Genomic DNA, 136,323 nt, shown 5'->3' with positions numbered 1-136,323 from the left:
AAATGCATCATTAGGCAATTTGATTTACAACTACAACCAAAGCAAAGAACAAGTGTTCCGATGCCTCCATGTGAATATGCATATAGTAGATATTTTAAATATAGATATGGGATAGCCCATGCAATTGCATTTGATAACATGCACGCTTATTTATGAGTAGATATTATTTTGTTGTATTGCAAGCTGGCCAAACGATTTAATTAAATATTTTCGCAAAATGTTATCAAAATGTGTGGCCAATCTGCGGCGGCTGTTGTAGCAACTGCAACCAATTGGCTTTGGCCTGCGGCACATTTTATTTTTTTGGTCAAAACGAGATCGCAGCAAGTGGCACGCAATGCAGAGCTGCAGCTGCTGACTGCGATGCTGGCTACCTGATGCGTATCGAGCGGCATTTTAAATGAAGCGATTAAAATCGAACGCCTGCACAGTTACACATTTTGCCAGGCTCGCAGCTTGTTTGCTTTCCTGAGCCCCAGTACAGCCCCCAACCCTCTCCTGGCCTTAGGCGGCCATATGTATCTTTTAATTCAATCATTTTTCTCACAGCTACTGCTGGCAAGCGCATGAATCATGTGAATTGAGTTACATGAGATCATATTCCGCATTGCGCATGCCAAAGTAAACAGAGGGACGCACAGAGAGAGAGAGAGGGAGAGAGAGGTCACGTCGCAATGTTGCGCATACGCCGTGTGGGCCGCTTCATTAGAATAAGCAAACATACCGAAAATCGTATGGCAATAGCGGTCAACAAGCAAGTGTGTTCGGAACACCCACAGCTTGGTAAACACTGACGCGTATCAATTAGAGCCCAAGAAGACGACAAGTGAGCAGGCCCAGCTCCAGCTGCGGCCGTAATGCCATCGGCAGACATTCAGATGCCAATGTAGCCATTGGCTGTGTAAGTTATTTATGCGCTTGTTTGCCTTTTAAGGCACTCATCGATGGTCTAATGCCGATTGTCATTGACTTATGCCACTAATTGTTATTCATCACGCAGTAGGTGGCCCAGCACTCGCACCCGTTGCATCCCGCTCTGCGCCTGCGCCTGAGCCTATTTCACTTACTACAGTAACTTGTTCTAAATCGCGTGCACCCGTCGCATAAATCAGCTATTGTCGTTGACAGAAAATATAATCAAATATCGAAAACAAGAGCAAGCTGCCCAAAAATGCCTCTAATGATTTGTTTGTTTATGCCTTGGTAATGAGCTACCAGCTCGGATCGGGTCTGAGAAGCATCTCGTATGTAGTTCGTTTCATTTTCACTTCATTGGACTTCATTCGATTTATGGCCGCCTACGTACAATGTTGCCTTAAGTTTGTCTCATGTCAGCATAAATTTGGCTTAATTGATTTTAAATTTGAGCATTTTTAATAGTTTGCAGCCCAATTTCCGACATGTTCAACATATAAAGCATATAAACTAAATCGAGAGAAATACATATACATATATATTTTATATTTTCGCCTAATGGAGCTGCATACCAAATAAGCTAGACTTGGAGCTAGGGTCCACATCAATTTGATTGAGCATGAATATGTATGCTGAAAATGTTAATGTAAATTAAATTAACGAGCCTTAAGCATTTTATATAATTTTTATTTTCAATATATGCGCATTTATGTTAATTGGATCATTTAAATGTTGCTTCATTCTCAATCATGTAAAATTTGACAAATGTTTTGCACTCAGCCAGAGTCCAAATAAGGAGACTAATTGGTTGTAACTTCTAGTGAACAGATCGCGGAATGTGTACACTTCAAATGTTTAACCTTCTATGCTTTTGAAATGGTCTTCCATCAATTTCGGAAACAAAATGATAAGATAATCGACAGTAAAAAAGATAATCCAATCCAAGAGAATTAATTAAAATTAGCTGACACAGTTGATTCATTTGATATTTTGGACCCAATTTAAATTAAATAGGAGAACTAGTTAAATATTTTGCCCAAAATGTAAAAATGCTAATTTATTTCTAGTTATTTTATTTATTGATATTTAATTATATTCAACTTATATTTACGTGCTCAAAAGTCGTCGGCACTGTGCATATTTTCAACAGCAAATTATCGCCATAAATAAGCGAGCCAAAATTAAAAAAAAAATAAAATTATTAACAACAGCGCGGGCAACAACTCTATATAAATAATCAAACAACTTGGGATCGCTTTTTGGGACAATTTATAAGGCGGCAAATGGAGCTGCCAAGCAGCAAACAGATCGTCGCACGCTTAATGGCGCGAATTATTTACAGATTTTAATGTCAAGCCAAAATTCGAAATATCGTATCGACAGACATTGCTGCGCCTTTGTGATTATGTGCTGCAATACTGTTAATACTTTTGCGGCATGTGATTGCTTTTATTTAAAACAAATCGTAAATGTTTAAATGCCGCATAGTTGCGGGCTCCAAAAGAAGCCGACGCGTCGGTGTCGGTGTCGGTGCCGGTGTCGGGGATTCAGATTTGAGAGTTGGTGGCTATACGGTGGCTATCGGAGGCACCCGTTTGTCTTGTTGTGTTACTCTGTTTGAGGTGTGTCCCAGGCCTGATTCGGCCAGATATTATGAAAATAAACAAAGCAAAAAAAGAAAAAAAATAATAATAATAAATAAACCCATGTGTAGCATTGAATGCGTTCAATATTGAATGTGGAGCAGTTTGATTTGAAAAGCCCAGTAAAGAAAACAACAATGAAACAACAAGCGCGGCCCAAAAAACCAACAATAAATTTTTTGAGGTGGCTGCTGGCACTGGCTACTTAAACAAACAGAGAGCTCAGATAATGAAAAATATAGCGGCATCGAGTAATATAAAAAAAAAAAAAATAAACTTCTTTTTGGAGATATTTTAATCATAATAATAGACAACAGGCAGCAAAGCTGACAAAAGCCTTTGTTCAAATGTCAGAGTTAATAAAAGCGCAAAAATTTATTTTAAACGTTTTTTAATGACGTCGGTTTTATATTTATGTATGCCTGAGAGAGTTTGTTTGTGTGTTTGTCTCTGTGTGTGTGTGTGTGTAAGAGTGTGATAATGCTTGACTTGAGCAATTTGAATAAGCCACGCATTTCATGTACCCTCAATGACGACCAACTTTGGCATAGTTACTTGCCCCCATGCCAGCCTCTGCCATTGTTTCGACTGTTCTTTTTGTAGGTTTGGTAGGTTTGTTTTTAAATTGGACGCTGTAATGCCGAAGCCGACGCCGAAACTGAAACCCAAAACCCAAAAACCAAACCGACACCTACAACATGGCATCACGTACAAATTTCGTATGCACGATTTTGCACTATTTTGATATTTATCCAACACCTGCGCATAAAATGAAGATGGAGATGCACAGCGAACAGATCTGCGTCTGGGTGAGATGAGACTCTGCTACCATTGAATGATCACGCTGAACATGAAAAGCATGAAAGCCGTCGACAACGACGTTTATTTGTAACTCTTCTAGACTCTTCAACTATATTCAAATTTCCTGCCAGAATTGACATTGCCAGGCCAGCCAGCTGTGGGCCTGTGGGCCTGAGAAACTGCAGAAAGACGGGCAGGCACAGTCTCTGGCAGCAGCTGGGAGTCTGTTTTGAAGGCTTCTTTAATGCATCCAGCACATTACAACAGTTGTATGGATATTAACGACGGCTGCAGCCAACTGGCAGTCAACATAAAACAGTTTAGAGCATTGCCAAAATAAATATGATGTAATAAATGAGCCACGGCTCACGTTAAGACATTGAGTTAAGAAGGTGCCTATCGGTTGCCGTTGCCGTTGCCGTTGCCATTGCCCAATGACATTTTTGGGGCCTTAGTAAAATGGGATTAGCGTTTTTGTATGCATTAAAATAGTTTTGGCACTTGAAACCACACAAACGAACTGCCAAAAATACATGTCGTTAAGCATTATTAGGCCAAATGCACAACATTTCCGTTTTAATCAACCACCCGCTACCTACAAAAATAGCCCCATCTACAAAGCGGGAAAATGGAAATAAACAACAAGAAGATTGCGAGTTTCAAATAAGAAAAAAATTATGATCGACGACAGTTGAATACTCTTCTTTAAACTATAAATTGGAAATCGCTTGCAAGGGAAATCGACAATCTTTAGAATAATCGAAAACATACGAAAGACCTGTTGCCATTGCATTATAAATATGGATTTCACTGCATTAAATTAGCACCTACGAATGTGTATAATTCTCAGGGGAAACGTGCAAAAAAATAAACTATAGAAAACTGTATTTCATGGCTCAATGGCATAACCAGCTGAAGAACTAATAAACTTGGACGGACGCGACGGACAGCTTAGAAACCGCGCCACAATCAAACAGCCACCAAGCAACCACAACAGCAAAGAAATAAAGGCAGGCTATGGTATATATAAGCATTATGATTGCCTTCAATAAATTGTAAATAATTTCGACCTCATTTCGCTGGCGTCGTCGTCATTGTTGGTCCGCCACACGGTCACGGACGGTGTTCATATGCCACTAGCAATGCGTTCCCGCCTACACTCACCCTCCCCCTCGACCCACTGGCGAATAATAGCGCTGCGTGAAATAAGTTTGAGTTATAGGCAAGTCAAAGCGGGCCAATTTTTTAGCATTGGACCACGCACTGACAATTTTAGCGCACCGCAATAAATTTTCACTGCTTTTATTTGAATGCTCGAACACTTTTTAATTAAAATACAATCAAATGTCAAGTTTACAGCTGCTGGAGCGCCAGCTGCATGTTGCAAGCCACAAGCTACAAGCTGCAAGCTGCAGCCTGCATCCAAAGCAAACACTTGTCATCTTGACAGGCCAAACAAAGCGTGACTGACGTGCAGCGAGCACACGGTGGGGCAGACAGATAAACGGGCGAACTCACGCAGTAGGCCTAACGAGGGTCATTCAATGAGTTGAGCTACATTTGCATAGACCCCCACACGCACACTCAGCCGCAGACCCAATCTTAGACTGAGACCCGCTCGCAGACAGGCACTAGCCTAGCCACTCCAGTTATAATGTGGGCACATGTTTGGACTTGGACTCAAGCGAATGACTCCAAATGAAACTCGAGCTCGGATATGTTTAAGTAAATGCGCGCGTGCGTGGTGGCTAACAATTGAGAAACACTGTGCACGGTGTAAGCCTCTGTCTGAGCCAACAATTTCTGAGTTTGGCTTTGTTTTGCTGTTGTGTGTGTTTGTCTCTTATGTGTTTGTTGATAATTTTGCGGCGATAAGCGCGACATGTCAGCGTCAGCGTGGCAGTGGCAACGCCAGCTTTAGATTTGAGCACAATATATTTTGTCAGCTCAAATGGTGTACATAATAGCCCAAAGATAAGATAGTAATGGCCCGGTTAAGCGGCTCATAAATCATTGGCATGGAAATTGCTTTTCTATGATAGACAACTTGTTAGCGTTGTTAGTGGCCACTTCCGCAAGGCGAAACCTGCAAACTAAGCCATTTTAAGCAGTACTTTTCACTTTCCGCTAAACACTCGACATCCGCCCAAAGACCAACAGGCAATAGTAACGGCTACAGCAATACCAACAACAACAACATCAACGACAACAAAGACCCCAACGGGAGCAAGATCTTAGCCAGGGGAAAAGTTCATTTTTAAAGTAAACAAACGAAAATAAACTCATTTTCATACTCACCGCCGCTTAGTGTAATGAATGTGCAAGTTTTTGTGGTATGCGCTTCCTGCGCTAATTTTTATGGCCAAGTGCTAAGAAATATGCTGTAAAAAAGAAAATAAATCAGTTTAATGCTTTAAGAAAAAATAATTTCTATATGCGCCACGAAAAGCATAACTTGGAATGCTTACAAACTTTAGTTCAGGATAATACCCTGTTCTGTTACAGGATATAAAATATGTGCTATTAAATCAGAAATCTATAAGAAGTATCTCATTTTAAACTGGAGAATAAGTGTCCCATTCATCTATTCGAAATATCAACTTAATTATTATGTGGATATATAAAAAAAAAAATTAACCAAATGACACCAATAAAAATGTTTGCAAACAGATAATAAAATCAAAACAAAAGCATCTGTTCGCGCATCAAGTTTGTTGTTTAAATATTTTTAAAACAACATTTGATAAATTCATTTTTATTGCCTATTAATGCTAATTCTGGCAATTTTAACTTTTTTATTTTTCATATACAGAAAAGTGCTTTAACCAATTTAAAATGATATGTCTGGGTGATCTTGAGTAAAAGCTGCAAATGGACTCCTAAGCAGTAGAAATATTTGAAGTCACATTCCTTAATTTGAAAGGGCATGTAGACTTCGACAAGGAAAATTGAACTCACATCTCTTGATTTTTTTTTCTATTTGATACATTTCTGTACGGCATTTTATGTGCGTCGTGCGGCAGTCGTATACAAATTTCTTACACTGTAATATGATTGATTGCCCCGTTGACCTGGAAACGGAGCACAGAGCGGCCGAACTAATAGTTACACTTAACAATGAGCCACAGAAGATTGAGGAGAGCAGGAAAGCAGCAGAGCAGCCAAGCAGCTAAGAAAAATGGGTCAAGCGGGGCGGCAGACCAGCCCAAAAAAGTTGTTCGAGATAGGCGGCTGAGTGGGCGCTGCATGCCACAAATAGACTTGCAAGGGGCAAGTGTTTTCCAGGTAGCAGCAGCAGCAGCAGCAGCAGCAGTTGGGTGAAGTTGCAGGGCAGTGGCCATGACGTGGCTCTATTTGGCATTTCGGCAGTCGCACAGTTGACGAAAGCGGCAAGTTAATGAGCTGCCTCCTTTATTATTCTTGTTATTATTACTAGAGTTTTTTTCAATTTCACTTTTCTACATACGAACAAGACAGCTTGTCATGCTTGCTGGCTGCAAAGCAAAAGACCTGGCCAACAAAGTCGAGAAGCCGAACCAATGGGGCGCATAGGTAATTAAAAAACCGTTAATATTGGAAACGCTCGTCGCTAGGTGTCAAATCAAACATAAAAGATATTATTAAGAATTCATAAAAAGTGCTCAAAATTGAAAAAAGCCTCGCAGAGAAATGTGAGAAAAACGCAGCATGCCACAACGTCAATGTAAATGCGCTGTAAAATGCAAATGAGCGGGTAGAGAGTAGACATAGTCGATGACCACAGATGGCCAGAGATATGACAACTAATAAGCAAGGTAATGGCAATGCCAAGCTGCAACACAATGAGCCCCCTTAAATGTAGCGTTAAGTGTGTTCAAAGCCCGGCAAACGGCATTAAGCCATAAAACAGATATGGCCAAAACGAAAGAAACCTCAGCTCATCAACATCAAAACGGAAGATTGAGCTCAAATGCATATTGATTGACGTTGAAATTTTTTAAATGGAGCAAAACTCTAAGAGCCAGGTGCAAGTGGATTTCATCGTTGTTGTTGTTGCTGCTGCTGTTGTTGTTGTTGTTGCTGTTGCTCTTGTAGCTAATAAGTGGAAGTGAAATGAATTAGTAAACGCTTATGGGGGTCGCGACGTTGCGGCACTCAAAGAACTGTTCAAAGTCAACTGGAGCCAAAGTCAAAGATTTTTAAGAGACCCGCGGTGCCAGTTCCAGTTCCAGATCAATGGGCCATTAAAGCAGTTCGTCGCAACGAGCCAGCTGAAAACGTAAATTTGAAATCATTGACTAAAAGCTTTTGATAAATTATTCGAGAGAAATAGACAGTTAGTGAAAGAGTGCAAGAGTGAATGAGAGGCAAAATACTACTACGTCAATAAGCGCTAAATTAAAAAAAAAATGGATCAATGGGGCAGCATAATTGTGTGAGAAAATATTATGCATATTGGAAAGTTTGAGAGCAGGGCGTGTCCGTTACACAGGCCTTTCCAAATTCTAGAGGTCAAAAAGTATTTTTGGCGAGCACAAAATTTGCAGAGCTCTCTTTATTGGTTCATTCACAGAAACCAATCATAAATTGTTCAGTTTATTGGGCGCAGCGTAACAAATGTTGACAGTTTCACATATGTACACACACATGTCTGTGCTCCTATCCTATGCAAATCCCCCGAACACCAAAAAAGTTACAATGGTGTCTCTAAAAATAAACCACACTCTTGATATAACAATAACAACAATAACTCTTGAAATTTAAAGAAAAGTTCATAATGAAAAATGCTACAGCCCAAAATGATTTTGGCCCGAACAAAAGAGTTTAGCAACGCACAAACGTAAAAATAATTGACAAATATATTAAGAGCATAAATCAGAATGGCTAATAGAGCGCGAAGAGCGCACAGCCAACTCTTAGCGCAAAAGCGCCCCAAACAACAACAAGATCAACAATAAAGATCGAAATGTTTTCATTGATTTTTCGCTGTCGACGTCGTCGTCAGCGTCTACCAGAAAAAAAACCTAGACAACTTTTATTATCATTTACCGCTTGTCCACAGTACAAAACCAAAAACAACAAAAATCCCAAAAAAAAATTTAACAAAAAACCCAAAAAAAAAACTTTTACGAGTAGGTCTCGCTCTTCCAGTATTGCCGTCATGCTCTCAGCAGCGGCACCAGCACCAGCAACCACTTAGACTGCGAAGCGAGCAGCGAACGCTGCTGCGGGCCAGCAACTTCTTGGACTTGCTGGCCCGGGTCCGAGCCAGATTTAGTTCAGTTTCAAGTGTTTGTGCGTTGCGTGCGCCACGAAGCGGAGAGCGGAGATTTTGTAGTGTTTCGTTGTCGTTGTTTTCGGCATCGTCGGAATCGACTTCCGTAAAGTTCATTTGCCGTCGGCCGCCGACCAGCGCCAAAATTTCGATCACGATCGTTGTCGTGGGCGTCGCGATTCCTGTCGCCGAGTTACCGGGCAAACGCGAACGCAAACGCAGACGCAACGGAAACCGAAACCGCCAACGGAAGTTGGGCGTGCGATAACGACCGACGATTATTGCAGTATTTTTAATTAACGAGGCTCGACGAGCAAAATTAGTTTTTCCAGAATTTTTAATGAGCTGGCACGTCGAATGGGAATGAAAAGTGCAAATTTATGAATAGCTGCAAGAATTATGTATTGTATGATAAGTTGATAATACGAGTATGATGATATGTGTGTGAGTGTGCCCAACAATTGAAAGCCATAAATAATGAGCATAATGGGTTGAGTTGAAGCCATGTGAGAAACTAATGCAAAGTGTGAAGCTAAACACAACAGAATTGTCTACCTTATCAATTTCTACATCTATATTTATATATACTCAAAAAATATAGCTGCTATCACCTCTATATGGATTTATTAACCTATTCAAATTGGATACAAAATTTCCTACAACTTTAAACTGGTAAGTGCAAGTTTTTTGTTGCCAAGTTCGTTGCCCAAGTCTTTTGTTTAGAGCAAACAACAGCAACAAAATATATATATATGACGTTTTATGTTGAAACACGATTCTTCAATAGAAAAAACAAACTTGCTATGAATTTTCTAAAGATCTTAATAATATAACAACAAAAATAAATAAATAAAATGTTTTGTTTAAATATAAAAAGATTTAACGTCATAAACTTATTGTGAGAATAAATTTAGATTTTATCATGATCGTTTTGTATGGGGGAATAACAACAATTTATTAAGCAGATCGAAGCTGTAGATCTGTGTTTACCTAGTTTCATTAGTTATAAATGCTCTTCTTCCTTTGTTTCAGTTATTCGTTTTACTCACTGAATGCTTATGTTCCTATTGTCGACCAAAGTTGGAAAACAAATAAATTAAAACAGATGCTAAGAGTATAAAAATGCAAAAAATTAAACTAGGTTAGGAAAGCAAAGAAGACGGTTGACGAACTATTTAAATAATTGTTGCTTCATAAATGATCAAATATTTAATACTACTATTTATCTATGAATGGGAAATGTATTTTGTTCTTTTTTGTTACCCTACCGAGCTCGTCAATAATTCCTACAGCAGCCTCTGACCATAGGAATTTGTATCTACTCGCCATGATCACGCGACTAGCTCAAAATAATTATACAATAATTTAGCGTATAATTAGCTAATTAGAACTGCGCAGCAAAGCTGCCAAGCCAAAACTGAAAAGCTAAGGCTTTAATATCTTCCGGCTACACCTTTTGTGCAAAAATGTTTGCGAAAATAGAAAACAGCAGGCATGACTAAACCCTTGACAAGCCGAAAAAAGCAATTAATCAAATTTGCTCGCTTATGTTTGGGTTATAGTAAATAAGTATTAATGGCTTCATAATTGAAAATTGCAAATTGCCAAAATATATCAAATTAGAGTATCCAGATTTCCCTCTAAACAGTAACTTGACCACACATGCGTCATTTGCGGCTTTTATACTTCTGTCAGCATTTTGCCTATATTTACAGTCGATTAAGTTGATTTTAGCATTCCCCATAAAAATCAAATGACAATAAGCAACTTCATATATTTTAAATTTTATGCACTCAGAGCAATGCATATTTAAATAAATTTCACGAATTTTTAATAGCAAATCATTATTTTCGTCATGTTATCGATTACTATCTGTAGTCTTAAAGTTATTTTGGATAAAAGTTTTATTAGCAGTGAATTTGCAACTTATACACTAAATTTAAATTTGTACATGACAAATAGCTAATAAACTTGTAAAGAGAAAATAAATCGATACAAGCTACATTGAATATTTCTTATAAATTATATTCTAATAAATTTTAAACATATAACTATAAGTGTACATAAATACGACCAAATGAAATTATAAAATCTTAATCATAATGTAAAAACGTGCAAATGACACTCGACGTTGTAAAAAAAAAAAATTAACATTTAGAGAGCTTTTCCAGCTACAAAGAATTATTCAAATGCAATATTTTACAAATATATTTTAACGTACAATTTTAAAATATTTTAAAATATTATATATATTACAAATTGTTCATTTATAAGAAACCATTTCTTTTTAAATAGAATTTAATGTTAAATTTGTTGCTGTGTCATTTACCAACTTCAAAGTATAATATATATATTATATATTTCATATTAATTCTACGTTTTTACAGATTTGTCAGTTATTGGCAATTTTCTATTTTTAATAGCATTTAATTAAATTTTCAAATGATAATAAGCATTTTAGAAACGAAATAGGACTATTCTCAAATTAAAACAAATATCAAACACACTTAAAACTTTAATTGACAGCAGTTAATTTGCTGTATGCGATAAGGTTTATGAAATCAACTTGCCTAATTTGGCTTTCATGGATTTTTCTTATATTTAATATTAATAATTAATAACTGACGGCTGCCCCGTGCTTTTCTGTTCAGCAAAAATTAAAACGTGCTAAAGCGCCAAAGGCGGCATATGCAAATTTCTATGTTTGTTCGGTTTCGTTCGTAATTTTCTATGAAAAATGTTGCCGCTTTTAGTATCAGTGTTGGTATGTTGTTGTTTTCTCACATAAATTTGCCGCAGGCGCAAAATTTCACTCAAATGAAACCGGAAGCGCGGTCGTCAAGTGGAATGGACTCAAATTGTTGCTTGGTCGTTCGGTCGGACCGTCGGTGGGTCCGACGGTCGCCTGAATGTTTAGTTTATCAGGAGAAGCAGCAACAATAGCAAAAGAAATTTTAATATTTATATACAATACACGCAGTGCAATTTGCACTAAGTTTTTCTCACTTTCGCATGTTTATATCGTCCGTGTGCATGTATATACATATGTGTATGCCCGTGTTTGTGACCTGTGTGTGTCTGCTGTCTTATTTTCCACGCTCCTCATGTCAAACACTTAGTCAAAACAGCATTTGTTACGCTGCCAGTGCCAGCCACCAACGCACTGGGCAGCAACAACAACAACAACTACACCATAGTAACAATAACAACAACAACAACAAGCTCCAAGCAAAATAATAACGAGCGTTATCCAAGCATCATCATTATCAACTTTTAACCATCGGTTAATGTTGTGTGCCACCGAAATGATTTAATTTTGACAGACCTTTTTTCAAGTTTCTTTCTCGACTTTTATGTGTGGGAGTTTTTTGGCTTTTAATTTAAATTTTTTCGTTTTTTTTTTGCTGTTGTTTTTTATTTGTCTATTTTGGTCATAATTTTTGTCGTCTTGTTGGCACGCATTGTTGCTGCTCCATTGCTGTTGTTGGTGTTGCTCTTGTCGCTGTTGTTGCTACTATTTTATTTGATATGCATTACCAGCTTTCGTCATTTTTTATTTCTTCTACAACTTCTCCTTTTTGGCATTAAGTGCTTGTAAATTGGGTCAGTGGGAAGTTACACTTCAGTCGTTGACGACGGCGACGATGTTGCTCTTGTTGTTGTTGGCGGCTGCGGTGGTGGTAGTAGAGTGTTGTTGGTGTTGTTGCTGCTTGTACTTTACAGCGTCATGTGTCATAAATTATTTGTTGCTCTTGCTCTTGCCAGTCTGAGAACCTTTGCCACAGCTGCTTTGCCTGTTTGATTTTCATTGTTATATTTATTTATTTACTCCAAACCACATACTCGTTGATGGACTACAATACATTTTCTTTTGCGCTACCATGTTGCTGCTGTTGCTGCTGCTGATAGTTTAGATGTTTCTGCTGCGGTATGATAAATATCATACAATGTCGCCATTTATGTGGCGCTATCAAGCATACAATATATTTTTTGCTTGTAGCTTTTAGATGATGCGCCTCTTAATTAGCATTCAGAGATTTTATTGTCAAGTTCGTTGCCTAAGTCTTTTGTTATTTGATGTGGGGGGAATTCAGCTTTGTTTTTAAGAAGTTAAATGATAAATTATAAATTGCAGAAATATATTTTATGTACTTATCTTACATTTGGCAGCTCTTCTGAGCCAGAGCCAAAGCTGTTTAAGCACCTTTATAGGCGAGCCTGTTTGTAGGCTTCACCTAGTACTTTTTTAAATCCGGCAAGTCCTAACATCCACATTCACCGTTCGTCCGTTACAGCCAGTCAGGAAGCAATGTGCAATGTGAAGTGACTTTGGCTGTCTGCTGTCTAGACATTCTTCGATTTTCCTGCCAGCTGCAGCAAGATCAACACCAACAACAACAACAACAAAAAACAACCTGCAACAGCAACAACAATATGGGCAGCAGCTAGAGCGATGAGTAGAACAAGTGCAACGGAGGCAGCTCTAGACTGAAGAATATGTACATACTTACGAGTACATCCATGAAAGCAATGCATTTCAGTGCTTTGCTTGATTTTTATTGACACAAGTCGTTAGCGAACTGCTGACTGCACGGCCTGGTACACATTTTGCATATTTTACGAGTTCGTGTCGTTGTCTTTGTTGTTGTGGTTGCGGTTGGTTGGTAGTGTATTTGGATGTGCCTAAACTGTAGCCATTGCCGAAGACAACCCGAAGCCTAAGCTGTGTCTGGGCTTGTGCAATGGGGGTTTTTGAAAATCTTTGCATAATTACTGTGGAACATTTTGATTTGAATTCTATGTACTGTTGGCAGCTACTGAAGCTCGAAGATTGCTTTATGTGCGCGTTAAGTCACCAGTGGTCGCCAATACTTGACCCAGGAGACAGCTGACCCACATGCTGGCGCTGTGCACAACGCCTTATGTAACAGACCCATGCACACATAAATCAAGAACAGGCATTAGTGTGCATCATATGTATATATAGATTTACGTATGTGTCTGTATACATATGTATGTATATAGATAAATCATGAAGACCCCCTGTTTTCACATAAGTATACAGAGATTTCGCTTGTTAACATTAATAATAACTTGTAATTTGCAGTTGTTTGAAAGCCCCCGTTGTTGAAAATCACTCTGAGGGCGCCGAAGCAGAAGTACCTAGCAGGAGGAGAAAAGAAAAAACTAATTACAACATTTTTCACATATGTAAACATTCATTCATAATATTAAACCACACAAGCCAGCATAATGTAAACGACGAGAAACTAAGAAACAAAAATTCGAAAAAACTCACTTTGAAGATCTTCCGCGTAGCTGCCATAGCCGTTGGTTTCTCAGTGTGTTGTTAATTTTTGTTCATTAAGTCCGAAAATGGCCAAGTTTAATGTTTGACCGAGGCACAAAATTAATTAAACATTTATCAAAATCAAAGCCGCATCGCCAGGCAAAGGCAGACGCTTGGCGCAGCACCCAAACTAAACCCAAAGATGCTTGCGACCTGTTGACATTTCAACATTTAAATATACTAAGTATATTATGATTGTCATTGTTTTGAGTTTCGCTTTGGACTAACTGCGGCACATTTTTTCGACATTGTCTTTGCTTTTATTGCCTTATTAACTTGGCTTGTCAAAGTGCACCGCGCATATTGAAATTGAAACTGAAATTGAGACGAATCCCGCATTTAGGTCCAAACAAAACAAAACCGAAACAAAAACTATTCACATACCACATATCTCGGTCATCCATGACTCCAACTCGGCTGGCAATGGAAGTGGACATCGACATCAGTTTGGCTGTCGCTTTTAAATGAAAAATGCTCAAAACAAAAAAAAAAAAAACAAAAAAAGAAACACTCTGTGTCGTTCTTCTTTATGTATAGTGGTTTTTTGGGGCCCTCGTTTTTGCCTGCCCGAATGCCTGACGGCCTGCCTTACGGCCTGCGAGATGAAGTTGGACTTGGACATTGGCGGGCATATCGCTGACTTGGCCCAGCACTTGAACTGTACTTGAGTGTTGTAAATATTTTTTAAAGCTGCCTTATTGTGTCAGGCGCTAAAGTTAAAACGAATATCGAATGCCCTGATGCGCTGTACGTTAAGTCAGGTGAATGATAAGCAAGGCTTATTAATAGATGACGGCTGCTTTGAAGATTTCACACGATCTTCAAGAGATGTCTGGGTGTCCGGGTGGTCCAAAAGGCCGTTTAACAATATTTGTGTGTTTTTAAAACTAATAAGAAAATTGACTCGCATAGCAATAAATAGTACATAGGGAAACTTTGAACGCAATTCAAATACCTTGAGCTTAATTTCTTTTATTTTTTAAATTGGTTTTAGATTTGTGTTTTAGTTTATTTCAAATATTGCGTTACATGCAGTGCCAAGAAATGAAAATTTCTTTCACTTGAAGAGCACATCCCGCAAAAATGTTGCTTTTTCGTTTTTACTTTTTTCCAAGAGCTCTTCGTATTGCAGTTTGTGCCTGCTCTTGTGCTGTAACTCTTATTTTTGGGGGCTTTTTTTTGGTTTTTTGGCAATTTGGGTTACATTGGCTGCTGTCTGAAAAATTATCTGGCACTTATATTCACGCTTAATTGGCATTTTTTATGAAATCCGAGCGTGCCGAAAACAAAAACAAAAACATAAAAAAAAGCATTGAGAGACATTCGTGCTTCTGGGTTCCTTGTTTGTCAGTTTCTCTGCAGCTCTGCGGCTCTGCAGTCCCCGGCAATGACACTCGCACTCAAAATCAGAAGAAAAATCAATTTAATGAGCAAAACATGCAATAAATTACAGTGGCGCAAGGCGAAAACAATTCTGCAGCAAATTTCTTTTATTTCCTTTTTATTTTTTTTTAATTTTTCACATCAATTTGTAATAAAAACTAGGTCAAATCTGAGTAGGATTTTAGTTCGAAATGGTAGGAAACGCTTGCTGTCAAATGAATTGAATTTTATTACTTAAAATATTTATTCATCGACAATGACGTCAAGAAAGATTTCATTTTGAAGTTTGCCAAATTGTGAAACCGGTTTTTTATTTGTGTTTTGACCTTTTGTATATTTTTTGTACCCTTTGGTTAGCTGCTCTTAATGTTTTTAATTATTAATTTATTTTTGCTAATGTTCAGTTTGTTTGTTTTTCTTAATGTCTGTTTTGTTTCTGTATTTTGTTTCAGTTAGAATCCTAAGCAATATGTCAGATTCAGCACCTTAAGCTGGAACAGCGAGAACACAGCAATAATATGTAAGTCAATGATTATGCTCAAAACAAGCATTTAAGTCTTAGTCAATACCAATACATTTCACATCACTTAAAGCCAGAGCAACTACAAGCCAGAATTGGATCCCGGCCACGGTTTACGCTATCAAAATGATGGATGAGACTGGTCTCCAAACTGGTTGACCTGCGTGGGGGTGTCTTTTATTTAGCCGTTAGCCGCATACAAATATTTGAATAGATTTTAAATGCAAATCGAATTTAAACGCGCTACAAACTCGTATATTTTAATTAGTCTAATGCGTGCGGCTGACTTTTTTTTATAGCTGCTTTTTGTTTTTGTTTTAATTTTTATTGATTTCTATTTTGATGATGCGGTGCACCGCTGTGCCAAAAACAAGTTTCTATGCGCATCTCTCACAGACTTCGACTTATATTAATGGATGGGCTCAGATGCTAAATTATCTAAAATTATATACGTAGTAAGCTTACGCGCTCTAGAGTGCACCATTGACAAATTGTTAGACCAAAGACCTTTGGAATGATTGGGTTTAAGCCCCATGCATGATAAATGGCTTTTGAATGTGACTTGGATTATGCTATGCGTACATCTATAAAGACTCAACACTTTGATGTGTGTGCGTTTCTTCCGTCATGGAATACTCAATGAATGAGTTAAACAAAAAAATAAAAAGAAAACAACAACAACAAAATCAATGAATGAACAGCACACATGAATCCGGGCACTAAGCTTATCTTATAGGTTGTTATATTAGATTCGCTTGACTGCGAGCCGTACTGAAGCTTAGCTCAACATTTGATATACCATGAAAACAAGAAGCTTAAAACACCTGTTACGCTGACCACATGCCACACTGGAGTTCGTCTTGGTGCGTTGCCAAGGCTCAATAAATTTCCGAGAATGGTACATAAAAATTTGTCACATAAATTACAATTTGCATGCCCGTTGCCTGTCCAACAACAAGCACACTTGTCGCACACACACACACACACTTATATGTAGCATATGTGTTAAGCATTTCGCAATGGATTTGCTAGAACCAGCGACCGACACGACCCTAATTGCCTTTGAGTGTTGTCCCGGACTAACTGCTGTCAAGCATTACTTGTGCGTACAACTCTGCAACTGCAACAGCTCACTTTGCATCGCAACAGAGAAGATGGGGCACTGCAGCTGAACATTGCCACAGAGCACCGTTAGAGAGCGTCGCGCATTCTGGGCAATTAGCCTGGCAGCCAATTCAATTGGCAGCCTTACAAATTTACGAAATGGAGCGCGCGCATAAATGTCAGCTCCGATTTGGTGTGGGCAATTAAAAGAGCATGGAAGCGACGGCGAGGACATTGCCTGACAGATTGACAGAGCAGCAGCTTTATTTACAGCTTAATCTGCTTTATAGCCTCGACTGCAAGATGAATGACGCTGCAATTGCCTGCAGCGATAGTTGAGCTGAGATAAAGCCATGGTAGAAAGTATTGTGAGCGACTTTCTTTTTGCCGCCTGTCAACAGTTTCCAAAAAAAAAATGAAAAAAACATTGAGATGAATAAAATTCCTTAATAGGCTTTAAAATCAATTTAAAAATCTCTTCACGCAAGGTGTGAATTTTTTTAAGCCTTTTCGAGAAGGTAAAAAGACAGCAAAATCCTTGACATTAAGAGTCCTTTAGAGGAATACATTTCTTTTTGATTTCTCAAAATTTTCCTGAATGCATAACTTTCTTTATTAAGTCAACAGTTGTTGGGGTATAGAATTTTAATTTCATTTTATAGCTCTCTCATATTATCGATTGAACATTGTTCACCTCTCTACATGATTTTCGAAGGCAAATACAGATTTCACTCATTGTCTTGAAGACAGCACAATATGCATAATATAACTAAGACATTAGGTTTTTTATTTGCTGAACATTTGTTCAAAATTTATGTAAATTAACATATCGATTTCCATTTGGCACGAGCTCCAAGTTTCATAATTAAAGTGCACGCGGAGCGGGAAAAGTTGCGGTCCGTTCAAGCTACCGCAAAGATTATGCAAGACGAAACATGGCTAAAGATGCAAAAGCAAAAACAATAAACAAAAACTCATATTTCTGGCTAACGCGGGCATTGTTGCTATCAATATGCTGGTGGTGTTGTTGTTGTTTTTGGTTGCTGTTGGTTGTTGCTTTTAATATTAGTCAAGCTGCTCAGCCATTGGTCTGCTGAATGTTGGCTCATTAGCATGTTTAGTTCACGCCCCTGCGCAGCACACGCCCCTATAGGCTTGAGCTTGGTTTTCGGCTAACTTCGGCTGATAATAGCCAACAGAGTTGGTTCCCCAAAAAGCAACAGCACTCGATTGAGTTATCTAGCTGAGATTGTAACTAAGCATTGAGCTTGTACCTGGAGTCGGGTTGCTTTGGCAATAAATCAAAATTATTATCCACACATTTGACTTTTTAAGGCTACGTATGCTTTGCATTCATTTATGGCATAAGCACACACACATGCCTGTGCCGGCCCGGGTTCCTGGTTGAGTCCGTTAGCGTTAGCGTTGGCTCTGGGCAGCCAGAGAAACGGCCTTTGAAAGAATGCCATAGTCACTATCTTAGCCACTGCCAAAGAAACGGTGGCGCTGTATTATCTTGCGAACGCAATCTACAGACTCTTTGCCGGACTCCCGACATCAACTCCACATTTGAATATGACGCACGAGTGCGCCGCATGGCCAACTAGGGTGTGTGCCCGTGTCCAAGACTGCGACTGCAACTGCGAGACTGCCGGCGGCCGCATTCGGTTTTGACTTGTAGGGGCAAGCTTGATTTTCGATGTGCGATAAGAAATTTATAGTTTCAGTTTAAAAGACATTAGAGTGTAATATATTTAGAGTTTGGCCGAGCTCAACCTATCGTTGCTAAAAGAAGCTCGTTTGCCGCATTGCCTTTGTTACCAAGGCAGCCTGTGGGTGTGTAAGTCTGCCACTCAAGTAATAAATATATGCAAATATTTGCATGCACAGTACATGCAAAATAAAAGACTTAGGCAACGAACTTGCTCAGCTGAATTCATTCGCCAAGTCATCGGCTTGTCATAAAGTTATGTCGCAGAGCACAAAGCTTAAGTATTATATGATATATATAGAAATATAATAGGGCCAATCAAGGTACAGATTAGTGTATAGCTTGTACACACCAGCCGCGAGCAATTACAATACTGAAAGTATAGAATGTAATTACAACCACATATTTGTACTAAATATTAATTATTAATAGCTATTTCTAAAAGATTTCGATATATTTTTTTGTTGTAAAAAGTCAATATTTTGTCTAGAAAAATGTTTGCTTGTTTTTATTATAGTTATTCTTTTTTTCGCTGTTTATCATATGAGCTTGAAAGATTACAATCTTCATATATTTATAACAATTTACGGATTCTACAATTTTAAAAACATGGCCAATAAGCACTCAGATTATAAATAAGTTACAAATTTATTTGTTTTTTTTGCAAATAGCATTTGACTTGAGTTGATTCATAAATAGCTTGGCGCAACAACTCTTGCAAATTCATTTCTATGCAAATTTCTAGTTTCCATTTCGGTTCTCTCGAGTTTCACTTTCAATTTGCGCTTTTGGGCTTTTGTCACATTTTTAGTGGCGGTGCTTTGTCTGCCACCGTCCCATATGCATCTGTAGGTTTTACTTGTGCCTTTTTTTCTGTATTGTTTTTTCTTTGTCTTCAGCAGAAATTGTGTTTTATATGGTAAAATGCAATTTGTGCAACTTGCAAACGCGACAAACAGCAACAAGAAATAGCATCCTTTGCTATATATTGAAAGTGAAGTCTCTTAGCATATTTGTAGTTGTTGCTATTGTTGTTGTTGCTGCTGCTACTGTTGTTGTTGTTGTTATACTCTGTAAAAATTTGCATTTTTGTGCACAGCTGCTTTTTGTGCATTTCTTCACTTGCTGCTGCAATTGTTGTTAGTGATTTTGTTGTTTTTGTTGTCTTCTATTGCATTAATTTTGGCTTCTTGTCGTCGTCGTCGTCGTCGTCGTCGTCATTGTGGCTTATATGGCTGCTCGGATGCCGTTGCCTGCTGTATCTTTGTTGTTGGGTTTTGGGCTTATATTGTGGGCTCATGTACAGCATTTGTCGTTACCAGGCACTGTTGCCACATTCTGCCATTCAGGCGCTTTGTAATTAATGGTTAATTAATTGAAACGAAGTAGCTGACAATCTTAATGATCCGTAATTTGTTATTATGGTAATTTATACAAGCAGCAGCTAAGGCAGCCAATGCCCACAACAGCAACAACACTAACACCAACACAATGAAGACTTTGTTGCTGCTGCTGCTGTTGCTAATGCTGCTCTGCTGTTGTCTTGTAATACATATACAAATAAAAATTCATTAGCTTCTGAGCCATGGCTGAGTTTGACGACAGCGACAATTGTCTAATTGCAGTCACGAGCAATTTATGTAGTGTGTTTAAGCATGAGTTATATATGTACATATAGTCAATATAACTAAATGGGCAAGCAACTAAATGAATATGGTATGGGACGCCCACAGCTAGCCCTAAGAGCCAGGCCATGGCAATAAATTGCACTTGGTAAGCCTTAAGTAAAATAATGTCAGCCAGTATAAGAAATGCTTCAACTGACTGCCGGCTGGTATCAATCTGTGCACCTTCCTGGAAGATGCGCACGACTACCAAACAACAGCAGCAGCAAATCGCAACAACAATAACAACAACAACAACAACATCAACAAAGTAAACAGCCTGTCGCAAAAAACGGCAAAAAATTTGCATCTTGACGAATTTAATGATGATGATGAAAAAGACGCCACAAACATTTTGATCGACCCACAAGACGAGGCAGCCTCAAGGAGCCCACAGACTGCACACGATATTGCCATAGAGTCTCTGGGCATGTGGGAGTGTTGCTGCCGCTGCTGTTGCTGTTGCTGATGCTGTGGCTACAACGGCAACAGCATCAAATTTATGAAGATGCTTTTTGGGTGGCATTGCGGAATGTTTGACGTTGCTGTCTCATGTCAAGTGTTGTGTGTGCACCGTTTGATGGGCAAGTGAAAATATTTTCATTGCACTTTGACATGACAGCAAACAAATTGCTTAACACACACATACACAAAAAGAATCACAATATGCACACACCTACAATCTGAACGGATAAATGGCTTTAATGAATGGCAGCCTTCAAACGGAATACATGGGATCGTCGTCAAGCGCCCACCTTTTTGTCTATGTTGGAGTTGGAGTTGGAGTCGGAGTTAGAGCTTGTGCTGATTAGCCAGAATTCCTGGCGTGCTGTGCTCTGACCTGCTCTTTTGTTTGGCTGCCAAGTGGCGCCTGCAGCGATCACGTCACAGACACACCAACAATAATAACAACAACAACAACAACGGCATACAAAGAGAGAAAAAATATAAAGACTTGGCTTATTGTTACTATTTGCTTTGATTGTTGGCCAGACTCACGATTCGGTTTCAATGTCTTTCAGCTCGTTTGCCAAAATCAATAAAGTTATCATGCTTCTTTCTGGCAGAGGCGTCTAAATCGTTTAACTTATTATATATTTCATGTGTATGAGTGTTTTGTGCTCTCATACTATTGGCATTTGAAAGCAGCAAATTAAGTTACTGCCTAGACAGCTGTCAAAACTGTGCCTCGGTGGGTTAACGCCCACCCAAAAAAACTCAATTAACATGTCACGTTTGGGCAATGAATGCAGTTTTGGTTTCTCATTATTATGTCGCCAGTCAAAAGCAATTGAAAGTAAAACAGCTACAGCAACAACAACAAACAAAACGTCAACAGTAACAACGATAACAACTAAAACAACAACAGATCTTGCCAAATTCGTGCGCTACCGTTTTTCAATTTTTTTTTAGAATAGCAACAGCAACAACAATAACAAAAACAACAACACCAATAAGAAGGACAACAGCAAGAACAACAGCAACAACAACAACAAATTAACTTGTTAAAATGCAAATTTTTGACTTAAGGGGTTTCGCCCGCTTTATGGAGTTATTGCCGGTTGGCATTGAGACAACTGCCTTATTGATTTTGATTAATGTCTGCCGATTTCTAAAGCCACGAATCATGGGCTGGGTCTTAAAAAGTTCAGCCTAACTGGCTTTAATTAATACATTAATCACAGTGCTGCGAGCAGCATGGAGAATACGCTTGCTGCTGTCCCTGTTGTGCTGCTGTGAAAGCAGCCAGCCTCAATTTTCACCTGGCCACGAATGAGTTCAGGCACACTCCTGTGAGTGTGGGCAACCAAGATGGACATGTTCTGATACTAGTTTCGTAGCAAATTCGAAATTTATCATGGCATGTTGCTGCAGCGCCTGGCACACCAGCAACATCACTCACAGCAGCACCCACAAACAAGGCCAATCGCAGCGGCAGCATTGCATTCGTTTGGCCTTATTTGGCGGGCAGTCTTTATGCAGATTTTAGCGGTATATATTGTGTGTGGGTGGCCAAAGCGACACTTTCTACTTGCCAATTGAACATTTGCATTTAATCAACTCACAGGAAAATGTTATATAGTGTTTTATGATTGGCGGCCATTGATTGCTTTATGATCGTCGTGAACAAATGATTTTTATTATCTGTCATAAAAAAAAAAATAGCTGCGAATAACTAAGATGTTGCATCTGCAAGCGCAGTAGCGGCAACAGCAACAGCAGCAGCAGCAGCAGCAACTGCAATTGGCAGTTGACAACAGCAATGGACAACGGGCCAATCAGCAACATCTTCGTTTGCCGCTGCGGTCGCAGTTGCTTTTAAGGCTTTGTCATTAATCAAATGGAATTGAAATGCGCCGCGTGTACATCACACGGCGTTGCTGTTATTGTTGTTGTTGCTCTTGTTGTTGCCTGTGTTTGGCGCTTCCAACATGCAGCGCCCATTTGGAGTTTGCCATTTTTGCGCATTTTAATCATGCTTGTCTCGCCTGAAGTTATTTGGCTTTTTACGTTTTTACGTTTGGTTATGCCAAAGATCTGCGCGCTCTGATAAAGCGCTGTAGACGCGTCTACAACGGCTACGCTGCCCCACAACCACTGCCACTGCCACTGCCGCGGTCAGCGTCGCAGCGCGTCGCCCGCCAACGCTGGCCAACAAGCAACAACAGTGGTCGAAATGATTAATACATCTTGATGCTATTTGGTTTGTAACGCAGGCCAATAAAAACGTTTCTTTTGATTGACAATGCCAGCCAAAGTTTGAGATGCTGTCCGTTGATTACTTCATTAGGCGGGCCTCGGTTCGAAAGTTGCTGCTGCTGCTGCTGCTGTTGCAGTTGCATTTGCCGGCGAAAACATAGCTGGAAGACCATTTGATTCAATTATGCATTTGCATGCAATTGAAACATAAGCCCGCTGCAACAGCTGCCAGCCGCGTCCCATCCGCTTATCAACCTGTCCGGCTATTGGTCAATTGGTCAGCACCAGCAGCCACAACTGCGGCCGTTACGCGCATTTGGCCGGTTGGGGCAGTAGCCTTTCAGTCGGTTGGTGGGCGATAATTATCTGGTTGAAAAATGATCGACTGGCTTATGGCATGGTGCAGAGCGGTCTCACTTCGCTAACGATGAACATTAGCATTGCAGAAATAAATGTGAGCGAAAAAAGAAATCAATAAAATATGGCTAAATTTGCAGCTGCATAAGTTCGTTTTTATGAGCTTCCATTCGCCTATGATGCGTCTTTCAGGCCGTTATAGAATTGGCCTTTTTTTTTAATTACGCAGCATACAAAATTTAACAGCATAAATATCTTCCTGCTTATAACGATGTGGCAAATTATATGCCTTATACCTTATTAAGTACTTACTTATGTACTTACTAAGTACTTCTACATTTTATACGCCTTTCCAAATGTTAACAGAATTGCTGAAGAGCACTTTCAACCAGTTACACCAAATAAATTTCGCCTCTGTTTAAATACTTCTCAGAAAAACTTCAAAACATATATGGAGTACTAAGTTATCTGGCGTAAGATCCTAGAAAGATGAAGAAACCAAATGCGGTGCTTACTTAGCAACCACTTTTAAAAGCAACCACCTTCATCTCAATCTAGCTTAGGTCAATAAATATTCTATTATCGACAAGTGCACATACAAATCCAGAGATATTTTCACTGATGGCTCCATTTTAGCCAATCGAAGTGCAATTTGATTGCGCTACGTGAGTCAACTTGTTGCCTGTTACGAATTCTCGTGGCTCGTCTGGATCTACAGGTTTATTTTTTTTTTTGCTGCCGCATTGTCTTCTTTATCTTTCTTTCTTTGGCAATTTCACTACAATTGTTGAATTATTTTAATTGATTGAGCTGGGTTGGGGTTGGGGACTGGTTTTCATTTGAGCATGTCTGCAAACGGCATCTGTACGCATTTTGCCATGGCTGTTGCCTATTGGTAATTGAAACTTGTTAGTGAAGACATTAAAAAATCGTTTAGCACGGTATTTAGGTTAAAAATGCGTGGAAAATCGTGAAAAAATCGACAACAGGAGCACAACAAAAAAAAAAAAACTAAATCATTTGACAAGAAATTGCGATCAAACCAACCGAAGCAGAAGAGCTCAGGCGTGTGATTTTTAAGGCAAACTTGTTGAGCAGATGAAAAGGGTAAGGAGGCGGACAATGTTGAGGAAAATTGTGTAACCACAATATAAAAATTCCTGCACATAAACTAATCTCAGCAACGGCGGTGGCTTTTGACTACCGCATTTTATTTTGTCTTTTTTTTTTCCTTTGTATTTGACGCCCGCTATGGCGGGTCGCAAGATGGAGGGATGCTAATCATGCCCGACCATGCACACCAAAGAAATTGTGCCGAAAACTTCATAATTTTTGTTGTTGCTGTGTGCTCTTTGCATACTTCAATAAATTTCCCTGGCAATTTTCCTTAGCAATTTGCATGCCAAACAAAGCCAGACCACAGCACAATATATTTTCCGAGACCTCCGAGCCAAGACTTAACTGCATGTCAAATAGCACACGATGCAGACTTGTATGTGTAAATAAATATGCCAAAATTTCGTTTAATTAAAAAAATTATTGGCGCATTTTTATTTATGGCCCATAATCGAAAAAACCCCCTCTTTCGGCAATCCAACAAAATTGAAAGCAACATAAACAAGTTACTTCAAAAACGAATTTCAACTCACCGAACATGAAGTACGCTCTTTGAAATAATAGGAAAATTAATATTAAAAAAAAAGGAAAATAATTGTTTGAATTTGTAATCTTAATAGTTTTTTGTTAAGATATTAGTTGGTGTAAAAAGTAAAAATATAGCTATGTTAACTAATATCTGAGGAACAGACAAGAGACTGAGAAATTGTGAATTTAGTTAAATACCTTATTAACATACTTTATTTGTTTACTTAGCATTAAAGTTAATGTACCCTTGAAGGAGTTAAGGTAACCTATCATGATATCATGTTTTTTAAATGAAGCCGCTGCGGGCTGTTTGCATTGGCCAAAATGCGCTAACAATTTCTACGATTACGATTGCAATTGCTATGCAGCATAGTGAAATAAACTGCAATCGCAGCCGCTGCCGCAGCCTCACTCAGAGTCGCGGCCACATGCATCTTCATCTTGGCTCATGATGCATGTGCTGGGCACATGCACGTACATGATTGGCCGCCAGGCAGCCGATCAGCCAGTTATCTCTGGATGTACTATATGCACGTTCCAGGCGCGCGGCTGCGCAGCCTGTAAACTTTCTTTTTGTTTGGGCCACAGTCAAATAACAATAATCGTGGCCAAATTAGTCAATATTTGCGCCCCCAAAACGCTCTAACAAAAGCTTATTATTTTATTTAATATTTTTATGCATTTTTTAGTGATGTATACTGGCGATCGCCTCCCTCTTTTTCTCTCATTCTTTCTCTCTCGCACGCTGTCTTTGGACCATAAAATATGTATAAAGTAATTTTTGAATTTAAACATCATGATTAACTAAACTACCGAGTGGCAGCCGGGCAGCCGGGTAGCCAGGCAGCCATGCAGTTAGCCAGGCGACCAGCCAGGCAAATGACTACAAATGATTACGCATTTGAGCCAAGCCGCAAAGTTTTTGGTGAAATTTCAGGAGGCAGCCTTTGCCTTCTATGGCCGGTCAGATGGACGGGCGATAAGCCGTGGAAAACACTGAAAACGAGCTCACTTTGAGAGCCTAAAATGCAGACTGGCCGATCGCTTGGTCTCTGACTTGGCCAATGGCCTGCACTTGTTGTACTTTAAGCTTTTTTTTCTGCTGTTGCTGTTGCTGTTGTTGTTGTTGCTTTCATTCAGGCTCTAATGGGTCGTGTCTTTGGCTGCCGCTGCCGCACTTTAATGTCTTTGGAGATCAGGTGTTGATGCTGCGGCTGCTGTTGCTGCTGCGGCAGCGGTCTTAAATAAGCATTTCAAAGACCTGGCTTCACATTTCAGTTGATTTCTGCGTAGATTGCACTTAAATGTTCCTAGCAACAGCATCTGAAATATTTATACCATGGCATTTTCTCTTCGCTTTGCCCTTATCTAAAGTATGCGCTAGAGAATACGCCAAGCTCTTTGCTCTCTGTGTTGTATGCAAATTTGTTAAGTCATTTCTGTTTGTGGTTCTCACGCTGCCACACCAGACCTCGAAATGCCGTCCATTTTTCCTATATGCAGAGTCCAAGCCCAAAAACAAAATAGTCATAAAACAAAATATCAAAATAAAAGCAAATCAATTGACAATTTGAACATTTAGTACTTGCTGCACGACTTTGACGGAGCAGGCAGGCCACAGAAAAAACACATGAACAACAGATCAAAATCGCATTCCCTATCGCAATCGCTGCTACAGCAACTGCACGCAAGCTGTCAATTTGATTTCGATTGCTGCCTGGCATCGATTACTCGATCTCGGACTGACCAAATAGGTTTATAATCAAGACAGCAAAGGCAGCAGCACCCTCCAGCTCCATGGGTAGCCAAAAGTTCAGACTCGTAGCGATATTTTTGGCAGCGGCTCGTTGCCTGTTCTAAATGGACGGCTTGTTATGCGGCTCGCAGAATCTATGCAAATGAAACAAAAACAGCGTGTCGCAGCGTCAGGTTTGGTTTTAGCCAAAGTCCAAGTGCGGCTTCAAGAGATTTACGAGCCGAGCGCGCCAAATGTGTTTACACTTTGTCACCCTTCTGTCAGTTTGATTTATTTGTTTGCAGATAGCCAGCAAAAAGCTGAGAAGGCTAAAGTAGCTGGCCAAATTAAAATGCAAGTATTGCTGGAATGCACGTCCAAGCGAACTGAGCCACAAGGTGAGGCGAGGTGGAACAAGGCGAATTGAGCTGAGCTGAGTGCAAGAAATGGGCGAATGAATGAGTGATTGACTTATGCAGCCAACTGACAAGTGGCTTAAATAAATTAATGTACATGTCCCCAAAGAGTCCGAGGGAAACTGTTTACTAATCAGAGGCGTGGATGGTGCTGCAAAAAAGAAACACCACTCAGATCGGGTTTTATTCAACTACTTTTGGCCATATTAATCTTGCGAATACATTAAAATTCAATTATATAAAATGAAGCATAGATATAAACACAATTTTTGTATAATATTTTGTTGTTGTAAAATTTAGAAGTTTTTCTTCAAATCAAATGATTAAATGAATACGCACTTAAAAAGTATTTTATATCTTCTTTAAAAAATTACAGCTCATTAACACTTAAAAATCCACATATTGGCCAACACTGAATACAAGATTTTGCGAACTGGAAATACACGCACAACAAATGATTGGCACTGAGGATATGTCCACATCGACTGGCATGGATATTAGTGAATCCTTTCGTACCGAGGATCTCTCAAAAACGGATTTCTTCGACTTCGTCACAGCTCCGGACATGGGCATTGGCATCGGTGTTGGGGTGGACGTGGGGGTGGGCGTTAGCCTGCAGCAGCAGCATCATCAGCAGCAGCACACACAACAGCACAACAGTCACAACCATAGCCAAGGTCATCAGCCAACGACATCACAAACGCCCCAGCAGGCCATCTGCGGCGGCGGGGCAAGAACCACCAGCAGCATGACACACGACGGCGGCGAGGGCGGTGGCGGCGGCATTCCAGTGAGCAGTCGTAATGGCAGCACCAGCAATGGCGGCGGCGGCGATCCCACGTTACAGGGCTACGAGGTGAGTTTTAAAGGCAAACAAGTTGAATCAGGATTTTCCGCCTATGTGCTAAAGCAATTATAATCATTTAATAACATCTTGTTCTCTGTTTTTTTTTTTTTGCTTTTGCAGTTTTGGCATCAGGACAAGGATACCAGCCGCCTTGACTCCAGCTCTATCTTCGAGGACCTCGATCGATACTGCTGGCAGCAGCAGCCGATCACAGCCAGCGCTACGACCACCGTTAACGCCAGCAGTGTGCGATGTCCTAACCAGCCAAGTCCCACCTCTCCGCAGTCGCATCCACACCCACATTCACATCCACATCAGCAGCAACAGCAACAGCAACAACAACAACAACAGCCCAATGCCAGCAGCTCCTCGAGTGCTGCGGGCAGCAGCAGCGATACCATAAGCAGCCTGGACACAACTGACGGCCAGATTTACACATTGACAGTATTAAATGGAGGCGAGCCTTGGCTAAAGCGTGCCGAGACGGAGCAACTGCCCAGCGCACTGGATTTGGATAGTTTGCTGGGCAGCTTTCCGGGCTATATCAAATCAGAATATCCTTACGATGACAGCGGCTTCAGTACGGATGGCAAGGATGTGATTGTCAGTGGTGCAGATGTCAATGGCCTCAGCAGTATTTCCCAGTCCCAGCCACACGGACAGACGCTACCCTCACTGGTAACGGCCATTTCCATAGCAGGTGGCGGGGTCAACGAGCTGGGCCAACAGCTGGCACAGTTTCAGAATAACAATAACGACTGGCACATGGCCGATCACAACGCGGAGGCGGAACAGAACTCTGCGGAATCGCTGCTGCGCAGCGCTCTTCAAGGCAAGGGCTACGCCAAGGGCCTGCACATGCAGAATGGTCTAGCATTGCCTGTGGTCAAGGATGATGAAATGCGGAGGCTACTCTTTACACCAGATGATGCGGCGGATGCTTTGGGCTTTGCGGACTCAACGCTAAATACCGCGCAAATGTTTGAGGATGCACAGGCCATGAGCCATGAAGCCGGCGGTACGCACATGTCCTCGTCGAATCACGGCCAGCATGGTGGCAATGCCAGCATCATTGTGGATGATATGTTCCTGTCGCTGGAGAATGCTTTTAGCGATGACTTTGAGAAAATCAAGCGCATTGCCAATGAGGTGCAGCAATTCTGCAGTGCCAACACGGGCACACCAACGCCTGGAGACTATAGCAGCAGCGATGTGCTCATGCAGATGTCACCGAGCGCGACAACAGCAGCCACAACACAGCTACAGCCCCTGGCCAATGCCCAACAGCAACAGCAGCAGCCACCGCCCCCACAGCCCCTCAAGCCAGAGGTGTCCACATCGACAACAGCCACCGCTGTGGGCACATCTGTGGCAGGTAGTCGCCTTGGTGGCGTTAGCAAGCCCAAGAAGCAATACAAGCGTAGCAACAGCAGCGCCAACAGCTCAAACAACAACAATAACAATAACAACAATAATCCTAATGTGGCCAACAACAACAATAACAGCAATAACAACAGCAGCAACGTTCTGGGTGTGGTCATTGGCAATGGTGGCAGCTCCTCCTCAAGCGGCAGCGCCAGCAGCAGCAGCAATAGTCCGCCTGCCAACTGCAACGCCAGCGGTAGCTCGGCCAGCAGTGGCGGTGGCCAGCGCAAGGAGCGTTCACTCCACTATTGCTCCATATGCTCCAAAGGCTTCAAGGACAAATACTCAGTGAATGTGCACATACGCACGCACACGGGCGAGAAGCCCTTTGCGTGCTCGCTGTGTGGCAAAAGCTTCAGGCAAAAGGCACACCTGGCCAAACACTATCAGACACACATGACCCAGAAGAACAATGGCAACCTGATCAAAGGCAGTTCCGCCAAGCATCAGCGTGGTGGCTCCAATGCAGCTAACTCCGGTGCAAGCCTTGGCCAACAGCGACAGCTCAGCGCGGTGGCCACCGCGGTGGCCAGCCCCAGTTTAATGAGCGCCGGCGTCGTGCTGAGTGGGCCAAATACGCCGCCTGGCGTATTGCCGCCTGCCAATGGTCTGCTGGCGAACCGGTAGTGTGCCGACCTTGGCTTTTATATATGTATAGGCTATGTTCCACAAAACAGCAAACTATTTCTTGTTCCTTACTAACAGCAAACAAAACAAAATGAAAAACTAAGATAACTACTTGAATACTCTTGGGAAATTATTTCCTAGAAAATGATCTTTCCTGATCGAAATAATGTCATTGATGAATTCCTATCTCAGCTTTCTGTGCAATTCCTATATCACAAACACATCAAGACAAAATCACAAACTCACTAAATGCACTTCCAAATAAAATACTCAATTTTATTTTATACCTAAAACACACACACACATAAACACACACAAATTAATTTTAAATGTGCCAAATTTAAAGCAAGATAAAATAACAAGCAATTTTAAATAATAATTAATTAATTATAGAAATAAAAAAGTTAAAATGAAGCTAATAAGCAAATTTACGAGTGGTGATATAAAATGAGGCCAAACGCTTCCTTGCAACAAATAAAATCTATGAACTCACCCACATTGTTTCTGTAACTAATTACGTTAAATAAATTAAATAATTATATTATAACAATAATTCAAATGTATTTTGAGAAGCGTTTCCTGTAAATTAAAAGTATTTCATTAGAGTTGCTTTGCCCAAATTAGCATAAGTTTCCTCAATGTAAATACGAACTAATTTAAGAGAAAGCCAGCAACGAGAACAATTTTGAACACTTCATTAAAATTAGTACAAGTTCTTTATAATAAATCAGAAAGTCCATTGGCATATAAATACGCCTGAGAAATACGAATTTATATATCAAACAATGTCTTCTCTTCAAGGATCTCTCATTCCAGGCACAAGTAACATATTTAACTCGTGCTTTTTTTCCTCCCAAATAATACTCACATTTTCGCAAATCTGAGAAGTGTTCAAGTTATCCACGTGTGTCAACCACTTACAGTTCATAAAATGCTTGAACGCATTGCACTTGCCATTATTTTTTTGTATTTGATATAGAATTCGTTTATATATTACTTGATAACTATTTCAATTTTCATAGTACTCATCTTCTTACACTCGCCGCTGTGTGAATCGCAAATTGTATGTACTATAAATAAAATCAGCTAATTTTATATCTAATTCTAAGCTAAGTAAAACAAATTGAATAACTATGGATAGTTAATGTTAATTAAACTGCCAATTATTATGTGATAGTTTTAATAAAAAAAAAATTTATTTTCTGGTGTTTGGGTTACGTTACATTTATTGTTATATACACTTACTGTGAACTTTGCAATATTTTCTAATTTATTGAATTTAGTTTATGTACATAATAATTTTTTGAATTTAAGCCCTTGTTTATACACACATACATATTGCGCATAGTTTTAGGCGCAATCAAATTACAATTTTAGTTAAATGTTTGTTAGTTATTATTTATGCAAACAAAAAGACGAAAAAATCAAAAAATACCAGCTACCCATTAGCAGTTAAGTCTTACATTAAATATTTAAGTATTGCAAGCATTAAACATCAAAATAAAGAAGAATAAAAAGTTTTATTGACAATTAAACCAAACATATCTAATTCATGGTCAAACCGAAAAGCGAACACATCAAAGTCTTGGACTCATTGTTAGTAACGGAGCGTTGGCATTGTGTTAATTAGTTTTACAGACCTGTACCTGGACAAAGATCATCAGGGGCATATAAATAATTTTCTCCCATAAAGGAAGCGCATGAAAGCGCATGCAGCTGTGCATGTCAACAGCAACAACAACAGCAGCTACAACGGCTGCAACATTACACAGGCGGCACTTGTCAGTCAAAATCAAAGTGCGCAGCTACTGCTGCATTAACAGCATCATCAGCGGGTTGTGCCGCAGCCGCAGCCTTGCGGTATTGTGGGGCAGGGGGCTGCAAATGCGTGCCGCATGCGCCAACAGCCAGCAAACATCAGTGCAGATTAGAGAAAATGTTTTACTCGCAGCGTCTTGGCCAGATCGGGCAACTGCAACGGCAACGTCTGCCTCACCGTGTGGCGTAGTGAGCGGCAAGTCATTTGAGATCGAAACATGTCGATTAGGGAATTTCAAGAGGCGCCAGTTACTGGCGCAGGTGGCTCATATCATCCAAGACGTCGTCTTCGTGGCACCTTGGGGGACCTGCAGCGGCAGCCACAATGAACAAGCATCTTAATTGCATTTGATGAACTTTGAGCCAAAGCACATTTGCACAACGAAACCCAGGAGCAGGTGAGCAGGGTACACAAATATGCGGACCCTGCACAAGCTTTTGACAAATTAATAGTCTGTGATGCTGCGCATTGAAAATAAAAGTGAAAAATAATTAAAATGCACGGAAATGCCCAACTAATCGAAAACAAATATATGAAATAGGTATTGGTATAGTAAGGCCTTACAAATGCTAGATTAGATTAGAAAGATTATAGCTAATAATAAGGTGGTTTATGCCTGCGTTGGCATCGGCGTCTTAACCGATTTAAGAACAGTTCAAGCAGCCAAACTGTTGTAGAAAATAATACCATGAAAGCAAAGCCATACCAAACATATTCCAGATCCTGTAGTTGCATGGCACGAAACTCTCTGCGCATACTGTGATCCAAGTATTGCAGTTCGCCTGCTTCTACAAGCTCCGAAAATCCCTTTGAAGTCCAGTAAGATGTTAAGCCAGAATCGGATAGTTCCATAATTAGCCTTTGTATGGGCTGCTTATAAATCGAATTTTCGTGCACCGGAAAACCGAGGGGAATATTATTGAAGAAGCAAAAATCATTGCGCATGCGAAACAGTGGCTGACTGAAGATGTTCTGTTGCTCGTTAATAACCACCCACTTGCTGCTTGTCATCATATAGCCATGTTTAGTGTCAAAGGTGTCACGCATGCGAATAAATTTACTAAAACTAGGCTCTACCAGAAACATCGGTGCGTATTTCCGGAACTCCGTTAAGCGTCCAATTAGCTCGTTATACTCCGACTCCCAGGCGGCCACTTTCAGATTGGAGGCCAGTATATCATCGTAGGTTCGATAAGGCGGCTCCTTGGGCGTACTGGTCACATAAGCCGAGAAGTAAGAGTTATACCAGGCCGTAAGCAGAAAGCCCAATAAACAGATCTGCACGTAGATGGCGCGCAGGTGTAGCGAAGCGCGGCGTACCTCATAAAAGGACTGACCCAGAGCTCCTCTCAAGCAATTATCATGCAGTATAAACTCGTACAGCTGCACCGAATACCCGTGGTGCTTCAGAACCGACGAAAGTGTCATGGAAATTACCACCAAGGCGGACAGAGTTAGCAAAAATGCCTGCAGCTCAAAGACATTGACATAATAATCGGCGTGTGGTATATCCGCTTCCACTGGTAGCATGAGGCACCAATTCAATTGCTCGTAAGGATAAGTAAAGGGCCGCATGTTGAGCTGGTCTGGAAATGTAATGGCCAGTGATAGGTCCACGGTGCCATTGCGCACAGCTGCCACTAGTTCCGTTGAAGGAACTAACACATTCGGCTTGACTGGAAACGGCTGCGTTAAAGTGCAATTCAATTTTTGCTGAAAGACATCCATAAAGTGGCCCAATGTGCCCCGATAGATTATATCGCCCTGTTTATTATAGTAGAGTATAATGCGCGGAGTCGCGCCGCCAATTATAATGCGCACTCCATAGCCGTATAGATTTTTCAGACGCTCTGGAAAGATGGTCGAGCTGGGATCATATACACGTTGCTCCAGTTGATAGCTGGGAAATGGCGTATAGCTATAGAAGGTGTTCGTAGCCTGGAATGTAGAATACGCAAATAAATATGTCAAATTTATTTCTGTATAATTTTTCATTTACTTCATAGTTCTCAAATACTGCCAACACATTCAGAAGATTCATTTTCCAGCAATAGGTAAACAATTTGTACAGAAACGTCTCATTGGCTTCTCCGATCTGCACCATAAACACCACCCGCGATATGGTCATGAGTCGCAAGTTGGTAACCAGTGCATTTAACAAACTCTCGTTCTCGTCTAAGTCCATGCCGATCAAATATACCACAGACAGCACTAGGCTGCTATGTTTGTCATACAGAAAATAATTAGCGTGTTCATCGAGTTGCACAACAGGCGTTTGCAGGCTTTCCATTAAGCTTTTCACAAAACAATTACCGTCAGTTGGATCCGTCATAAACTTGTCGGACACACGGGAATTGTGATATTTCATAAACAATAAATAATTGAAATTATCTTGTTTTTTAATGCTGCTCAGCAGTTGAAAAACTGCCGAGCTATCCGCTTCAACTGTTAGCCTGACAATCCAAAGCAAATGGCACAAAATAAACCAAGGACGATCCATGGCGGACATTGACGAATTACTGCAGGACACTGATTAATGCCGCTACTTTTTAAAAGGGTTGCTAATGAATGCGTTGCGGAGGCATGTAAAAAACTCAAATTAGCGGCTAACAAGCGCCGCACAAAAACTACACCCAAGAGGTTACAGGGGAAACACTGCTCTTACTTCATATATCAATTTACTGCGAAGTGCTTGATGACAGTGCCCTAGTTAATAGGTGACATGATGGCATAACTAATTAGAATGCTTAATCGTTTTTAGCTTAGCAATAAGTGACCCAACAATAAGTGGTATTATGAGTCAACTGTCTAATCTAACAATGTTTTTGGCAAATGTATAACCTGTGGTATTGCGAACTTAAAACAAAGCTGAAAAAATAAATATTCAAAAACAACACAAAAATAATAAAAAAATGGAAATACAGAGAAAAGTTTTTTTTTCAAAATAAAAATATGAGGAATAAAATCAAGGGGTTCAAGACGGGAGTGCACGACCAGGAGATACACCGAGCCTTCTTTTACCAAAAGCAGGAACACACAAATGTTTTAAACAACTGTTAAGAAAAAGTAATCGATTCCATCAACTAATGTTTCACAAAAATAAATATGCTCAATCATATATACATATACGTATACATGCATATATAAATACACATGAACACGATCCAGAGTGTGCTCGGCCTTAGACATAAACGAATTATTTGAATTTATTGTCTTTTTAATTGGTAAAAATATTTAAAGAAAAAAAATTGTATCTGCTGGGTTTGAACTCGCCCCGTCAACCACACAAGTGTCAGTTGGGTCTGTTATAAGCATATCGGTCACATTATTTAAATTATCTTGTTTTTTGATGCTGCTCAAAAGAACAGAACAACCTCTGCATATGATATGTTGATATGATAATCCAAGACAATTGGCACAAAATATTCCGAGGACGAGTCATGGCAGATATTGGCAAATTACTGCTTAAAGGGATTAGTTATGAATTCGAAACCCCTAAAAGTTCGATGTGTTGCATAGCACTACACGAATAAGAACGTCATAGGATATACAAGAAATCTATGTATAAACATATATTTATCAATTAGGAAAATTAGCAAATGCTTTGCTGACAGCAATCAAAATGGATATCATCTTTTCAGAATTGCTTAATAGCTCCTTTGGGTAATTCCTTAACAGAGCTATTACAACTAATCCCCAATTCTACTTAAATATTCATCCCATCTACTTTTATTAATTAAGGTGAAATTACCTTAATTTAAATATTTGAAAAAATTATTATTCCAATGTTTTTGCTGGCCAGTTATATAATTTTTATTCATATTTTTAATTTGAAAGCATAAAATGCTCTGTACTAATTTGAGCAACTTTTTATTTTAAATGAAATAATTGTTGTGCGATTCTTAAGCCCTCACGCAAATATCGTCTTAATCGCATTTTGTGAAACCATAGTTGCTCCAGCCCAAATATGGCCAGTGCCAGGGTCATCATCAATCCACCAGCCATTAGAATGTAGCTCAAGTCCATCAACTGCATGGCACGGAACTCCTTTGGCTTGCCCAGATCGACCAAACGCAATTTGCCAGCTTTAATCATTTCACTAAATGCCATGTCACGCCAATGAACCATGAGGCCAGTGGCGGTCACCTCGCCTATCAACCGCTCTAGTGGCTCCCTGAAAACAGAGTTTTCAGCAATGGGAAACATAATTGGAATGCCTTGATAAAAGCAGAGATCCTCGCGCATAGTAAACAATATTGAGCTAAAAACCATTTGCTGTTGCTTTATAATGTTCCACTTCTCCAGCGGCATCGCATAGCCATAGTGGGTATTGAACGAGTCGCGCATCTTTAGATATTTCTCAAAGTCCGGCTCGATCTTAAATATGGCCTCATACTTTCGTATTTGCCTATCGTAACTGAGCAGCGTTTGATACTCAGAATTCCAGACAACCACCTTCAGATCCGAGTTCAATAAGCTATCGTAGCTCGTGAATGGCTTCTGTTGTGGGGCGCTGGTGACATACGCAGAGAAATACGAGTTGTACCAGGCGGTAAACAAGATTCCCAATACACAGATCTCCAAATAAATGCCACGCACCAGCAAAGGCGCCCGTTGAACCTCATTGAAAGACTGGCCCAAAGCTCCCCTCAGACAATTATCGTGCAGCAGAAACTCATACTGTTGCACACGATAGCCATAAAGCCTCAAGCTGAATGATAATATTGCTGAGATCAGTCCCAATGATCCGAGTACAATCAGAAAGGTGGGTAGATCCAATACACGACTGTAGAGCTCGCTGGACGGAACTGGCTTTGGAACGGGCAGCATTATACACCAGTTAAGGATCTCAAAGGGGTACGTATAGCCCTGGAGAGGTAAACCCGGATAAGTTGCCGCCAAGGCGAACTGGACGCTGCCGTTTCGCACTGCTCCAATCAGCTGTCGTGCTGACACCAATGTGTTCTCGGTTAGCGGAACCGGCTGAATCAAGCTGCAGTTGTATTTCTGTTCGAAGCAGTGCATCAAATGGCCCACATAGCCGTTGTAGACTAGCTCCCCAGTTGGACGACGATAAACTATAAGACGTGGAGTTGATCCGCCGACAATAACTGGAAGTTTATAGCCGCGGAGATTTCGCAGGCGTGGTATTATAATTGGATTCGTTTTGTTTCTGATCAGCCGCTTTTTAAATTGAAATTTTGGAAAAGGTGAATAGCTGTACATGAGTCCGGTATCCTAAAAATATATGGCAAAATATTTCAAGGGGTGTTTCATAAAATTGTCAATATGATTTTATGCCAACAATATAATCAAAATAATAATGCTCCTGTTAACGAACAACCAAGCTAAGAAAATTCAAATCAAGTTATTTTACTTTTTTTACTCATCTAGGTAAATCTTTCAGCCAGATTTCATTTTGATTTATAAATTGTAAATATGGCTATGAAACTTTTGTTTTTTTTCTTCTTGATATGTCTCATTTTAGTTATCCAAGCTGCAGCGAATTCTATAGGCAAGTATCATGAGTGAAATCTAGAATAAATTCTTATAAAGGTATTTTCAGTTCACTGCAAACTTGCGGCCAACCATGGTCCATGCAAAGGCAAGTTCAAAATGTTTGCCTTTGACCCGTTCGATCATCAATGTAAACAATTCATCTATGGCGGATGTGGCGGCAATCCAAATCGTTACAGTACCTACCAAGAGTGTGTTGACGCTTGCAGCGGAATACATGCAACAAAAAATCCAAAGCCATGAATTGCAAGCACAGGCATAGGACATGACTTGAAAAAGCTACTGAAACATTACCTAATGCTACCTCTAGAAAATCATGAACCAAATTTAACCAATGTGATCTAGGCGAGCCGTAAAGCTTGATATTTAATAATATATATGTTATAAATACCTCAAAGTCTTCGAGAATCGCAAAAACATGCAGCAACTGTAGCTGTTGCCAGCACAATTTCAAGAGCCCTTGCACTTGCTCGGTTTTTTTGAAGACCAGTAGTAAGGGTTGCGTATTCCATAGTCTCAAATTCAAAGTCAGGAACTCAAGAAGTGCATGTGCATCATGCTCATCAACGAATGCAATGCTAAGCAAGTGACTGGAGTGATATCTATCTAGATGATAGCTGATATTCCAATTATCTTTAATCTGAACAGTGGACAAGGGCAGCTTCCACACCAATTGTGGCCATTCGGAGTTAGAGCTTCCAACGAGCAGCACATAGTCAAAATGTTCCTGTAGTTGCAGCTCCTGCACCAGCTCCGGAACAGTGCAAATTATGTTAGCGCCCAGCGACGACCACAAGCTGAACCAAAGAAGACACTGCCTCATATTATAGCTAGCTACCATTGACGAGTGCTGGGCACGAACCGCGACACAGCTCCTTTTATACCGACCCCAAAAAGCTGCACGAACCTTTCACATTAGAAAAACCCAGTGGGAGACGTAATAATTCTAAGTGCATTTTATTTAATTGGACTTGCTCGCTACATCTCAATCTCAGAAAAGATCTCCGAGGAAGATGGGAGCAGCTCGCCAGGCTTGTATTCGCGGTCGTTATTGTAAACTTCACCAAGTGCACACAGATTGTTATAAGTACTGTCGCGCTGCTTGCACAGACTGCCGGCCGTAGCCCTTACTTTGTATATGGGCTTATTTAATAGGTTGTCGGTGGCAAAGGTACAGGTTATAAAAAACTGGTTGACCATGCCATTTGACAATCTCATTGCGCTGCAGCCTACATGTGTGTTGCGGTCCGCCATTAGTAACACGGCTTGACGTACAGTTCTATGAAAGGGTTGGAAATATTAATGTAAGTCTATGGCATAATCGGTCCATTACTAACGGTCGAGAAAAATCGTGTTTCAAACGCAGCGACAATTCCCTTGTCACAAAACGTGCATCTTCGAACCATCCGTTTAGCAACTCCTCCGTTATTTCAGGAACTTTATGCGATTTTTGGCTGCCCGAGTAGGAGAGCCCATCGTATATGCTGCCAATGGCTGCAAACTGTACCGAGGCCATGCAGGGACGCGGAGAATATACGCATTTCTTAATATACATTTTCGCAAAGTCTTCCAGCTCGTTAGACCAGGCCATACGGGCCATTCGTCCGGCTGGAAACAAAGTGCGCGTATAGCCAGCGGCCACTTTATTGCGAAAACTGTTGAACTGGTGCAGCAGCAGCTCTCTGTAGGGTGACAAGCTAACCACCTTAGAGCCAGGCGTGCAAGCTACGCTCATGTTCTATATGAAAACCAAAATTACCAATATGATTCAGATTATTACTAAACTTACTCTTGAATTCCTGCATGCCACATTCTTAATGCCGCAGCGTGCAGTTTTACAATAGGCGCCCAGTTCGGCATGTTTTGATGCCAAGCTGCCGAAAGGAAAAAAAATCGATATCAGCAGTAAAGCGAAGAACTGATTATTTATCAAGGACATTTCGATTTCAAGCTCTGAATAGAAAATAAAATAAAACCACAGCGCATTTCCATTTTTATAGATTTTGTATGCAACTTGGCGGTTGCAAAACACAGCTGTGAAACCTAATAAAATTAAAACCAATTGTTATACTCTTGCAGAGGATATAATAATTTTGTTGGAAAATGTGTAACGCAAAGACGGAAACATCTTCGACTTCATAAAATATATAAATATATATAATTCAAATAAAATCAATTCCCAAATTTCTGGTAAGATATAGGTGCGGACAATAACAAACAAGAAATAAAAAAGAAGATTCAATGCGATTTTACTGAAGACATAATAAGTGAAGGTGCCAACAATCCGAAGAGTATTTAGCGGTCGGCGTGCCAAAGATGTCCGTTCTTAATTGTTATATGACAGCCGGTTGGTAATCTAAATTAAAGGAAATGAACATAGAGACTTTTAACCAACACAAAGACGTTAACTGGAAAAAACATGCAATCAGGAACTACTTCTTTAAAGTAAGAGTAACTGCGTACTATTGCGAATGTTCTGGATTTCAATATAAAACGCTTGACAGCAGCTCAGCTGAAGAACCCGATAAAGAATAAATATTTCTAAATTAATTATTTTTTCGATGCATATGGATATATTTTTATCAAACGATCAATAAGGTCTGCTGTACAATATTTGGTACTGACAGCTAGAGTCCACTTATTTAATTGAAAATTTCACAAGCTCAAGTTTTTGAAATGGAAATATGGATATAATCGTAATGAGCTGTCGCAAAGCAACGCAACAGACGAAACCAAATCCAAAAGAAAAACTTAAATGAGGCAAAGATCTCGTTCATGTTTCATGTTTCAAGCTGCCTGACAGATGATCACTCTTAATGATGCTGCCAGCTACAGCAAGAGCAACACAACAACAACAACAGCCACAACTCTCATTATTTTTCAAGCATTTTTTATTTTGGTTACTACAAGTTTTGGTGCACTTCACTCGATTTGGCAGATGCGTCAGCACTTGACCCGCGCTGGCTCCAGCTCAGACTCAGACTCAGACTCGGACTCCATCTTCGACTGTGTCCCATGCTTGTTAACCGCCAAATTGAGTTGACGTTGACGTAATGCCGCGCCACTCGAGTAGGTCTCACTTTTTTTTATGATGAAGTGCAGCATCTGAGGCCGCTGTTGTCGGTCAATTAGCTGCACATATCACAAAGCCAGGCACAACACACAACAAAAAAACAGTGGCAGAATGGAAAGCCTACCACCGCATGACAGCCCAACTTGGGCTGGGGGTCACATGGAGTCTTTAATTGGCATCAGTTGCGGCTACGACGACAATTTGTTGGCTTCCTCAAAGTTCATAAGTGCATTCACAGAATATTTTTTTAAATGATTATGCTCTGAAGTATTTTTGACTACAAAACACTTAATCAAAAACAATTCCAATTATTATTATTATTGCTATTTTTATTACTATTATTATTAATAATATTAATGATTATGATAATGATCATAACAAACTGTTAAAAAATTTAATTCTGTTAGGTTTCGACAGAGTTTAAAATCACGAATGAAAATTCATTGGGAGTTTGGGAACCTTACGAGAAAATATTTTTTCTATCGCTTTTTGCAACAACAAAATAGACCCCTTTAGCATCTTCTTTAATATTGCATCCCGAGCTAACTTCAATATCAGGAATCCATCAAAATCATATTGTGGAAAAACAAAGACAGATTAAATTAAAGATGCCAAATGAAAGTAGAGAATATACCAAACTATCGGCAAGTATAAAAATCTCTAGTTTCGAAAAAGTTTTTCTAATGGAATGTTAATTTGCCAGAGGAAAATAAATAGGTGCAAATTGTCGTTTCCTCTCAGCACACATACTTGATACTTATATTTATAAAACCACTTTTAACTAGATAATTTCTACAGGTTTCTTTAAAAGGAACTGTTTTTGGATGTTCACGCGGTAAGCAATAGCAACAGTAGCTGCTCCTGAAACTGAAAACCATTCTCCCAGCTCTGCACTGTTTCTTTCGAGTGTCATATTTGAGTTTGTTAGTAGCTCTAATCTGGTAAGTCGGCTGTCCAGTCATTGTCGCTGTTATTGTTAAAGGCCACAAGACAGGCTCGGGCCAAATGCAGCACCACCAGCCGCCCCACTCGATGCTGCCACACGGCCCGGTCGCTGAATAAGTGGCGCAGAAACAACGCGCTCCACAAAACGGTAGCCTTTTTGGAGTAGCCGTACACCTAACAACAATGGAATTGTTGTCGGTCAGCAGTTGGGGCTGGCATATTGAAAAGCGAAAGAAATGGTGAAAATAGCAAAAGGCCAAATGCGGACTGACAAAATGTGTATACACATATCGGTCGCTATATGTATGATAAATGGCACAGTTTAAAGCAAGTCAAGCACTGGCGATTGTCCAGCGCTCGCGCTCGCGCCGCGGCACAATGTAAATTTCCATAGACTATTTTGGAGTGTTTGGCCTTTAAGTAGTCCTTCTGTTAGCCACATCTTAAACAAAGTCAAAACTGTGGACGCAGCCTATTTCGCTAGGTCGTCGAGGCTGTTGCAGCTGCCCCCCAGTGCTGATTTATGAAAGGGTCTCATAATTTACCACAAATATGGTCATAATTTTTGGCTTTTACTTTTTCGGCAATTCGGCTGGATCGCTAATGAAGCAGCTGCCGCCGACATGAAACTGAAAACTGAAGCGCGGTGCTAATTTAAGTGGCCGCCCGATGGCCACTTGTTGCTCGTTCGGATCATTGCTATAGCCATTGTTGGCATCGTTTCCTAGCAATCAGCGACAAAACGTGTCATTCCTAGACGGCAGTCTCAGACTGGCCAGGCTGTGGCACACTATAATCAACATTAACGTTGCCAACCAGCCAGCCAGCCAGTCGCCTACAATGTGGAGCAATGTGAGCAATCACGTCCGGCTGCATCCTGGCCTGAACGCTGATCGCTGGCCGCTGGGCCGCCGGCCGCAACGTTCAGCCACGCTTCAATAAATGTCACTCCTCGAGCTTTGCATCTAAAAATTGATGACAATAATTTGTTGCATTTGCCCGAGGGGGTGTGGCAGGCCAGCCAGGCAGCTAACCAAGCGGCCGACAATGCGACGGACCAACAAATTGTCTTGGCAGACAGTTGGCTCTAGCTGTCCCTGCCAGCGTTGGTGTTCGAGCTGGTTCAACTTGGACGCGACGCGACGGGACGCGATGCCCGCTGCCGTTTTTCGACACAATTTATACAAAGTGTCGCAGTTTTTGGCGCTTTGCATTTGTTGCTGACAGCAGCATGCCCCCGTGCCGCACCGTATGGCAGTGTGCCACGCCCCAGTGCACAGCCCCTATTGGCTGTTAGAGCAATGCGACTGCACTTTGCAGCAACAAAAATGATACATAAATTTCGTCATTTTGTCGCAAGTCGTTTGTATACCCTAACCGCAACAGGGTTAGGCGGGGCCAGTCGTTGATTGCAAAGCGCTTTACGAATTGTTTTCCCAATTCCATGAAAATCAACACTTAGTTTTATGCATGCTTATTTATTTATTTATTTAGCTGCAGTTGTCGCTGGTCGGCTGACTGGACTGGCTTTGATTTGATTTCGATTGAACATTTTTCAATTTGATAAATTTATTGAGTTTCACGCCGCACTTTCCGACCAAATACAAATCACCTGCGATGCCAACGTTCGCGATAACACACAAGCGAAATTCAATACAAATTATAATGGCTCCTATACTGCCACTGCCACTGCCACTGTGATTCCGTGCAAGTGGTACCCTTATGGCCATCGCCTTGTAAATGGCATCAATTGCGACCTTTTGCCATTCTTACGGAAACATTTCGCTAATGAAACCGATACCTCAAGTGTCAGTGCCAGACTAGAATCTGCTCGAAACGCAGCTTCTGGCTGCCGGCAGCCAACTGGTCACTGGCTGTTAGCACACGCACACATTTACCACATTCTAAGACGACTTATGGTAGTCATAAAAATGTTAAGCGCACAACATTTGCCACATTGGCACCTTTTGGCCAAGCAGAAATGGAGCACGCACGTGGCAATGTGCCCGAGGTCTACACCAAGAGATGTCCAGCGAAATTGGATGCCCGCTATAAACACGTAGCACAAGACATTGATCGCCAGAAAATGCAGCTGCAGTTCATTAGCGGCAACTGAGCAATCATAACTTGAAGTCTCTTCAGTTTTCAGAACCATAAAGTATGCAAAGGGATCTAAACTAAATATAGTATATCATATCTTTAAGCAGAAGCTGGTCTATTCGGGATTGAAACAGCCTTGACTATGATATTTAGCAGATTGCTTGTCCATTTAATTATTTCATTACAAAGCCAAAAACACATCAAGAAATAATAAAAATATAATAATAATTTGTGAACACACACAGACACTTGACGGGCGCAATGGATGAGCTGTTGGATGCCAAAAAGACACGTCAAGCCATCATTCAAAGCTATTCCAATGGGCAATCACAAAACTTCTCTTTATGCTCCATACAATAGTCGAGTGTTTACGTGGGCGTGCAGCGCCTGAGCCACAACAACAACAACAACTACAACAACAACGACAACAACAACATGGTGAACATATAAACAACAGGCGACGTGCGCTGGCTTGATGCCAATTTCGTGTATGCCAAGCTGAGAGCCCAAAGCAACCCATACACACAGACACACATACAGACGCTTGCCGGTGCATGTGAACGTGTTTAAACAAATACAATTTGCAATTATATGGCAAGCAAATCAAGTAGAAATCAGCATGCGATTTCCACCTGTGACCGGCGTCATAATTCGTGGCTGTGTTTTTCGCCATAAATCTAACGATTTACAATTATTTTTGTATATACATATATATGTATTTTTTGGAGCTGGAAAGAGATACATATATATATATAGGAGTTGAATGCATTTCGTGGCACAGCGGGCAGCTGCAATAACATGCACATGCAACGTATGCAACAAAAACAATAACAACAACAAAAACAAATGCACCTAATGGCCATTATGGTCATTTCGTTATCACTGCACTGCCACACGGCCAAACAACAAGGAAACGCCGTGTCCGTCCAGATCCCAGCACCCGATGTGAGTTGTCATAAATTTGCATAGATTTCGAAATGCTAAAACTGCTAAAATTATTTATGATGACGCTAACGAGCGACGACAGGTGATGCTGTCTGGCGACTCAGCGCTACGCACCATCCTTCCCGGTAACCAGCTCGCGCACTCTCCCTCACTCGATCTCTTTCTAACCATTTAGCTATGTGCGTACCGCTCGCACACGCACTGATAACGCGCTGCGTGGCAGCAAATTGATTTTGTGGCGCCGCCCGTGCCAAAGCCTCAGGCATCACGGATCCCAGCTTGTCCACATTATGCAAAAGACAAGTGAAAATTTACGTTAAGCGGCGACAACTGCGATATGCATTAAATACAGGTGCTGCCTGCTGCTGAGGCTGCTGCTGCTGCTGCAGGGATTAGCGTGCTCTCTACAGTTACACACACACAAACACACACACAGGCGCACACATTTGTATCTGTGTAATTAAAAGTGAAATTATTTGGCCAAGGGGTCGTTAGGAGTTAGCAACGTCCAACTGCAATTCGCTCTTTGATTGATGGATGAGTTTGAGTTTGTCATGCAAATTTCAACAGGCAACCGCTTGTTGCACGCTGCGCTCGTTGCACGTTGCACGTTGATGATGTTGTCTTGGGTCTCGAGCCGGCTAACGAGCGGCGCGTGGTCGTCGCTGTCGTTGTTGTTGTCAATGTCTATTTTTTTTTTCTTTTGCCATATTCTGATATCATAAATATAAAGCTGTTTTTATTAAAAATTGCACGAGGCCAAGACGGCATCGGGGCGCATTGGCATGTGTGTGGCATATAAATTGCAGCCCGTTGGAATTTTAATGACAGCCTTTGGAAATTAATCTAACGCGGCTGGCACTTGGCACTGGCGCACTGGGACTGCAACTAGCACTTGGCACGGGCACTAGGTCTCCAGCTCTGGCTCTGGCTCTGGCTCTGGCTCTGGGCCTGACTCGTATCGATCTCCGCATAATATCGTTGTCAAACGAGTTTCAAAAGTGTCGCAGCTGTAGTTACGGGCGTTGTTGTTGTTATTGTTATTGTCGCTTTTGTTGTTGTTGTTGTTGTTATTACTGTTGATTGTTAAGTGATTTGGCGTTTGCTGGGCTATCAGCAGCCCAGCAGATTGATCGCCCATCGATCGTGCAATGCAAAAAAGTCTCTCAACTGTGCCACTGATGCTTATCAATGCAGCGCCATAAAAATAAAGATGCCACCGCTGCCGCTACAAATGCAGCTTTCACTTGCCGCATAAAAATGCCGCGCCAATTTTGCGCAATTAATCGCATAGCAAGTCCAATCCGAACCGCCCCCACCCGGCCCAGACGAGTTGCGGCTCATTTGCATTTCGACTTAATTAAAACAGTGGGTGGCTATATCAAACGTGTTGGTGGTGCGGTGCACAGTGCTGGGCGGTGCAGGCGTAGGCTGCTGCTGCTAGCTGCTTGCGGCTGTCGGCCATCAGCAGCAGCAGCAGCAGCAGCGTCAGCAGATGCCTCGCTTTCTTTGCCAATTTCACTGCGTGTCGAGCTTCGGGAGGCAGGTAAATTGAAATTTATGTGGAAATTTCATGGCACATCTGCCGCTGTCTTCCATTTAGATACTGCAATGTTAGTTGCTCATAATTTAGTTAAGGAAATCTATCGAGGCCAAAACAGTGGCAAGTGGGCGAGGCAACTGATTTGTGGCCATGGGAAGAGTGCAGCAAACCCAAGATAAAAAAATCAACAAAAATGAAAATTTCAAGGGGCGAAAATAGAGCCTGTAAGCAATTAAGATTCAAAGCGCAAATGCACTGAGAAAAAGTGGGCTTACGAATCATTAGAATATAAAATTAAATAAAATTTAATATATTCCTTTTTGTGTTAATAAATTATAATAACTATTACTAAATTATAATAAGATAACTAAATAAAAAATATCAATTTCTATCAGTAAAATTATTTATACAGTGCCATAAATTGTAATATCTACACACGATAAAATATTGAAAATGTCATCTAAAAATACAATAATTGAATCTATGAGAATTAATTAGCTGTAATCCAATCTGACAGTGAGTTATGAGGCTGAATAATGAAGTACGTAATAAATTAACCATCAATAATGTGACAATTGGCAATTCCTTTCAATATTGAACTCGGCCTGAACGAATTCAGTGGGTAAATTAGCTGGAACCGGACGAAACTTCAACGGTTTCTTTTATGCGACAAACCACAAAAAGTTGTCAAATTGATTTTATGCACTATTTCAATTGACCTCAAGTTGCTGTGGTTGTTGCTGTTGGAGTGCTCGAAGCAACGGTAGCTACAAGAGTTGATATCAGAGTCGCAGCCAGTGCAAAATGAAACGAATTAACAATTTGATGTAACTGTGATTTTTGGTGCTGCTTTTTGGCTGCAAACGTCGCACACGCCCTCAACAAAACGAATTCAAAAGAAATGCTTATCGTGCTTCACAGAAACCCAGCAACAGCAACAGCAACAACAACAACACAACAGCAACAGCAACAGCAAAACATGAAATTGAAAATGCCAAACGCTAAAAGACAACTAGGCGACCAGTCGTCCAGTACGGGCCGTTCAACAATGTTGCCCATAGTAAAACTGTAACGAAACCCGATTGAACCCGCCATGGGTGGCTCGACTTGCCAGGGCCCAGAGCGGCGAGCGAGATGGCGACATTGCTGAACAGCAACAGAGCAACAAAACAGTGGACCAGGGACATGGACAATAACATGTACGAAAAATTTCATTGCTGGTGTGCTTTTTGCTCTATGCCTGGCCACGATTCGCCAAGCCAAAAACCAAAACCACAAGCAACAACGGCAGAAATCTCTGCCGAAAAATCGCTGGCGGGCGTTTTGACCATGGCGCATGGAGCAGCTGCGGGCTTAGGCCAGGCCCAACTCCGGACATATCCTCAAGAGCAACAATAACAACAACGCCAACAACAACAACAACAACAGCAACAACTACAACGACAGCAACGACAAAAGCCCGAAAAAATAATTAATATGCCTCAAAAAAAGAAACCGGGCAGCCTTTATGACAGGCGACAAGGGCAGGGTTCGAGGCAACATCGATCGGGATGCAGCTGCACTTAGACGCTGGCCGCCGGCCGCCGGCAGTGGCAGCAGTTTAACTAACGGCTTCTGTGCTTGTTGTGCTGCCGTTTCCGCATCTCGGTGTCGCCTCAGAATGTGCACGATTTTCCTTCAGATTCAATTTCAAGTGCAGCAGCAACAGCAGCAGCAGCAGCAGTGGTAACAACAGCGCCAAGCGCCGCTATTAAGTCGACAACAACAACAAGCAATAACCCTAACCAAGAGAGCCGACTCAGCTGCCCAAGCCGGCAGCGCCGTGTGCCTGTTTGCCACTGTCTGCCGCTTCTTGCCGAGATTTCTATCTTTGATCTCTTACTCCACATGCAGCAGCAGCAGCAGCCTCTTGGAGCTCAGGCTGTCTGCTTGTTAAATTGCTCATTTAAACCATAACGAAATGGCTGGCTGCTCGGTTGGGCATGGCCCAGCCAGGCGCAGCATGTGCCGCCGGCTGCACTTCCTAGAACTTCGATCAGGCACTTGTTTTGCTCCCCTATTTGCCAGGGACAGCAACTGCCTGCAATTTGCCCATTGGCAGTCATGCCGTTGGCACTTTTAATTAGCATACAGCGGAAATTAGTTTGCCCACTTTATGTGACATCAGACAGTGGCAATGGCCACACCAGATGTCTCCCAACAGATTCGCCCGACATTATGGGCGGCTATTGCTGCCTGGTCTCGGCCCCATCAAATGCCTGTGAACTGCCTCAGACCTGTAAGCGACCATACACATAAATTATGATCTATGGAATTTATCGTTGACATTGCGATAACGAGCATTATCTGGACGAGGACAGAGAATAGGCACGGCTTCTCAAGCAACAAACACATGACATGGACAATTATATTTGATAGTTTTATGGCATTATTTTTTTTGTGCGTAAAATTTTGTGTTGCAGTTAAAGTTGACAGGGACTGGAATAGTAGAAAGGGAATGCCAAATGTTTTTCTTTCTTGTTAATAAAAGAAATGGATAATAATAAAGAAAATTGAGTTCAGAGAGTTAAAGCAAAACACAGTTAAGAATTTCATAAATTGCCAACTCGTTGATTACGACTCGAAAACTTTTCGAAACGTATCGGAACGAAATTAAACATTCAGATAAAAACATATATTGAAGGAAACAAGCTGTTTTAAGAACTATCGTTTATACTTTTTCTGATTTATATTTAGTAATACAGAAGGTTTTATCAAGCTAAAGCAAACTTAACATTGTCGCAGCTACAAATTCAAAAACAAAGCTGTAAACTTGGTCGTTGGCCTGGCCGTCTGACCGCACGCCAAATTGATGTCACAAAACCAAATCATAAATCAGGCAAATTATAGTTATTATTGCATGCCATATGGATGAACAGGCATACAAACATATAAATGAAGTATGGTATACACATATATAAAGATATCTATGGGCAACAGCTCGTAGAACAAGCGCCGCTGCCAAATCTTGCTTGGAAAAAGGCCATAAATCTTAGCGATACTGTGGCCAGCAGCAATCGACATCGACATACAGCATCGGTACAGACATCGGCATAAGCATCGGTATCGGCATTGGCCTAGGCATAGGCATCGTCCATGCTTGACTGGACAATCATAATAATCACAGTCACAACGGGCTGGCCAGTCGCTGCAACAGCAGCAGCAACAGCAGCAGCAGCAGCGGCGGCAGCAACAGCAACTGACAACAGGCAACAAAAGCTACTTACTATGTCTATGTCATGCCGATATGCGACTGATAAAAACCTGTGCAGAAAACAATCAGATATAGAAATACCCTAATAAAGAAAGGTAGCAAGCTTGAACTGATCTACTGGAGCTGTCTGCACGACAGGCTATACTAAATATACCAAAAATAAGTAAAATATTAATTCGAATTTATATTCGGCTTTTTCTTTCAAAAGTTAAGTATCCAAAATTCTATTAAAAATCACAGGTGAAGCATTTTAAAGTGTATAAAAACTTCGTTGGCTCATAGCAAACTTTTCGGCTTGTTGTTCATTGTTTTTGTTGTGTCTCTCTATATTTCTCTAGTAGCCAGCAAGAAAATTGACAATTGCGCACCTGCTTCATTTTCTTCTTCTCTTAGAAAGCGGGACCACTGCAATAGCAATAGCGACTGCAACTGCAACAACAACAATGCCACTGCCACTGCCACAGCCTGAGCCGCAGCAGCAGTCGCCTGTTTAATGGCACTTAACGGTCAGCATGCTCACTGTGTAGCAGTAAACTTTGTGCTTATAGCAAAACTTTCCAAAAAAAAAATATATATATATATATATACAAAAATCTGGCGACCACGTCTTTAGTTGTATATGCTTACTTAAACGTATGCCTATATTTAGTTATGCAGCTCATACTGGGCTCGTACCTTCGATTTAAAGCACCTTGCATTTGCATAATGCAACAAATATTTACATATCAAATACGTATACATATACATGTGTATTTCTCGGAATAACTATTTCATAAAATGCAGCAATGCTCTAATTGTATGGTAATCGAGTTAGCCCAAAATAAATCTGTGCAGCAGACAACGATCCAAATGAATTATGAGTAGAGGATCTAAGGCACGCCAGCTTGCAGCAGCTGTGTGCGGCGTCTTTTGTGTGGTTTTTCATTAAAAACTGATTTTGGGCCCAAACCAAATGGCCATCAGTGGCCAATTAAGCGAGCCAAAAATCAGGCTGACAAACCTAGCCAGAAGATCAATAAGCTACTGCTGCTGCTGCTGCTGCTGCTGATGATGATGATGATGAAGTTGTTTTGATAAAGGCCCTGCCTTAGAAACGTGCTCAATTTATCGAAATCGGTGCAGAGTGCACCATGGTGCATATACTGAGGAGCACTTTGCATGGCCCGCTTGCCCAAGATAAACATCATAAATGCATTGAAATGTCATTGCCAACTGTTGCTATCGGCCGTCTGGGCAATGAGCTGGCCAAAACGAGCCAGCGATGGCGATAATAACGAGAAGCTTAACCTGGCCAAGAGCAGCCGTCAATAGACCCAGGAGCAGAAAGTGCCGTTACTCCTTATGCAATTACGAGTACCTGCAATTGCCGAAGCTTAATTAGAAACACATAGAGGGCAACCGAGCTCTGGACCTGCTCCACTCTAACTTTGGCTCCACTTGGACTCGTACACAGTCAGAGCTCTTTGGACTGATGATTATTTATCACCGTCGTGAGTCGTGCGACAATGACGAGACGGCCAAAGCAACAAATCCTGTGCACCGTGAATCACAACAAACCAAAAAACAATTCAAACAAATATTTACAAAAATACTTTAACAACCTGTTATATTATATTCGTGCAAATATCTGAATTTTTGAAGAAGAATTCTAATTTTCCGAGTTGACAAGTTAATTTTAATTGATGCTAGAACCACTGTGCAGCGTTAGCAACATTTGACTGGCAACATGTTGGCAAGTGGTTGCTCCCTTCCTGTCAGATTGGCCACTCAATCTTCAAAGCCAGCGAACTTAAGAGTGCCTCGCTTAGGGAGCGACATTCTGTGAGAATCAAACTAATTTTGAATCACCTGGTTAAAATAAACAAAATGCCACATGCCATAGCGAAAGCTGATTGTTAAGCAATATTTGAACACTTTTACACTTTAGTTAATAACTAACATGTGAACATGTTCATCTAGCGGGCTGCAGCATCCCAGTTCAGTTGCCAATTACAGCTAAAGCTATGCAGTTTGCTCTATACTTCATTTCGTTTGGTTTGATTGTAGAAGTTTCAAGCTTTGGATACACAAGGGAACCGTTTGTAAAGAATTGTGAGTCAAGTCTATAATTTTGCGAAGAATGTTATTACATGTTATGTCACCCCATGTGTAATGCAGTGAAGTGTTTGTTCCGCGTTAATCCTGGTCCATGCAAAGGCAAATATGTAATGTTTGGCTACGATCCCTTTGCCAGACAATGCTCTAAATTCTTTTACAGTGGCTGCGGTGGAAATCCAAACCGTTTCGGCTCAGAGTTAGAATGTCGGCATGCTTGCAAGAAAGTTGTAGCCGTGGATGAATATGAAGAATATGAATACACTGATGATCATCATACAGATATAACATTTCCAGACGTTGAATATACAGATAATAATGATAATAAAAATACTGACGTAGCTTACGTTACGGATGACGATGATAAAAATTACGAATATCAATAATTAAAAACAAAAGGAAAGATCCAAAAAATTGAAGCAATGAAAACCAAAACGAACAAAAATAAAAAAATTATAATTTAAATATAAAAAAGTTATCAACGCTTACAAGATGAGAAAATAAAGGACGCTATTAATCATGTCTTAGAAAAGTTAAACAGTTGTAAATTAAAAAACGACACACATATCTTACAAAATTGTTATATTTTTATGAAATAGTCATTGTAAAAAAGCAGCTGATGCTAAATTTTAAGTTAATGGCAATGTAGTGTAATAAACAATTCGTGCGGCTCAAGGCAGTTATATTTAAATATTAATAAGTATATTATTCTATGACAGCAAATGCGGAATTTGCTTATGTTTCCGGATGTTGTTTTATGTGTAGACACAGCCCCAAGCCACAAAAACAATATCAGACAACAACAAGTTGCGTAGCCAATGCAGCGGAACTAAACCATTAACGCCCCAAACTGTGCGATCGAATGCCGACTTATGAGCCAGAATCGTATCGCACATTCTAATGACTTTATTACAAGCAATGCAGGGCATAAGCAATGGGTTATTGTTGTTGTTAGCGCTGCTGCTGCTGTTGTGGCTGCTGCACCCACTAACAAACATGACGTCAGGGGTGTGCCACAGTCGTCGTCGTCGTCGACGTCGTCGTCGTCGTCGGCTTGATGCCTTTTAAGTGTGCCGTATGCTGAAATAAATACGAGTACCAGGCCAGGGCAGGCCATGCTGGGCCAAGCAGCGACTGTATATCAGTTGACTTTTCTGGCTTTGACAATTATTTATGGTAATAAATAGAACCGCCAGCTTGAAGCTGGGCACAGCTTAGCTGGATGTACAGCTATATACACCTATCACAGATACTAAATCTAAGTCCCAAGTCGAGCCCACATAATGCGCCTCTAATTACCGCACTCGGCAAAATGTGTTACAATTTCTATAAAATTTTACGAGCTGAGCGATTTGTGCATGCAAATTTCGATTGGCAATTACCACTCGGGCGCAGAGCATATTAAAATGTTGAAACGTCATTGAATGCAACTGGCAATTTTTATAAAGCAGGCGTCCAGTTCATTGTCAGGCAAACAAATGGCCAATGTCTCATTAATGCCACACAATGGAGGCAGCCAGCGGCGGCGGCAGCGACGTCCCGCTGCGTCCAAAATATGCAACATTCATCAATCACACAGCGCACACTGCTGGCCAGGAATGAGAATGAGTTCACGCGCTGCACTTGGGGTCGAATTGCGGGCTCTAGCTGTGCCAGTGCCAGTGCCTGGGCCTGGGCCTGTTCTGGGGCCTGTGCCTGTGGTCGGGCCAAAAGTTTGGTCTTGGATTGATTTGCTCGGCGCATTTTCAAGTCAATTACACATATTTGTGGCATTTGTGGCACTCAAATATGAATACCCGTGCGGTGGGTCGCAGTCGTAGGTGTTAGCCGTTTGTCTGTTTTGCTATGTTTTACCCTATGCCACCTCTGTCTGTCGATTTTGTTTGTTTGCTTATTTGTTGTTGCTTGTGTGTGTGTGTGTGTGTGTGTGTGTGTGTGTGCGCGCGCGCGGGGCATGCCACAACAAAGCCATATGTGTCCGCCCACAGCGGCGCTGGTCAAACAGCGCCACAAGTGAGTCACGTTGCCAGTCAAGCGAGCCATAAATTATGCCCAATACAGTTGCACAATAGCGACAACAATGGCATTTAGAGGGCCATCTAAGGGTTAAATAGCGTCTCTTATCGAACAGCTGTTTCAAAAGCTTCACACGCCCCCCACATAAATAACACAATGCCCCAAGCACCAGGTTGATAAGAAAGCTTTACTTACTTGACTGTTTGGCTCAACACGGCGCATGTCTGATGAGCGAGCCAGAGCGCGAGTTAGAGAGAGAAAGAGAAGAGAGAGCGAGTGCGACTGCAAAGAGTGCGGATGCGAGCGCGCGCGCATTGATAACAAACGTAAGCTGAGCAATGCTGTACTTAAAGCACGGATTGAATACAAAATTTAAATTGTTATAATACAAAAATATTAAACTGTCTAGCTCTGAAATACCGCATATTTAAAAAAAAAAAAAAATAGCTTGTAGTTTCCTTGTCTTTTTTAGTTAAAGAAATTTAATAATTAAAATTTACATTATTTGAGTTGAGAAAATTTAAATTAATAAAATAAATTTAATAACTGAAAATTGTATTATTTTAGCTAGAAATTTTATAATTCCAAAGAGGCAATCAAGCAAAAAATAAAGCAAAGTCATAATTCAATTAATTTAATTTTTTGAGCGGGCTGTTATTTTATTAAAAGTCTGTCATTAGGGCTAGCAGAAAGACATTATAAAATATTATGGACTTCTATTTGCTGACTCTTCAAACTGATCGGTTCGGTTATTTTTGGATATCAAAACAATTAAAACTTCACATACAATTTATGTCATCAGAATATACATAAATATTTTATTTATAAAAATGTGTAGCATTTAGTGACCTAATTTTATTTTTATATACGAGTTTTGACTGGTTGGCTTGTGGATTTTTTGTGCTTTTCTTAAATCACAATCTATATCTATTTTCTCCAATACATATCGAGAGGACTATCAGCTGTCCGCTTCAAGAGCTGTAATCTTTTTAAACCTCACTGTGTAATAACAAAATCATAAAACATCCAAGACTTGAGCCAGCCAAATCATAAATCTTATATAAAAATATTTTACGAATATTCTTATTAAATTGTAAATTTATTAGTGTGATTTGTTAGCCGAAATTATAAGTTATATTTTTAATATTTAAAAATTAATTAAACATGATAAGCTTGTAATATAATATAATTATACCATAGCGATAACCTTGAACTAAATATTTTGAAAGTTTACATACACAAAGCCAACTAAGGATTAGTAGATTTTCTATTTATTTATAAGATTAACATATGATATATGATCGTATGTACATAATATCTGTAGAATGCATTTATGTGGCAACTAAGGCGTTCCCTTTGTCACATTCTTTCTTCATGATGACAACTAAATAAAAAGTTTGTACTATTTTTACTACCGTCGCTGCTCCGCACTCGCTCCCATTCCCCACTCTTACCCGCTGGTGACACACTCTGTCGCTGATATGGATACTCTCTCTCTCGCTCTCTCTGTCGCCCTCTCTGTTTCTAATTTGCTCTCTGATGCCTGTCAGTTTTGCACATCAGAATACGTAAACAAAAGCATACTATCGTGTAAATAAACAGAAATGAAATATTTATTCTCATCGCTCGGCGCTCAGCTCCGACTCTCTGTCGCTCTTTGGCCCGCATGGAGCAGCGACTGCGGCGACAGCAAAAGCAAAACAATCAAGTGAAAGCGCTGAGCAAAGCATAGCATATCTAAACTTATTGTGCTGTATTGTATCCACAACTTTCATTGGCACTGCTGCGCTGCCGTCTCGCAGCAGATACAGATACTACGCGTACATTGCACAAGAGCAAAGTGCACGGCGCATGGAGTCACAGAGCGCGGTACACGGAGCACGGAGCACGGAGCACGGAGAGCGCATTGTGTGTGAAAAATGTAGCAGAAATTCTCACGGAACCCAGACCCAGACACTGGCAGAGTCAGAGTCACCATCAGCACGCCAGGCTGAGTCGTCAGTGTCGTCAGTGCGCGGTCGGAGCCAAACGCGGGCGTAGCAAACTCATTTCGTAAATGGAAATGTGCTGGAGACGCAGACGGCGCGGCAAGCCAATGAAATGAAATTTATTAAATTAAAGAAGACCTGAATACATGAACGAACGGAAGTGAAAAGTTACAAAGTTACTACATACATATGTATATGCATAGTGTACACAACTAAATAAACTAATAGCAAAAGGTAGCTAAACGAATAGCTCACTTGAGCATAGTGCAGCCAGAAAATGTATCTGTGAAGTAGCCATAAATGTGTGTATGTGTTCGTGATATGTGTGTGTGTGTGTGTGTATGTACACACAGCAGTCAAGTGCCTGATTGGGGGTGCGTGTGTGTGTGTACATGGAAGTACACGCCTTTTGAGTGCAGCAGCAAATATGCCAATAACAAACATAGTTGGAATTTGTTTTCCACACTAATTCTCATTATTGGCCGCAGATCAAATTTAACCAAATTGGTTGTGAGGGGCATCCGACAAATGGGAAATGCACCCCAGACAAACTGTCGTCTGGGAAATTAAGCGGACTTTCCCATATGTACACAATATTGTCTGGCTATTTGCCAACTGCCTTATATCCAGTGGGTTGCGTACGGGTCAATATCCTTTGACCCAATTATGGGAGCCACTATAAATTCATAAGCTAGCAGCCAATTGACATGGATGTTGTTGTTGTTGTTATTGCTGCTACTCTGACAGTGTCAACTCGTTTATAATGGGCTTCAATTTCCGTTGCTTTTGTATTTGGGTTTATTTGCATGGACTCACAGCCCAGCGCTGGCCCCCTCCCCCCCAACTCATCGCCCACAACCACGACACATGGCACGCCTCTGAGCTTGCTTGCAAAAAAAGGAAGAAAAAAAAGAAACACAGTTGCGTATGGAGTTGTAAGTGGAGGGCGGAGTCAGCCCCTTGGATGGTGGGTGCGGCAGGACCCCAGTCAGAGTCTGCAGGAATACTCTCAGGAGCAACACACACTCTGAAAAGCTCTCTCGCACCTCTCTCTCTCTCGTTTTGTCCATGGGACGTGCCTAACCTACCTTGCGTTGAATTTTATAGTAGCATAATAAAAGTACATGTGAGTGTGCGTGGGTGGGTGAGTGTGAGTGTGAGTGTTCGGGGTGCGCGTCTGTATGTGTGTGTATGGCAGAGCGTGTGTAAGCAGGTGATTATCTGTTGCAGAGTTGTATTTATCTCATTGAAGCCGATGTGACAGACTGGCAGCATGCTTTCAATTTCTGGCTCCCCATTGGGCGATATCAAAAGACAGCCAGACGAATCGACAGAGTACAATGGTTAAAATTTCACACAAGTTCAACAAATTTCGAAGGGCATATAAGTATATTGAAATTGAATACGTATTTATTCAGCAACATTTTCGACTCTTACTTTTCAAAGATTTCTCCATTGTCATAGACAATGTTGAAAATTTAAGAATGTTTATAGGGTTTTAATATTGAGTCAATATATTTTTCATTGTGCCTAAATAATTAGAAAGTTTATGTGCGTGCATTTTGCATAATTTGTACATTAGATTTGAATTTTATTCAGTGGGAAAACAAAACTAAATATAATATATTTTACATACTGAAAGGCAGTTTTTCGGTGCGAGATTTCGAATTTTTGCCACTGTGTGTGCCCCTAACGGGACGTATCAAATATACTCAAAGATATTTCAACGCATGAAAAGCACTTCATCAGCCGAGCAGCTGGCAAGCTCCGAGGGCAGCCCGCGCCACATGAATGCTCCGGGGGCCCTGTACGGTATGTCTTATTGTGCTATATTATTTTTTTCGTAATGGCAGTCCTTAGACAGGCATTACCGGGCTGGGGCCGCACAAGGAAAGTCATTAGAGCTAAAAGCTAAAAAGCCACAAAGCCCGCAGCGTTTTAATGAAGTGCACTTCACAGTCATAATTCATTTTCAGTAAATCAACTCAGCGCTGTGACCGGGCGCTGATTTCTGAAAGCGATTAAAACGATGTGCGACCACTTGAGAAAGTCCATTAATGGCCATTAATTTGCAGGCAGGCACATTATTTGCACGCACAGGAAATGGGCAAGGATCAGGAGTTTCTGGAGGCGGCGCGCAATGGCAATATCAGCCATATCGAGAAGGTGCTCTCCCAGAAGGGTAAACGTGCCGGGCCACTGGCAAGCCTGCGACGCACTGGCGTCAATGTGCAGGACAGCGGCGGCTACTCGGCGCTGCATCATGCCTGTCTCAATGGGCATGAGGATATTGTGAGACTGCTGCTGGCACATGAGGCGTCAACCAATTTGCCCGACTCCAGAGGCTCTTCGCCGCTTCACTTGGCCGCTTGGGCTGGCGAGACGGACATTGTGCGGCTGCTGCTAACGCAACCCTACCGGCCGGCCAACGCTAATCTGCAGACCATTGAGCAGGAGACGCCACTGCACTGTGCCGCCCAGCATGGACATACTGGTGCATTGGCTCTGCTGCTTTCCCACGATGCAGATCCCAATATGCGCAACTCACGAGGCGAGACGCCACTGGATCTGGCTGCTCAGTACGGACGCCTGCAGGCAGTACAAATGCTCATTCGTGCGCATCCCGAACTGATTTCACATCTGAGCACGGCGGCGATGGAGGGTGGAGCACCGTCGCCCTCATCACCGTCGTCGCCCACGCGTCATATATTTCCGCACACCTGCCTCCATCTGGCCAGTCGCAATGGCCACAAGAGCGTGGTCGATGTGCTGCTCGCTGCCGGCGTCTGTGTGAATCTATTGACGCCCTCGGGCACAGCCCTTCACGAGGCGGCGCTGTGCGGCAAGGAGAATGTGGTGCGAACTTTGCTACGCGCTGGCATTGATTTGTCGGCCACGGATAATGAGGGACGCACAGCACTGGATATACTGCGTGAATTTCCGCCGCATGTGACCAAACACATTATTGCAGTGATTAACAGTACGTATACGTAATATAGTTTAGCACCCTTACGCTCGTTCTGAAGTCATATTGCGGCACAGACTATCTTTATATATATACATAATATGTTACTGATTTCATCAGACTAAGTATATCAAATGTATATTTGTCAGACTTTCGCCACCAAATGGACACAGATGAGGTTGACGAGGTTATCTATCGCCAGCATGTGGGTCCACCAGCAACTGGGCGTGGCCAGAGCTCTAAACAGCCGCAGCCGCATAACAGCCACAATCACTATCATTTCAATTCCAACAACCACTTGCTTAACCACTCGCACTCCATGCAACAGTCCGGTTACAGTAAACAGCGGCTAAGTGCCGGCAATGGAGGCCCCTACAATGGCGGCAAATCTCTGGATAGTGCACTGCAGCCAGAGGACAGATTCTACCAGGATCTCAACGCACACTCGCCACTGCACATACAAAGGTGAGCCGCACATTTAATTAGACTCATTTTACTTGACTCACATTTCTGCTCACAGCGACATGGGCGGTGGCTTCAGTGTCAGTCCTTCATCCTCGCTGAGCAGCTTTGAGCCGGCTTCGGTTTCGCCGCGTTCCCGCTGCTCCACTGGCGGTGGTGCACAGCCCTTGCAAATGAGCACATTTGCACCGAGCGGACCGCCCAAGAAGCCGCCGCGACGCAATCTCTCAGTTTCACCCACGCACGCTGGCCCAGGTCAGCAGTTTAGCTATAGTTCACCCTCCAGCCAGGGTCAAGGCCAACAGGCAAGGCGACGCCCACCAGCCAACGATAGTCCCTACTCGCATCAGAGCCACGGCAGCGTCGGCGGCATGAGCTTCGATGAGACACAGCTGCGCGAGCGTCAGCGCAGCGATCGACTCTATGCCAGCGCCAGACAGAGCACGCGCTCTGCCGTGGCCGGCAGCTTGAGCCTGAGCTCCAGCAGTGAGTACACTAGCAAATATACCTTGTGCACAGACTATATACCAAAATGTTGCGCACTTAGATGACATGCTGGATCGCCAGTGCAGCAGTTCAGAGCTGAATAGTGAGACTAGTGTGCCAAATTCAAGCGGAGAATCACCAGCTCCAGCTGGCCATGCCACCAACTCGATGAAGCGGCCCATTCCGGCACCACGCAGCGCCACAACCAAACTGTCAAAGGAGCTGCTCAAGTCATGTGAGAGTGCCACCCTCAAGTCGTACAATCCCAATCGCAAACTCAAACGTAATCGAAATAGCTGGTGAGTACGCAATTCCACGAACAAATCCAAAGTTTATTATTTGATTATAATTATAATTATAGTTTTGACTAATCATTAATAATATTAAATTAACCATTTGTTGTTTCTTTTGTGTTTTATGTGTTCACGTATTTTTGTATACCTTTTAACCATTATTAATGCAATCAAATAAATATCATTTAATATGCCAGATAACTGGCTTTAATCAATTAGGTTTTTGAGAAACTGGTTGGTGTTCTTGTTATATGTTTTATGGTTTTTAAATGGACCCCAGACAGTGAATATATTCCTGATCAATAACAACAGCCGAGTTAATAAAGCCGTGTCCATCTGTCTGTCTGTCCATATTAAACGTATTATGCATGAGCACTAAATCGATTTGAAACAGATTTTATATTTATATATAACATAATCCCTGGAACAGCTCCATTAATGTAGCTGAAAAATCGGATAGTGTGGAGCAAAACTGTGATCCCAAGCAGCAAATTCCGAGCAGTCCCACACACTACAAGCAACCACCAACGCCGGATCATCCGCCACCCAGCTCAAGCCAGGCAGAGCGCACCATACACGAGCGCATCCGTCCGCTGAGCCAGGAGTACAAACGGCGTTCGGCGCTGCTGCAGTTGCAGGCAGCGCAGCAGCTGATGATCGAGACGGGCTCATCGCCATCGAAGCTGCTGCCAACACTAGGTACGCCGGGTTACGACTGCGATGATACGGTAACAGTGGTGCCACGCTGTCCGGCTGCATCGTCTGGCTCACTCAGCTCCAGTATTTCTTGCTCGGATCACAGTCTCTCGCACTCCACGGACTATGTGGAGGAGTTTGTCAGCGATGTGCCCTTTGCTGGGCTACTCAAGGGCGCCACACAACACAAGGAGGTCAAGGGACAAGCAGAGCAGACTCAACCACCGCGTGTGCGTCCACCAATTCCCACGAAGCCCTTGGTGCCCGAGAGAAAGTTTGTTAAGCCGCCGACGACGCCTACCAATGTTGAAGTCAAGCTGGAAACAAATGGCAATGCCGCGGCCGAGAAATCAACTCTCAATGCAGACAAGTCGCCCGCCAAATCACCTGCCAAATCACCTGTCAAGTCACCTGCTAAGTCGCCAGCAAAATCCCCAGGCAGCGGAAAGTCGATCGCGCGCAACTCTCTCAATCTGTTGAGTCCCTTTAATGCTGAGGAGGCGCGCAAGAAAATCTCGGAAATCATCGAAAACTTTGGCAGCGGCATACTCAACACGAACATAACGCCCACCCATGATATTGAGCTGGATTTCGAAGATCTTGAAGTGCTGCCGGAGCGTCGAGAATTGGCCGTAAGACTGCGCAACGCGGGCTTGTTACATCTGGAGCGCATACTCTTTGAGAACGGCTACGACAACTATAAATTTGTGGTAAGCATGAAAAATTAATTACTTTTCCACTGATATGCCATGAGTTACCCTTCCCAAGCGTAATGTGTTTGAGGAGCCAGACATTCCGCTGCTGCACATACCGGAACGGGATGCAACAAAGCTGCTTAGTTTCGTAGGGACATTGCCGCAAGCGGAGTTTCTGCCGCAGGTGCCATTCAAAGCACAGCAGGAGAACAAACAGCTGGGCGTGGCCACGCTGCAGCAATGGCTGAACAGCATCGCATTGCCCGAGTATCTGGAATTCTTCAAGTGAGTTTTCGTATTGCGTTCACATTTCCAGTTAAACAAAATCTCGGCTTAAAACTTGCAGCAAGCATCTGTACAACACCATTGACAGTGTCTGTGGTGTCTGGGATGTGGAGCTGCAAACTGTGCTGGAGATTAATAAATTGGGCCACCGCAGACGAATTCTGCAATCCCTGGCCTATATACGGAAAATGCGCGAATCCAAGTCGCTTAAAACCCCGCTGGCCGAAAACAACGAAACAAACAAAATGACAACGAATGGCAACAAGGAGGCCACGGTATCTGCCACCGCAGCGGACAGCACACAGCCACCCGCAAATGTTTTGCCGCACCGAAATTCCATGACGGGCTATCGCAAGAATCGGTAGGTTTCATTGAACAGAACTCGAACATGAGCATTATCAAATAAATGTTACATTGCGCAGTCCTGCACCACCGCCGCCGGCGCCACCGGCACAGAAAGCCGCAGCAGCTTTCAGCTCAGCTGCTCCGCTCCAAATACGCGCACCCTCCGAGCTCCTGCTGGGCCTGCCGGCCAATATGCGCACCACTCAATGGCGTCATTCGGCGCAAACTCTGCTTGATGAGCACATCAAGTACGAGGTCCAGGTGGGTGAATGACTTTGTTTACGTCGACCACATCTAAATATTTGGTTATTGCCTTTGTCAGTACCTCGGCTCAACGGTTGTGAAAGAACTACGTGGCACTGAATCCACAAAGAAATCTATACTAAAACTGAAATCGCCCAGCGCGCAGACAAATGAGGAGGTTCATAAGCAGGGCGCACAGCTGTCGCTGGCAATTTGTCACCGCGGCGTCGACTTCATTGATGTTGCCACCAAGGTAAGTGGAGCAGCAAGATATTTTATGCCTTCGATTTATTCCTTCGTCCTCGCCAGCGTGTTATCTGTGAGCATGAGATACAGAACATCAATTGCGCCTGTCAGGACTCGGAGGATATGCGCCATTTTGCCTACATAACGAAGGAGCAGGATGTGCACTATTGTCATGTGTTCCTGGTGCAAAGCACGGTTTGTTACAGCCTAAATAAGCCATGTGGTCTATGCTAAAAACGTAATTTTACAGGATCTGGCCAATGAGATAATACTGACGCTGGGCCAAGCCTTCGAAGTCGCGTATCAGCTGGCGCTGCGCGATGGGATTGCCACAACGCCAGCTCTGCTACTCGATAATGGCATGCTTCAGGGTGAATATTGCGGCGGTGGCAGCAAATAGAGCCAGGAGCTGGCCACCGCCCGGGCCCATAATCAATCTTTGGCAGCCAGTTCAAATCGCACGCACAGCCGCAGTCGCAGCCTCTGCGCCAAACTATTTTGCCTGACCAACTACGGTGCGCTGTTTAAGTTATAGATGGGAATCGTGTGGCAACTATTCAAATTGAAACTAGTCCTTGACCATTTTATATATTTAATTGGTATTGATTTTTAAATGGCCAACAAGAACAACAACACATTGAACAAAAAGACTTTTTACAAATGGCACAAATTTTTTTAAATGAACTGCACTCAAGAAAACTTCAGCTTTTTTGTCAAGCTACAAACTTTTGAGTACCAGATCAATAGAACGCACAATTTTTCATGATATCATCGTTAATTCGTTTAATTTGAAACGAAAATAATGCATTTACAAACTTTTAAAATCTTCATAAAAAGCAATTGCATTTAATTAATGAAAAAATGCCCACTTGTGTGCAATAATGTTTTAGCAAATTTTAGCTATATATCTAATCCTTAAATCGAGTAAATCATAAATTAATTAACGTACTATTGGCACATAAACAATTTTATTGATGTTAAAAGCTGTATAAAAAAAAATTACAATTGACGCAGCGAACTGCTTATAAAAGCAATGAAAATTCATATCCCGCAAACAAAAATACAAATTGGCTATAAACAAGCGATAAATATATATACATATATAACTAATCCCAATGCGCGTTGTTATATAATTTTAAATAAATTCTTATTAAACAAAACTAAAACAATGCTAAACGACAATTCTAATCAAAATAAATACAACGCAAACAAGTTATAAGCAAATGTGCTTACAAAATACAAAAAAAAAAAAGTAAGAGATATACGCAAAACATTTAAAAACTAATTATAATATGGGTGAAGCATTTGTATATGATTTATAAAATTCGAAAAAATCTGTAAAGCTAGTCTTTTAGTTATTATTGGAGCGTAGGTAAAGCATTTTAATTTGTTTAATTTGAAACTGATTTGAGGCAAAGCCCTGTTGTTATCATTTGTTTAACATGAAGTTTTAGTTAATTATTATTATTTAAATGAAACCTATTAATGATTAAAATACAAAAGTCTTTTTCTTGATATGTGCAATGCTTTAAATGTTAGCCTGCTTTATGGTACAACAGTGTTCATAAGAAGTACCTATCCATAAAAATCATGTGAAAAATCTACTAATAAAACAAAATATTTGTGCATTTTCTGTACGTAGTTTAACAGTTTGTTATGCCACTTGGAATACATATATATATATATATATACATATAAATGCATACATTCAAAGAACTATACACATACATACATTCATACATACACACACAGGCTAGCGCATAACTAATGAAATTTAATAGCGATCTATGCATAAATAAATATAGCAAAAAAAATAACATGTTTACCGAAAAAAAGCTAAATGGAAACCTGTAAACCTGATTTGTCTTCGTCAAATTGCATAAACAAGTTTACCAAACATACTAAAACACAACACAACAAAAAAAAAAGAAAAAGATAAAAACATTATTGAAAATACGCACACGCATACCTATGTGTGTGTACATATATATGTACAACTAACAACAAACCTTATACAAATCAATACTAAATAAATGCATAAATATGTATGTAATTAAATGAAGCCGCAATTGTTTATCTATTATTTATAGTATTTATCCACTGACCAGGTCAGTGCAGCATTTAAAACGCCTCATGTCAATTAAGGCGCACTTTCCCACAGGCCTCTGCCAGACGAGCCAACTGCAGCACCGTCTCCAGCTCCCAGCTCCCAGCTCTTAGCATCAGAGCAGAACGCGGATCATTTACACAAGTTGGACGCGAGCCGGTTTGGCGAAACGTCTTGTTGGTTTTTATAAGGCTAAATGCGTTAAGCATTTGATCATACGAATATTAATTGGCAAACACCAAAGCGCAAGCTCTGTCGGGACACCGGCTACAGCTTCAACTGCAGCGCCAACCCCAGCTCCAGACTCTGCCCCTGCCCCTGACTGCTCGGCACACGCACACACGTCGCTAATGTTGCCGGCAATAAGTTGCCGGCGTGCGTCAAATGTTGCCAAGCAACACGATAGCATTGGCCAGGAGTGCTGCTGGTGGCGGGAGCAGGGCATCAGCTGCTGTTACCAGCCAGAATGACGACGCTGCAACATCTGCTTGATGCTGCCGCATCTTGCGCTTAACGGTTTAAATTATTTCTCGTCTCGGGCGTCTCTGGCTAGCGTGCAATTTGTGGCGCACAGCTTATCACAATTTCATTATTACAAGTATTATTATTGGCCATAGTAAATTTGCAGCATGTAGAGAGCAGCTGCCATTTGGCATTGCCAGTGCTGTGCGTTTATTTGTAATTGAAATTGCGTGACTTTATTCTTCGATTTCGCCATTTTCCCGTAATTTCTGCGCTTTGCCATTGCCATTGTTGCCATTCAAAGGAAAGAGAGATAAGCTTGCACATTTTGCCGTTGTACTCACACACACGAACACAAACACACGCACGCAAGCACTTACGTATGAACGTGTGCAACTAAAACTTTTGGCGAGCTTTCATTTAAACAGCAAGAACAACAACAGCAGCAAACGAAATAAAAAGCACAAACAAAAGCTGGCAGCTCGCAGCTGACAAGGCTGTTCGCCTGTTCCAAATGCGAGCAAGCAGCGCAATGTTTGCCCAGCCCTTGTGAACTTGAGTGTGTATGTATGTGTGTGAGTGCGCGTGTGTTGTCACACTGTGTGTATTTAAGTTAAAGCACTGTGCAGCAGTTTGTAATTTTGCCTGTTGCATTGCTGCACGCCTGCTGAAAATTGTACCAAAAAATCGCCGTTCGTCAGTGAAACGCGCATCTAGCGAGTGACTGAAACTCTGGCGATTCGTGATTTCGTTGCGACAATACACTCGCTCTGTTAAATTAAGCAACGTTGCTTTCGCTGTCATTTTAATGTGTTTAACAGAATTTAATATTATGTTCAAAATATTTTATTGCTGATATTCTGTTTATATTCTGTTTAGATCGGCTATTCCCTTGAAGCAATATCTTAATGCCTTTCTGTTCTGGTAAGAAACTGTAATTTAGTGATAAAATATTTAATATTTTGCTGTAAGAGTTTCTAATATATACTAGTACAAACGAATAATATAGAATTCATTTTGATTTGAAATAGTGGTATTTGTATTTTCCTATCAGCATACTTCTTATATTGATCTTGATATTCATTTTTTGCTTTTTATTTACAATGCCTGTGCTACTTTTGTATATATAAAGATTATTCTGATATATAAGCAAAACTAGCTGAGCATTTTTTTCTTGCAAAAATTTATACAATGTTCTTCGGCGAAGAACTTATTGCGATTGCCACCACAGTTGGAGTAATCAAACAATTCGCATCGGAATCGACCGGGATTATAGAACCATAACGTACGGTGTCCTTCACAATAACCATATTCGGGGCGCGCTGAGCAAATGCCTGCGGAGATACCATATCAATTATCAGCAGTCCCTTCCCGTTTGTAACTTACGCGTCCTTAGAGCATTGTTTCTTGCCTTTGCCGTATCATCATCTGCGCCAGTTGAGATTAGCAACATGAAGACACAATATATGGCTATTGGAACTTTCATTTTTCAACCGATATAGCGACAAGCAAAGGTCTAGTATGCCACTGCACTGATTTGGCTTGCACCGACCTCTTTATATGTCGGAACTTCTTAATGGAAATGTGTTTTGTGCACTTGCTGCTAATTGGCATAACACATATACAATGTATATATATTTACAGCTCCTATGCATTTTTTTGCACATACATATATGAAGATAAAATATTGAATAATTTTAAATCTGAACTAAGGGTCGAAAAGTATAGACAAATAATTATCGATAACCTTACATTTTTAAAATTCTTTTGAATATTATTAGAATGTATCATTGTTTACTTTATTTATCCACTTGCTCATTTTATTTTTTGTATACAAATAAAATAGATTAATTTTAACTATTTGACTGAAAATCCGTGGTGCATTGGCATTTCCTTTGCCGTCCATTCTTTAGCTTTGTCAGTACAGAACTCATCACATTCGGCTTTGGAAAAGTAACGATTACGATTTCCTCCACAGTTTGAATAGACGAATTTCTCGCATTTAAGTTTATACTTATTGAAATACCACATCTGACGTCGACCCTTGCATTGACCATACTCAGGCTTCGTATAACAAATGGCTGTAAGACACAGAATAATGCATATTACCTAAATGTCCATAGGATAGTCCATCAATTTATCATAAAAACCTTTGGAGAGCTTATCAAAGTGCATTTTACGTGCAACTGAATCAAATGTCATACTATCAGGCCTTTGAGCCATTACAATAACAGCCATTAGTAAAACTAAAAACAGAGCTATAAAGCTTGCCATCCTGTACTTCTGCTGATGTTGTTCTTGAGTCCAATGGAAAATGTGACTGAATAAACTGATGCACCTCCATCAACAATTTATACCATTCACGAGTCGGACTTGCTGACAACTGTTTTGTCGAAAGCAGACTACCTTTTAATAGAACCAATTGTTTAAAATTGTTATGGACAGTTTTTTAAACAAAAAGCGAAAAAAACACATTGAATGGCTAAGGCGCAATGCAATTGCTCAATCTGTAATCAGTGGTCAAAATTATTCGACCGGTTGGCCAGTTAGTTAGCAAGCGAATTCAATTAAATTTCTCAATAAATTATAAGTGCAAAAACGCACGCGTTTCTACACACACGGCTCAGCTGTGGTGCTGCATACTTAGATGCATAAGAGTGTAAACAGTGAACTGGTCCGGTGTTTAAACCGGTACTTAGTACACGAATCGAGATTACGCAAGCCCCGCACATCACATACCATCACACATACGCCATGTTGTACGTATCGCATAGACACACAAATGTAGACATGTCTCTCTGGCATTTGTCTTCTCGCAAAACGAAATCGAAAACATCGGAAAAATCGAAATTCTAGATCAAGGCCAATAATATACATGCATACATAAATACATATATATGTACCAATACGCACACACGCGCACACACTCACACATAGTCGCTGACACACGCAATGCATGCGTAAAATAACTCAAAACTAGTTTTCCATTGGAGGAGGATGCTTGCGCTAGGCCTGTTAGCCAAACGCACGCAAACTGGGTCAAAAGGAAGCACTGCCAATGCGGGCAATAAATTGCAATTGAAATGAATATTGTCATTTGACAATTTGCATTTGTAAATTACAAGACAAAACACTTAGCGGCACTTACGCGACTGACAGGGCCACAGGCTCCGAGGTCCGGGGCGGCAACCCCAATTACATATCCAAATACATTATCACAGTTTACGATTGCCAATATGTCATTGATCAGCCGTTTATTTATAACAAACGCCAGTTGAAGGCTGCACTCAAGTGAAAAATATAATTTCAAATTGTATGACTAAGAATAATGCACCTTTAAAATAAAAAAAACACATATCTATAACACTAGACGTCATAGAATTTTATTTACAAAAATGTTCTACAAATTTTGAATAATAATAAAATATTCATTGTATTTTTAAATATACAAATATTATTACTTATAAGCTATGATTCTAAAAATTAAAAAAGAGGTCGGTAACTTGAAAAAAAAAGGACAGTAAGTGAGCTGTCTGTTTAAAATATTTTCAAAAATAATAGGGTAAAAAGGATATAATGTATTTTTGCATGTGTATGAAACCGATCAGCATCAGTAGCCGAGTCGATCTAGCTATTTCCGACCGTTTGTGCATCTGTCTGTCCGTTTGAATGAACGCGTCGATCTCAGAACCTATAAGAGCCAGGGACCTTTTAGGTAGGTCTTTCTAGTGTCGGCGCAGTACGAGCTTATTTCCGATAATCGATAACTTGCCCTGTTTCCAAGCAATCGACAATTATCGATAAGGAAATCCTGTTTTTTCAACAAATCTCTTGGTTTTAAGAACTAGACATGTATCTTCCAGAATAGTATATACACATCAAGTATCTTTCATTTTTAAACTAGCGACGCACCCCCCTTCCTCCTAGCGCGAGCTGCATTTGGTGTTGGTGAAAGAAGGTTCAGGGTGCCCTTAGTCAAGCACTCCCGACTTAAGCCCTCTTACTTGTTTATTTTAAATTATTCCTAAATAAAAGGATACATTTGAGATTTATTTGTTGGGATATTTGGACATTAAAAAAATATTTGTTGATTATATAAGTAAAATTCATATCTAGAGAAGTAGACTTTAACTTATTTGAACTATAGCCTTCAGTTAATAAAACAAAAATAACTACATTATTTTATAGTTTAATAACCAGCTTTGGGCCATTTCAATTCAATTTCGACATTTGTGTGCCAGATAGTATTTACATATATGTATATATGTATTTCGATCGGAGGTGATTGCGAGGCCGCGGGACTTGCCAGCTAGTTGGGCTATTAACAAAATTAGCGAGCATAATTCTATTAATTTAAATGTTGCATTTAATGTGCTGGCAAAACAGTTTTCAGGCTTCTTGCGATTATTATGGTTATTAGCTAGAAAAGAAACACTTAGGGCCGCCTTGGGCTCGCCTGCACTGGTCGATTATCGATTGTCTCTGGCCTCGTGGAGCGTGTCAAGGCCTAGAAAGCAGGCGGAGATTGAACAATTGATAACTTATGGCATTATCAAATGCTAAATCTTTCGATATCAAAAGATTGATGACAAACGAAATGCAAAATTTGGCAGGCACTAAATAAATATTCATATCTACAGGTTTGACGCTTTTGACCGCTGCACGCAAATAAACCACATGGCAGATTGTGCAATTATTGCTAATAAAAATGTTTATGGCCGCTGCTGATGCCCATTGGCCGATGACTTCTGCTGGAGCGATATGAATCACCATAAATCTAAGTGCAGTATAAATATTTATCGTGATTTTATAATCATGGCAGTGCAACATGATGACCCACACTCTAAGAGGAAGACAACCAACTTGCCTTGCATGCTCTGCACCAACAGCAACAACAACAACAACAACCACTGCATTTGGCATGCGTGTGAATCGCACGCAGGCCAACTGGCCAATGGCCAATGTCCAATAGCCACAGACCACATTTTCTTCTTTTATGTTATGGCAGGCAAATTTCGCACATGGCAGCGTCGAGATTTGAATGGCGCAGATAAAAAAAAGGTCGCGCGGTCTTAGAAAGTGGGTTAATTAGCAGGCAAAGCAGATTCGAGTACATGGATCCGCCTGTGGACCCCACAGTGCCCCCCACAATGCACATTGCTCCAATAAAACATAACGCATTGGAATGCCCAAAAGTTGACCTCAAATGGCGTTGCCGGCAGCGACTCGACTGTCCAGCTAAGGAGGATGCGGCTGCGGATGAGGATGAGGACGAGGACGAGGACGAGGACGTGCTGCTCGCGCACACGTCACGGTTAATTGGGCATTCAAATGTCAAGTTCAATTTTGGGCTACATTAGCGTTACCTATAAAAGGGCCGTTCTCTCTGCGCTGCATAAAATGAGATTTATTGTTGCATTTTGCTGCCTGCTGCCTGCTTCCAGTGGCTGCTGCTGCATACATTTTTTTGGCCTATTGGGGCTGTGACTGCGTCCAACTCTGGTGGCAATGGTCCAGTGATCATCTGGCCAAACAATTGCCCAAAGAGCCACCCGATAGCCGTTGCGCTCGCCCAGTCGTTCGCTTTTAACTTTTGAATAATTTGGCCAAGCCCAAAATCGTATAAATTGGAATATCATTATTAGCCCAACTTGAAGGTAAATTGCTATGAAGAACCAACCCCAAATTGCAACTATTTAAACGCCTAATGCAATTTTAATAGAGTTTTTTACGACATTGACGCGCTGCTTCCGATTTAAGTCTTATGCCAAAAATCGAGTTCAAGCTAAACTGCTTTTTTTTTAAAAGCCAATTGGCAATGGTCTTCGGTTATGAGTGCTATGAAGAAAAACCTACAATTAGCTCAATTCTATCACACTGTTGTACCCTGTAAAAAACAAACAGGAGATACCTCCGACTTCAAAGTGAATAAATAAGTGCAAATCTCCATTTTATGCGATTGTTATCGAATATGAGATGATAGTTATGAGGGAGAGAGTTAAGGAGAGATGGAGAGAGAGGGAGCGTACGCACTTAGTGTCTATATCTTAAATTTCGCCTTTCTATGAGATTTTCATAAAATACTAATACCGATTACAAAAATAATGATTCTATAGTAACGCATTTATTAATGTGAAAGGAAAAACTGTGAGTAAAGTAAACGAAAGACAATAACAAAGCGAGCGAGTGGAAGAAAAGAGAGTATTTATATTTTCTAAAGAAGTTAAGACGGGAGTACAGGGCATCTCCTGAACGAGTACTTTTGCCTGATACACTCTAACTAGTTAATATACTTAAGTATCACTTAAACTACATAGCTTAGCAAATTTAAGTGCAGCCGATGCAAAGCCACAACAGTGGCACAAAATGTTTGGCAATGCAAAATTGCAGTTGTTGTTAGTGTGATTTTTGGTGGCATAAATCAGCGATAAGAAAATTAAAAGCCATAAATTTGCAATTAATTTTTAATTTGCGCAAATTGATTAACATCAGCACGCTGCAAATGCCATATAAAAAATGTTAGAAAATAAATCAAATTGTAGTCTAACATTTGATAAGCAATTCAATTTCGGCAAGTTTCTTAAGCGGCTTTTAAGCATTTCCGCTAACAGCAGCATCCAGTCTGCGCCTAAGCCATAAATAATTTAAGAGCACACTAGTCTCTAGTCCGGAATGGCCGGCTAGAAAATACCTCCTTTTAAGGGGTAATCGGGGTGGGGATCTAAAGAGTTGATCTGTGTATACTATACGAGAACAAACCAAATTTGAGGTATCTCTTAGAATTTTTGAGAATTGCTTAAAATAATGCCCTAAAAACTATATCTACTTATATTTGGAAACAGGGAGAAGATATCAAAAGATAATAGGATTAACTTGTTCTGATATATTGTTTCTCTTTCCATGGGAGATTTTTTACTACTTGAAAGCAAAACTAATGCCTTTTACTAAGGATTCAAGCATTTCCCATGATCAAGCCTGGTTAAACTGTTTTGCTGCAATGAACCCGTCAACAATAACTGCTAAGCAAATTCGTCTTGCTAAAGACTTGGCCTACAGCCAAGTAAATGGCAGCGGGCATCAAATTATAAAAGCCAAACGAAATGCTCACAGCTACAACCTACGCAATGTGGCCAATAAATTAGCTGGCGCATAGTCTCAGCTAACAAAGTGTGAAGGTCTCGATCGGGCCAATCTCTCAGTGGCTGGCTGTGAACCCAGCGAAACTGGCCAATAACATAAGGCGAACTCTTGACCCTGCTGTTGTTGTTTTTCTTCTTCTTCTTCTTCTTTCTGGCTGTGGCTAAACATAATAAGATGTGATTAATTATGCTGACATTAAATCGGCTAATAGAAATATATCTCGTTGCGTTGAAAATAATGTTGACGTGATTGTAATTGAAGTTGTTGCTGTTGCCAGTTGCCAGTTGGCAGTTTCTAGTTTCTAGTTGCCAGCTGCCTGTTGTTTGAATGTGGCTGTTGCCTTTAACCCTGCGGAAAATTGCCTTTTCACCGAGTGCTGTGCAGTTTATTGCAAATTTGTTTGTTTGCGCTCATGATAGCTGATGGGGAAAATGTTGTGAAAAGCGCTTACGAAAATACAATATGACAGAGTACATTAATCACATTGATAATTGGCAACTGTTTCACCATATTGCTGGCTTTCACGCCAGCAACAGTTGGCCAGTTGCTGGCATTTTTTTCCGAAAGTTCTGATATAAACGAATCGAGCAACAATTAAACAGAAATGTGCGCCCATATACTATATACCTGTATATATAATTAACTGTTGTGCTTTAAGTTATTTGCAACGCATCATCAACGTATTTAAATCAATTACAATCAGCAAATTGTTGGCTCGGCTCGACTCGGCTTGGCTCGGCTCGTTTTACCGCGCTGCCTTCTCTTTAATCAAGGCATGCGTTTGTATTACAGATAGATGACACTGCCCCTGGAGACGGAGATGGTCGTGTTAAGTACGCGCGAATTAATGTCTTGCCCGAGTCACTACATCTTGGAAAGTCCTCTGCAGCGGTTGCCGTTGCCGATGTCGCTGTTGGTGTTGGTGTTGTTGGTGTTGCTGTTGTTGCTAAATTGCAAGTCAAGACAAGTCAAGAATTTAACAGCCAAAGCGCCGCCTGCCAGTGCTAGTTGAAGCGACTTTGTGGCAGTCAGGCGGCGCGTAATTTACGTCGATTTGATGTTTCCAACATAAATTTATAGCGCGCACATTTTTACCAGCGATTTGTTGCCAGCGCCGCCTGCAACATGCTGAATTGATGATGCTGCCGCTGCAGCTCCTGCTGCTGCTGTTGCTGGCGTGCTTTGATTTCGCAGAGCAGCAAACACAAAAATGTCGCAATAGCATTATAATGAAAAAGCAAGAAAAATCATGTTGGCATGCGGCTGGTCGCACTGTCTAGTGGGCTGTTGCTGCTGCTGTTGTTGCTGTTGTTGCTGCTGTTGTTGCTGCTGTTGAGTTGGGCAACATTTTTGCCAGCGATTTGGTTTTTATTGACTGAAGAGGCCGCCAGTTGAGGTGGAGGCAGACGTGTCTATTGAAGAGGCGCCTGCGTGTATGAAATATGGTGTTGCTGTTGCACTGTTTGCTGCATGTTGCTTGCCCGACATGACATGTTCGAGGAGCAGGAAGTCGTTTTGCGTTTGCCACATTTATGAGTTACGCTTTGGCCGCGTGTTGCAAGCAACACCGCATGCAATGTGCCACTTATGGATACCGTGCTGTTGTTGTTGTTGTTGTTGTTGTTAAATTATGTGCAACTTGTTTGCAGACTTAGCCAGCAAATGATGTCATTAGCACACAAGCCGAGTGGGCCCATAGTGCAAAGGTAAAACACGCACAATGAAATTAAGAAATTAAATGCCAACATTTAGCGCCAAAGCCTTGCAACATGTTGATACTGCCGACAAATTGCTGTTGCCCCGCGGACAACACGCCGATCTAATTGCAAATAGAGCAGCAGCAGGGTAAACTATTTGAAAATTCGATTTTTCCTTTAACAACTAGCGCCCAAGGGCGGTGGCACGTTTAATTCGAAAATGATGCATATTGCTGTTTGCGGCAGCCATGTTGCTGCTGTTGCTGCTGTTGCTGCTGCTGCTGGAATTGGTGGGTGATGTTGATGTTGCCTAGCCCAATTATAAGGCACCTGCAATTGACAATGCGGCCAAGTGGACCGCATGATTTATGCGGCGCACCATTTAAAGTCCATGGCGGTTCCATAAACAAATTGTCGCCATGCGCTCTAAATGGACCTCTGCCTGCCACAGCCATGAAATTGAGCTGTAATTGAATTGCGCTCAGGATACAAAATTTTTCAGCACATATACAATTCGATACGTTACGAATTTTTTGGCCATCTTGCAATTTATTGCAGTGCATTTCAATTTCACAATTAAAACACGGCCCGTAGCCAAGCTCGAGCCACAGCCACATCATTAGTTTTGGGCCAAACAAATATGGTCATTGTCTCAGTGTATGTTTGTGCGTGTGTGTGTGTTTGTGTTTGTATGTGTCATGGATATTGCCACATATTGCATGCGACTTTGTTACGATTTCAAACATTTAACATTTGTTTTAGTCAAACAGCAGCAGGCTGCATGTTTGCCCAGCCCGGGGGCTGCTGCCTTGCTTGGCTGTTGATAATTTGTAAGCAGCAACTTTGCTGCTGTCGCTGCCAGTGTTGACTGCTTGTTGCTGTCCAAATTGCCAATGCGGCCAATATGTATCTTAATCAATGTGGCAGCAACACACATATAATCCAGTCGCAGGCGATAATTAGCAAGCTGTCTCCCACAGGCAGATTCCGCAGCTCAAAACGATTCTAAGTAGAAGCTTTGATATACAGAACTAAAATAGAGGATGTTTATTTGTAATATCTCTTGTTTTCAGTCTCTAGTATAGTATTATAACGCAAATGGATCTTTCGACATGCTGGCCGCAAAGGATGAAGAGTTGTCTGACAGTTGAATGAAAAGAGAATTGGTCAGGCGGATCACTCGATTCTTTATTGGAAATCGTTGGTCTTTCCAAAATGTATTGAGAGAATTTTGAATCAACAAAGAGTTTCCAGCAAGAATTTTCCTAGTATAACCAACAAGTAAATTAAGAAATTATGAAATATGGAAATGTTTCCGAGTTTTGTTATTATAGAGATAAAAGATCTGTCATTACATAATCAATCTAAAAACACAAGTTCAATTATATTTAAAAATATTACTTATTTTTCAATACAGGTATTATATGATTAACTAAAAAAAAAATGTTGAAAATATTTCTGTCATGCTGTGATATTATTTCAAGTGTATGAACGAAATTGGCCGCTTCATCTGGTATAATCAAAGAGTCAGGTTAGCTGGCTTTGCCCAAATTGGAATCATTTCTGACTGCACACCAAGTGATCAGTGATCAGGCTGCCACCCGGCAATGGCAGCAGACCCCAGCAAAGCAAATATCATTGTCAAATGCGCTTTTAATTGATGTAGACAGCGCCCGTACATATTGGACAGCCAGCTGGACACTCGAGCTGGGGCTCGACCACAACTGACAAGCGCACATTAGCAATAAAATATCTAATTGGCGTCTCTTAAGCAACAACAACAACAACAACAACAATAGCAGATTCGAAGTCAAGAAATGAAAATTTCATTATATGACTTGTGTTTGGCCAGGAGTCGAAACGTAATCGAGACTTTTGTTTGGAGATTTGCTCTGGCAATTGTCTGTTGTGTCTCTTGTGTGTGAGTGTGTGTGTGTGTGCGCGTGTGTGTGGCTTGCTACAGTTTAAAGGCTGTGATTTATGCCAGCAACTAAAATTTATTTCATTTTTAATGAGTAATTTACACAAAATTGCATTAATTTGCGCGCCCAAAGCGAAACACATGCCACAGCGACAAGCAACACGCCATGGCGACAAGTCATGGCAAATTTCTGACATTTCCTTGATTTATATTTCAAATTGAATTGAATTCTCAAAAAATGCTTCACGGCTCACCGGGCCTATAATCTAGGCGTTATGCCCATGCAATTGACAATTAATGCAATTAATTATGATTTTCGTATATACAGATATATATGTATATATATATATACATATAAATAGTATGTATACAATATATATTTTAATTATATGTTTGCTGTTAATTTGAATTTAATTCACAATTGCGAATTGCCGAAATGCCTTTGGCCAAGACACAAAGAAAATTGTTGGCAACAGCATGAAGTGTTGCCAATTAAGCGCCACATGCAATGTGCGTGGCCGTGTGCGTGCATTGCGTGGCAATGTTGCAACGATTACCATATGCGCAGCATATGCCGGCCAAAATGGTCGTTGACAAACGCAGATCAAACGACGCCCCGGACTTGGATTGAGATGATTTAGTGTCACAGCGGCCGGTTGACCATAAATGCAACGTTTAAATTAATATGTACGAACGTCACCTAATGAAGCTGCTGCCCGCAGCCAAAGCGGACAACGTGACCAACACGGTGCGACGGTATTTTTGGAATTTTTACAACACCCCAGTCCGCTGAGAGAGGCGACAGCCGGGTCGTTCCACCGGTCCGCTTGCCATTTTCCACTAGTAATACAAATAAATAAAAATAAAGACGAAATAGCTACGAGGCGAAGACGAAACAAAATGTTGGAAAATAGTGCGAATGCGAGTAGTTTTAAATTATGGTAAAACACCTAGGCCATGATTTATAGTTGTTGTAAATAAAGAAATTAAAATGCTTTTATGGTCAACGGGCAAGCGGACAGCCATGCAGGCTGCGGCTTCTGTTTGGCCGGGGCCGCCTCAAATGAGAAGCCAAAATTAATTGCCAAAATGTTGATAAGATTATTTTGTGCATGCACCGGCTGGCAACACCCCCGCACCATTGTGGGCCTTTGCTGCAGGCAAAGTGTCCTTAATTAAAAATTTGTTGCATGCTGGCAGCATTTGGTTGCGGCACAATGTTGCCAATATTAATGTGGCTCTGTAATTGGTTTCCCAAGACCAAGTCACGTTAAGTCTATTACAAGAAATGCATTTTGGCAGTATGCACCCGTATGAGCGGGTGACGCGACTGTTGCATAACTCCATTTGTTGTTGTTGCTGTTGTTGTTGTTGTTGTTGTTGTTGCCGCAACGATTTGACAAGCAGGTTTAAGCAGTGCACCCAGCCAAGCAGTTAAAGCTCGGCTCGCTGATTGGAAGAAAATACGCCATTTTTATTTGAACTGTACCGTAATAAATTAACACTAAAAGCTCATCGTAAATGACTGGCCCGATGTCCAGGGGGCATGCGACAAATTTATGCACTCACACACACACACACGTATGCATCTGTAATTGGTTTCTGCATCTGCAACATTTAAACCAACCTAACGACGCAGCGTCGCATCGTTGCGCACTTGTTTGCCGTTTGGCTAAGTCCGAATTTGGATGGTTTCTGCCACTAAAAGCTTAGAACAAGCTCGTTAAACGTTTTCAGATTGCATTGCGCTATAAATTCTGACAAAAATGTAGCTAATGATGTGTTATGAAAGGCACTCATAAATCGTTTGATTCAATTGCAACATTTTGCCAAGGGGACCAGCGAATTCGCAAAGAATTTATTGGCCACATTCTATAGTATTTGTTGGCAGCTCTAGATAAAAGTTAAGATTACACATTAAAATACTTAAATAAGAGTGGAGGATATTCCCAAAGCCCGGCGCCAAGCTGCCCTCTACACATACATACACAAAATCCCACATGCATCCCGCTTGGACTGCTTATAGCCTTATTGCCACTCAATGGGAAATGCTTTGATGATTTACTTCGGTGTTTATTGTTAGACCTTAATAAAGATTTTAGAGCAAAAACGTTTTCGTCTGCAATTTGTGCAATTTTTTTGGGGGTAAACTGAGGAGGCATCAAGAAAGTAAAATATTCTGCATCTGTGTATCCTATACAAGGGTCTTCATACCAATTTATGTATATCTAACTCTTATAAGCTCAAGGATATGCTCTAAAAACAGGCTTTCGATATCGTCTTACATCGATTTCATGGAAACGGGGAAAGCTAACGATTATATTTATTGGGCACTTGGAGGACATATAATCGCCATTTCGAGTCTCTAGCTGTTGTAGGTTCTGAGTTACACACGTTCATGTACTTGGACGGACGAACAGGCGCACAGATAAACAGACGGACATGGCTTGATACACTTTGTGGAGACAGAAATGCTTTCTTCTGCCAATAACATACATTTGCACAAAACCATTTAGTACACAACGAATAAAAGTAGGATAATGTAGACTGCCATAAAGCATACATAACAAATAAGCCCGCAATCTAGTCAGTGAGGACGTATTCAAACTTGCCCCACAAATGCTAGCTGTCGATATGATTTTTGCTTTTGTGGGTGGCAGCCGGTCGCAACGTTCGTGCCCCGAGCAATTGCAGGAAGTCTGTGCTGTAGGGGATGACCCCGAGGCGGTGGCTGTTTTATCCTAGCCTCAGCACGCTACGATCACACGCGAAAATATATCACATGGAGCTGGACAGCGCCTCACAAGAGCACAGGCCTGTCGGGCGAGCGATTCGTGTGGGTTCATGAAATAGGCGCGCGTGCCTGGCCAGAAGCTAACAATTATATTGGTCGACCTCGATGATCTGCTGCAGTTACAACGTGAGCCATCGCATACTGAACCAAAACTTGGAGGGCCCCACTCTATTGGACTGGCGCCAGAGCACACGTCTGCGTTACTTTCAAAACGAAAGGATATATGCTTTCCATTGGCCAGTGGTGGTGGCATGGGATTAAGCAGTCAAGGGGAACCCATCGGATGATTTTATTTATAGAGTGTGACACATACGCTGGCGAGCGCGGATTGCACCTGCTGAAGCCACTTATTTTATTGATCGGCTGCTGCAGTTCAGCGATAACTTGGCGCAGCTCTTAAAACTGGTTGATCTTTCCCACGGTGAGTCCGGATGGCTATCACAGCAGCTTAAGATCGCATGCAGCTTTAAATTAAGCGCAGTTTAGTAAGTTAGTATGCTTAGCTTATCGAAACGCTGCAACAGCTCGGGTGTTGGAAATAATACCCATCTCAACGAGTAGAACCCTGAATCTGCAGCTTTCCAGTTGAGGGCTAGCTCAGGTTAACCCTCAGTTGCACACGTCACGAGATCTCGGAAATTTGCTCAGTTAGCCAACTAAGGCGCTGGAAGCCGCCGAAGCGCCGCAAATAATCATGACTTAGCCCAGCATCCAGCAAGCAACTGCTCCAACATCATCAGTGGCAGCAGCAGCAGCAGCATCTGATGATGATAAATGTGTCGTCTGGTCCCTGGCAGTTCACATGAAAAACACATTACGCGCCAGCGTTTCTTAATGTACAATAATGATGGAAAAATCATGACACAAGCCTCACAATAATGTTGATAAATCAAAGCAAATATATAAGCACAGACGGGCCGCAGAGCTCAATAGAAATATGCGCTTACAGTTACAACCAATTGTTGTTGTTGTTGTTATACCCTAAATGAGAGCCAGAGCATCTAGACACATGAGCTGGCCCATAGAGCAGAAGCATTCCACCTAGGGATTGAGGTCTTAAAAAGGCGCTTTTGTGACTCTCATGTGGGAAATAATTCCAGTAGGGCATACATTGTTCGGTTCGTTATTATTATTATTATTTTTTTGGTGTTGACATGGCCAGAACCGAAGCAGATACTAAAGTTATGAACCTGCGCCGCTCTGCTATAACAGGCATATGCATGTGGCACGTAGCAAAACAACAACAACAACAAAATGGCTAGCAACACGTTGCCAGCCACCGCCGCAGACTTGTTGACGGCAGCTTTTGTCTTGGCTGCCTTATTATACCCTGTGCGCTGTGCAAATCGGCAAGGGGTATATGCATTGTGATATACATACAAATTGGGGAACTTATAAATAGACTAGATAACCGAATCCTTGAACCCATAACCCATATTTACAAATGTACTGCACTCGGCAAGTTTTTCAGACAATTGAACAACAAAAATCGGAGTTCAAATTCCAGCCACAGACCATAATTAGCCATAATTAGCCACTTTTTCCTTTTTCCCTTCTACTCGGCGAGTGTGCAACGTTCGTTCATTTTATTTGCTTAGCTTTTCATAAAAATATAAATTTGCTTGATTTTAGATGCAAAATTGATCTTTTAATCCAACTCTTTCATTTTAAAATAGAATGCTTTGAACTTTGGTAAGGATTCGTTAATTTTCGCATCTTCGCATCTTACACACTGTGAAAACGATAACTCAAGAGATCCACACAATAATACTGTAATAGACACAGGGTATTTGCGTGTCTATCAATAAACCGGCACCATTTAATGCTTGCCTTATCGATGCTTTGTTGTTGTTGTTGTTGTTAACTCTTGCTGTTTAAGCCATTAAAATATATAGTTAGTGTTATTGCTGTCAGTATGAGGCTGGCAGTGGATCGCAGAGAGGGGTAAAAACAACAGCACATGTCAGAGCGTTTGGCTTGTTAATAATGTTGCTGCTGGCTACAAAAGTTGCTGATGCTCGTCGCTGATGATATTGATGTAACCATAATCACGATCTAATTTATTTACAAATTTTTGTGTTGAAATCATACGTTCGAAGTCGTGTTTAAAAGGTTCTTTATGATTTATGCGCGCGTTGAAATGCCAAAATGTGTGCAAAAACTTCTCACAGCCCCAAACGATAAGCTGTGGGCTCTATTGATTGGCATTGTCCAGAATGCAGCCGGGTCAGCTGATCCCAGGCACTGTCTCCGCTGTGCGCCGCCATGTCCGGGAACCGCTTTGAAGCGTTAATTTAGATTTATGGCACAAATCGCAACTAGCTTGATGCGTGATGCAGCCGCCAGGCCATGAGCAGGCAACCACCCAGCAAACGCAACTGGGCAACTTGGCAACTGTTGCATGTGGCCCATTTGTCATGCAGCAGCGATCGTGTGCTGGGACTTAAGGTGTGCGGTGCCAGGTGAGATGCGGCACAACGTTAAGGCAAAGGCTCTGCATTAATCTCGCACTCTTACTGGCTATATAGTCTGCAAAAATGTTGATAAATTAGTTGATTGTTGATTCCATGCAGCAATTGATGCAGTTGTTGCGATACTTGCACTCATACCATGTCACTGTGCCAAGGAGTACCCAAATAAACATATCAACATGATAAATATGCGGCCCATAAGCAACTGCAGTTATCCGAGTGTCCGGGCTACACGCAAAGCGAAGGACAAGCGCATAAATCAGTTGCCTTTTTTAATCGCTGATTTCCGCTTCGCTGGAAATGAAAACAGAGACATGCGGCAATGGTCAGAAAACTGGTTTGCCAGTTGAGAACGGGGAGGATCCCAAGGCATATTGGAGATCTCATCAGAACTGATGTGACGGCCCTCGTACACTCGACAAAACTGCGGCTGCGGTTGGTGTTTACATTTTAAATGTTTACTAAAAATTACTTTGTTTATTAAATCCACACATTTGAATTAGCTTTGTTTTTGTGTTTTTGTTGTATTTATCGCAAACTCTGCACACTTGTTGCTCTTGTTGTTGTTGTTGCTCTTGTTAAACAGTAAAACTTAATTTTACATAACCTTAGGCTCGGAGAGATCATCCAGAGGCTTGGTCTGTGGCGGAATCTTGTACTCCGTCTCTGGCGTCTCATAGATCTTCTCTTCCTTGGGCTCAACGACAGACACATTGTCTGGCAGTGGCTTCTTGGGTCCAATCTTGTTCTTGGGATCGTACGGCAACATGATCTTAACCTTGATGCCCAGCACGCCCTGGCGCAGCAGAACGTGACGTGTGGCGCTCTCGACGTAATCGTTGCATGGATCACCAGAGTGAATCATGAGTCCATCGACGAACTTCATCGACTTGGCACGCTGACCACGCAGCTTGCCAGACACAACGACTTCACAGCCCTTGGCGCCGGACTCCATGATGAAGCGCAGCACACCATAGCAGGCGCGACGCACGGCCAATCCACCGGTCAGCTTGTAACGCAGCGATTCAGCCTGGGCGATGGCGCAGAGACCGCGAGTGGCGACCTTCTCGGCGTACAGCTCAATGCGGCCTGTCTCGAAGTTGAAACGCTTCTGCACCATGGCGGTGAGCTCACGAATGCGACGGCCCTTCTCGCCCAGCACTTGTTGGGTCTTGGTGGCCATGATTATGATTTCAGTGCGGGATGGAGTCACACGCACCTCAACACCGGAGTAACCATCCTCGGCGAGCTCGCGAGTAAGGAACTCGTTCAACTCCGCCTTGAAGATACCGTCGGAGACGAACTGCAAAATCAGAGAATAACAACTGTTAGCCAGGCATAACCCAAATCTTAAGAAATCACTTGCTTCACGACTCGCATTGTCTATGTCATTGCTGTTGTTGTTTAAACTGAGAGCATGACACGGGTGCTCCACGCCTGCCGCGGACGCCCGCGATTTGAGGTTATCTTTGGTTTGGCACTGTTTTTTACGGCACCCCACCGGATTGCTCACACAACTTTATGCGCAAAACATGTGCGCAGATGCAGTACACTTTTCTATTTGCTTTCCAATGAAATTTTCGTTTAATTACCTTACGTTTCTTCGAAATGTTTAGGTTCATGTTCATTTCATACGACTCGCACGGAACGTGGTCAAAAAGAAAGAAAGACAGCGACCTGCTTTACCGATAACATGGCCGTCGCATACACTGCTTTGCCGACTGTAGGGTTGCAACGAAAAACATACCGATAGCTATCTTACAAACTTATCGACTTACTTACTAACTTAAGTAGCAGCATCGTGTCGCAGAAGATCCCCGACGTGCGTATGCGACATCATCGACCACCTCTTTCTTAAGCTGTTTCCTAAATAACGTGCATATCTGTATGTATAGCATTGGAAGGCTAAACATCGATTTGATTTAATCAACCCTTAACGATATTCGCACGAAAGTGGTACTAAATTTGGGCAAAGTACTAATATTCAATTTATCGCCTGCCGCCACAAATTATTGACTCATTATCGATATAAGCATTTATTGACTATCAATAGCTGCATCGATAATTTGACAGCTGTAGAACAAAGCAGCAACAAATTGCGTATCTTAATTAAAAACGAAAATAAATAACGGATTTAGCAGGGCTAAATCAGCAAGATGTCCGAAATAAAGGCGTTGGAGCACGCCACACTAAAAGTGCCATACGAAATACTTAACAAACGCTTCAGATCTGCTCAAAAGATTATCGACCGTGAAGTTGACCAAGTGATGAATGTTTCGCGTCAAGTGGAAAAGGCCTTGGACGCCCAGCAGCCGCCTATATTATCAGATGTGGCCAAGCTAATGGGCAATGTAGCACAAAAGCTTCAGGTGCTCAAGCGCAAAGCCGACGAGAGTATCAACGACGAGCTAAGCGTCACACAGATATGCAAACGCAAGCTAGAACATCTCAAGGGCATTATGCCTCGCAACACTGACGAGGTGTGTCAGGGTTCGGTCGATCAATGGAAGCGTATTCGTCTAGATCGCTTAGTAATTGAGCATCTGTTGCGCATGGGCTATTACGAGACGGCCGAGGAGCTGGCAGCACGCTCTGATGTGCGTAATTTGACCAATTTGGACATATTTCAAACTTCTCGTGAAGTGGAGGACGATCTGGCCAATCACAGCACTACTAAATGCGTGCTCTGGTGCATTGACAACAAGTCCAAGCTGCGGAAAATCAATTCAACCATTGAGTTTAGCCTGCGTGTGCAGGAATTCATTGAGCTGGTGCGTCAGAATCAGCGCTTCGAAGCTGTCAAGCATTCGCGACGCTACTTTCCAGCTTATGAGAAGACCCAATTGAATGAGATTTGTCACGTGATGGCCCTGTTGGCCTATCCAGCCGACACCGAAATGGAGCACTGCAAGAAGTACATGGATCCCAAGCGCTGGGAGCAGCTAGTGTTAGACTTTCGTCACGAAAACTATCGCTTGTTCCAGCTTTCAAGTACATCAGTCTTTTCGGCAGCCGTTCAGGCTGGTCTATCAGCGTTGAAGACGCCACAATGCTACTCTCAGACCTGCCGCAATCTCAATTGTCCCGTCTGCCAGGAGGATCTCAATCGGATTGCGCTCAAGTTGCCATACTCACACTGCGTGCAGAGTCGCCTCATCTGTCGCGTCACCGGTCTGCCGCTGAATGAGCACAATCAGCCAATGATGTTGCCAAATGGACAAATCTATGGACGGCTAGCTTTGGCGAAGATAACCAAAGAGGATGGCACCATGACATGCCCGGTAACCAATGTTAAGTTTACAAAGCCCAAAATCGACAAGGTATTTATCATGTAAACCGAATAGTCTGAACGGCCAGACTTTGTTAAAATTAACCCTCTATACTATCATTATCATTAAGCCAGAAACGACTATATATATATATATTTTGTATAACTATATTTCTATTATGTATGTATTTTTAAGTGGCGCCTCAGTTTTCCAACAACTGCGCATTTGAATTTCGATTACGATTAGTTTGTTCTCGTCCAGATTTGATTGTCGACGCTGCGCCGTCGCAATTCTATTGATTTTTTCGACTGCGCAGTCAGTAACAGCAGCAGCAGCAGCAGCAGAAGCAGAAGCAGCAGTATGTCGATGTTGATTCATGCTGTGTGCAACGCGGACGACGTTATTTAATTCCTTCCTAAGTGAAAACTATGCAAATATATCAGAATAAATAAAGAGAAAAAAAATCATATAAATAAGCAAAGCTTGAAGCGTTTCCAATTGTTGTTTGGGTCTCCAATTTCATTTGCACTCGGACTCTGTATTGTTGTTGTTGCTCTTACGCAGCTCAGCTGCTAAAATGCATAGGATACTGTGAAAATTTACAAATCGCTAACGCGACCCACAATAATTAACGCAGCATCAGGTCTAGCTAAACAGCTGCGTCTTCTCCTATAGTAATAACAACAACAAACAGATACATAAACACCATATACGTTCAACCCCTACGGCCAAAACCTCACACCACCACCACCACCTCTACTGACACCACCAAAAAAAACAAAAGCAACAACACAGGCCCATCTGTAACACTAAACCCGCTCAGAGCAATACGCAATATGGCTTTGGATTTTGTGGCCACCTACAAAGTGCTGGTGCTGGGTGACTCCAACGTTGGCAAGACGTGCATTGTACATAGATATTGTGATGAGAAATACTACGACACATACATCTCCACCATTGGTAAGTGTTGCGACAACTGACATACATATACATATATGTATATTCTTTTGTCTGGCTTGAATAACAACATCATCCTTCACCCACCCAGGCATTGACTTTAAACAGAAACTCATTAATCTCGATGGTGTGCCCATAAAGCTGCAAATCTGGGACACGGCTGGACAGGAACGTTTTCGCACACTAACCACAGCCTATTACCGCGGTGCCATGGGCATTTTACTTATGTACGATGTGACCAATCTGGAAAGCTATAACAATTTGTCCTATTGGTTGCGCAACATACAGGAGAATGCCTCACCCGACGTTGTCAAAGTGCTGGCTGGCAACAAATGCGAATGCTCAACGACACAGCGTATGGTGGACAAGGAGAGAGGTGAAAAGGTGGGTGACAAATATACTTAGGATATGTATATATAAGCAGATGAAAGTGGTCCTAAAAATCTACTCAATCAATACAGCTATACATACATAGATAAACCCTTATTAATTACACTATGCTACAGCATATGAACACATAGGATGAAACCGATATTTATTTATAGATTTGGGGCACCGCATAGTTGAATTTATTTTTTTCCTTTATATGTAAAGAACATAGAGTAGCATGATTTTTTGTAAAATTATATGATATACATTGGTTCAAGGTTAATAAAAATAATCTTATACGTAAGGAGCATAAGACTAATGCGAAATTTTATTGAATTAAACTTATTACTTTCAGATTGCCGAAAACTTTGATATGCCGTTTTTTGAGGTGTCATGCAAATCGAACATTAACATTGAGGACGCATTTTTATCGCTAGCTCGTAAAATACGCGAACAGCGCGAGCGACGAGTAAGTTTAAAGCACAACTTATAATTCCATAACTAATCATAATCATTTGCAGGGCGATAACTTTGACAATGATGAGAAACAGGACAAGAAATCACCCGGGTCGAATGGCTTAGGAACCTTCAGTTTGGGTAGTCTATCCGGTGATAATCGTTGCACCTGCTAAATTACCGTCAACAATAGTAGACCATTGAGCCGCTGTGTAACCTGAATAAGTTGTCCAAAGTTTTGCAAAGCATTGTACAGCTAGCAGCAACAATTCATGTAGCCAAGTTTGTGCATGTTATTACCAATAACGATAAAATTATCAAAAATGAATAATAATTAAATACAAAGAAAACATTTTAAATGCATAAAACATTCAAGTCAAGCCTATGTAAAACGTACAGATTGTGCATTTTTTAAGATAGTCCAAGAATAGCATAATAATTTTAGCATATTCGTGCAAATACATCAATAATAGTCGCGTCATAATTTCTACATTAACTAACTCGTGTACTCGTTAAGATAAATAAGTCTATATATATATTAAATATATTGTATAAAAATCGTAAACATAGCTATAATGTTCGACGCAAATAACAAAATCTGAATGTAAGCCGCCTGTAACGTATGTTACAATTACAAACTTTTAAAGTAAAGCAAACTTAATAAAGTCTATTTGGACTGGTTTTGCTTGGATCTGATCAATTATACATTCATAATACAAAAACTCAATTGCTCAATTTTCATTTCAAAATTGTCCATGATTAATGTGATACCAATCAAGCTGTCAATTAGCGCGGCGGCAAGAGCTCTTTTAGCCTGCGGCTCCGTGGCGCCTAGCAACCAAATTGTCCACAACGATGAGCGATGTCATATCTTATGAGGAGCAGAATAGATAGTTGAAGTTCGATTTTTGTGCTGCTTTGACAATCGTGACAATTTGCGCGGATGATATGAAAAAGTTTCGGAACAAAGCCAGCTCCTTGCCAATCTTTAATGGGCGTATTACAGATGCAACCACGTTGACAACTACATCGCTGCAGCTGCCGCTGGTTGCGGCACAGCAGAAGCAGCCCGCCTGCCGCAAGCTCAGCTCTCGCGCCATACCCACAGTTTTCACCATAACCGACGGCAACACAGGCGCGCCCAGCACATCGCTTGCTAAGGCCATGGCCATAAACCATGTGCCGCATTCACCGGATAGGCCGTTGCAGCAACTGGCGGTGCCCAAGGAGGAGCTGAACATAGCCGGAACCGAACTGGCCAACTATGAAAAGGTGCGCGTTGTGGGTCAGGGCTCGTTTGGCATCGCAATTCTGTACAGGCGCAAATTTGATGGCCATCATATTGTGTTTAAGCAAATCAATTTGAGTGAGTTAACGCCGCCGGGTCGCGATCTGGCCATGAACGAGGTGGAGGTGTTCTCCAAGCTGCATCATCCAAACATAGTCAGCTATCTGGGCAGCTTCATCAAAGATAATACATTGCTCATCGAGATGGAGTATGCGGATGGTGGCACTTTGGCTCAAATAATAGCCGACCGACAGGGCAAACAACATTTTCCAGAGCGCTATATAATCGCGGTCTTTGAGCAGATATCCAGCGCTATTAACTATATGCACTCGGAGAACATTTTGCATCGGTAAAGAGCAGTATTTTCAATATACAGCCATATATCTGTAGTGTTTGGCTATTTTCAGCGATCTGAAGACGGCCAATGTGTTCCTCAACGGACGTGGAATCGTTAAGATTGGAGACTTTGGCATATCAAAAATTATGAACGCAAAGATTCACGCACAGACTGTGCTTGGCACGCCCTACTATTTTAGTCCTGAGATGGTGAGTGTTGTCCTCCGTTCGCTTCAGACTTGACGAGCAATCTATTCCATGGGATTCCTTTTCAGTGCGAGGGCAAGGAATATGACAATAAAAGTGACATATGGGCGTTGGGCTGCATTTTGGGTGAGCTGTGCTGCTTGAAAAAGACCTTTGCCGCCTCCAATCTGTCGGAGCTGGTTACAAAAATCATGGCCGGCTCCTATACAGCTGTGCCAGCTGGCTACACCTCGGGTCTGCGCAGTCTCATGGCCAATCTGCTACAGGTGGATGCAGCACGGCGACCCACTGCATCGGAGGTGCTGGTGTATTGGATACCCTTAATATTTCGCAGTCTCGGCAAGAACAAAGGGTGAGTTGCAAATACGCCGGTCGAGATTGATGAATACCTCATCACTTACCCTTTAGCTACACCTATGAGGATAATGCGAGCAACAATGGTAGCTTGCTAGCGGCGCCAACGTCACTTTTTGCCAGCTGCAGCAATTTGGCCATGGAGCTGCCCACGGCCCAAACAGAAACGAGGAAGCTGATGAGCGCCGAGACTGTTGCGCCCCATGAGGTTATAGAGAAGAGGTAGGTTATTGGACCAGGCAGAGCTGATTTGATAATCATACTGGCTACTTTTACAGGTCTGTCTTGTACCAGCTGAAATCCTTTGGCAACAGCTTCAGCATGAGTCCGATACAACTGCCACCCAAGGCTTTCATTGTCTGCGTGGCCATGAGCGAATCCCACTTTGTGGTCATCAACGATGATGGTTCGTCATATGCCTGGGGCGAGGGCACACACGGTCAGCTCGGCCTGACTTCGCTGGAGGCCTGGAAACATTATCCCGGACTGGTGCAGAGTGTACGCAATTATCATATGGTCAGCGCTTGTGCCGGCGATGGTTTCACAGTATTCCTGACCCAATCCGGTAATCTGCTGAGCTGTGGCAATAACATCAAGTTTGCTCTGGGCCAGGACGAACAGAAGGATTATTTCACTCCTAAGCTTATAGCCAAGCTGGCGGATGTGCGCATTGAGCAGATTGTCGCAGGCTTGCATCATGTGATGGCGCTAAGTCGCGAGGGCGCCGTTTATGTTTGGGGCACCAGCGTGTCTGGAGCTCTGGGCCTGGGTAACCACCAGCAGCAGCAGTAAGTGACTTTTAATTAAACCACAAGAGACACAGGTCCCCATTCCTGGCATTATCCTCGTCAGAAAGCATCCACAGAAGATATTGTTGTCGCATGTCAAGAGCAAACCCTCAAGGATCTACTGCGGCCCAGACACATCAGCCGTGCTCTTTACCAATGGCGAGTTGCATGTCTGTGGCAGCAACGACTACAACAAGCTGGGCTTCAACCGTCCGGGCAGGATTACAGCTTTTGTAGGCAATGACTTGCTACAAATTATGCAAATGATATTAAAAATCTAATTTTCTGAACACAGAAAAAAATACAACTGCCCTTTAAGGTGCTGAAGGCTTGCTTCTCATCCACGCATTCAGTATTCCTTACTGAAGGCGGCTATGTCTATACCATGGGTCGCAATAAGGAAGGACAACGTGGCATACGGCATTGCAATGCAGTGGAGCAGCCCACACTGGTGGATACAATACGAGCACGTTACATTGTGGTTGGATAGGGTAAGCTAGTTGCTAGGAGTCTACAATTAATAGTTTCTTTAATTCGTAGAAAGCGAATTGCAGTGATCAGTGCACCATAGTTGCCTCAGAGGATAATATAGTTACGGTGTGGGGCACGAGGAATGGCTTGCCGGAGATTGGTTCCAGCAGCAGCGGCTTGGGCTTGGAGGTGTGCACACCCAATGCGGAAATGGAGCTGGGCAACAACACAGCCGCGTTCACCAATTTCCTGGCATCGGTCTACAAATCCGAGTTAATCACTGAACCTATGGATATATTAGCGTAAGTTCAGTTTTCAAAACAGAGTTCCAGTAAGCCATATGCTTTGCCCGGCTCAGGCTGCACTCATCCAAGGAACAGTGTGAGCGCGGTTACTATGTGCAGGTGAATGATGTATTTCCGCTGGCTCATAGCGTTTTGGTGATGGTAGAGACGACCACACCGCTCATTTCCTCCTTTGAGGGCTAACATATCTTCCTTACCGGAAGAGCTCTATTGCCCATTGCTAGTTGAAATATTCTTCGTATGTACCATGTCTTTATTTATCAAAATTAATAAAAAATTTTGTCTCATTTACTGGTAATACCCACGTTTTCGCGCCTCCTCCACAATGGTTTGCACCGCAGCGAATGCCTCACGAGCGGTTGGCTCAATCTCTTTAGCCGGTAGAATGAATATGTCATCGCTGTCTGGCGGGCCGCGCAGCTCAAAAGTAACTGCAATCGGCACCTTCAGCTGACTGTAAGCCCAATCCACTGAGCCACCCCTAACAGGATAGATGGTCTCATGTATGCTACCACTCTTATAAACACGTCCAGTGAGTGCCTTTATGCGCGCTGCTGCCAATTGGCCGATCGCCTTGAGGTCTTCATAATTCTCCACACGCTCTGCCGTGTGACCATACGGGAACATAATGAGCTGCGAGTAGCTGTGTAGTGATAGATAGGTGCGAATGCGTTCCGGCTCGACATGCTCTTCCAAAAATTGTATAATGCGTTGAGTTTCCAGCTCGCTGGCAGCGGCTGGGCCAGAGTAATCATATTTGCAGGGACTGCCACTGGCACCCGTTGTGTTCCAGCTGAGTGGAAAATTGCGATTCAGATCGACGCCGCGACAGATACCAAAGAGCTGGCGGTTCTTACGCCACATCCGATCCCCAGTGAAGCTATAGTGATACCCATCCGGATTTACCGATGGAAAGATCAGCCAGTTATGAGAGCGAGCCATGGCCTGCACTGAGGTATCGTTGGAGTGCAGCAGTTGATCAATAAAATAGGTGGCTGTAGCAGGTGCAATCCACTCGCGTGCATGTATTCCACTCTCTATGAATACACTTGTCAGATTCTCGCCACCAAAGCCAATCTTTACTCCCTTGATGGGCAGACCTTGAGTGCTCAAGCCCATGTCCAGCACCTTTACCACTTCAGGTTGCTCATGGGCCAACTTCTCTAGCCAGTTATAGATAGTTGGCATCTATGAGCTCCTGAAAGTTGTAGTTCAATATACGATGGCTCACGTTGTAGCTATACAGAAGCTCATCAAAGTCGGCCACTTTAGGAGCGGTCACCATAATCGTCACATTTTGGCCTGGCACGAGCGCGTGCCACATAAAGCTCCACGAATCGCTAATATCCTCCAACGCCTGAAAGAGCTCGACTTGAGTTGCTGTGGCAAGCTCCACATTATATATGCGGGTATGATCGTAGCGTGCCTTGGCGGAAGGAGCAGCTGCGGCCTGAGATTCGGTGCCTAATACACATTGAGCAGCCTTGGTGCAGTAGCTCGCAGCCCGAGCGCGAGGTCCGAGCACCACCAGGAGCAGAACAAACAAGAGAGATAACATGTTTACTCTAGAACAGACAAAATTCTATTATTTGGCAAATTTACCTTCGTCTACCAACATCACCTTTAAAAGCAGGTTTAATTAAATATTCAGATATATATATATATTATTTATGTGATTATTTTAGCAAAGCAAAGAAATGACAATGAATATATCAAAAATAATTGGTGCTTTGTCCCCTGTCCGTTAATGAGGTCAAATAACTGGTAAATACCTCTTTACCGGGAGTGTAAACATACATTATTTACAATTAATACAACCTAGTAAATTTAAATGTATTTCAACTTAAGAGCATCGCTGTATTTAAGTATCGATTCTGAAAATGATTGTACCTTAATTAGTACATTAAATACTTGTATATTGTTAATAAATAAAAATGATTAATAAAAAGAATAAAATAAAAAATAATCATTTCAATACATATATTTAGATATATATATATATATTTAGATCGAGATAATAGCGCGCTTACCTATTATTTTTCGAAAAAATTCCAAGCCGATAATTATAATTTCGATATTTCGAGCTTCCCTGCTTACAAATAATTTCAAACTCTGGTCACACTATAAGCCGTTTTTTTTAATAATAAAAATCTACGGAATATCTACGTTCGTTGCATCAAAAAATATTGGAACAGCTCCCCGAGAGCTACCTTCAGCTTTGATCTTGGCGATGCAGTCGTCGGAGAAGGCTCTGGCGAGGCCAGCCAGAGCAGTAAATGGAAAACAATGCTATATTCAATGACAATACCTTTCAGTAGCTAGTTTTAATAATAGTACCACATTGGGGACAGTAAATCATTACTTTATTAAAGCCATTTTGAGCGATGAGGCGCACCGGACGATCAAGTCATGCTCAAGGGCGTAACTCCTGAGGAAGAGCTAAAGCTGTTGCGACGCCAAATACAGAGTACTCTGTACAGCCCCAATCTGGAGGCAACCGCACAAAAGCTGCTGCATGACCAGGTGGCACCATTGGAAATGTTCAAATCGCTGCTGAAGAAGCGACAACTGTTGGATTCGGTGCTGGCCAACGGCAGTGATGCAATAATTTCAGTGCTACAACTAGGAATATATTGGCGATGCTTTTAAAAACAAGTTCTAGGCGCAGTGTGAGGCCGATTACTATGTTCAGTAAATGATGTATTTCCGCTGGCTCAAATCGGTTGGGTGATGGTAAAGACGACCACTTCGCTCATTTCCTACTTTGAGGTTCTAAAACATATACTAATTCCAATACGCTTCGTATGTAATACGTATGTGTATTATCTTTTATTTACCAAAATTAATAAAAGTTTTGTCTCATTTACTGATAATACCCACGTTTTCGTGCCTCCTCCACAATGGTTTGCACCGCAGCGAATGCCTCACGAGCTGTTGGCTCAATCTCTTTGGCCGGCAAGATGAACATATCATCGCTATCTGGCGGACCGCGCAGCTCAAAAGTAAAGGTAATCGGCACCTTCAGCTTACTATGAGCCCAATCCTTTGAGCCACCGCTTGAAGGATAGATGGTCTCATGTATGCTACCACTCTTATAAACACGTCCAGTGAGTGCCTTTATGCGCGCTGCTGCCAATTGGCCGATCGCCTTGAGGTCTTCATAATTCTCCACACGCTCTGCCGTGTGACCATACGGGAACATAATGAGCTGCGAGTAGCTGTGTAGAGACAGATAGGTGCGAATGCGTTCCGGTTCGACATGCCCTTCCAAAAATTGTATAATGCGTTGAGTTTCCAGCTCGCTTGCAGCGGCTGGGCCAGAGTAATCATATTTACAAGGATTGCCACTGGCACCCGTTGTGTTCCAGCTGAGTGGAAAATTGCGATTCAGATCGACGCCGCGACAGATACCAAAGAGCTGGCGGTTCTTACGCCACATCCGATCCCCAGTGAAGCTATAGTGATACCCATCCGGATTTACCGATGGAAAGATCAGCCAGTTATGAGAGCGAGCCATGGCCTGCACTGAGGTATCGTTGGAGTGCAGCAGTTGATCAATAAAATAGGTGGCTGTAGCAGGTGCAATCCACTCGCGTGCATGTATTCCACTTTCTATGAATACACTTGTCAGATTCTCGCCACCAAAGCCAATCTTTACTCCCTTGATGGGCAGACCTTGAGTGCTCAAGCCCATGTCCAGCACCTTTACCACTTCAGGTTGCTCATGGGCCAACTTCTCTAGCCAGTTATAGATATTGTCCAGTTGAAAGTAGCGCCTCCAATCGAACTGATCCGCAGGCGTGCTCTCTGCTGCTACTTCAAGGTAGTTGGCATCTATGAGCTCCTGAAAGTTGTAGTTCAATATACGATGGCTCACGTTGTAGCTATGCAGAAGATCATCAAAGTCGGCCACTTTAGGAGCGGTCACCATAATAGTTAGCTTCTGCCCAGGCACGCGCGCGTGCCCCATAAAGCTGCACGAATCGCTAGCCTCCTCCAACGCCTGGAAAAGCTCGACTTGAGTTGCTGTGGCAAGCTCCACATTATATATGCGGGTATGATCGTAGCGTGCCTTGGCGGAAGGAGCAGCTGCGGCCTGAGATTCGGTGCCTAATACACATTGATCAGCCTTGGTGCAGTAGCTCGCAGCCCGAGCGCGAGGTCCGAGCACCACCAGGAGCAGAACAAACGAGAGAGATAACATGTTCACTCTGGAACAGACAAAATAGTATTATTTGGCAATTTTACCCTCGCTTATCAACATCACCTTTGAGAGCGTAATTGATTACAGATGCAAATATATACATTTATATGTGTACTCTTTGTTAGTATGGGTTTGTTAGAAATGATAATAAATATAGCATAGATTATTGTTTCTCCGTGCTCTCCTTTAATGAGATCAAATAACTGGTAAATAAAAATACTTTGAGTGCAAATAAACATAAACATACATGATTGCAAATTAAACTATGTTTTTTAAGTTAAAAGCTCGCTGTATTTGAGGATCGATTCTGATAATAGTTTTAGCTTAATATATAGTACATTTAATATCGCGACGAAGCGCGCTTACGTAATTTTTTTTTCAAATTGTAAGCCGATAATTATAATTTCGATATTTTGAGCTTCCCTGATTACAAATACTTTCAAAAACTGGTCACACTATCAGCTGTTTTTTGTAAGAATAAAAACCAATGGAATCTCAATTTGATAACACAGAGTAAGTGCGCTTAAAGTATGGGGTTTAACAGTTAAAATTACATTTGTTGACAGCGAAAACTATTGGAACCGCTCCTCGAGAGCTGCCTTTAGCTTTGACGACGAAGATGATGTTGATCTTGGCGATGCCGGCGTTAGAGGAAGCTCAGGCCAGGCCAGCCAGAGCAGTAAATGGGACAACAATTCAATATTTAATGACGACACCATTTCAGAGGCCAGTTTTGATAATAGTGCCGCGCTGGGAACACTGAATCATCTTTCCATTAAAGCCATATTGAGCGATGAGGCGCTTAATCTGGTGTTACAAGAACAAGCACTTGATGATCATGTCATGCCCAAAGGCGTATCGCCTGAGGAAGAGCTAAAGCTGTTGCGACGCCAAATACAGAGTACTCTGTACAGCCCCAATCTGGAGGCTACTGCACAAAAGCTGCTTCATGGCAAAGTGGCACCATTGGAAATGTTTAAATCGCTGCTGGAGAAGCGACAACTGTTGGATACGGTGCTGGCCAACGGCGGCGATGCGATAATAGGTGTGCTGCTGTTCCTGAAACGCACGCTGAACACCACCCAGTTCCATAACATACTACAGCAGCGGCCCAAGGCGCTGGAACACTATCTCAGCTATCTGCGGCAAAGCGGTGATGTGAGCCACTATATTGATATATTGCAGCGCTTTGGACGCCACCAAGAAGCAGCTCTCAGGCAGTTTCAAGCAGCCATGACCTGCAGTGAATTGACAACGCGGAAACAGCAGCTGCAGCGTCTGGTTGATGCGTATGCCAGCGCTGGTGTGGGCGTTATTTCACTATATGAGCAGGTCTTTCATGCGGCCTTAAAGCTGCAGCTGGTCAAGGAAAAGGAACCTGTAAGTAGTATGGGCCAACAGATAGGTGATGAGCCCACGCCCATTGAGTTTTTGTATGTATGCTGCACGCAGAACAAGAACTGGAAGGAACAGGACATGCTTAAACTTAGCTCACCCCAGCGCTTTGCCGCCGATCAGGAAATCTCACCAGCCCAGTATGAATGGACTGCGCTAAATGAACGCGCCCATGCACAAGCCTATGCGGATTTGGAATGCATCTTTGAGCGCGTTTCCGGTTGGAATCCGCTCAAGACGAAGCAGTTTCACATTAGCTTTGATTTGTCACTAGCCGTGCAGCGGCTCTTTGAGTTGCAGGCGCCCGCCACGGTACTACAGCTATTTCTCTCCAAGATGAGCAACAGTCCCGAAAAATTGGCACTGGCGCAACGAGTCAAATGCATCAAAGCCGTCATTGATGCTATGGTGAGTCTGAAACAACAGCAGGAATTGCAGCAATTGAAGGAAACGCTACCTGAACGATCCGAGGAGCAGTTTTACTGTGAGAATGCGCTCAAATTGCTGCAAAGCAAACGCTGGACTACGGACAATATTAAACTGAAGCTTTAGGAAGACTTAAAACTTGTATATAAATTTATTTTTTATTACCTTTTCATATATGTAATTATTAAAATTGTTAAATATATATATAGATATATATATATTAAATAATCGCAAATCACAAGCTGAATATCAATTAAAAGTGTTTGTGTACTACGGAACGGTTAAGGATAACCATTTCTTGAAACATTTTTTTTAATGTTTATTTTTTATTTTATTGAGTAAACAAAAAGCGTGTATAGCCAATAGCAAACAAAGCACTACAAAAATTAAATTCTTTAAACAATTTGTTTGCCTTAAATATTTTTCTTAAATAACATCGCTATGAAAGCTATTTATATAAATATGCGCAGAAAACCGCAAACAACAATTATGTAATTAATTATAAACATGTGTGGGCGGGTAATAGACAATATGTAATTTTTTTCCTTATTATTCTATCATCTGATTTTTGTCGAATGGCTGCAGCACAAGAAAATCCCCGAAGCTCTCAATGTTCACCCATTTTCAAAAGGAAAACGGAGCGGCATGAATGTAAACGTCTTTCCCCAGCAGACTAAAAACTATGAAGATATTGCCCAGATTTTCGCAGATCGAAATAACATTCTTACAGTGCTCATTGGAAATTTACCTCCCACATAGCCAATTGCATATCTAATGAGAACTGACTCTAACTGAAAGATTAACTAAAGATTGGAACTCATAAAGTGTCGGAACAATTACTTGCAGGTATGAAGCGTGTGGACTTTTATTCTCAACTCCAAGTGTGGGGCGAGTGATAGGTTTGCAGTGTTGAGAGCCTTATTGATTGGGTAACTGTGAAGATAATGATATGAGATCTTGCGAACATACAAACATCCTGAGAACATAACTAATAGTGATGGTACTTTTCTTATCAGATGGGGACAAAGATAGTGGAGGAAATTTCTAAGTCCGTAACAGTAAACCCAAATCTCACAATTTTCTTCATATGAGTGGAGCCATCCCAGCTTCTCCTAGATCGATAAACACAATCATGGCTCCATAGACTTCCACTGCTCAACTAGCCAAAGGGGCTGCTCTATTTTTACTACGAGGAGGAGGAATAACTGAGCTTGTAAGCAGCTTGTTCTTAGCAGAATACAGGAAAATTAAGGTATTTCCAATCAAGCCTAGGTTGGTAATGCGGATGAAATAGAAGACGATGCAGAACAAGCTATCCATTAAAGACGAGGATGCACCACCAAGAATGGGAGAATCAGCTGAATGAATTCCGACATAGAGACAATTGGGTAACGTGGGAGCATGGGTTAAATTCAATTTCGTTGGTCAGCTGCCTTGACAAAATTGGACAGACAATTAGACAATTAAACAGTATTTCTAATATTTACTTATGTGTGGTGTTTGTGGGCGGGCACAGCAACTGACGCCATCATTGATCTTTGGTTTCCTGCTCGAACTGACAACAAATCGTAAAAACTTTGAAATTACAACAAAAAAAAAACACGATAAACTTTCAACTTATGCAGAGTTGAATGTGAAAAATAACTAACAAAATTCAAAGCAAGAACCGCAAGTCCTTCGACCGACGCCATTGACCACGAAGCCAAAGCCAATGCTAATTGCTACCACTGGCGTCTTGATCACAATAGCTAAGCAGACGTTGGCACAGGATTGTCTTGAACTTAACTGTGAAACTATCAAAAATGGCGTCAGTGTCTTGGAGTGCACTCGTCGATGGTTGATTGCTATCCGACGCCGCAATCAGCGACTTGAACTTCTGGTTGAGATTCTGTTCAAGTGCCGAGTTGTTGTTGTTGAAGTAAAATACATATGCCAGCTCCAGCAGATAGTAATCCAGATCGGCCATAAAGTAGCGCTCACATTCGAGCATATCGAACTTGAGCTCCAGAAAGTGCACACACATATGATAGATAAGATACTTGAGATCGGAGCGATGAAGGGGCACATAGCCCGTGTCCTTGCTGAAGTACTCAAAAAGCTTAAGAGTACGCTGGGCGTTGTCGCAACTGTGCAGGCACAGCTGGAAGGCCTCCACGAATCTGAAATTGAGCATACAAATCCTAATGCGATATTCGTTGCGTTGCGCACGCGAGCATTCGGCTATTTTGTCTGGATTGTACAGCCCATGGAAGGCGTATAGACAGTAGTGTATATAATGGCGCAACGGTTGCAATGTAGAGACATCTGCACCCTCAGAGCTCGGCGTGCAGGTGCTGGCATCGTCTCTATCCCCGAGCAAAGCGGCAGTATTGCAAGCCAATCCCGTCGCCCCCTGATTTGGTAACGGCACATAGCTCTGCTCTTCCGGCGATAGGTCTAGCTCTAGAGAGCTGTTGACATCGGCCAATTGCTGTGCATTGTATGAGTAACTAGCGTCGTTGTGGCTTAGATTCTCCAGGCTGCTCAGTAAATCATCTGAGTCCTGGCCAGTCCCCGCTTGATCTGTGCTGGACTTATAGTTGAGCGTTTCCGGTGAGTAGCGATGTTCAAAGCTTATATTAGCCTGCTGCAAGAAGGGCGGCTGATATGGCGGTATCACCTTCAAGTAACGCACAGGATCTTGGTCTAGACGAATACGTGGACGCGGTAAATTAATCTCCACAGGCGCCTCAACACACTGGGTCTCGAAACGCATTAGCCGCTTGGTGGTAGGCAAACACACGACGCGCTGCCGCATGCGATCCAGACTGGCGCCCAAATCGCGGCCGCATTGCCCGTTCGAGTTGCCACCAAAGGCCTTGACAATGTGATCGGTGGTCATGACAAGAGTAAAATCAGCGCCGCAATCCACGTACATGGGCCTCTCGATGCTGTCGATAGGTGATGGTTTAAGCACTGTACGGCGATCTTTGTCCTCGGTGCCCAGCTGATGCTCGAGATTCTTGCCCCATGTATACAGCGTGCACGTAGACGATATCAATGCAAAATGAAACAATCCGCTTGAGACCTTTGAATGGCAAAACGATCTCAATTTATACTTACAATAACCAGCAATGAACTGAATAACGTACCTGCAGTATTTGGCCAGCCACCTCGCTGGTATCTACTAGATGTGGTTTCATGTGCTCCGTTGGATCTGGCTCGGTACCAAGTTGTGTAGTTGATGGCGCAGCTGTTGTCTGTACTGACACTGTGCTTGTTCTAATTGTTAAGCCAATATTTTCGCAAGCATCGGATGGCACGGCCTCATCCTCGGCACACTCTTTGGTTTCTGCACTGGACTTGGGTATAGCTCCTGCCACAACAGCTGCATAGGAAGTACTTGGCTCCACCAAGGCGCTGTTGTTGTTACTTGGGGGCAGCAACGTTTCCTCTAGCCGCTTGCTCAGCATCTCACGCTGCTGATTTTCCTCTAACTTTTGCTTAGCGTTGGCACGCCGCTTTATTTGATTGGCCAGACGCAGCGCCTGTGGCGAACTGCCCCAGGTGTACATGCGTTCCTGCTCATCTACAGCTAGCTAAACACAAATGAATAAGTCGGTGTTGCGCCAGTGTTAGCCCATTTACTTACATTTGTAAAAAATTTCGTGTGTATCAGTCTTAAGCTGCAGTCACCCAGTTGGAGGCGCAATGGCACACTCGTCTTCGTATCCTGAACCTGCTCAATGTTGCCAGTGCCCAGCTGGCCAAAATGATTGGAGCCGAACACAAAAAGCTCGTTGCCACTGTCAACCTCTACGAAGTTGTTGTAGGTTGCCTGGCAAAGCACCAAACTGTGGGCATGCCCCAGCGAAATTTGTAATATTTTCTAAGGAATATAAGAAAAATTATTATAAATAAAGAAGTATTTAAAAATATATAATTTACACGCACCTTATACTTAAAGAAACTGACTAGTGTTGGTGTTGCGATGTTCTCGCAACAGCCATTGCCCAACTGACCATAGATGCCCCAGCTAAAAGCATCACGTTGGTTAAAAATGTTCTTTGAGATTTTAGATATTATATTATATATATGTCATACCCCCACATATAGAGCTTGCCGTCTGCAACGGCAGCATTATGATATTGACCGGCCTCCAGCATGGTAATGTTCATGCCATCCAAAGCTGTTACCAGCATTGGCTGTAGCGCCATTTGCATATGCTGTCCAACGCCCAGCTGGCAGAGACTATTATTGCCCATGACATACAGCTATGGAAACATGAAATTGATAGTAATTTCCAAAAGTTAGAGCCACAAAACCTACGCCATTATTGGTGAGTATAAGTGTATGCTGACGTCCACACTTGAGCGCATGTACTTCCAATTCAAGTTGTGAAAGCAGCTCTAATGTTTTCACAGCATGTGCAGGTTCCGGTGGTTCTATCAGATATTTAATAAGTATAAAAAATTGAAAAGAAATATAATATAAAAGAAGAACTCACCAGTTGACTTCTGAGCACTAAAGCAACAGGGCACGCCACTAGAGCCCCAAAAATAAGCCACACCATCTACAACACAAGCGCAATACGCACAGCCAGCCGAGATCGGCTTGAAACGCGATGATTCAATGGCAAACTAAGACACCCAAATTATTTAGATAATAATGTTGTTTGCTGGATCCTGCTGGTACTTGCCTGATTGTCCTCATAGTTGATGCGAAAATTTGATAAAGCGTTTACAATGGAATCGTGCTTGACACGCTGTGACTCCAAATGAATAAGCACAGCCAAATAGGTTTCGATTAGGCATTTGCAGAACTCAAATATATGTTCATTATTGTCATTGTGGCTTGAGCTGCTGCTGTGCGACACAATGGGACGCAGTGAAGGCGCAAAAGGATTAAGCTGCATGGCGAGACGCTGTAAGTATCAAAATACATTTAATAAGTCAGGACATTAAATAAGGTGCATCTAATCGTTTACCTGCAGCACGCAGGGCCTTATATGTTCCAGTTTATCTTGTATAAAGGTAAAATAATCCATTGACACTTGCGGCAAATATGTGATTGTCTCCATAAATATATTTTCGCTAAGATTGTACAAACAGACGTTAAGTTCGTTGTACCAACCAAACTCCTGGGCAACAACGCTGACCAATGCATTAAAGGTGTCCAAACAAACACCACGCACTTTTGCCAAAATTATGGCGGCCGAAAAGAGTCCGCTCTGGCACAGCACAATGCTGGTCATATTGGTGTGGTATTTGGTGTTAGTGACCAAAAAATTCCTGAATTAAAAGTTTACATTAAAAAATTGAGCATTGGATTCATATAAAATCTAACTTACCACAAAGGCAGATAGTTCTTATCGTTTACAGCCTTCTCGGCCAACGTTATTAGCAGCAAATTTGCCAAATGAAACTGTGATGAGGGCGACATTTGCAAAGCGCTAATTGACTCATCGACACCATAGTGATAATCGCTGCAGGAGACCCCACTATTGACCACAACGTCTACAGCCTTCACTTTGGCTTGCAATATCTCGCGCACATCCTCCGAATGACGATAGGTTATATCTGATAGAATACTCTTCAGCAACGGATGGCTCAAATAGCGCGATCGCAAAATATAAGATGACTTCAGGGCCATGGCGCTCAATTGCATTAGCGCATAGGTGTGTCCATGCATGGCCAGCTTGAGTGCAGTACGTATGGGTTTCACGCGCGCCACATTATATGTGATTAACGCCTGAGTAATCTTTTTGCGCCGCAACAAATAATCTCCAGCGAACTCAATGCAATGCTCGAAGGACAGATCAAAGGTGTTGCAAAACTCCCGGCATTGATTCCATTCGCTGAGCAACGCTGCGTCCAGAAAGAGTTCAAATGGTTCCTTCCTGTGAGAAATAAACACAATATAAATATATTGATAATATAAATATTTGTGTACGCACTTGAGCTGTATGGTGTAAACATTTTTGTTGGTTATAACATAGCACGGATCATAGTTGATTTTTGGAAACTCTCCCTGCATAATCTCCATTTGCCGCAAAGAAAATTCATTACTACTATCCGCCGATTCATAAAACTGTACATAGTCCATTGGGGTGTGTATGTCTTTGATTTCAAATGCTTTTGACTTTTCTTCCTTCGTTAGAGTTTCGGTATTGTTGTTCCCGGCAAAATTCCGAAATTGCGCCATCTGATACAATTGAAGCACAGTCTCCTGCTCAAAGCGAAAGAGTGCCAACTGTGCCTGATAATTGAATCGCTGTGAGGATTTAAAACATTAATGAATTTGCGTTTGATAATTAGGAAGGCATATTAGTACTTACATCATCTTCGGTGGTATGCAACGAGGCCATAGCGCTGCTGATGACGCTTACCGCATTGATGGCATTGGTGGGCATTTCGCTTTGATCGATGCTGCATGCGCTTGTGGTTGTTGCACTTGTCTCGTCGCTTTTGTTCGTGTTAGCCGGCTCCATATGCTCCAATTTCTCAGTGTCTGCATCTAAGCTCTCTTTCTCGGTGTTCGGCACCAGTGGCTCTTCCAGCGACGTTGCTGCCGTAGAAGCGCCTGAATCACTGCGACTGTTCAAGTCCACATATTGTATACCATACAGTATGTTGGAGCTAATGAGTATGTCCACACAGTGGTTGGGTATCTTGTACAAAAACAATGGCTTCAAAGTAATATCGATTCTGTGCACGGTCAGGCTGCAGCTGTTGCTATGCAAAGCGCTCAACAGATAAGTGCTACGCAGATTTTGTATGGTATAAAACGAGCCGTTTGTGTTGCCCAGTGGTTCCGGCGTAACTGATGGCGAGTCCATAATAGCAAATGTGCCCATATTTGTCTCTGGCAGAACTGTAATTAAATATTAAATAGAGCAATCAATTGAAATACTAAGGATTCAAAGTGTTGACAGCACGTACATTCATCTATCTTTTGACGCTGATCGGAGAGGCGCGATTTTATAGCCTGCAACTTCTTGGAGCCCAGGCTTTTGAGCGATGCAAGGCGTGCCCGTGTGGCTGGCAAAATGCCATCGAAGCTATTGACGGCCAAATGCTGCTGCTGGAAGCGCACACCGCTGCTTTCGTTATAGGATGGCGGCGACGGTGGCATTTGCGTGTTGGCATCACTGGATGCCATATTAGATTCAGCACCACCAGCAGTGAGTGGAACTGTTTGTGTGCTTGGTGCGATTTCATCGCTGGCAGGTGGCGCAAATACATCCTCCTCTAGCTGGCTGCTGTCCGAGGCTGGATCAGAACTGTTGCTTTGGCGCGCATCGTTTTGATGCTTCGCATGTACGGACATGACAATCTGCCAGGCGCCCTCGCGCGACGTAGGCGAGCTATCACCGGGATAGACATACTTGATGGCTTTTTGCTCGAGCAGCAGCTTGTATTGAGCCTTAACCGATGATGTGATCTGAGGATGGCCAAAAAAAGTGTGAGTTTGTTTATTTGTGCATTAATAGGGGCAGCTTACCAACAACATGACCCCATCAAATGTATTGTCCTTGCAAACTGTCAAACGCACCACGGACCCATTTTGAATGGATGTGCTGGCTATCATTGGACAATTTGGACTAAGACCCACAAAGCATATGGAGCCATCCGAGTAGCCAATAATGGCACGATTTAAGCCATAATACGTTTTCCACCACACGACAGATAGCGGATAGGGGCATGTTTTGGATGCCATAAACGACGTAGCCATCACTTGACTGTTGCCCGTTGTATCGAAGGGCGGTGCTAGCACTTGGACGGAGTGCTCCGTAGCAGAGTCTACCGCAGGACCATTGCCCAACAAATGATCGGGCAATTCATGACCCAACGGCTCCTCGTCTAAATTATCAGCCTCTTTGTCCAGTTTAACATGCTGCAGTTGCTCTGCCAACTGTTCCGAATTCCACTGCTGTTCAAACGCCTCGTCCTGTGCCGTAGAATGATTAGGGCATTTCTTCGAATTGGGGCACTCGTGCGGACCAACAAATGGTATTATATAGGATGTCACCTGTGTGGTGCTGTACAATGAACAGGCGGACAAATCGTGCGTCTTGTCTACTAGAGACAGTGCGGGCACAATATGCAGCGTGTTGTCGAAACCTGTTGATAGGTAATGAAGGCATGGTAATAGCTGGGTTCAGTAACACTTTAATAGACCTGTCCTCTACATCCACTGACCGTTGAAGAAGCAGCCAATCAAAACAAAATATGCTAAAGAAAATCAATAATGTAAATCGCGTACATATGGACTCACACACACACACACACACACGCACACCGGGCCACTACACTCCCACCCACAGCATCAAAAGTAATTTTAGGGGTCACTATGTGTAACACCCTACCGCCAACCCCAACCCTACAACTCCAACTCAAGTCCTGAACTCCTGCACAATGTCACATACTTACACAAAACCAACAGCCAAATGCCCGCAGGATCGAAACAGACATCGTGTATGACACGATTGGTGCGCCGGAACCAGGAGATCATCTTGAGGACCTCTTGGCTACCGCCAGCGCTGATATAACGCAGCACAATCTCATTTTCTTCGCTGACCAGGCACAGGAACTGCTTTTCATCGAATGGTGTGACTGAGACGGTGGAGAGCTTACAGCTGAAATTCGTAATAAGCGGACGAAGCTCAAAGATCTGCAAGTCTTTGAGCTCGGCATGCCCGTGCACCGCCATCACTTGAACTTTTTTGGTCGCTTGACGCTGACGGACCTGCTTACAGCGTTTCTTTTTTGTTGCACAAATCAAATTTTAATTTTTTGTACTATTGCCATGTTTCCATAGCAAACATTTGTTATCGCATCTAAAAATTATCGGAAATATGCGATAAGCTGTTTGCAGGGAACGCATCCAAATTAGTATATTCTACCATCTAATACAACCTTAACAATTTTGATATATCTTAAATAAAAAAATATCGCATTTGCTTTGTTCAAAAACATATGTGATGTAACAAAAAGTCTATATCATACTAGACATAGTTTCAAAATTAACATAAGTATCGATTTGTCATAAACGACTTTTGACTTTAGGGCTTTATGTGTAAATCTGCGTTTGTTGATGGAAAAACAGAAAAATAGTCAAAAAGAAAATGTTGCATTAACTTCTAAATGTCTCTGACGTTAAATAACCTGTTAAATCTATTATAAAGTGTTGAATAAAAAAAGTTATCAAAACCTAGTCTCCTAGCAAGAAATAGTTTTCTATCCAAACTACAGTGTTAGCAAATGCTAAAGTAAAAACCTAACTATTTTGACGAGGTGGCAATATCGATATTTTTCATGCATCTCTACAATCAAAATTAACGGCGGGAATGGAATTTTGGCGTCGCTTGTTTTTACCGATCGACGAATTTGAGTTTAAAACACGGATCAATTGATAAATAAAACAAATCAATAATGGAATCACGTCTGCCAAAGCCATCTGGCCTAAAGAGGCCAATGTCTGCAATAAAACCAACTTTAACAACTGATCGCAATAAAGCGCTGATGAACAACATGAATGCAAATACAACATACAGCGGCTCAACAGCTCAGCCGCTTACCAGAGACTTGCAAAACATTCCTCAAGCATCCTTCATGCGCCAAGGCGGTAAGTTAATATATCATACATTGCAACTGAGTATTAACAGCGCCAATAAAAACATAGCTCGCGCCCTTTCACCCGAGCCGAGGAAACCAATGGGTATGCAAAATAGGTCTAAATTGCGGCGTAGTCGCTCTGCTTGTGATATCAGCGAAATACGGCAAAATCTCAAGCGGATGGGTGCACCCAATCTGCCAACCATACCGTCAAAATTATCACGGCATGCCAACAGTACAATGACTGCGAATGCGGCAACGGGCTCAGAGTCAACTACAGGTATGTGTCGCAATGCCCGTGCAGGATCGGCACCAGCCAGGCGGCTAAATGTAGCACCAGCTCCGGCACCGACAACGCGTCCGTTGCCGCGAACAGCTGTGTCGACGAACAAAGCTAAGCCAGCTACGGGCACAGCTGGTGGTGGTGCAGCAGTTGCTGCACCCAAGCGCATTGCCCCTTATGATTTCAAGGCACGCTTTCACGATCTACTGGAGAAGCACAAAGTGCTTAAATCCAAATATGAGAAGCAAGTAGATAACATGGGGGAACTCGAGTCGCTGCCCACGCAGCTGGAGGAATCTCAAACTAAACTTATTCAAACGGAGTCAATGCTAAAACATACTCAAACAGAAAACGAGTGCCTGCAGCGGCAATTAAAACAACAAGTAGAAAGGATTGAGACAATTACTAGCACGTTGGGTCGCACAAAGGATGAACTAGATCAGTTGAAGGTTGCGCATCAGGTAAGCCGCTAACGCATTGTATAGCCTCATAATTTTATTTCTAATTTGCATTGCAGAGTATCAAAACCGATCATGACAACCTGTCCACAGAGGTGTTGGATCTGCGCCTTCGAAATGAGGAACTTATGCGCAGCAATGAGCAGTTGGCTGCTGATTTGAGCACATGCAGGGAGCAGCTGTTCCAGTCGAACATAGAACGAAAAGAACTGCATAACACAATTATGGATTTACGTGGCAATATACGAGTGTTTTGCCGTGTGCGTCCGCCACTTGATTATGAATTGGGACGTTTGTCCTGCAGTTGGACGTACCACGATGAGGCAACAGTGGAGCTACAGAGCATAGATAGCCAAGCGAAGAACAAGATGGGCCAACAGATATTCACGTTTGATCAGGTGTTTCATCCAAACTCAACGCAAAACAACATTTTTGAAATGGTTGCACCATTAATTCAATCTGCCCTGGATGGCTATAATATATGCATCTTTGCCTACGGCCAAACGGGTAGTGGAAAAACATATACAATGGACGGCGTACCCGACAATGTGGGCGTTATACCACGCACTGTTGATCTGCTGTTTGACTCTATAAAAAACTATCGCAATTTGGGCTGGGAATATGTTATTAAGGCGACGTTTTTGGAAATATATAATGAGGTGCTTTACGATCTGTTGAGCGATGAACAAAAAGAAATGGAGATTCGTATGGCCAAAAATTCCAACAAGAATGACATTTATGTGTCTAATATAACTGTGGAAACAGTCACGGACCCCAATCATTTAAGACAACTCATGCAAACTGCCAAAATGAATCGCTCCACGGCTTCTACGGTAGGCAATGAGCGTTCGTCACGATCACATGCGGTTACCAAGCTAGAATTGATCGGCCAACATGCGGAGAAGCAGGAGATTTCTGTGGGATCGATTAATTTGGTCGATTTGGCCGGCTCAGAATCGCCAAAGACCAGCGTAAGAATGACGGAAACCAAAAATATAAATCGCTCGCTCTCTGAACTAACAAATGTTATTTTGGCGTTACTCCAAAAACAAGATCATATACCCTATCGCAACTCAAAACTAACACATTTGTTGATGCCGGCGCTGGGCGGAAATTCGAAGACCCTGATGTTTATTAATGTATCACCGTTTCAGGACTGTTTCCAGGAGTCAGTCAAATCGCTGCGCTTTGCTGCCTCCGTTAATTCTTGCAAAGTAGCCAAGGCAAAACGCAATCGTTACTTGAACAATTCCACGACTAACAACAGCAGTTGCGAAAAGTAAATACTGGCATTTCATATACGAGATTACAATTATCTGGATCGACAGTTTTTTGTAAATCTTTTTTTATCAATTTACATGCACAATCTTAATTTTACTACTGTCTGTTATCACTTAATTTATAAATGTGTATGTTTAGTGCAAAAATAAACTAATAAAAACAACGATTACAGTGTGATTTTATAATTGTGGATTGTTTGTCTACATGGCTCCCACGGCCTGCCGCACTTCTAAAGGAATCTTCTCCACTAGCTCTTTGTGATTATTCCCGACGCTGGCGAGCACACCCCTGCCATTCACGTGCTCCACTTCTGCATGATATTCATAATGTTCGCCATTGATATTAGTCAGGTTGCCGCCATTTGCCTCCAACACCGCCTCCGGTGCGCAAGTGTCCCATTTTTTGCATCCTGGCGTGGCAAATACATAAGCATGCGCCTTTCCCTCAAGCAGTTGTAGCACCTTGAAGCCAGCGCCGCCCACCTTAATCACTTTGGTGGCATTGAAGACATCCACTGCCTTTTGATGCAGCGCATTGGAATGTGAACGGGTCGTTGTAATGATGAATTCACCCGCTGGCGGTTTTACTGGAGTGAATCCTCCAGTACCAAGCCCTTTAAGACCCCAAATTGTGCGGCCTAGCTCTCCGCTGGATTGCTTGTAAAAGGGCTGATGAATAATGCCACCCACAGCCGAGTTTTTAATAGCTATGCCAATCAGCACTGTAACATGTTCCACATAGCCTAAGGTGGGGCGACCAGAATGGAAAACAATATAAGTAAGATATTTACATAACAATTTTCGGCTTACCTTGTGTATATTCCGCAGTGCCATCTAAGGGATCGACCCATATGACAAAGTCCTCCGGCTGGGCATCTTGCCATGCCGCCGGGCAGTTTTGCTTCAGGAATGCTTCGTCCTGTTCACCTACCAGCCAATCATCGCATACATTCAAGTCAGAGCCGCCCTCTTCGCCAATAATTTTAATGCTGGGAAATTTCTTCGATAGCGATGCTATGATGCACCGTTGAGCAGAACGGTCTGCTTCAGTTTGTGGATCATTTTTTCCCTTGTCGACAATGCCCAAATCGCCCTGCTTCAGAACATCGCGTATGATGATGCCGGCGCGTTTTGCAGTGTTGATGGACAGCGCCATTATTCGCATAATAAGTGGAGCATTTGTGGCCATGATTAAGTCTCGACTAGTTTTAAATGTGGAATGGATTCTACTTCGAAGTATAGGTAATTTCACTGCTTTCGTAAAAAATTTGGCAAATCAGCTGTGGCAACAGCGGACAAGCAGGGTACGGAACTCATAACCTTTGCAAGCAAAATCTGCGAGCAAAAATAGGTTTTTACAACTAATATATAATAAACATATTAAAACAAATAATAAATTAATATAAAAATTAACTTAATATAATATTTTGGACATAATTTCTAACATATGTATGTATATTGGCTACGCAGTGCAGCTTCTACCTTTATTTTATATATTCATTCTTACATATATTTATTTTTACACAATTGTTTATTCTAACATAGCTATTAAAACGTCTGTATAGAGGTCAGCATACTATTTACTGTTACTTGAACGATCAGCATACTTCTCAATAGTCTGGCCACATAATTCGGAGTCTGGCAACGCTGCGGCACATACAACCTTTGGACCCCCACCACCCCCTTCATAATCAACAATATCTGCTGCTGCTCAAGAGGTGAATTAGCATAGCACACGATTAATAATTAATAAAAAATTTTCAATATTGGTTAATTTTGATTTGTCGTTAATTAGAAAATGGCTCGTGTTTTGGTTGGTGTAAAGCGTGTGATCGACTATGCCGTTAAGGTAAGCGTACGGAAGAATAGTTTGTTTCTTCCTCTTATCACTTGTTGCGCTTCGTTTTGCGTAATCATTTTTATTACACTTAATTAATGTCTTTTGATTGGAATTTAGGTGCGCGTGAAGCCCGAAAAAAATGGCGTTGTTACCCAAGGTGTTAAGCACTCAATGAATCCCTTCGACGAGATTGCCGTCGAGGAGGCCGTCAAGCTAAAGGAGAAGAAGCTGGCTGGTGAGATCATTGCCGTGTCTGTAGGTCCAGCCCAATCGCAAGAGGTCATACGCACCGCCTTAGCTATGGGCGCAGATCGCGGGGTTCACGTTGAGGTGTCAGCAGCCGAATACGAACTGTTGCAGCCAGTGCATGTGTCCAAAATACTTGCCAAGCTGGCACTGGACGAGAAGGCGGATCTGGTCATACTGGGCAAACAGGCTATTGATGATGATGCCAACCAGACGGCGCAGATGACTGCCGCGGTGCTGGACTGGCCTCAGGGCACGTTCTGCAACAAAGTTGAGAAGACGGATGCGGGTCTGACGATTGTCCGTGAAATCGACGGCGGCCTGGAGACCATCAAAACCAAAATACCAGCAGTCCTCAGTGCTGATTTACGCCTAAATACGCCGCGTTATGCCACGTTACCTAACATCATGAAAGCCAAGAAGAAGCCACTGAAGAAGGTGACACCCAAAGATTTGGGTGTTGATACGTCGCCACGCATTGAGGTTATCTCCGTTGAGGATCCGCCAGTGCGTCAAGCGGGCGCTACTGTTGCCGACGTAGATGCTCTGGTGGCCAAGCTAAAGGCTGGTGGCCACATCTAAGTCAACACCCAATCAAAATTGTGAGCAAAATTCTACGTTCTATTTCTTAATACTTTCTATCAGAAACGTGCATTTATCTAGCCACTAAAGATTGATTCCCCATGTGCGCGCCGAGTGTCCCATAGTGCTTTAAGTGAAATTAAATGTCTGTTTTTGGAATCTGTCGTGTCAAGCCTTAACGAATAAATTGAAGTGAAGCAACTACGAAACATGCCACGAGGTCAGCCACTGACCGAATTTGTCACACATCCGTCTATTCCTTTTCAGCGGACGTGGCTCAACTTGACGCACCAAATCAGCTCATATTTAATTCGCTTCGTTCTTTTCTTGCGGTTGCGCACGTTCTTATACGGTATGAACGAGTCAGAGGCGAAGGTCAAATGATTTGTTTTTAGCTCTATATATTTTATTTCCAAATCAAACTAATTTTTTTTTGCTAAAACTATATTGAGTAAATATATAAATATGTACGTATATAATATGTATAAAAAGCTAAAATTCATTATTTTTGCTTATAAAAGTTATAGAAAGCTGATATAAAATTGTAAAATATGGCAGGAGCTAGCAATTGCATTAAAAATTACTCTAATAGTACTATCTGTAGATCATTTCAATGTTTAAAGTTTTGATAATTAATTTATTTGTGGATTCGTTTGCTTTTTTCTTATAGCTTGAGGGTTATCCTGCCCACAGCTGTACGAATACCATCAGAGGTGTTAGTCAGCTCTAGCAACTAGTTAGAATGAATCGTTAATTAATTACTTTCTTATCACTGAATAGCAATATGCGTGTCAGCATTGTGGTAATACATGGTATTTGCTTCTGCTGATGCATATCTGGTGTGTTCGGTGTGCAGGACTCGAAATCAACAGCGACACGCTGGCAAACGAACGTCAGCAGGGTGAGAATGTGCTCACGTTTGCCGTTGGCGGCCAGCTCAGCGCACAGACTCTGCATGAACCAGCTGCCCTTCGAGGGGTTGCGCCACGAGTAAAAGCCCGGTATGGTGGAGTAGGCAATCAAAAAGTCCGCATGGATGGGTATCCTGTAGCCCCCTGAGGAGTCGCCGTCGGTTTCGGTGCGGCCGCGTTGCATTGTGACACCCGCGTCCAAGCGGTCGCCCTGGCAGGCCTGTATAAAGAACAGCTTGGGTTTGCCAGCCAGCGTGGGGCAGTGATTGGCCGTGAAGTGGCTCCAGATATTGTCTAGCTTGTACTGAGTATCCTTCGCATAGATGTAGCCCATTTCGCCGTGTGAGAGTATGGCCACCAGTATGCAATCGTTGTGCTCATGATTCTGCGATGATACATCCTTAATTGTACTCAAAATCTCCGAGTATCGACAGTCCTTGTACACAGAGACATCAAAGCCCAGCTGTTTGAGCACGCGTGACAGATTCGCACAGTCCGCATTCGTACCAGCACGGGAGTTCAATGTGGGCACCTCGAAATGTTCATGATTGAAGATGATCGCCATGCCGCGATTTTTGTGTTGCATGTTGTACTCGGTAGCATCTCGATCGGTGACCAGGTTGGCCACATTTTTGTGATAGCTGGACGAGCTCTTTTCATTTGAGTCCAGCAGCCCACTACCGCCGCTGTCACAAATGTTTGGTTTGTGTACTCCGGCGTTCTTGCCAAGTAATACTTTACAGTCGGACTCGATTTTGTTGCTGCTATTTTTGTTGGTGGCCATTGTTGTTGTAAATAGCAAACACTTATTATTAAAAGTCCCTTAGGTTAAAAAGTTATTAAATTGCACGTTGCGGGCACTTGTTGTAACCAAGGAATGCGACGCGAAACTGTCGCAGTTTTCTAAGTTGTTCCTATTTTTGTTTGTTTTATGTTATGCATTTTTTATATTCGAGTCAGAGGCAATGGTCAAGTGATTTGTTTTTAGCTCTATATATTTTATTTCCAAATCGAACTAATTTTTTTCTGCTTAAATTATAATGAGTAAATACATAAATATGTACGTATATAATGTGTATAAAAAGGTAAAATTCATTATTTTTGCTTGTAAAAAATATAGAAAGCTGGTATAAAATTGTAAAATATGTATACATATATAGAATTATTATGGACAACGGAGCCTTAATAGACATAGATAAAGACATGGCAGGAGCTGGCAATTTCATAGGAAATTACTCTAATAGTACTATCTTTAGATAATTTCGATTTTAAGAGTTTGGATAATTAAGTTATTTGTGATTCGTTTGCTTTTTTTTATAGCTTGAGGGTCTCATATAGAACATTTTATATCACACTGCCCACAGCTGCACGAATACCATCAGAGGTGTTAGTCAGCTCTAGCAACTAGTTAGAATGAATCGTTAATTAATTACGTCCAGCCGGAGCTTTTTCCTTATCGCTGAATAGCAATATGCGTGTCAGCATTGTGGTAATACAGGGTATTTGCTTTTGTTGATGCATATCTGGTGTGTCCGGTGTGCAGGACTCGAAATCAACAGCGACACGCTGGCAAACGAACGTCAGCAGGGTGAGAATGTCCAGACGTTTGCCGTTGGCGGCCAGCTCAGCGCACAGACTCTGCATGAACCAGCTGCCGCGCGTGGTGTTGCGCCACGAGTAAAAGCCCGGTATGGTGGAGTAGGCAATCAAAAAGTCCGCATGGATGGGTATCTTGTAGCTCATTGAGGAGTCGCCGTCGGTTTCGGTGCGGCCGCGTTGCATTGTGACACCCGTGTCCAAGCGGTCGCCCTGGCAGGCCTGTATAAAGAACAGCTTGGGTTTGCCAGCCAGCGTGGGGCAGTGATTGGCCGTGAAGTGGCTCCAGATATTGTCCAGCTTGTACTGAGTATCCTTCGCATAGATGTAGCCCATTTCGCCGTGCGAGAGTATGGCCACCAGTATGCAATCGTTGTGCTCGTGATTCTGCGATGACACATACTTAATTGTACTCAAAATCTCCGGGTATCGACAATCCTTGTACACAGAGACATCAAAGTCCAGCTGTTTAAGCACACGTGACAGATTCTCACAGTCCACATTCGTACCAGCACGGGACTTCAACGTGGGCACCTCGAAATGTTCATGATTGAAGATGATCGCCATGCCGCGATTTTTGTGCCGCATGTTGTACTCGGCAGCATGTCGATCGGTCACCATTTTGGCCACATTTTTGTGATAGCTGGACGAGCTGTACCCATTTGAGGCCAGCTGCCCAATAGCGCCGCTGCCATAACTGTTTTGTTTGTAAATTGCCGAGGTCGATGCGCCGCCGCTGCTGCTGCTGTTGCCCACAGAGCCAAAGGCATCGGTTATATCGTCGGTGTTGGTGGCGACCTCGACTCGTATGCCTACCTGGTCGGTGGACTCGACTTCGTTGTTGCTATTATTGTTGGCGGCCATTGTGAATATTGGCAGTGAAATTTTGATGAGTCACACGGCTGGTTTTATGTCCAGGTAAACAGTAAATAGCTAACACTTTTCACTAATAGTCCCTTAGGTCAAGAAGTTATTAAATTGCACGTTGCGGGCACTTGTTGTTGTAACAAAGGAATGCGACGCGAAACTGCAGCGCACTTGAGTTGCAGTTTTCTAGTTTGTTGCTCTCTTTGTTTGTTTTATGTTATGCATTTTGCGGACAACAGTTTAACATTTCGCTGGACTGTTAATAACAGCGTGCAGTATTTTTTTTTATCAGAAGCAACCGTTACTAGTTTTGAAAAAATAAAATTAAAATTGTAACTTGCATTTGCAATAGGATGCAAAATGGTAGCTTAATAGTATATTGGTAAAAGTCAATCTAACCGATTATTAGTATTCCTGCAAGCCTATATTCAGTATACATTTTCATTTAACAGCACTAACTGTTAAGCTGACATCGCTTTAACAGAGTGCAGCTGCCGTTTTATTAAGGCTTATTGTACAGATGAGCAAGCAAAAGAAACCCGCTCACTGTAAACTGACATAAACACATAAGTGTGGTGAAAAACAGTTGCAGCTACTCGGGGTGAAATTTGCATACTATCTGAGCTAGCTAATCAATGTCAATGATCTTCATCCAATATTTGCAATCATTTTCAACTGTAATAAAAAGGATGAATTTGGAAATCCCGATAATATATTTTTCAAAATGATTTTTATCAAATATGTAAACAATTTACACCTTATGCTAAATAAGAACACCATCTAATCGTAATCAAATGTCAAGCCGCTTCCCCGCAAATGTTGCTCGGCCCATGAATCAAATCGCTCTGACATTTCATCGGTCATGAGATTTCGCCAGTCACCAACTTTGCCTTTGCGTATGAATTTCGTCGCCCGCTGAGGAAGTTCACGCTCTAGATTGATGGCTTTATTGTTTTGCATGCTGTCGAACTTCAAATGGTCGCAAATGCGTGCCATGTTGGTTTCGTTTAGGATATTTGAGACGTTCAGGAATTGGGCACAGCGTCTTACCACCGCGGGCAAATCGCGAATCATGTCCTCGTATTTAATAAATAGGACATTATCATCAACGCTGCGCTTCCAGAAGGGCAGCACATGCTTCCAATACGAGCCCATGGGTGTGTGGCCGCCCAGAAAGAGCTCTACGAATTGCTCAAAATCGCCATTGATTCCATGGAGCAGCTTGCAATAGTGATAGTAGGAGACACAAAGATCTTTGGGATTGCGGGCGGTGTACACAATTTTTGGCTTGACCGCCTCAAATTGCTCTGGCAGCAGCTGCCAGGAGAGATGCGAACGTGCATACCGTGGACGTGGCAGATTGCGCACCAGCTCAACTGTGTTGCCAAAAGCATCTCTGTGAAATGTGCAAGCTACGGAGTTACCTTGCGCAAAAGGAATACTAAAGTCTATACGTACGCCACCCACTGATGATGGTCCGTGCTGAATAGTGCGGATAGCTCAATCAAGGGTGCACGCATTCGCACATCCTGCTTGGCAGCCTCAAAGTCCAGCTGATGGCCCAGCAGCCAGACCATCTCTTGCGCCCATGTCGAACCGGTACGGGGATACGACACCATCCACACATCATCTGCATAGACGGGCAAATTGCGTATGGATTCACCGAGCTCTATATATTTGCGTGGTATGATCAGTTGATCGGGCAGCACCTCCACAAAGCAATCCTGCGCCGGAAATACGGCATTTGTGCGACGCACAATATCCGCATCCAGTTCGCGATAAACTAGCTGCATGGCATATGGCGTTGCTGCTACCGTTGGCCTGCAATAGCTGCAGTCGACTGGCTCCAGCTCCAAGTGGAAAGTGAGCCCAAGAGTGCGGTGAAAGTGACGCCAACGTGAATCCAATTTGTTTTTCCGCAATTTTAACTTGTTTGCGCCAAACCGGCTCAGTGCAATCGCATTTATAAAGTGCATCAGCTAAGCTTGTGAGCCAAGTGCCTGGCACATTGCCCACCCCAAACCCATCCGCTACTTAATCAGCTAACTTTATTTATTTATATTTATATTAAATCGTCATCACTTATACTCACACTTACCACAAAGTCTCGAATAGTTGGCAGCAATTATTCTAATGTGAGACTCATATTTAATACCATTAAATAAACAAATTGTTTAAAATGACTGTGAAATAGCTCAAAGAGGTTGACTCTGGTTTATTTAAAATTAAGTCTGAAAAGCTTTGCAATGAACTTCATAATTTTACGAGGAAAAACCCATAAACTCAGTTTTGTATTTGCGAATGTTTAAAATTGAATGTTTGAATAGTTTTCTACTGTAGTTCCAATTTGGTTCGCAATTTTAAAATGTTTTCAAGATATAAACAAAAAACAAATAGACTTAAAGAGTAGTCCGTTCGTAGACGCTTCACTGTACATATAATATAATTTCGTCTCCTGAAAAACAGTCTGTGTACAAATTATAGTTTTCGTATAAACAATAATGTCCGGAAAAGAAAACTAAAATTTTTGATGAGCTAAAGACAATAAATATTATATGTTCATGCAGCTAGTTGGGATCGGGAAACCTGACCAAAGCCGCAAAAATATTGATGTATTAAAATATAAACGAATAATTGAAACTTTTTTATAAAAATAAAAAAGAAAACTTTAAAAACTTAAGCAAAGCAAATTTTACAATAAAGGGTTCATAATAAATACATCTTCTAAGATTGATAGGCAATAACCAAATGATATTGGATATTGGATTGAATTAATGAAGTACATCTCTAAACAGAGTTTAGATTATTTCTATAACGTTTTTAGAGAACTGTAAATGAATGTACATTTAAATTATATCCCTTAAATCACTTAATTTAAAAATATACCAATTAAATTAAAATTTATTGCAGTTCGTAATACTATGTACACTTGAAATCATTTTATCAATTACAACTAAATCATTCTAATGAGCACTCGTTAACAGTCTCGTTGTTAGTTGGAGCAACTACAACTCGTTGTGTACATATTCTGTGGTCACCTTGGCCTCGCCCTCATGGAAGCCAATGCAGTCCACGGGATATTTCACCTGTTCAAAAGATTGGTTTTGTATTTTCGATAAAGCAACAGTATCAATTAGAACGAGTGAGAAATGCGGCTATGACGGATGTAGACTCACCTCACAATTATATGGCGCATTGATTACCCCAAATAGCGTCCAGAATGGTGTACCGGTTTCTGTGCTAATGAAGATCGCGGCACCCATGCTGCCGATCTTGACAATTTTCGGACTAACACCGGCAATGAGACCGCCAGGCGATGAGGCAGTCGCCTGTTTCTTGGACTGCTGCTGCTGCTGCTGCTGTTGCTGTTGCTCCAAAGCAGCTGCATTTAGCTGGCAGAGCACATAGCGATCGCATTGCGGCGACTTCGAGATGTATCTGTAGGCGCGATGGACTTTAAGCACCGGTTCGATAACCTGTTAGATGTTTGTTGTTTGTGGGTTGGCCATGTGGAGTGTGGGTTGGGGATGCGTGCGCCATGGAACAAAAGAGAAAATTGTAGCGTAATTAATTTAATTTGTGCTATCTGTTGGTTTAGTTTTGTTTTTTTTTTTGTCTTCGTTTTAGAGAATTTCTCACTGCTTCACTTTAATTGCCTGGCGATTCAATTGGCCGCAACACGCTTACCTCCAGATTCAGGGTATCCGTTAATCTATCACTGATCTCGGTGGCATTGAACTGCAGCAGACCACGTGCTTGGCCCAGTTTCAGCAGCTCCTTGGCATAGCCCACAGCAGGTTTCACGTACTGGCGCGAATCGATTTTCACATTCAAATGATGTTTGGCAACGTGGTTCAATAGGTTAGAAATTGTCTCGCTGGGACGTGCCGGATCGAAATAGGTTTGCTTGGGATAACCTTGAGATTTTAACAGACCGTTAAACATGATCTGCGCCGTCTGGAAATATCTGTGGAAAGTGGCAAAGAAAAACAAAATTGATGAGAGTTGCCTATAATGACGCAGCATTGTTAGAGTGAAAGGGCTGCTAGAAAGTGGAAGTTATTTTCGTTGTCGTTGTCTAATAATGATTGGCGGCGCAGCTTATGCCAAAAGTGTCTCCACATACATATGTACATACCTATATATGTGTTTATACAGCGCGACCCAAATATTCATGACACTCGGCATGTACTTTGCCTTTGGCCCACTTCCTGATCAAACCGGTTTCCCCTACAGACACACATACCAAATTAACCGTTCTGGCTTTGGTTTTGTTTGTGTATGTTAATGTTGATGCGCCATCGTCTTTGTAACTGTAACACACACATACGCAAACACGCAAGCTCACACCCAAAGCTAAGCCAAATCCAAAACCCGAACTCAAACCCAGGAATTGGAGTTGGACTTGTACTGTTCTTTTTTGTTTTTTTTTTTTCAATTTTATGTTGACCAGTAAGATTAACAGCCATGTTCTAAAAGCCGCCAGCATTAAAAGTATGTCAAAAGGTAAGCAAGAGAGCTTCAAACATGTTCGATGCCAAACAGGTAGCAGTTAACGGTAACTCGTCAGGCAGCAACAACAGCAGCAGCAGCAACAACAACAACAAGAACAACGCTAACTGGCAGCTGTTTGAGCCAGTTGCGCTGCCTCGATGTACACGCATTCGTATTGCATTTAAACGTAACTCTCAGAATTCGAATCGTATCACAGTAGGGTGCTAAACGGCCTAAAACCGTTGAGAAAGCAGAACGTGTTCCACAATTAACACGCATCAATCACCCTCACGAGCTATGCTATAAAGTATATGCATCCACTTACCTGAGATAGTTTTCAGGATTGGCCAAGTAACTGGCCCAGTCAGCCAAATACAATGTGGCCGATTTGATCCAGCGACGACGGAAAGATTGATTGTTCAGAGACTCGAACAATTTGTCATAATCCAACTTGCCATCGCGACCCTTAAAGCCCTATATAAATAAATGTTTTTATTTAAGTTGATAAAAAGAGTATGAGACCATATTTATGAACATTATTTTAATCCAATTTCTAAGGGATAATGAATAGTCAAATGCTTGATAATTCTCGAGATATACCTTCATGATCTTGTTGACGCCCGACTTTTCGTATAGCGCATCGGCGAGCTCCGAGTTGGAGAAGTGATCCCATAGCACGTGCACATGCTCCAGAAATGGTGGCAGCACCCAGGCATGACTCTTATGGCGTTCCTGTGTGCTCTGGCCCTCGGGACCAGCAAACGAGCTAACTGCCTGCATAACCAGCGGCAACAAGTTCATGAAACCATTTTCCGACTCTGGCTCTTCGGTTGCGGATCTCTTCTGTTGATGATGGGTATGCGTAGCTGGCTTCTCGGCGCCGCCCTGTGTGTTCATAAAAGCGGAGGCCACTTGTAGAATGGTGTCTAGGCCAATGCCAGAGCCGCCATCGGAGCTGCCGCCGCTATTGCTGCGCTTTTGAGCGGCGCCAGAATCCTCGTCATCGGTTTGTGTGAACATTTCCAGGACATTGCCAATGATGGACGGATCAAACCCACCACCGCCACCACCCCCATTGCCGCCACGTGCATTGTTGGCCAGCAGACTGCCGAGACCGGATAAAATTTGCATGGCGCCACCGCCGCCACCGCCACCGCCACCAGCTTTTCCATTGGCTTGCATAAAGCTGCCGATCATGGAGGCGACACCTGCCAGTCCGGCGCCCGCACCGCCTCCGCCAGCAGCACCACCGCCACCGCCTGCGTTCTGATTTGACAATGCCTCCTGTATGAACATGGAGGCCATGTCCAGAAATGGATTGGAGTCATCCTCATTGGCCATATGGCCATAGGGCTGTGCGCTGAGCAGTGCCAGCACAAACAGAGCTCGCTTCATGTACATTTTTGGGCAGGAACTTTCACAATCACACACTTGAGATACTTTTTTTTCTTCTTAGCTATTATTTCTTTATTGTTGTTGGGCCAATTAAACAACGGCGACGAAGACGACGACAACAACAACAACGCGACCGACGCTTCACTGCGCAAATGGCTTAAAAATTGCAAGCCAAAGACAAAAATCTGTTGTTATTCCACCAGACTGAGAAATACTTGTGTACATGTACTTATACTATGTATGTACTTTTTTGCCTGTAACGCAGCAAGCACAGCCAGCTCTGGCGAAAACTTTCTTTCTTCTGTGACTCCGAGTCTGTTTGTAACACTTCTTAAGTCGCCCGTCTGGGCCTGGCCAACATGTTGCATCTGGCCTTGCTTGTGGTGTGAAGCCTCTCGCAAACTCAGCTGTGTTCGCTTCTAGCGCTCGCTGAACATCTCTCTTGCACTTGCTCTTTCTCTCGCTCTCTTTCTTATTCTCTCCGTCTGTTGTCATTCTTCACGCCTGCGCCTTGCAGGTTGTCCACGTCAGTTTGCTGCCAGCATACAAATTCATTTGTGTACGTGTGTGTGTGTGTGTGTGTACACATATTTAAATGCTTTTGCGCTGTTCTATGGTGCTGTCGCTGGACTTAACTTTGTTTATATTTTCTACCCACTTTCTTTTTACACACACTCGTTCTGTCGCTTTGAAGTCGTTCTTCTTGCCATGGCGTGGTCAAAGTCAATGCGTCAGCTTTATCTCGTTTATTTGGTTCTTTTTGCAAGCTTTAATCTACCATCCATATATGTATGTACATACAAACATGCATTAATATATACTCTTGCAGAGAGTTATTATGTGACGACAATGTTCGTAACATCAAAATAAAATAACTTTATGGCTGCTATTAAATCTGCTCTTGGCTCTTGAAGTATTTAAACTAACCATTATAAAAAGGTTAAGAAATAGAGTTAATTAAAATTAATTTAATTTTGTGTTGTAGTGTATTAGAATTTAGTTGTGTCCGTAGGAGTTTCTCTTTAAAAATGTCGCAAACTTTAATTTTTACTTTTCAATGCAAATGTATAACACAAACGAATGGATATCATATTATATTTAGACTGTAATTCTCTCTGGCTTCTTGCGATGTGTGTCATGGCCCATTTTCAGTTAAATTCGACAAGAATAGATTATTTTGTGCGCCAATTACATAAATTTATGAAATGTTCATTTCGCGCCGTCGAAAGTCCAATGAACATGTTGGTCCAAACAGTAAAGATGGAGTTAAAAGTTTACTAAAACGACTTGGTGGACGGAGTTTCTTTAGTTTACCGTAGATCCAACCTATGGTACTCTAAGATGAAAAAAAAATTGAATGAATTGAATTGAATTCTTTAATAAAAGTGTGATTATTATTCTACTCACATCGATGCCGTCGCCTGCCAATGAGGAGCATCCGTGTATCTCCCAAACACGATCCTCCAAACGGTTCAATCCCAACAACTCGGATATCATGGAACTGGGCAAAGCACCAACCGCGTCCTGTTTGTTGGCCAAAAGCAGCAGCGGAACCTGTGCCATCCGCTCATCCAGCAGCACATCACAGAGTTCGCAACGTGCTTCACTCAAACGCGACGCATCCGTGCTATCGACAACAAAGATCTAGGGATCAATTGGTTAGCTGAGAAAGTGTGTTCAAATATGTGAGGGCAATACCAAAATATTGGCTTCCTGATAAAATGTATGCCACGACTGACGCATCCTCCATTGACCACTCAAGTCACGCAAGCATACCTTTATCCTTTTAAATTTTAAATGCCGCTCGGTTCGGTCGACCGTAGGAGAAATGCGCTTTAACTTTTGGAATATACATGTATATAAATATATGACTAATGTCTAATAAGGTTTTTGGTCCTCTTACGGCGTCCTCGGTTTCCAAGCCAAGGCGGGCCGCCAATGTACTTTTGCCTGCATTGTTTAGGCCAAGAATAAGCACATTAAACTCCTCCGAGGGCGTCCCCCTTAGTTTGCCCAGGAACGAAGTGACACCTTTGTAAATATGGGACATTTATTGCTATTGTTTTTGTTGATGTTTTTAAAAAGTGTGAGCTGTACACAAGCTACTACTTAGATTTGGATAGTGGCTAAGAATTTGTGGAGATACATATATAATTTTCGATCTAGTATGCTTATGCTATTTTCAAGTCACAAAAAAATAAATTCAAGAATATTTTCATAACATTATGGTCTCTATAATTATAGAAGGGCACTTCCTTTTACAGTTTTTTAACCAACAATATACATTTATAGAGTAAGTAGTGTAGGTTAATTGCTTTAATCTAAACAGTAGCACAAATTAATGAACTATAAACTACTTTTTCATATTTTTGCACACCCAGTCCATGCCCTCTTTGATGCCAGTGCCGTCTACGGCTGTGCAGGCCTTAATTTCCCAAGTACGCTCCTCCAGACGCACTAGACCCAGAGCCTCGGCCACTTCGGAGGCGCTCATGGCACTGGGCAAGTCCTGCTTGTTGGCAAAGACCAGCAACGGTACTCTCTTTAAACGATTGTCCATGAGCATCTCAAAGAGTTCACTGCCCGCTTCTGAAAGGCGTTTCCGATCCGTGCAGTCTATAACGTAGATCTGTTATGATAGCAGATAATGAATTCCTGAATCTCATTAACACTTCGTAAGAAATTACCAAAACATCTGTATTGGCAAAGTAGTTCTTCCAATATGGCCTTATTTTCCATTGACCGCCAATATCCCATACATTCAATTTGAACCCATCTGCAGCCACGGATTTGATGTTAAAGCCCGCGGTTGGCGTCACCTGCGGAGCATTGGCAACACTATTAGGAAAGCAAAAACGCATCTGTTCCAAGATACTCACCGTTGTTATATCCTCGGAAGCCAGTTGTTTGAGAATCGTTGTCTTGCCGGCATTATCTAAGCCGAGCAGCAAAATACGTGCCTCCTTTTCCGGATTGGGGCGCAGTTTGCGCAACAGCGAAAGTAGACCCTAAAAACAAAAACGAAAATAAATAAATTTGAAAGCGCAATTAATTTTCGCGCAATATGTAAATCGATATTATGGCGAGTGCTATCGAGCTTTCAGCTGGTCACACTTTAAAAACAGCTGTTGCGCGAATATAAAGTATCGATACTATCACGCGAACAAGTTACCATGACAACAGAGTTAAATAAACAAATATAATATTGGATAATAAGAGCAATTTAGAAAGGAAAAAAACTATAATTAAGTGCTAACGCGTGACTGATAATCTGGGTTTTCAGCAAACAACCTACCATTTGGTAAAACAATTACAATAACTTATTTGAAGAACGATCACTTAAAAAGCACTAACTCTAGCAATTGTATTTAAACACAATTCAAACAACCGACACAATTTAAAACCACCACCAGCGACAACATTACAGGTGCAATGTTAGCTAGCAACTAAACATCGGTCGACCAAACAATAGAGCAACAGCCGCAGGTAGCGGCGTCCAGCCCCTACTGTGCGCGTCGCTGCGCAAACGCTGTCGGCGAAGCGGAAGATGCGACAGTTACTATTTACGGGGTTCAATGCATTTGGGCAGCACAATGGAAGCAACACTGACCGCATTTCCGGTCGCGTCACTGCCTTAACCGGTTCGTAGCTGCAACAAATAACATTCTCACGGTTGATACTAAAATCCTTAAATTTTTAGAAATAAGCGTACCCGGGGATGGCGCGGATAACGCTATAATTGCGCTGAGCTGGCGTTATACCGCATATGCTGTGGGCACTAAGCTATGGCTGCGCGGACTCTTCGACTTAGTGCCTGGGGAATGTCTGCAAGTGGAGGCACCTGTATGTATTAAAGCGTTAGCCGCTTGCGATTCGCATTGTCTGGTGCTGCTGCAGAATGGCGAGCTGTACAAGCTGCCAGCCAAGCTGAAGGCAACATTGCAACACATCAAATTGGAAACAACCCCCACAACAAATGCAGCCACAAAGCGAACTATTTTTGGTACGCCAAAGGTAGCTAGGGACGCCTTGAACGACGTCACTCACATAGCCTGTGGCACGCACATTAATGTGGCCATAGGCGCTAACAACGCTGTGTACAGTATACCCAGCTGCTTGCATCAGTTCCCGCAACGTCAGTGGCGGGTGCAACAGTTGGAGTGCGGACACGAGCATGCCCTGTTGCTGAACGGTAATGGCGATGTCTACAGCTGGGGCAATGGACTGTAGGTTTAGTGAGTCATTTATTTGAACAAAATTTTGTGACTTTTTATGCAAATATTTCACAGTCGTGGACAACTAGGCCACGAAACGCTAGCTGTGGTGGAGACGCCGCTGTTGCTGGAGGCGCTGGCGGGCATTAAGGTAAGAAATGACTAACAAATTTCATTATCTAGCTTGACAAGTAATTCATCCGTCTACACACATTGTAGATAACACACATTGCTGCTGGTGGCTGGCATAGCGTAGCCATTTCTGCATTTGGGGATCTCTATACGTGGGGCTTGAATTGCAAAGGTCAACTGGGTATGCGCGTTATGAAATCCGATGGCTTGCTTAAAGAGCCCACGGTTTATCCAGTGCCCCAGCTGCATGATTTGCCAGACTGTTGTGGGGAAGAGAACGATGTCTGTGCGCCCCTTAAGGTATTTGCAGGCTCACGTCACACATTGCTCTTGCGCAGCTGTGGGCGGCTCTGGGCTAGTGGCTGGTGTGCACACGGTCAGCTGGGCAAGCAGCCCACTAAATTGGATTACTTGGACATATTTCAAGCTGAACGGGATGCGCCAAAGGGTAGTAATTATACTGTGTTCTGTGGTCCTTGGTCCAGTTTGATTGCATTGTCCGAGTAAATATGTTTTATATTCTTTATTTTTAAGTTATTTACATTTAATTAACATTTTAGTCTAACTATTTTAAGATTTGTTGTAAACAGCCTCGTTGCCTTTGTATGTTTCAAAATTGTAACGGCTTTACGCTAATAGGTCTTAAGGCTAACTGCTATGATACTTAAATTTGCGCCATGGAACTAACTGCTATGTTACTCACATTCTCATAAAGCTTTATCATGATGTCTTTGCCAAAGCGTTAGCAAAGATTCACACCAGGTAGATGCAGTTGATTTCGATGTTCGCAAAATTTTATTGAATAAAAAGTTATTGTTTTTATTGGAAATTATGTTGTTACTCCAGCCTCGGCCTTTAACATAGCCTTCTTACGTTGTCTTGCGTTGTAAACACACTAGCATTGTAAATCAATCACTTAGTATTCTATTTGTTTCGGCTTTACTTTTCAAAGCAGCATTTTTCACAGCTGACGTAAGCAATTCCAAAATTTTTATTTTATTACCCAAAAATACCCATAACCCAAAAAATAAAAAATAAAACCATTCATGCTGGTGACCTGCAGCTAAACATGGCGTAAGTGATTCCCCATAGCGTCTGTGGTCGCATTCGATATCCATTCCATTCTGTCAACAGTCCCAGCATATTCTTTGTTCTGTTCTGGCGCATCGGGGTCCATCTGCTTTATCCCTATAGATATACGAATCGCTCAATTCAGGATGCGCTTGGCGATGACTATATACTGTGGGTCTCCAGCGATCGATTGCAAAACGAACAATTGATCATGATGCTGCTGCGTCAGTCGATCGAAAACTTTCTGATATTCATATTGATTATGGAGATTATGCGCTCGATTCACGAAGGACGCGAGCTGCCCTTTTTGTTGCAATGAGGGATCTGTGTATGCAAAAGCAGGATTTGCTAACACTATGATATATACACATATATATATATATATATTTTTTTTTTTTGTATATTTTTGACAACTCATTGCCTGTCTATCAAAAGTAAACACGCCTCGAGTGTGGGGCACACAGCATTTTTTGTCTTGGGATAGGTCCGAGGCCGATGTCCCATTGCCGCCGCTGTCGCCGTTGTCGTTGCAGTCGCGCGTGTAATCAGTAAATTTTATTTTTAAAAATGTTATTAAACAATATTTGCTTTAGCAAAAGTCAGACACGCAGTGCAATAAACTTTTCAGCACTTGTAGATCGTCCGACGCGACGCGACGCGACGACCGACGACTCGTCACTTTGGTGGGACTTTCATTGCTTGAACTGTGTGTGTGTGCGTGTGTGTGTGTGTGTATATAGGGTGGGCGGTGGGGTGTTTGGGGGTATTTCTTGGAACCGTGTGATAATTTTGTTATTGGAATTGCAAGGCTTTTTGATTGGGTATTACAAAGGAATACGTATATAGTACTTTTATAGATTATATATAATATACGAAGAGTTTATTTTGGTGAATATATTGATAAATTAAAGGGTTGGTATAAATATATATATATATGTATATATGTACATATTCTTCTATTTTCAGTTCATGGAAGGGCTGGCTCATGAAGCGAACAAAGGCGGGGAATTGGTTCAAAACGTGAACTATTTTCGGTTCATTGAGCTCTGCTCCACGCATATGTATGTACAATATGCATATATGTATCTGGAGTGAATCAGAGCTCCATGAACAGAAAATAGATCACGTTTTGAACCAACTCCCGCCCTTGTTCTCTTTATGAGCCTGTCTTTTGTTAAACCACTTTTACAAGTCTTAGTAAAAAAATTGAATTCCTAATTTTTATTTATTAAAAGTCTTTAAAGCCCCACATATATTTATAAATATTAAGAAGGTCAAAGTCATGCCAACCAATTTGTATTCTTGCTTTGGGAGAAAATTTCCTTAAATTTCTTTATATATCTTTTAAACCCTCGGCTCGGGTTTTGGTTTGTGCAATTGAGTTGGTTTAAAGTTCGCTTCAAAGTAAACCACAAATTAATATTTCGTTGTAAATTTTTTGAAAAAAATCGCCTTGGTTCGTTTTCGGTTTTGGTTTAAGCAATTGGGTTGGTTTAAGGTTCGGTCCATAGTGAACTGTAATTTATAATTTCGTTGTCATATATAAGCCCTCTTTTCTTTTATTCCATTTGAATGTAGCGCTTTGGATATTCGTTATAGCCCATCCTTTACTATCTATATGCCTATCTCTTTGCGGTGTTCCACCGAGTTCAACGTTTTTATGTTATTTGCCAAATGAAAAAGTAAAAACAAATGTTTATCTTATAACGCACTGTGCGTTTCGCTGTGTTTCAGTGCAGTTCTAGCGGCCAGACAGAATGCGGTGCGCAAATAGGCTTTGCTTTTGGGCTTTACTTTTTTATGAGCGCCATTTTTGAGCAAACTTTGTTATCGACAAAAGAAAAAAAAACAGAACAGAAACGAAAAATATTAAATAAAAGGCTGGCAGTGTCAGTTTTAGGCCGCAAAACTATATGCTACCAGCAATTGACGACAGACGGCAAGCCAGAGAGGGCGGGTTGATGTTGAAAAGAGGGGAAGGGGGGGGGGTGTTGGTATGGCCAGTTCAAGCGCCTGGCTCAAGGCGAAATATTGTTGAGTTTCCGTTTCTGGAGCTTATCAGAGCCACTGAAGTCCCCGAGAAGCCAAGTGCAGAAAGTGCTAATTGTGGCACTCTCCGTGTTTATCTCTGTGTATGTGTGTGTGTGTGTGTGTGCGTGCGCGAGTGTGTGTGTAGGTGCATGTGGTTTTCGTTACTCGAAAATTGTAATTCATGCGTGCCAGCAGACGCCAAAGTTTCAACAGAAATCAGTCAATCATAACCAAAAAAAAAAAAGACAAGAAAGAGTAGATCGTTTGGCATGCCGAAGTTGAAATACCCTTACAGACTATTTGACGAAAATTGTGTAGCTTGTAATTGCAGAGTTAGGGACAGATAATAAAATCTTCATTTAAAAACAAATTTACAGATTTATAGTTGTTGACTTTATGAAATGTTGAAAGTTACATATCTCGCGACACAATTGAAATGCCCTCTGTTAGGGCACACAAGGCGAAGAAGAAAGGCGCAGCAGCAGAAGACGCGGCCAGTTTGTTTGCTGCGCCCGTGTGCTGCAAGGCTGCAAGTGCGTGCTGAGCCGCATGCAACGCTGCACACAGCGCCCCACCCGCCGCACGCTGAGCTCCTCCCCCCATCGCCTGGGCAGTTCACAATCACAGGCTACTCCTTGGCCATGGCTTAGGCCGCGTATTTTCTGTTTGCTTTGTTTGCTCGCGCTAAGTGGGAGTTTTGAACACATTTGGTCTTAGGCCCTACCTGACCTACCTTGGCGCTCGGCCTATTTGCTTTTTGGCGTACATTGACCAGCAATGTAACCCCCCTCGCCCCACCCTCGCAGTGCTGCCGCCGCCTAATCATCGCTTTGAATTTGCGCTAATGACTGTGCCCACTTGCCGGGGCCCTGTAGCTGGGAGGAGCTTGCAAACTCGCATTGAGTGCAAGTAGAAACGTGTTCATAAAACGTTTTGGCATCCCAAATGTATGAAAGAGTCATTTCTTGTCCCCTGACGTGCCATAAAAATTATGCATGCATGTATTTGCCACATTCTACATACTCGCACAAGTGCTCCCATTCATATTGCTGCCCAAATAAAAACGTTGCCCTCGACTGGCCCAAAAAAAAAAGGGGAAAAGAGGAACGAATGCAGCGTCGCATTTTTACGGCTCCATTCATGTGACGACGGAAGTGTCAAGTGGCTGTTGGCAACTCGTCGTCGACAACCAACTCTCATCCTGCGCGTCCTTTTCGTCAACGTCGCCGTCGTCGTCGTCGTCGTTGCCGTTGCCGTCGCTTCCTCGCTGCTCTGCATCGAAAATGCCGTTATTGTTACCAGTTGTCTACAAAGCCCCCCGCCGCTTGCGTACACACACTCACACACACGCACACACACCTCGCCCTCCCACACACACAGACACACACACACACATACTTACACACTCTCCATAGCTTCTGTCTACGTGTGCCAAGTTGCATTCTGGTCTGCGCCTGGCGCTGGGTCACCTCTGCGTTGGCGTCTGCCGTTGAGTGGCAAACTTTTTACGTATGCTATCGTATCGTACGTCTAAGTATGTGTTTTTCATTTTTTTTGTTATGTGTTTTTCATTTTTTTTGCGTACCCTGCACCATTTTTGTATGCCCTTCATTTGGGTGGCTTTGTTCTTTTTGGTACAGTTGTGTCTGTGGGGTTAAGTGACTGTAAATGCACGAATAAGCAGCGCAAATTTGCTTACACGAAATATATATGTATTCACTCTGGGATGTAAAGGTGATTTATTTTCTATCCTGACTGACTGACTGATTGAACGGTGATCAACGTTATGCAATGGGACATTTGTTTACATAAAATATATATATTCACTGTTGCTGCGAAAGTGATTGAGTGTGATTGACCCTGATTAACTGCCTGACTGACCGACTGCATGACTGATGGAACGTTGATCCGTTGATCTTTACGTTAAAGCAGTGAAAATATACCCTATTGGTGCCAAAAGGGATTTATTTTTTATCCAGACTGACTGCCTGATTGAACGGAGATCTACGTAAAGAAGGCGTTAATACACAATATATATAGTAGCTGTTGCTATTATGATGATTACTTTTTTTTCCTCACTGACAGCCTGATTGACTCATCGTATGGCTCAAATCGTATGAGTTGGGAAACTTAATTTGTTTTTGGTTGATATTATTTTTTAAATTTATAATTGTTCTAAGTTTATTTTTTACTGGATTCCTAGCGCTAAAACCCAGCTTATGGGATGCAAGTGTATGCTAAAACAGGGCTATTGGTGGAAAACTGTTGCACCAAACTTATTTCTTTGCCAGCCGATGAGCTTCAAACTCATTTTCAAAGATTTTTACAAAATATTATTTTAGATTTGTTTCACAGTCTTAGGGTTATCCATACTCCTGGGTGGAAACTGAGGTGATATGAGCGAAAGTTTAAGTTATGTCCACTTGAAATCAACCTTATTTTAGAAGATCTCTACTTTACAAATGATTGCAAACGTGTTTCAAATTTCTGTTCCTGTGTATTACAAATTTCTGTTTATCATCAAATTTACCTGATTGCAATCGGTGGCTTAAGGCGGAATCGAATGACTGACCGTAAGAGCTGGGAAACTGAAATTGTTAATGTAGTTACCTTATATGATGCAGTTGCACGCTTAAAAGGGGTTTCGGGAAATTCGGAAAACGGTTATAAGAAGCATTATTGTTTTACTTCCGATCGGCCTCAAACTAATGTTCAAAGATCTTTGTGTAAATTTATTTGATAGGAGTTTTTACAGTTTTCGGAAACTCCATCCATCTTGGCTAAAAAATGCGGGTCAATGGTTCAATTAACAACCACCACGGCGCTGAAATGGGTGGCAAAAGTTGATTCCCACTTTTGTTTCTTATTCGATTGACTTCAAAGCCATTTTGTACAATTTGAAGCAATAAGCTTGGCCCGGGTGAGGCTGCCAAATGGTAATTTGTATCAAAATAACTTTCATTTTACTAGAATAAAAGGTAACATTCAAGAAGAAAGCAATGGCCAATAAACGAGTGATGCTTATGATAACTGATAAAATTGAATGCAACTAAAATAAACATACTAAAATTTAACTAAATTAAGTTATTACAGCTTTTATCCGAAGTTATTTTAATCGCTTCTGACTATCTTGGATCAAATGCAAGCTCCATTGCAATGCAAATCGCTTGAAACTCCATTCATCCTATTCAATTGCAGGCTCTCTGCTTAAAATTCCATGACAACTGTGCAATTTGTGTTGACAACTTGATTGTCCTGGCCCGGGCAGCCCCACAAAGCGACACCTAATTGAAGTTAGTCACTTATAAAACCAACAACAACAAGAGCAGCAACAATGATGGAGCCAAGATTACATGATTACGCGGCGACAGCGGCTGAACCATGGCACACGATGGCCGTCGTCCCACGCGCTGCATGCAACCGACAACAGCTTTCGCTTTCAGGCCAGTGAAACTCGGCTTGCCACATCCTCCTACAGCCACGAGCAACATCATCAGCAGCAGCAGCAGCAGCCACTTAACGGCAACTGCTGCACATTTGCATTGCGTCTGTCTAATGAAATTCTGTTGCCAGTTGCTGGTCAGCATTGGGTCTCCGGGCTGCGTGCGCGACCTTCGTCTCGGCAGCTGCACTTTTTGGTCAAACAAAACGCCCAAAAACGTAGCCCATTCATGGCCGAATGGCCATGCCCCAACAGCCGGCCCACTGGCTGGCTGTGCGTCTGGCTGCCAGGCGGGCGGTTGTTATTTTTGGCGCAGCATCGGAACGTGCCCAGGCCCGACAACGTGGCTGTATATCTATGGCATTGGGACGATGAAGGCACACACACACACACACACACACACATACACCATCTCACACATAGAGTCAGATTCGACTGTGTGGTGTTGTTGCATCCTCCATTTCGCTGTGGCATTGGCATTGGGAAAAGTGTGGCAACAGGCAGCCGGCATTTATTGTTGTTGTTGTTGTTGTATTTTTGGCATGCCGTCTGACGTTCGGCAAATGCTGGCACGCGGCGTATACGTAACGCGTCGGGGCTCTATTTTTGTTTGTGCAATTTGGTGATTCATGTTGCCGGCGTTAATGCGCTTATGGTATTGTAAGCTATGGGCTGCTGTAATCGCTTCTAGGAAAGTTTACACTGCAATCGAAACGCAGCTCCACTGATTCAATTTGATCGGGTAGGGCATAATCACAGTTCCCTGTAATAGCACTTCAATGTAAATGGGCCTGTATTTAAATCCTGGCTCTTTGCTCGTGATAAAACAATCACCAGCTGGCAATAGTTCAGTCAAGAAATCTTTTTTATATCAAACTGACTATGTTGGGAATAATATGAATTTTTAATTATGCTGGAAAAATAAGTGCATAAGCATACTTGTTTTAATCTGGGCTGTAAAATCAAAATAAATTGTTGGTGGTTCACGATTGGGACAAGTGATTGCCTGTAGTTCGATTTGAGAGCGTGGTATTTAATATTATTATTTAATATTTTCAATAATCTATGCCTTGTGCTTGTTTTTCATTATACTTTCAAGTAAACTTTTTTTGAAGTAGTTTTTTAGCTACGAGAGCAGTTGCATTAACACGAATCCCACTTAACTGCAAATCTCCAGCTTATTTGAAATGCATTAAATAAAATGGTTTGGATATTTTCTGCAATATATTTGAAAATCGAAACGTTTGTTTTAAGTTTTCTGCTTCAGAAAATACATGTGTATATTTGTCAAAGGTTTAATAAGATATTGGGATTTTAAAATCGAGTTTGTTTGTTGCTTTAAATAGTGTCAAAACTTTCTCCAAACTAGATTTTTCGAGCTGGCCGCACCAAAAATATGCACACTTTACAAACGGTTAGGCTCAAGTTTTACATTTATATTAAAAAATACATTGTTTAAGGAATCACGTCGGACATATTTTCTTAGCTCCAGTGATTTGATTTGCTATTAACAAAATATTGACCATGCTTAAAGTAAATATTTCTATATTTTTTAAGATAAATGTTAAATTTAAGCCAAATTGTTGTAGACTTCAAATGATGTATCCTATTGAAATAAATGAGGTAACAATTTCGATCATAATTTTCATTTATAATTATATTATATACTAGCGGGTATATCCCGGCCTTGCCCGTTGCACGTGTAAAGTAAATGCTCTCAAAACGCTTTGAAAATGATTTTGATCGGTCAACAAACAATTCTCATACAAACGATTTCCGCCATTTTACCACTGTTGCCTGTGGAATTTCCCAAATCGCTGAAACACGTTTTCATAAAAATCTTATACAGAGCTATGACAATAAAACTGAAGCAAATCAGAAAATAAATTAAAACTTCACCAAAAAATCTATGAATTGCACTTTCCGCCGAAGTAGTTTGGAATTAGCGAAAAATGTGAAACCCGTCTCAAATGATATTTTATGTAGATCCTTGGAAATGAATTTGACGGCGAAACGTCACCCACCAAATCGTTGACCCCCATTTCCACCAAGGAGGGACAAACAGTTTTGTATATAGAGATAATATATTCTATACTAATTATTATTATATTATTATTTTTATTAATATAACATATAAAACATTATATAATATAATTAATAATTATAGTAGTAATTTGTATTATAGTTTAGTCAAAATAATTCACTAAAAACAAACCTATTCTTTGACATCTAGATTGTCATAACCCATTAAATGCATATATAATGATAGAGGATCTTTCTTCAAGAGATTTAATTTGTTAGAAGTTGGCTCTTATAACTTCAAGGCATTTTTATTTGTTCTGATTGAATATTTGTTCTCAGGTAAAACTATTAAAAAAAACTTTAGCGTAACTTAAATGCATTGAATAATATGGTTTTGATATTGCCTTGAATATTACTTACAGCAGCCACATTTCATGCATTTATTTTTTTTATTATTATACTCACAGGACTGGAAAGGATTCGGCAACAATTCAATTGAATTTTTTCGCATGCAGCTTTCAGTGAACCTTCAACGCAAGCTCTGAAAATATTTTTTATCTCAACTTTTGCTGCTCATTTTCCCTTTTTCTTTTTATCTGTGCGGTAACTCTTCATCATCCCATTTACGACTACATATATACATGTGATTTTGTTTTTTTTTTTTCGTTGTCTGCCCAAAAAACCGTTGCCCGTCCGTTCTGACGCCCCTGTCCAACTATCCAAGTGTCTAGCTGTCTATCTCCCAGTCTATTCGATTGGCCGTAATGTAATATGCGTTTATGCCAAGCTGCTTCCCATGGCCAAATCGAGATGCCTGCACATTCGATATATATGTATATATATATGCTTCGTTATTTTTTTTGATACTGTTGCTCTTCCTCTGCCGCGAGTGAGAGAGACTCACTCTCAATCTCTGGAAGTGTTTTTTCTACGTTTCGTTCGTTTTATTATTTTGCCTTCTGCTTTTCGCTCGTTTTGCATATTAAAATTTCATATGAATTTTTTGCTTTATTAATATCTAGCAGTTATTTTTGTTGCCTGCGACTGCGAATGGCTTGGATCTCTTCGATTGCTGGCTGGGTTAGTTGGGTTTCTGCTCCGTTTGCCCCATCAAACTGCACGTCGAAATTAAATTTCATTTGTGTGTGAGCGTGTGTTGATATGCGAAATGAAACCAAGCTTGGCAGTCGGCAATCGGCAGTCTGGGTAATCGGTAACTGGGAACTGGGAACTGGGAACTGCGCAACGGGAACTGGCAACTGGGAACTGGGATCTGACACTTGGGAGTCGGTTTGGGTTCTAGCTAAGCGCGATTTATTGAATTATTTAGCGAGCAGCTGCTTAACTCGATTTACTTGACGTCAGCGCACATATCACACACATATCCCAACCGAATGCCAATTCACATATATTGCATACATTTACATGTGCGCATATGCATGTTTTTATGCTTCCTTCTCATGCATAGAGAGCACCACTAATTTGTTTTTGCCTCAGTGCGTTGACGATGACGACGTCATTGAAAATTAGACAAATTGGAAGAGTCAAAATGGCAAAGCGACAAAAAAATAAAAAAATAAAATAAAAAACAACACCAGAATATATGCCCACAGCGTATGAAAGAAGTGAAGTACGAACACAGTTGCGCTATCAATTTGCACACAGCACACACATACACACACACACGCACATACGTACAGAAAACCATGTCATTTAAGTAGCCAACAGCGCGGCCCCCAACTCCAACTTCAACACCAACACGCACACACACACACACGCATACACTCACACTCATCACACATGCATTAAGAGACATTCTACGCTCTTTTTGGTTTCTGCCTGCTGCTTCTTTTTGTGCGCTTCGACGCGTCACCAGCTCTCTGGGTGTGCGTGTGTATGTGTGTGTGTGTGTGAAGTTTATTCAACTAAACGAGCGGTTCATTGAACTTGGCCGAATGGCGAATATTCGGTTGTCGTAGGTTAGGGCACCCATTGTGCATACACAAAATGAAGTTGTGGCGAGTTAAGCATACAAGCACACACACAAACACATTTACTCAGACACATACATACACATTCAATCGCAGAAGAGACGAATTGTATGACTGACTGACTGACTTGTTGACTAACTGGCGAAATGAGTGACGAAAAGTGCAATGGCAAATGCATTCACACATACACGTACACACACACACACACCACTCTCATACACTGACACACACGTAAACGCATATCAAAAGTGCATAAAAAGCTATAAGTGAGCACTTTATGGCACTGAGGCAAGCAGCAACCGTCGTTTGGGCAGCCTTACATGTGTCGTCTAGCCATCGGTGTAAAGGAGGAGCGGTGGCGGGGGAGGGATTGGTAATGCACGTATTATAATCCCATTGATAGAAGCGTAAAAGCAATCGGTAAATGAAATTTGTAGTTATCAATATGAATTGGATTTTGAATATGTATTTAAGAAGGTAATAAAAATAAAATTATATGAGAAATGCAATGAGAGCAAAGTGTGCCTTGAGTAGAAAAGCCAATTTGCCAAATTTGATCCGAACGCCACATAGCCAACACCTGCCCGTTACGGGTTTATTTACCAATAGATTACTTGGCCCGGGTCAAAATAACATATATGTGTATATTTATATGGCAATCTGCAGATTTCCAAAAATTTACGTACACACGCACACGATTAGTTTAATGCCATATTCACATCAATAAAGAATAAAAGAAATATACAGCGGGTTCCAACGAAGAAGGCTTAAAATAAGAGAGAGAGTAAGAAAGAGAGGGAGACATTGAGAAGGAGAGAGAGAGAGAGGGAGAGAAAGAGGGGAGATAGAGAGTAAATTAGAGTGATAGAACGAGCAGAGAGGCAAATATAGCAAACACAACTTTTTTATATACAACTTTTAATCCAAGAATGAAAACCTATTACCTGCCTACTTAAATTCCTGAGAATCGTATAGAGAGGCAATATAAAAAAAATGTTTTTCTTTTATAAATTCAGCTGATCTGCGGGAAGTAAACTTTGCCTGCGTTTGATAAATATGCGTACATGCTCATGTACATCATATATACATAGACATATACATACGGCCTTATGCACATGCCTTATGCACATGCATACATTCATATAAAGATTCATACCAAACGCCTAAATACATGTATATATACATATACATATGCATATGTACATATACATATGCATATATGCATACACAGTAAAACATACTGCACATACATATATTTCTATGCATACTCACATGTAAATGTACATATGTACATTCATATACATATATACATACACATATACAAACATTCATGAATAAACTTACGTATGTACATACATATATACTTAGACAGATACATATGTACATGCATAGTTAAATTCATCAAATCCTAAAATCTTCTAAAGGGTTAGATGACAGTTCGGCCCACAGTTAGATTCGGCTTGTGAACCTAGTTTACTATATTCCGGAACCTAGAAAATAAAATATTGCGAGCACAGGTCCAATTTCGCAAGTTTCAAAACATAACCAAGCTCTGTACGCAAGGCTCTCAACGCGGCTAAATGTAGAGCATTGTATACAAATGCGTTAAATAAATGCCCTGTCTTGAATTACTCCTCAATCTGTGCGTATTATTTTGCCGAAATAAGAATGCATCACAATTTAAGTGATTTTATTTAACGTTAAGACCTCATAAGCGTTTTTCAAGTGCATTTTCCAAAATAATTGTACTAGTTCGTCTTGCATATTCTTTGAAATCCTACGCTCTGCTGCTTTCCCTTATTGCTGATGCCCTTCAATTGTCTCCATCAAACACTCAAATGTTGCCACAAAGATGTGTACAAATATACTATATGTACACAAATACATATGCAATATAAAAAGTGGAAACCACAAATTCTTCGGTCTTCTTGTCTGCACAGCGAACGCATTGGCCTGGGTATTGGTGGCATCTTGGGGCAGAGAGCTTTCATAGACGAAATATGAGGCGCAACCGAAATGCAGCAAATGCTAGGTCGCAGCCGGCAGACCCTCTAGTATGACTTACACCGCTCCTCTGTCCCGCTTCTGCCGCGTCATTTTGCATATGGGTAATTTGAGAACATTTGCGCTTTAGCTGCAGGCGAAATGCGAAAATAAGAAAAAGTTGCAACGAAAAAAAATATCTATGTAGTTACATATGAGCAGATGTGTCGCCTGGCCTGGTATCTAGCTACGTACACACACACACACACACACACATATTGGCTTGTAGCTTGTGTGCTTAGGTTCGTATGGGCTTTCAAAGGCCTAAACCGATGCGCCGCAGTTGCAGCTTGTTGTTTTGTTGTTG

General features: G+C 41.9%; 23 protein-coding genes, 2 long non-coding RNA genes and 1 pseudogene across 35 annotated transcripts; 11 read left to right on the top strand and 15 right to left on the bottom strand.

The window, feature by feature from the left end:
- Positions 1–15,514: 15,514 nt before the first annotated feature.
- On the top strand, positions 15,515–30,649 carry LOC135438624 (putative uncharacterized protein DDB_G0277255). 4 transcript variants are annotated; one of them, XM_064696995.1, is made up of 4 exons: positions 15,515–15,698; positions 15,803–15,866; positions 27,574–28,053; positions 28,165–30,649. In XM_064696995.1, the coding sequence occupies exons 3-4, from the start codon at positions 27,652–27,654 to the stop codon at positions 30,094–30,096; spliced, it is 2,334 nt and encodes a 777-aa protein (XP_064553065.1). In that variant the 5' UTR covers positions 15,515–15,698; positions 15,803–15,866; positions 27,574–27,651; the 3' UTR covers positions 30,097–30,649. The 4 variants fall into 4 exon arrangements, 2 of the variants coding, with proteins under 2 accessions (XP_064553065.1, XP_064553064.1); XM_064696994.1 differs by having other exon boundaries at positions 15,799–15,866; XR_010437908.1 differs by lacking the exons at positions 27,574–28,053; positions 28,165–30,649 and adding an exon at positions 15,940–16,116 and having other exon boundaries at positions 15,516–15,698.
- A 1,860-nt stretch (positions 30,650–32,509) lies between these two features.
- Positions 32,510–34,205, bottom strand: LOC135438462 (uncharacterized). The gene is made up of 2 exons (XM_064696789.1): positions 33,915–34,205; positions 32,510–33,853 (listed from the first exon to the last, which is right to left on the bottom strand). Exons 1-2 carry the CDS (start codon positions 34,203–34,205, stop codon positions 32,510–32,512), a joined length of 1,635 nt encoding a protein of 544 aa, XP_064552859.1.
- A 1,580-nt stretch (positions 34,206–35,785) lies between these two features.
- On the bottom strand, positions 35,786–38,255 carry LOC135438461 (uncharacterized). Its single transcript, XM_064696788.1, has 2 exons — positions 37,824–38,255; positions 35,786–37,153 (listed from the first exon to the last, which is right to left on the bottom strand). The coding sequence occupies exons 1-2, from the start codon at positions 38,253–38,255 to the stop codon at positions 35,786–35,788; spliced, it is 1,800 nt and encodes a 599-aa protein (XP_064552858.1).
- Positions 38,256–38,370: 115 nt separating this feature from the next.
- Positions 38,371–39,401, bottom strand: LOC135438692 (tabinhibitin 7-like). Its single transcript, XM_064697101.1, has 3 exons — positions 39,222–39,401; positions 38,770–39,170; positions 38,371–38,711 (listed from the first exon to the last, which is right to left on the bottom strand). Exons 1-3 carry the CDS (start codon positions 39,369–39,371, stop codon positions 38,411–38,413), a joined length of 852 nt encoding a protein of 283 aa, XP_064553171.1. The 5' UTR covers positions 39,372–39,401; the 3' UTR covers positions 38,371–38,410.
- Positions 39,402–51,231: 11,830 nt separating this feature from the next.
- On the top strand, positions 51,232–52,076 carry LOC135438585 (uncharacterized). Its single transcript, XR_010437903.1, has 2 exons — positions 51,232–51,382; positions 51,449–52,076. It is a non-coding gene; the product is annotated as an uncharacterized LOC135438585 (long non-coding RNA).
- Positions 52,077–54,974: 2,898 nt separating this feature from the next.
- On the top strand, positions 54,975–64,167 carry LOC135438417 (ankyrin repeat and SAM domain-containing protein 1A). The gene is made up of 12 exons (XM_064696740.1): positions 54,975–55,623; positions 57,465–58,369; positions 58,504–58,819; positions 58,875–59,302; positions 59,364–59,601; positions 60,026–61,001; positions 61,060–61,271; positions 61,333–61,632; positions 61,694–61,877; positions 61,939–62,112; positions 62,169–62,300; positions 62,356–64,167. The coding sequence occupies exons 2-12, from the start codon at positions 57,493–57,495 to the stop codon at positions 62,503–62,505; spliced, it is 3,987 nt and encodes a 1,328-aa protein (XP_064552810.1). The 5' UTR covers positions 54,975–55,623; positions 57,465–57,492; the 3' UTR covers positions 62,506–64,167.
- Positions 64,168–65,689: 1,522 nt separating this feature from the next.
- LOC135438387 (uncharacterized) lies at positions 65,690–66,497 on the bottom strand. The gene is made up of 2 exons (XR_010437877.1): positions 66,061–66,497; positions 65,690–66,008 (listed from the first exon to the last, which is right to left on the bottom strand). It is a non-coding gene; the product is annotated as an uncharacterized LOC135438387 (long non-coding RNA).
- Positions 66,498–81,196: 14,699 nt separating this feature from the next.
- Positions 81,197–82,435, bottom strand: RpS3 (ribosomal protein S3). The gene is made up of 2 exons (XM_064696552.1): positions 82,290–82,435; positions 81,197–82,000 (listed from the first exon to the last, which is right to left on the bottom strand). The coding sequence occupies exons 1-2, from the start codon at positions 82,323–82,325 to the stop codon at positions 81,296–81,298; spliced, it is 741 nt and encodes a 246-aa protein (XP_064552622.1). The 5' UTR covers positions 82,326–82,435; the 3' UTR covers positions 81,197–81,295.
- Positions 82,436–82,745: 310 nt separating this feature from the next.
- On the top strand, positions 82,746–84,447 carry Kaz (Katazuke). Its single transcript, XM_064696550.1, has one exon. It carries the CDS (start codon positions 82,854–82,856, stop codon positions 84,030–84,032), a length of 1,179 nt encoding a protein of 392 aa, XP_064552620.1. The 5' UTR covers positions 82,746–82,853; the 3' UTR covers positions 84,033–84,447.
- Positions 84,448–84,597: 150 nt separating this feature from the next.
- RabX4 lies at positions 84,598–86,448 on the top strand. The gene is made up of 4 exons (XM_064696553.1): positions 84,598–84,926; positions 85,015–85,307; positions 85,648–85,761; positions 85,814–86,448. Exons 1-4 carry the CDS (start codon positions 84,803–84,805, stop codon positions 85,922–85,924), a joined length of 642 nt encoding a protein of 213 aa, XP_064552623.1. The 5' UTR covers positions 84,598–84,802; the 3' UTR covers positions 85,925–86,448.
- Positions 86,449–86,641: 193 nt separating this feature from the next.
- On the top strand, positions 86,642–89,704 carry niki (nimA-like kinase). The gene is made up of 9 exons (XM_064696546.1): positions 86,642–87,385; positions 87,444–87,582; positions 87,648–87,931; positions 87,988–88,155; positions 88,212–88,721; positions 88,786–88,954; positions 89,017–89,202; positions 89,262–89,494; positions 89,551–89,704. Exons 1-9 carry the CDS (start codon positions 86,697–86,699, stop codon positions 89,678–89,680), a joined length of 2,508 nt encoding a protein of 835 aa, XP_064552616.1. The 5' UTR covers positions 86,642–86,696; the 3' UTR covers positions 89,681–89,704.
- Positions 89,705–89,729: 25 nt separating this feature from the next.
- On the bottom strand, positions 89,730–91,271 carry LOC135438285 (zinc carboxypeptidase-like; annotated as a pseudogene).
- A 1,020-nt stretch (positions 91,272–92,291) lies between these two features.
- On the bottom strand, positions 92,292–93,907 carry LOC135438284 (zinc carboxypeptidase-like). The gene is made up of 2 exons (XM_064696549.1): positions 93,765–93,907; positions 92,292–93,708 (listed from the first exon to the last, which is right to left on the bottom strand). The coding sequence occupies exon 2, from the start codon at positions 93,699–93,701 to the stop codon at positions 92,361–92,363; it is 1,341 nt and encodes a 446-aa protein (XP_064552619.1). The 5' UTR covers positions 93,702–93,708; positions 93,765–93,907; the 3' UTR covers positions 92,292–92,360.
- Positions 93,908–94,065: 158 nt separating this feature from the next.
- Vps16B (Vacuolar protein sorting 16B) lies at positions 94,066–95,759 on the top strand. Its single transcript, XM_064696548.1, has 2 exons — positions 94,066–94,214; positions 94,268–95,759. Exons 1-2 carry the CDS (start codon positions 94,189–94,191, stop codon positions 95,646–95,648), a joined length of 1,407 nt encoding a protein of 468 aa, XP_064552618.1. The 5' UTR covers positions 94,066–94,188; the 3' UTR covers positions 95,649–95,759.
- A 1,152-nt stretch (positions 95,760–96,911) lies between these two features.
- ca (claret) lies at positions 96,912–104,384 on the bottom strand. Of its 2 annotated transcripts, none has more exons than XM_064696543.1 (15): positions 103,934–104,384; positions 103,005–103,624; positions 102,443–102,944; positions 101,839–102,374; positions 101,458–101,774; positions 100,852–101,400; positions 100,489–100,792; positions 100,201–100,425; positions 100,009–100,141; positions 99,831–99,946; positions 99,606–99,775; positions 99,456–99,537; positions 99,154–99,390; positions 98,654–99,100; positions 96,912–98,589 (listed from the first exon to the last, which is right to left on the bottom strand). In XM_064696543.1, the coding sequence occupies exons 1-15, from the start codon at positions 104,211–104,213 to the stop codon at positions 97,237–97,239; spliced, it is 5,871 nt and encodes a 1,956-aa protein (XP_064552613.1). In that variant the 5' UTR covers positions 104,214–104,384; the 3' UTR covers positions 96,912–97,236. The 2 variants fall into 2 exon arrangements, with proteins under 2 accessions (XP_064552613.1, XP_064552614.1); XM_064696544.1 differs by having other exon boundaries at positions 100,201–100,431; positions 100,495–100,792.
- Positions 104,385–104,580: 196 nt separating this feature from the next.
- Positions 104,581–107,315, top strand: ncd (non-claret disjunctional). Its single transcript, XM_064696547.1, has 3 exons — positions 104,581–105,128; positions 105,186–105,862; positions 105,919–107,315. Exons 1-3 carry the CDS (start codon positions 104,936–104,938, stop codon positions 107,140–107,142), a joined length of 2,094 nt encoding a protein of 697 aa, XP_064552617.1. The 5' UTR covers positions 104,581–104,935; the 3' UTR covers positions 107,143–107,315.
- On the bottom strand, positions 107,152–108,406 carry LOC135438287 (3'(2'),5'-bisphosphate nucleotidase 1). Its single transcript, XM_064696551.1, has 2 exons — positions 107,950–108,406; positions 107,152–107,882 (listed from the first exon to the last, which is right to left on the bottom strand). The coding sequence occupies exons 1-2, from the start codon at positions 108,326–108,328 to the stop codon at positions 107,341–107,343; spliced, it is 921 nt and encodes a 306-aa protein (XP_064552621.1). The 5' UTR covers positions 108,329–108,406; the 3' UTR covers positions 107,152–107,340.
- Positions 108,407–108,765: 359 nt separating this feature from the next.
- On the top strand, positions 108,766–110,016 carry Etfb (Electron transfer flavoprotein beta subunit). 2 transcript variants are annotated; one of them, XM_064696558.1, is made up of 4 exons: positions 108,766–108,857; positions 108,935–108,988; positions 109,097–109,827; positions 109,889–110,016. In XM_064696558.1, the coding sequence occupies exons 2-3, from the start codon at positions 108,938–108,940 to the stop codon at positions 109,805–109,807; spliced, it is 762 nt and encodes a 253-aa protein (XP_064552628.1). In that variant the 5' UTR covers positions 108,766–108,857; positions 108,935–108,937; the 3' UTR covers positions 109,808–109,827; positions 109,889–110,016. The 2 variants fall into 2 exon arrangements, with proteins under 2 accessions (XP_064552628.1, XP_064552627.1); XM_064696557.1 differs by having other exon boundaries at positions 109,097–110,016.
- Positions 110,017–110,253: 237 nt separating this feature from the next.
- Positions 110,254–111,560, bottom strand: LOC135438292 (caspase-like). Its single transcript, XM_064696556.1, has one exon. The coding sequence runs from the start codon at positions 111,500–111,502 to the stop codon at positions 110,558–110,560; it is 945 nt and encodes a 314-aa protein (XP_064552626.1). The 5' UTR covers positions 111,503–111,560; the 3' UTR covers positions 110,254–110,557.
- Positions 111,561–111,695: 135 nt separating this feature from the next.
- LOC135438291 (caspase-like) lies at positions 111,696–113,392 on the bottom strand. The gene has a single exon (XM_064696554.1). The coding sequence runs from the start codon at positions 113,176–113,178 to the stop codon at positions 112,144–112,146; it is 1,035 nt and encodes a 344-aa protein (XP_064552624.1). The 5' UTR covers positions 113,179–113,392; the 3' UTR covers positions 111,696–112,143.
- Positions 113,393–113,926: 534 nt separating this feature from the next.
- Positions 113,927–115,143, bottom strand: St2 (Sulfotransferase 2). The gene is made up of 2 exons (XM_064696741.1): positions 114,640–115,143; positions 113,927–114,577 (listed from the first exon to the last, which is right to left on the bottom strand). Exons 1-2 carry the CDS (start codon positions 114,972–114,974, stop codon positions 113,962–113,964), a joined length of 951 nt encoding a protein of 316 aa, XP_064552811.1. The 5' UTR covers positions 114,975–115,143; the 3' UTR covers positions 113,927–113,961.
- A 921-nt stretch (positions 115,144–116,064) lies between these two features.
- Positions 116,065–119,309, bottom strand: LOC135438552 (uncharacterized). The gene is made up of 5 exons (XM_064696900.1): positions 118,276–119,309; positions 118,001–118,149; positions 116,869–117,148; positions 116,358–116,657; positions 116,065–116,267 (listed from the first exon to the last, which is right to left on the bottom strand). Exons 1-5 carry the CDS (start codon positions 119,074–119,076, stop codon positions 116,187–116,189), a joined length of 1,611 nt encoding a protein of 536 aa, XP_064552970.1. The 5' UTR covers positions 119,077–119,309; the 3' UTR covers positions 116,065–116,186.
- Positions 119,310–120,085: 776 nt separating this feature from the next.
- Positions 120,086–121,196, bottom strand: LOC135438424 (ADP-ribosylation factor-like protein 3). Its single transcript, XM_064696748.1, has 4 exons — positions 120,974–121,196; positions 120,769–120,909; positions 120,478–120,714; positions 120,086–120,406 (listed from the first exon to the last, which is right to left on the bottom strand). Exons 1-4 carry the CDS (start codon positions 121,118–121,120, stop codon positions 120,269–120,271), a joined length of 663 nt encoding a protein of 220 aa, XP_064552818.1. The 5' UTR covers positions 121,121–121,196; the 3' UTR covers positions 120,086–120,268.
- Positions 121,197–121,280: 84 nt separating this feature from the next.
- dnd (dead end) lies at positions 121,281–122,522 on the bottom strand. 3 transcript variants are annotated; one of them, XM_064696751.1, is made up of 4 exons: positions 122,366–122,522; positions 121,950–122,078; positions 121,758–121,889; positions 121,281–121,699 (listed from the first exon to the last, which is right to left on the bottom strand). In XM_064696751.1, the coding sequence occupies exons 1-4, from the start codon at positions 122,366–122,368 to the stop codon at positions 121,424–121,426; spliced, it is 540 nt and encodes a 179-aa protein (XP_064552821.1). In that variant the 5' UTR covers positions 122,369–122,522; the 3' UTR covers positions 121,281–121,423. The 3 variants fall into 3 exon arrangements, with proteins under 3 accessions (XP_064552821.1, XP_064552819.1, XP_064552820.1); XM_064696749.1 differs by having other exon boundaries at positions 121,758–122,078; XM_064696750.1 differs by lacking the exon at positions 122,366–122,522 and adding an exon at positions 122,243–122,335 and having other exon boundaries at positions 121,758–122,078.
- On the top strand, positions 122,073–129,438 carry LOC135438423 (RCC1 domain-containing protein 1). Of its 4 annotated transcripts, none has more exons than XM_064696747.1 (6): positions 122,073–122,371; positions 122,430–122,711; positions 122,771–123,296; positions 123,360–123,435; positions 123,504–123,919; positions 129,262–129,438. In XM_064696747.1, the coding sequence occupies exons 2-6, from the start codon at positions 122,618–122,620 to the stop codon at positions 129,326–129,328; spliced, it is 1,179 nt and encodes a 392-aa protein (XP_064552817.1). In that variant the 5' UTR covers positions 122,073–122,371; positions 122,430–122,617; the 3' UTR covers positions 129,329–129,438. The 4 variants fall into 4 exon arrangements, 3 of the variants coding, with proteins under 3 accessions (XP_064552817.1, XP_064552815.1, XP_064552816.1); XM_064696745.1 differs by lacking the exon at positions 129,262–129,438 and adding an exon at positions 123,977–124,245; XR_010437880.1 differs by lacking the exon at positions 129,262–129,438 and having other exon boundaries at positions 122,771–123,305; positions 123,504–123,569.
- On the top strand, positions 124,331–125,089 carry LOC135438426 (uncharacterized). Its single transcript, XM_064696752.1, has 2 exons — positions 124,331–124,490; positions 124,551–125,089. The coding sequence occupies exons 1-2, from the start codon at positions 124,486–124,488 to the stop codon at positions 124,804–124,806; spliced, it is 261 nt and encodes an 86-aa protein (XP_064552822.1). The 5' UTR covers positions 124,331–124,485; the 3' UTR covers positions 124,807–125,089.
- Positions 129,439–136,323: the final 6,885 nt, after the last annotated feature.

This window comes from Drosophila montana, unplaced genomic scaffold (assembly GCF_035044405.1).
Source record: "Drosophila montana isolate Dmon_TW-CO22-7 unplaced genomic scaffold, ASM3504440v1 contig_3848_1, whole genome shotgun sequence".
NCBI classification, from domain to species: Eukaryota; Metazoa; Arthropoda; class Insecta; order Diptera; family Drosophilidae; genus Drosophila; species Drosophila montana.
This window is presented reverse-complemented; position numbering and strand designations above follow the sequence as displayed.

Excerpts from the sequence above, each read along its gene's own strand:
- LOC135438624 (XM_064696995.1), top strand. The coding sequence starts at position 27,652 with ATGATTGGCACTGAGGATATGTCCACATCGACTGGCATGGATATTAGT. Across the intron at positions 28,054-28,164 it reads CCACGTTACAGGGCTACGAG|TTTTGGCATCAGGACAAGGA; the intron begins GTGAGTTTTAAA and ends TTGCTTTTGCAG.
- LOC135438462 (XM_064696789.1), bottom strand. The coding sequence starts at position 34,205 with ATGGAAAGCCTGCAAACGCCTGTTGTGCAACTCGATGAACACGCTAAT. Across the intron at positions 33,854-33,914 it reads CAGTATTTGAGAACTATGAA|GCTACGAACACCTTCTATAG; the intron begins GTAAATGAAAAA and ends TCTACATTCCAG.
- LOC135438461 (XM_064696788.1), bottom strand. The coding sequence starts at position 38,255 with ATGAGGCAGTGTCTTCTTTGGTTCAGCTTGTGGTCGTCGCTGGGCGCT. Across the intron at positions 37,154-37,823 it reads CGATTCTCGAAGACTTTGAG|GATACCGGACTCATGTACAG; the intron begins GTATTTATAACA and ends ATATATTTTTAG.
- LOC135438692 (XM_064697101.1), bottom strand. The coding sequence starts at position 39,371 with ATGTCCTTGATAAATAATCAGTTCTTCGCTTTACTGCTGATATCGATT. Across the intron at positions 39,171-39,221 it reads TGGCATGCAGGAATTCAAGA|AACATGAGCGTAGCTTGCAC; the intron begins GTAAGTTTAGTA and ends GTTTTCATATAG. Across the intron at positions 38,712-38,769 it reads AAACACGATTTTTCTCGACC|AACTGTACGTCAAGCCGTGT; the intron begins GTTAGTAATGGA and ends ACCCTTTCATAG.
- LOC135438417 (XM_064696740.1), top strand. The coding sequence starts at position 57,493 with ATGGGCAAGGATCAGGAGTTTCTGGAGGCGGCGCGCAATGGCAATATC. Across the intron at positions 62,113-62,168 it reads TCATTGATGTTGCCACCAAG|CGTGTTATCTGTGAGCATGA; the intron begins GTAAGTGGAGCA and ends CGTCCTCGCCAG. Across the intron at positions 62,301-62,355 it reads TGTTCCTGGTGCAAAGCACG|GATCTGGCCAATGAGATAAT; the intron begins GTTTGTTACAGC and ends GTAATTTTACAG.
- RpS3 (XM_064696552.1), bottom strand. The coding sequence starts at position 82,325 with ATGAACATGAACCTAAACATTTCGAAGAAACGTAAG. Across the intron at positions 82,001-82,289 it reads ACATTTCGAAGAAACGTAAG|TTCGTCTCCGACGGTATCTT; the intron begins GTAATTAAACGA and ends CTGATTTTGCAG.
- Kaz (XM_064696550.1), top strand. The coding sequence starts at position 82,854 with ATGTCCGAAATAAAGGCGTTGGAGCACGCCACACTAAAAGTGCCATAC.
- RabX4 (XM_064696553.1), top strand. The coding sequence starts at position 84,803 with ATGGCTTTGGATTTTGTGGCCACCTACAAAGTGCTGGTGCTGGGTGAC. Across the intron at positions 85,308-85,647 it reads ACAAGGAGAGAGGTGAAAAG|ATTGCCGAAAACTTTGATAT; the intron begins GTGGGTGACAAA and ends TATTACTTTCAG. Across the intron at positions 85,762-85,813 it reads GCGAACAGCGCGAGCGACGA|GGCGATAACTTTGACAATGA; the intron begins GTAAGTTTAAAG and ends AATCATTTGCAG.
- niki (XM_064696546.1), top strand. The coding sequence starts at position 86,697 with ATGAAAAAGTTTCGGAACAAAGCCAGCTCCTTGCCAATCTTTAATGGG. Across the intron at positions 88,955-89,016 it reads CGGGCAGGATTACAGCTTTT|AAAAAAATACAACTGCCCTT; the intron begins GTAGGCAATGAC and ends TTCTGAACACAG. Across the intron at positions 89,495-89,550 it reads GAACCTATGGATATATTAGC|GCTGCACTCATCCAAGGAAC; the intron begins GTAAGTTCAGTT and ends TGCCCGGCTCAG.
- LOC135438284 (XM_064696549.1), bottom strand. The coding sequence starts at position 93,701 with ATGTTATCTCTCTCGTTTGTTCTGCTCCTGGTGGTGCTCGGACCTCGC.
- Vps16B (XM_064696548.1), top strand. The coding sequence starts at position 94,189 with ATGGAATCTCAATTTGATAACACAGA. Across the intron at positions 94,215-94,267 it reads TCTCAATTTGATAACACAGA|CGAAAACTATTGGAACCGCT; the intron begins GTAAGTGCGCTT and ends ATTTGTTGACAG.
- ca (XM_064696543.1), bottom strand. The coding sequence starts at position 104,213 with ATGGCGGTGCACGGGCATGCCGAGCTCAAAGACTTGCAGATCTTTGAG. Across the intron at positions 99,947-100,008 it reads TAGTGCTCAGAAGTCAACTG|AACCACCGGAACCTGCACAT; the intron begins GTGAGTTCTTCT and ends AATATCTGATAG. Across the intron at positions 99,776-99,830 it reads TTATACTCACCAATAATGGC|CTGTATGTCATGGGCAATAA; the intron begins GTAGGTTTTGTG and ends ATGTTTCCATAG.
- ncd (XM_064696547.1), top strand. The coding sequence starts at position 104,936 with ATGGAATCACGTCTGCCAAAGCCATCTGGCCTAAAGAGGCCAATGTCT. Across the intron at positions 105,129-105,185 it reads ATCCTTCATGCGCCAAGGCG|CTCGCGCCCTTTCACCCGAG; the intron begins GTAAGTTAATAT and ends ATAAAAACATAG. Across the intron at positions 105,863-105,918 it reads AGTTGAAGGTTGCGCATCAG|AGTATCAAAACCGATCATGA; the intron begins GTAAGCCGCTAA and ends TTTGCATTGCAG.
- LOC135438287 (XM_064696551.1), bottom strand. The coding sequence starts at position 108,328 with ATGGCCACAAATGCTCCACTTATTATGCGAATAATGGCGCTGTCCATC. Across the intron at positions 107,883-107,949 it reads CACTGCGGAATATACACAAG|GCTATGTGGAACATGTTACA; the intron begins GTAAGCCGAAAA and ends GCCCCACCTTAG.
- Etfb (XM_064696558.1), top strand. The coding sequence starts at position 108,938 with ATGGCTCGTGTTTTGGTTGGTGTAAAGCGTGTGATCGACTATGCCGTT. Across the intron at positions 108,989-109,096 it reads TGATCGACTATGCCGTTAAG|GTGCGCGTGAAGCCCGAAAA; the intron begins GTAAGCGTACGG and ends ATTGGAATTTAG.
- LOC135438292 (XM_064696556.1), bottom strand. The coding sequence starts at position 111,502 with ATGGCCACCAACAAAAATAGCAGCAACAAAATCGAGTCCGACTGTAAA.
- LOC135438291 (XM_064696554.1), bottom strand. The coding sequence starts at position 113,178 with ATGGCCGCCAACAATAATAGCAACAACGAAGTCGAGTCCACCGACCAG.
- St2 (XM_064696741.1), bottom strand. The coding sequence starts at position 114,974 with ATGCAGCTAGTTTATCGCGAACTGGATGCGGATATTGTGCGTCGCACA. Across the intron at positions 114,578-114,639 it reads GACCATCATCAGTGGGTGGC|AGATGCTTTTGGCAACACAG; the intron begins GTACGTATAGAC and ends CACATTTCACAG.
- LOC135438552 (XM_064696900.1), bottom strand. The coding sequence starts at position 119,076 with ATGTACATGAAGCGAGCTCTGTTTGTGCTGGCACTGCTCAGCGCACAG. Across the intron at positions 118,150-118,275 it reads GCGTCAACAAGATCATGAAG|GGCTTTAAGGGTCGCGATGG; the intron begins GTATATCTCGAG and ends TTATTTATATAG. Across the intron at positions 116,268-116,357 it reads ATGCGCCATATAATTGTGAG|GTGAAATATCCCGTGGACTG; the intron begins GTGAGTCTACAT and ends TCTTTTGAACAG.
- LOC135438424 (XM_064696748.1), bottom strand. The coding sequence starts at position 121,120 with ATGTCCCATATTTACAAAGGTGTCACTTCGTTCCTGGGCAAACTAAGG. Across the intron at positions 120,715-120,768 it reads ATCAGGAAGCCAATATTTTG|ATCTTTGTTGTCGATAGCAC; the intron begins GTATTGCCCTCA and ends ATTGATCCCTAG. Across the intron at positions 120,407-120,477 it reads TGGCAGGCGACGGCATCGAT|AGTACCATAGGTTGGATCTA; the intron begins GTGAGTAGAATA and ends TTTTCATCTTAG.
- dnd (XM_064696749.1), bottom strand. Across the intron at positions 121,700-121,757 it reads TTGCCAATACAGATGTTTTG|ATCTACGTTATAGACTGCAC; the intron begins GTAATTTCTTAC and ends CTATCATAACAG.
- LOC135438423 (XM_064696745.1), top strand. The coding sequence starts at position 122,618 with ATGCGACAGTTACTATTTACGGGGTTCAATGCATTTGGGCAGCACAAT. Across the intron at positions 122,712-122,770 it reads TCGCGTCACTGCCTTAACCG|AAATAAGCGTACCCGGGGAT; the intron begins GTTCGTAGCTGC and ends TTAAATTTTTAG. Across the intron at positions 123,920-123,976 it reads AGTTTGATTGCATTGTCCGA|TCTAACTATTTTAAGATTTG; the intron begins GTAAATATGTTT and ends TTAACATTTTAG.